Here is a 144179-nt window from a genome sequence, read left to right as displayed (position 1 = left end):
ACTCGAAGCTCGATTTCTTTCTCCCATTTCCCCCACATTAAGAATCGACAGCGTTTGGCATGGAAACAGATTTCTGGTACATTACCGGATGTGCTTTGGGGATTTTCGTGGCTGCAGTGTTTATCTCAGTTTGCCATTTCCTGTAATTAGGGGGCACATGCACATCGGGTTCTTTGAGAGACAACTATTCACTGTGTGGATCGGGCAGATGTTGCTTCTCTGCCTTTCTGGGGCAGCCTTCTCGGATATTTCACTCCCTGTTAGCAGCTCTGCCAAAGTGTGACATGTAGAAGAAGCAAAACAGAGACTCAAGCTTAGGTGGTCTTTCCTTCATGCTTGTTCATGATCAGGTAGGTGAATAGGTCAGGTTTCAGAGCTCAAATTTATTTTACAATTGCCCATGTGCCGGAGCCAGCCGGCAGGCGAACGAGGACCTGATTGAGGGGGTGAGGATTAGAAAAGAAAGACTCATAGAAAAGGATGGGATCGGGAGGGCTACAGCCAAGGCAGAGCTGAGCTGAGCTGAGCCGGGCTGCGCGCCGAGTTTATTGATTACAAGCTTTTTATAGTGCACCCAGACCACCATACCCAAAACAGTGACCTTTTACCCAGTTCCTGCTCTGCACAAACATTCTTGTTTGTCTAGACACTCTGTCTCCAAGTCAAGGTCTTTGTGCAGGGTTTCTACTCCCTAAAGCAAAGGATACTATGTAATCTTAACTAAGCTACAGGAGGCAGAGGTGCTAGCTCTGCCGACCCACCCTGCGGGTCAACGTGCCAGAGATTTCTCTCTAAGGCGACGCTAGGGTCGGCGAGCCCCTGGAGAGACTCCAGGGCAGCACCCTACCAGGCAGAGGTGCTAGCTCTGCCGACCCACCCTGCGGGTCAACGTGCCAGAGATTTCTCTCTAAGGCGACGCTAGGGTCGGCGAGCCCCTGGAGAGACTCCAGGGCAGCACCCTGCCAGGGAGACTATTCAGGAGGGGCAGCCAGCCGGCTCCCCACATCTCCCCCTTTCTTTTCTAAACTAAAGACTTAGGCTCTAAAGCTTTTGGGCGGGTATGCAGGTGGAGAGTATGTAGTCCTATTTTTAGGACTTTAATATCTCTCATGAGTGTTTTCAGTATGCAGGGTGTTATTAAAAAACCAAGGACAACGAGAGTAGCCAATCCAGCCACTCCGAGAATTCCATGTTTCCAATCTGTTGCTGAGAGGAAATGTCCCCTCATTCCATTAACCCAAGATTGCGCCATTTCTGCAAGTGAGGTGTCTATCTTAGGCGCTTCCCTCTACAGTTCATCCAATGTGGTTGCTTTGTACGATTGGTGAGATCAGGTTCACAGATAGGCACCCCCTCTGGGGGATTCGTGGCGCTTCCCACAGCGATCTTACTGGGATACCATAAGTCCACATACCATAAGTCCACATACCAATGTGTCCAATCTGAAGCCGACAAAGTCCAAGGCTGTTGACGGCCATCAAGAGAAAAGACTCCGCTGAGTACCGGCAGTAAGGACTCAGACTTAGTAATGCCAATTTTAAAGCAGCCCGCTACCCCATCATTTTTTGAAAAGCAGATGGGCTGATTCTTGGCGTGTCCATGATAAGTAAAGTTCGAAGCCTTCACTGGCTGAATATGAATACTAGAGTGTCCTCCCACTGCCCAGGTGTCATTGGTGTAAATCACCACCTCCTCATGCTGCCAGGTTACAGGTTGCAGCAATGGAGGACTGGGCAGGTAGGCCCAGTGAACCGCCGCAGAGGCTCCAGGGGCGGCCGCGACCAGGGCTATCATAGCCAGAAACAACCGTTCAGGAGTGACCTCCATTCTCTGGTTCTGCACCATCCTCCTCGCCTGGTCGGTCAGTCGCGCGAGGGTCTCCGTCACTGAGTTCTGGGGCGCTGGATTCCGTCGAGATGGAGCTCGGCCGCGCAGGGGCGTTCTGGAACGCATGCCGTACCAGCCTCTCCGGGAGCCACCGCGGCGCTTCAGCATCCTGTGGAAAAACACACACATGCCCTCGGCCCCAGATTAATACCGGATCTGGCCCATGCCAAGCCCCATCAAGCGGATCCTTCCATCTCACCAAGGCTTGGTGCTTAGATGAACTCGGCTGCCAAAGCCTTTGGGCTGCAGAGTGGCCTTCAGCATCCAAAATTAAAAAATTAAGAATAAAAAGAGCATGATTTAACTGATTCTGGGGGGTTAGGGGGTACAGCTCCCCCTTTTTTATTCTAATTAATTGATTTTTGAGGGTGCTGTGCGCACGCTCGACTATGCCTTGGCCCTGTGGGTTGTAAGGGATTCCAGTCTTGCTCTGAATTCCTAGTTGGGCGCAAAAATTCTGAAAACGCTGGCTAGTGTAACCAGGGCCATTATCAGTTTTTATTATTTTAGGTTGTCCTATAATGGCCATGCAGCGTAAGCAGTGAGCAATAACTTGAGTACTGGACTCACCCGGCAAGGCCGAGGCTATTATAAAGCCTGAATACGTGTCCACTGTAACATGAACAAATTTTTGCCTACCAAAGCTAGGGATATGGGTGACATCCATTTGCCACAGATGGTTGGGCAGCAGCCCTCGGGGGTTGACTCCATAATGAGGAACAGTAGTAAGAGCAGGACATGTGGGGCAGTCTTTTACTATTTGACGAGCCGCCTCTCTGGTGATTTTGAACTGGAGTCGGAGAGTATGCGCATTTTGGTGGTGCAGGGCATGGGATGCCTGGGCGGCGGGCACTCCGACGAGGTAAAGTCCGGTGGCTTCGTCTGCCCGTCTATTGCCATCAGCTAAAGGCCCAGGTAAATTAGTGTGGGCGCGGATGTGCCCAAAATAACAAGAGTGACTGCGATTTAAAATGGCTGTTTGTATGGCCAGAAATAATTGCTGCACAGTGGAGTTAGTGGTGCCAATAAAGGGCACAGTTTCAATACATGAGAGCCCTCGGACTACATAGTGACTGTCAGATATGATGTTTATAGGCTTGTGTGCAAAGTCAATAAGCACTCGACATACAGCAGCTAATTCAACCTCTTGGACTGAAGAATAGGGGGTGGCCCATCTGACAATTTGTTGCTCATGCACATAGGCGGCGGTGCCCGATGAAGAGCCATCAGTAAATACCGTGTCAGCATCAGGCAAAGGCTGGTCCGTCACTATCTTAGGAAAGATAACAGAATGCCTGAGAAAAAACTGTAAAAGTTTATCTGGAGGATAATGATTGTCTATCTGTCCTGGGAATTCAGCTAGAGCAATGCCCCAAGGTGTGCATTTCTGGAATAACCAGTTTATCTGGGCCTGAGAATAAGGCACTAAGATGGCCGCAGGCTCTCGTCCGAAATATCGGCAAGATTCTTCTCGAGCCTGTTGGATAAGAATTGCCACATGCTCGTAATAAGGGGTTAACACTCGAGCAGGTGAAGATGGGAGATGCACCCAGCGGAGTGGGCGGTCCTGCCATAGGACGGCCGTGGGGGAATGGGTGGTGGCCAGGATGCAGGCATACCAAGGCTTGCTATAATCACAAAAAGTCGCCTGCTGTGATTTTATGGCTGTCTCGACCCTTTGTAGGGCCGCCCGTCCTGCCTGTGTAAGTTGTCTTGGGGAAGACGGGCTTGAGTCACCCTTGAGAATGTCAAACAGGGGTTTTAACTCTCCAGTAGTTAAGCCTAAATAAGGTCTGATCCAATTAATGTCTCCAAGCAGCTTTTGAAAGTCATTTAGAGTATGAAGGTCGTCCACTCTGATGGACACCTTCTGACAAGAAAATAGGTCAGGCTGAAGATGAAACCCCAAGTAAGCAAATGGAGGATGACGCTGCACCTTCTCTGGGGCAATAATCAACCCCTGCTTACTCAAGTCCTGTTCAAGGTCTGCAAAAGCCTTAAGTAAAATTCTTTCTTGACTAGCTGCAATTAATATATCATCCATATAGTGACACAAATAGATAGTGGGATAGATCCGCCGGACTCGGGACAGAGTTGCGGCTACAAATTTTTGACACAAGGTGGGGCTATTTGCCATCCCCTGCGGCAGCACTCTCCACTGGTATCGTTGCATGGGTTCTTTGAAATTTGCTGATGGGACACTAAAAGCAAATCTCTTGCAATCCTGTGGATGAAGGGGAATAGTATAAAAACAGTCTTTCAGGTCAATAATTATTTTGAAAGTGCCTCGGGGGATGGCCGCAGGAGTGGGCAGTCCTGGCTGAAGAGCGCCCATAAGTTCCATAGTCTCATTAACTTTTCTTAAATCCTGGAGCAATCTCCACTTTCCAGATTTCTTTTTAATAACAAATATGGGGGAATTCCAGGGGGAGTTAGAAGGCTTTATGTGGCCCTGCCGGAGCTGGTCCTGCACCAGGTCCTTAGCGGCAGCTATTTTTTCCTCAGACAGGGGCCATTGATCTACCCACACAGGCTGATCTGATTTCCAAGTTATCTTATCAGCGTGGGTAACAGGAATATCAAAGGCCCCACCTAAAAATACCCTAGGCCTGTGCGACTAGGGCGTGGCTGGGGCTGCAAAGGTTTCGTAATTCCATCTCCAGCCTTTTCTGTGCTAGGGCAAACAGGGCACGCTCTCGGGGGTCTAGTATTTTAACCCCTGCCTGTCCAGCGTGCGGCAAGGCAGTCCTCGCTGCAGCAACACCAAAACCCGTCCCAGGGTAACTAGAGGGGTCATCTGTACCTCCTCTCATCCCGCCAGAGCCTGGACCCTGTAAGAGATCTCTCATCTGTTGTAACATTCCCTGCATCTTGCTCTGTACCTCCTCCGCGGTGGCTGCGGAGGGGGTAGGGCCAGACCTTTTTGTGCACTCTTCAGAAAGAAAAGCAAACTCCCCATATCTCTCTCTCTCATACTCTGCAGCGGCTTCTTCAAGATCTCCCTCTTCCTTTGGGGTTAGTCTATCAGGCCGGCTATTGCCAACAAGAGGCCCCGGCTCCAGCGGGGGAGCGGTGGCCACATCCTCAGAGTGTGGATCTTTCACAGAGTCAGCACGGACCTCTAGGGGAGGATTCATGCGGGTGCCTTCATGGCGTGGGTCAAGGCTGTCCCTAACCAAATTCCAAAGAGAAAAAGTTTCTACTGGCATCTTTTGGGGTCCATGGGCCTGAAAATATCCCTGCAAGCGTTCTCCTACCTTATTCCAAGTTTCTAAATTCACCGTGCCCTCCTCAGGGAACCAGGGGCACACTTCCTCCACAAACTGCAAAAATGTACGCAGTTGTGAGGTACTAACCTTGGCGCCCCTAGAACGGAGCATTGTTTTTAAGACTTGTGCGAACAGCATTCTACTATTCTCCTGTCCCATAATTTCCTTACTCCCGATGTACTAACCGCCCTCTCCGCTACCGTGGTTGCACTTACCCAGTAGCAATGCGCGCTCCCCGAGCGGTGTCCTCTACCGTTGTCCCAGGTTTTCAGGTCCCTGTTCGGGCGCCACTTGCCGGGGCCAGCCGGCAGGCGAACGAGGACCTGATTGAGGGGGTGAGGATTAGAAAAGAAAGACTCATAGAAAAGGATGGGATCGGGAGGGCTACAGCCAAGGCAGAGCTGAGCTGAGCTGAGCCGGGCTGCGCGCCGAGTTTATTGATTACAAGCTTATTATAGTGCACCCAGACCACCATACCCAAAACAGTGACCTTTTACCCAGTTCCTGCTCTGCACAAACATTCTTGTTTGTCTAGACACTCTGTCTCCAAGTCAAGGTCTTTGTGCAGGGTTTCTACTCCCTAAAGCAAAGGATACTATGTAATCTTAACTAAGCTACAGGAGGCAGAGGTGCTAGCTCTGCCGACCCACCCTGCGGGTCAACGTGCCAGAGATTTCTCTCTAAGGCGACGCTAGGGTCGGCGAGCCCCTGGAGAGACTCCAGGGCAGCACCCTACCAGGCAGAGGTGCTAGCTCTGCCGACCCACCCTGCGGGTCAACGTGCCAGAGATTTCTCTCTAAGGCGACGCTAGGGTCGGCGAGCCCCTGGAGAGACTCCAGGGCAGCACCCTGCCAGGGAGACTATTCAGGAGGGGCAGCCAGCCGGCTCCCCACACCCATGGATGTATTTCACACCATCCCAGGCCTAAATATATGGAAATTTTTAAAAGGTTAGCTCTCTTTATAAATGTCTTTTTTAACTATGACTTTTTTCTCCCTCTCAGAAAGTGGCAGATGATTTTAACTTCCACATTTACTTCCTCTGAATGACTGCTCTGATGGGAAAGGTCACAACAGCAAGGCCCCGTGTGTAAGTAGGGGAATTATGCAAGCAGAGCCTGAAGAGTAAGTGCTCAATGGAGACTGTAGCCAAAATATGTCCGTAAATGAAGTCACAAAGCCAGTAAAAGTTTCTGTATTTATAAGGTCAATTGCTAGTTCCAATAGAGCACCCACAGGATGCTAAGTGCTGAGAAATAAACCTCAATGGCAGGTGTCATAAGGAACAAACAGCATGACAGAAACAAGGTCTAGTAGTGTTCCTACTTAGTGCAAACCAGTCAAAGTCACAGGAGAGTGGATCCTGCAGTGTTATGAAATATATAGATCCTGGAGGCAGAAATTATTAATATTTAGAAAAATAAAGCTCATTTGTGAAGCACGTTGGCCTTCCCATCAGCCTTTCTTCTGGGATGTTATTTTATATTGCTAAGGCTTTAGGGGAGTTCTATGGCATAGAAATTTAATATATGAGTTTCAGGGTTAGCTAATCAAGGGTTCAAATCCAATTTCTGCCACTTACTAGCTGTGTTATTTTTTACTGTTTTAACTTTTGTAAGCCTAGCACAAATAAGTTTTAATTCATATTGGTTTCAATTATTATTATTATAACAACCATAAAAAAATAATATTTATGAACCACTTAGTGTTATCTTAAGCACTGAGATAGTCAATAGACCTAGCTCCTGAACTCTGCAGTCTAACATAATGAGAAGAGTACGTTTCAATGACATGGAGACCTTGACTTGAGTCTGAACCCCACCAATTGCCCCTTTATGTCTTGGAGCAAGTTAACCTTGCCATTTATAATTTTTAAAAATTGACTTTTAGAGAGAGAGGAAGGGAGAGAGAGAGAGAGAAACATCAAAATGAGAGAGAAACATCAATTGGTTGCTTTCCCTATGCCCTCCTCCCCCCTCCCCCCTACCTCCCCACTGGGGGGATCAAGCCTGCAACCTAGGTATGTGCCCTGACCGGGAATCAAACCAGCGACCTTCCAGTGTATGGGACAATGCTCCAACCAACTGAAACACAACAGCCAGGGCTACCTTGCCATTTTAAGCCTCAATTTTCCACTTTAAAAATGGAAGCGATAACACCTACTTCACAGTTTTATAAGAACTAAATGATGATAAGGTTACATATGCTACATGATCAGTAAAATGTCTGCTGAGATATGGGCTCACAAAATCATGATGGTCCTTTCCACCCTCTGCAGTCCTCCAGCCTACAAGGTCCACGTGGAGAACGGCAAGGCACCTTCTGACCCAAACATAGGCATCTAGTAAGTACACAAGGTAAAGTGAGGTTGAATGCAGGTGATGGTCAGTTAGAGGAATCAAAGTACAACACTGAGTGATGAGACCAGCAGGGAAGCTGACATTGTAGACATGGAAGGGTCAAGAAATATTTGCTGTTAGTGGGTGAGATTATTATGAAACATGTGTTATAGGAAAGCATAGCAGAAGGCTACTTTCTGTAGGTTTCCAAAGGGTTTATGAAGAACTGAGAATTAATCATCTTGAGACTGTATCTGAGATAGACAGGCTTGTTTACAAGTCAGGGCTATTTTATAACATCTAGTACTAAAAACCTGTGCAGAGGCCCAATGGATGGAAAAAAAATTATTTTGTTGCCATTGTTCTAAAAATAAGCATCAGAAAATTAATAAGTTGAGTCTATTGGCTTTTTTCATGATAGTGTGTATCTTGTTTATTTAATTATTATGAAGACTGTTGTCTTCATTATAGTTAGTGCTTCAAAACGGCATTGATGGAGACTGAAATCAATGACCAAGAAATGCTGTATTTGTATTAAATTTTTTCTTCTCAAGATTAATTTTCAAACCAACATCTCCTTTTTGATGGGCTGACAGTCTCTAACAAGAGCTGTTAAATAAGCAAATCATTAGACTGAGAACAGACATTCTACCCCAGGCCCAACAGCCCAATTTAACTGATTCCCTGATGGATCTTACTCATGACATATGACATCCAGCTTTCCAAAAGGCAAAATGCCTGCATTGTTTCGTCAATCATTATAAAGAGTGGCAGCTTACAAATGTGTTAAACCAAGAGACCAGAAGGAAAGTTGTAACATGTCATTGGCGCTTGTTTCCTGAGGTCTGTTCTCTTTCCTTTGTCAATAATGAGCAGTTTCTGTTGGATTACGTAAATACAGCTTGTGGCTCTAATCACTATCCACCCTGTATGAACATGCTTTTGGAATGAGGCAAAGACTGCAATACTTGTTAGTCAAACCTCCAATTTTTCTTCTACTGAAATAACAGCTTTTATTTGTAGCATCCATGTTGATTCCACTCCAACCTCTTTTCTCAGGATGGAGGAGAATTGGGTCCCTGGGGTCCCTATACTGCTTTTCCAGCTAGGAATTATTTTCTAATAATGTAGGCAGGGGGAGCTTTCTTCTTAAGGACCACGCATTACGTCTCAACACTTGGCCTTCCTGGGGCCTTAAATGAGTGATGAGTGCTCTTGCTGAGTCAACTTTGGGAAGGGAATCAGGTCCTTTGTATTCAATATATGTGTTTGGCGTATGAGAGGAAAGATCATATCTTCCAAGGGCATTGGAAATATTATTTTGCAAACCTGAGTTACAAGGTATGATGGGGTGAGATAAGGAGCCTTGGTTTACCTCTTAGAGAAATTGTCTAAAGGAGACATAGATTTGGAGAGTAAGAGGCAGTTGCTCCCTCTTGGCTGCTTTGCAAGTCTGAAGAAAAAAAAAATGCCTTGGCAAAGTACATTTTTAATGACTCCCTTTCCATGGAGGAAATACTCAAGAATGGTCATATACTCAGGATGGGAAAGTTAAAATATTAGAGTCTGTCCTGTTGAAGTGTATATTGTAGAAAAACATATCCCTGTCCTAGTAAAGACGACAGCTAACTTTTAGGGTGTATGTAAATATCCCAGCAGGTATGAAACTTTGGTGACAGGACTGCATGAGTAGAGATTTTGTGCTTATTCCAGAAATAATGCAAAAAGTGAAAATAGCTATCATTCATCAAATAGGTACAATATGTAAGTCTTGGGCTAAGCAAATCACACATGTAACTCATTTATTCCTTCCAGTTACACCACGGAGAAGATGTAGTGCCATTTTTCAGATGAGAAACAATGATTTAAGTAACTTACAGAAGGTCCCATAGTTCAACAAGAGGTAGAGACAAGAACTGAATCTAAGTCTATCTGACACCAAATTGGGGACCAGTGAGAAAGCCGAACAATAACTGGGATCCAAGAAAATATGTCACATCATGTAAGTAGTTTTTAACCCTTTGCTCATGTCCTCCCACTAACACTTCCTCCATCAAAATAAGTCACATGGCCACATCCAAAGACAGGGGCACCTTTATAGTGGAAGGAATTGCAAAGTCACTGGCAAAGGCCTGGCTGTGGGGATGGTGAAAAACTGGAGCCATTAATGAAATCTACCATGAATATAAACATATTTTAAACAACAGAGGCAAATTACCCAATTTTTGTCTAAAACTGGATGTAAAATTGATGTCCCAGAAGTTGAGCCACATTTATTTGGTCAATCTCTTTATCTACAATATGTGGCTAATAATGATATTGTTCAGCCCAGAGCCTGGCACATAGTAACCATTTGACAAATGTTAACTTCTATCAATATCGTTATTTCTGGAATTATTTTGGAATATATACCCTCGTAATACCTTCCTTGGCTTTTCAGAAGTGGACTGTCACTAACATACATCCTAGCAACTGGCCATGGATTTTTTTTTTCCAATCCTCTCCCTAAGATATTTTTTTTTCATTGCTTTCCAGAGAGTGAAAGGGGGAGAGAGAAAGGGAGAGAGAGAGAGAGGAACATTGATGTGAGGGAGACTCATTGATTGGTTGCCTCCTGCACAAGCCTCGACCAGGGCTGGGGATCAAGCCTGCAACCGAGGCACACACCCTTGGTCAGAACTGAACCCAGAACCCTTCAGTCCGCTGGCCAAAGCTCTAACCTCTGAGCCAAAGTGACCAAGGCTAGCCCTGGCTTTTGAAACAATTCTGATTAGCTCTCCAGAATAGGCCATATTTATGCCTCCTAACACATCACCACATATGTCAGTTTGAGAAACTCCTCAAAGCAAGATTATAGGAAATTTTATACCAAATTCGTGGAGAAAGTGGTGAATGTCATGCCTTCCCCAATCCTCTCCTCTACACCTGCCTTTTCTGAAACCTGAACATTCAGAGGCCCAGGCAACTGAATTTCCCCTAAGTTCAACCAGCACTTTTCTCTGTCCCTCCTTGATGAATGGAGGCCCCTCCCAAATAAAGTCTCCCCTACCCACATTATACTTACTAACTGAAAGAAAAAGTAATTTGGACATAAATTAATTATGACTAGATCTATATTTTCTTCACTTCCTGTTGCAGTTTTGTTGCACAGGATTGTAACACATTTATTATGTTCAGCACCTAGGCCCTCAGTGGTTATTATTCTGTGAATCGATGCTTCATAATATAATTCAAACTAATCCCATAATTGAGTCTAATTAAGAACAGCTTCAGACAATTATTATAGAATTATTGGAAGCAGCGATTGAAGAGATTTGTTCATGAATTCCATGTCCCCCCACTGAGACAAGGGCTCCCCGCAGCTTTTCTTGCTGGTGATCTGTCTGGTCTCATTTTGAAGTCCTCTAAGAATGAGCCTGTCTGATATTTGTTTTCACTAAGACACCACTTAGAAGTATAATAGGTTTCACTAGATATTTTAGCATAATATTTATCTTCAGTGGCACTTTTCCTCTCATCATTCTTCTAAGATTTGAGAAGTTATAAAACAACCTAGACTACAACACATTCCCAAGAGAGGAAATGAAAACCTTAGAGGAAAAATGCATAGTGACTTAAAATAAGAACATGTATTGATTTATCTAAGGAAAAGCTCAGCCAGATCAAAGTGCTCACATGGGACTTTATTTCTCCTTTTGTTGGCTCTGCTTTTCCCTGATCAGGTTTTGTTTCTGGCAGGTTGTCCCTAAGGGGTGGCAAAGGTGGACTTTGACAGGTCCAGCCTTTTACAAGAGACCCATTCTTTCCCAAGATCTCTACCAATCCTCCAGAAGGACGCTGACTGGCCCTGGGTTATGCGCCTACCCTTGACCAAGCCTATCCCAGCTTAGATGGGATATTACGACCGGCTGGCCAAGGTCACCTATCTACCACTGTGGTAGGAATGGTAAGACCCTTCCATCCACAGAACTATAAGGAGAGTTAGTTCCCATAAGAAATGGATTTAGGGGCATCAGAATAAAGTATATAGCTATTTTCCACTTAATCTTGTTCTATTTTGAGTGAATTGCAACCTCTTCTTACAGTTTTGCCTCAGGAGGTAAAACTGTAAGGGGGCCCCACTTGCTATGCTGGTATCTGGAGAACACAATAGAAAGGGGATTTTTGCTGAACTCTATAAACACATATTTGGGAGCCTCATGAACAAACAGGCTGCCTGTGGAGGGAACACTCTGACATCCTTGAAACTGGAATAATAATGATGTGGGAGGGAGTATGTTGGGGTAGAGGGAAGAAAGTAGGGTGTAGCAAAGCAGAACCGAAAGAATTGCGTATACCCTTCTAATTCTACCTACACTCAGACGATTTTCTTAGCACAAGAGGATGATTTCTTAAAACCAGCTAAAATATAGGATACACAGCAACCCCAAATTGTAATTCTGTCATGAAATCTCCTTCCTCCTGAGAACTAAATTCTAATCAACAGTTGAATCTGAGTTTTGTTGCCAGGTCTGACTTTGTGAGTAGAGGAAATTGCAGGGTAGGTTTGTGTAACTCCTGGCAGCCCGACATTTTCCACCAGGGGTTCAGTTAAAGAAAAGCTGCATCTTCATGTCGCGACAGCCCTCTACCTAGATATTCTTTCTTGGCAAGAGTAAGAATTCTTAGGCTCTACCACTGCCTTCCTTTCTTTCCCATCAGAAGAGCCACTCAGTTTACCACTAACATTAAAAAAGTTATACCGAAACTTGTAGACACAGACATGAGTATGGTGGTTGCCACAGGGAAGTGGGTGGGTAAAGGGTAGAGGGGGCCAAATATACGGTGACAGAAGATGATTTGACTTTGGGTGGTGGGCACACAATGCAATATACAGATCATGTATTGTAGAAATGTACACTTGAAACCTACATGATCCTATTAACCAATGTCACCCCAATAAATGTAATTTTTTAAAAGGTTGCTTCCTTGTCCTACCTCTTCAGATGTTGGCACCATAGTATAAGAAATTATCTGGAAGCAAGTGAACTTATTTTTGATCTGTGACCTTAGAAAAATAGTTTTATCACAAGTGTTTTTAATATACACTGAAAGATCTGATATGAAGCTAAAAACAAGTTTCAATGAATAAAAACAATAGGCAGGTCCTTCTGTGAGTTTATCTTGTGCACCATTTTTAAAATATGAGACAAATAGCCTGGCCAGCGTGGCTCAGCAGTTGAGCATTGACTTGGATCCAGGAGATCAAGGTTCGATTCCAGGTCAAGGCACTAGCCCGGGTTGTGGGCTTGATCCCCAGTCGGGGCGTGCAGGAGGCAACAGATCAATGACTGTTTCATCATTGATGTTCCTATCTCTCTCTCCCTCTCCCTTCCTCTCTCTGAAATCAATAAAAACATATTTTTAAAAAATAAAATAATTAAAATAAAATGTGAGATGAATAAGGATACTGAAAAGGGTAGCAACTAGGAGAAAACTTCCAAACAATACCAGAATAGTGCAGTTTTAAAATAATGGCCAAACCTGAGACATCGGTTAGAAAAGTCACATAGGAGAGTTCGAAAATCAGAGGTTGGCTTTGGGGAATGAGACTTCTCCCAGGAGGACCAGCTACCTGGCTCCTGAGCTAGCATCCACTCATGGTTACTCAAAGTTTAAAGAGGATTAGTATTATTTTTAAAATAATACAGGTTACGTCTATTAAAATGGATACAATTGTGTCACCGGATTTTTCCCCCTTCTCTTTCTAAACATAACTGAGCCCATTGTCCAAGTGCCTGACCCTCAGTGGAAGCCCTGCTTGAAGATAGGACATCAGGACATCAACAAGGCTACGCTGCTAAGGACTTTCTGAGCCCCTAGATTTTTGTGTGTAATCAAAACCTGCCGCTGTATCTAGAACATTAAACAGTTGAAAATGCAGTTGAATAAAGGACTTCTCTCTTCCATATCTAACATCTCTGTCTAGTTAGATCTTCACTCCTTCTATATCTTTTGTTTTAAATACTTTATTTTTAATACAAATGGTACATAAAACCCACATAACCTTTATTTATTTTAGAATTCTCATCCAAGGATATGTTTTTTGCTTATAGAGAGAAGAAAGGAGGCAGAGAGAGAAACATCGATGAGAAAGAGAAACAGCGCTTGGCTGCCTCCTGCACAGGCCCTTGCCGGGGACGAACCTGCCACCTAGGTATGTGTTCAGACAGGGAATTGAACTCGCCACTTTTTGGGGCACCGGATGATGCTCCAACCAGCTGAGCTGCACCAGCCGGGGCAAAAGATCTTTAAAGCTAACAGAGGCATTTTGTCTTTGCCAGCTCTGCATTCTTTGTTTCGGCCTATACATCATACGTGAGGCAAAGCAGTGTCTTGAATAGTAAAATACAGACGCCATGCATAAGTCTGAGGTTCAAGCAGAGCCTCTTTGGCCGGTCACCCGGGGTGGCCAGAAAGACCTGAGGCCGAGCTGTGTCGCACACAGGGCCCTCTCAGCGCCCCAGTAGCAGAAGTCTCCCACCTCAATGTAGAGGCTTAAGTCTGCTAAAAGGAGGGTGGCCTCAGACATAGGACAGAACCACCCCTCTTCTCAGATTGTTCAAGTGTTCAGTGATCGTTTGGGAAAAACAACTTTGGAGCTGGTTAATCTTTCTGGTCCCCTCCCTGCCTGGGACCGCAGGTGACCCCCTCCCTGAGGCTCAGGGCCCTCTCCAGGGGAGGCCACCTAGTTGCACTGCCCTCGGCCGGCCAGCTTTTCCCTTTGAGCCCAAACAAGCCTGAGATCAGCGAGGTTACCTCATGTTGGCCTTGCTTAGTAACTAGCTCTGCCCTTTTCAAAGTAACACATTTCCCAAGCCCGAAGTGGCGTAAATAAACGCGATTTCTGAAAGCTCAATTTGGGGAGTAGCGAAAAAAGGAAATAAAACGCAATGTGCAATTCTTCATGAAAATGCAGGGGCAGGGACAGAGAAAATAGTGGTGACGGAAATCCCCACTCCTCGTTTTTGTCGTTTGATCTCCTTAGGCCCGAATCTTTTACCAGAGCTGCTTTGACAGCAAAGCAACTGATGAATTCAGATTTTATTTCTATTCTCCTTCTTCCAGCAGAGACAGTGACGAAGCCAAGTTTGTCCAAAGACAGGTGGAAAAGATTGAGGGAAGTAAAAGAAAAAAGAAACTTAAGGTCTCGGTTCCCAACTCCTGCGTAATGGGGCATTAGCTGCATGATGCTGGTGTAATTTCAGGCCAAGAGCCCAGGTGGGTGTGGCACACAGTTTAAGGACTTGCTCTTAATATTTTTCTTCTTGGTGTGGACATGCTGCCAAACAAGAAGGGCTCATCCTATGAGCTGGGACAGCATCCGGCAGAAGAGCTGGGTGGTTTCAAACAGGCTCATTCTAGTTCACAGGCCCCCGGGCCAGAGAGAAGGGCCCACGTCAGGCAGTTGCCTCCCACCCGTGATGCGATTCAGCTGCGGTTTCCACCTCGGGGCATCTGCCCTGTGGGGTTGGGATCCGGACCCAACTACATGCTGGCCAGCTGCAGGGTTTAAACAACCGTGGCCCAAACAACCGTGGCCCCTGACTCGGAGACACTGCATCACTCTCTGGTTTTAGATGGCAGTGCCTTAAATTTAGCAAAAACCCATTTAGAGGGAGGCTGGGTCCCAAGGCTCTGTCTCAGTGAATCGGGTTTCCTCCCTCCCCCTCTCAAGAAGCAGCATAGTCAAGTCGGTGAGAAGCCAGAGGGTGTCGCCGGGCCACTGAGGTCAGATATCAATGGAGTTGATGGGCTTCACTAAGGTCTCAGGGATGCCTGGAAACTTGATCAGGCTGCTCAGGCCTTTGAGGAGCAGCCTGGAAAGGGTGGGGGGTCTCTTTAGCAAATTCCTGAATGAGAGGAGCAGCACCACAGGCCAATAAAGTCCTGCTCTCCCTCGAACGAGGAACCAGAAGGAAGGAGGAAAGAAAGAGTCCGAAAAGGGGTAGAAACCCACAACTCTTATTGGCAAACATGCGTAGGTTTCCAGGAAAACTTGCAGCTTGGGGCCAGAGCAGAGGGCGGCCGTGGGATGGGGCGGGGGTTGTCCCCTGACCAGCACTTCGGCAGACTGACGGGAGAACAGCTGCAGAGCCACGCGTGTCATCTCTTCTTCATTCCCTACCTTTGTCACCTAAAACAACGTAATTTTTTTTCCAGAACAAAATGCATTTTACAATAATATCTTTTCTTCAAAGGCAGTTGTAAGGATGAAAGGAAATAATGTCTGTGAGGGGTTCGCCACCATCCCCAGGGCAGGGTGAGCGCTCAGGAGGTTGCTGGTGACGGTGGCGGTGTCATAGCTGCAGCTGCAGAAACGTGTCTCTCTTCTCGAGGCCGTTGTAACTTTCTTCCCAAGGGAGGAGGGAGGTCACAGCAGCAAAGCGGCTGTTACTCCAGGCCACCCGCTTCTCTGATAGAACAAATAATCACCGAATAACATGCTTGAGCTAGAAAAGGGAGAAAAGAATCTTGGGACGTCTAAGGGCAATTCCAAGAGAGAGAGGCAGGCGGGCCTCAGGAAGAACTGGAGCCAGAAAGCTGGGAATAGGCTGCTTTGTTTTGTTGAGTAGGATTCTCATGCCCTGTCTCCAGGGGCAGCTCAGAGCTGAGCCCTAGAGAGCAAGAGGGAGTGGCTGCCACAGCCTGGTCCCTGTCCCTCGCCTTTTCTTGTTTGTTTCATTGTCTCTGTCCCTGAGATCGTGGCTGTGGAGCCGTGAAACTGTGGCACCCAAGCAGCAGAAGGTGCTCTTGGGTTTGCATTGTATAATCGAGGCACCCAGAGAGAAACGAACTTTTGTGAGCTGCAGTTCCGACACCCTAGGAAAGGCAGCAGCTGTCCAGCGCCGGCAGACAGCCTCTCCTAGGCTATCGCCGGGCCTGGGATGGGCACAGCTCGGGCCCGGTGCTCAGGCCTGCAGGACCACCATGGCCGTGAGGGCAGGGGCCTGGCAGGTTAGCACAGTGGTTCCCACGGCAAGCATGTCAACAGGGACGGAGGGGACACTTTTCAGAAGAGGAGTTCTTGGCAGACAGAGTTTAGGAGGACTCAGCCCGGAGCCCTCTCCATTCTAGAAGGGAAATGTGATGGAAAAGATCCCTATTTCTAGAGCCTTGGGTTCCTTAGGACTGCCATGCTCTATCTAATCTGCTTTCTCCACAAAGTCGGAATGAAGTGTGTCATCAGGGTAAACGTAGAGTTTCTATAATCTTGAAAAGAGGAAAAGAGACTGGAGGAACTTTGAATGAGAAGAATTTTGTACCATTTTATTTTGAAATTAATTTTTTGGAGTGGGCTGGCCTGAAATTTCCATTTAGCATGTATTTTTACTTTTAATTCTAAAATTATAAACTCATAAGAGTTTATAATGCAAGAAAGACAGGATTGACTTGATCTCAATTTACTGATAAAATATGAAGGTCAGGCAATGGGTCTGAGCCGTGGCTGTGCCACATAGTTATGTATGACCCAGGGTAGGTTACTAAGCCTTGGTTTCTTTGTGTGTCTGATGAAGATAACACTGACACCATCCATTTAGTGTGAGAGTTAAATGAGAAAATACGTATAACATGCTTCGTACGGCATACACAACAGCATTTAGGAGACATTAGCTGTTATTGCTTATATGTCTTACACAATTTTCATTAAGCAGACTCACACTATAAAACCCTAAATTATAGCTATTAGTGCTTTCTCTTCTTTCATAGATTATAAACTTCATGAGGGCCAGGATCACTTGTTGTTTGTCTCTATATCACAGCCTCCCACAGTACTCCAGCAGCAGCAGCTCACTAAATATGGACCAAATGAAAATGAGTGAATGAGGACTGGGCTAGATGGCCTGTGTGTACCTCCTGCTGTTTCTTAGGGCTCTGCAAACAAGCTACATCCCGTGGTAACATAACTAGGACCTGCACTGTGAGCTGGCACCTTTCACAATGTTACATGGACCCGCTCCATTTATTTGTTCATTTGTTTGTTCATTCATTTAACAAATATTTATTGAATGTCTACTTCCAGATAAGCCCATTTATGCTCATGTAACAGTAGACAAACTCCTGCCTCCATGGAGTTTACATGAACTGTCGTATGCTCGTGCAGGGTTCTGATGCCCCCACGGGCAAACCCATTAGCTCCGGATTATAGCTTCTGTTTCATTCTGTTTGCCTTGCTCGTCGGTGACCTCCATGAGCACAAGAGCCATACATTTTATCCTGTGCCTAGCTCAGTGGCTTTTACCTAACAAAGCTCAATAAATGATGAACAAAGGAATGAATAAATAGGTGAATGATTTCTAAGATTTATTCTAAAGAACCCTGACAACCTTTGCATATATATAGTCCTTCCTGAATCTGCAGATCCTTTGAATAAGACAGGAAAAGCAGCAGGTTTTACAGGTTGGGTCCCTTAAGCCTCCAAGTCTTGCATGAATGACTTGAGTGATAGATATGCCCATGGTCGCTGAAGGAAACAAAACAAATCGAAGCAAAACCTAACAGTGAGAATAAAATTTGATTTTTAAGAAAATGCCCTTTCCTCTAATCTTTCAATGGTCTCTTTTCTTAGAAAATAGATACACACTCTCTCTCCCAACCTTGCCCCTTTGCCCTCTGAGTTCGAACTTATGTTATTAATCGTTTAAAACAATTGTTTCCATGGAGATAGCCTAGCAACCTCCCAGAACAGAACAGCAGCCCTCTGGAAACTTTTGTACATGTGGGTCACACACTGGGCTGCTTTAACAAATGCAAATGTTTAAAGGTGATTTTAAATGGATTTTAAAACCAAGCTTTGAGATGAGAATAAATTAGTTTAATCTTTTATACTATTAAAAAAATTCTGTCTAGAACAACCAATGGGTTACCTCTACCCCTCCAAGAAAATAATAGACAATAGAAATTGGGTTATTAAAAAATTATCTGGTAAGTTAAACATTGTTTTATTAGAATTTTCTTGTGAAATAGGGGCTTATTATGGAAACTTTGGAAAACACGTACAAAAAAAGAAAATTTAGGTGTTTGTTTTAGATGGCAGACTTGGTACTCAGTACAACCTATCTCTCTTATCCCCAAGTCCCTACGCATTGGAAGAAAGTAATATTTATAGCTGTCACCCTGTGTCTTTTCCTGGGGTCCAGAGTTAATAATGGATGTCATTACTGAATTTAACATTGAATAAGCCATATCATGGATAGACACTACATTCTAACTTGTTAATCCAAAGAAGTTAAGCATTTAGTTCATCAACAAGTTTCTTTTCCTTTGATTTCAGTAAAAACAAAATAAAATGTCTTATTTTTCTAAAGCCAGGAAAAATTACATAAAATTGCTTCCAAGTAATATTTTTATTGCTGTGATTTATTTATTTATTTATTAAACATTTGCATAGCCAGACACCATTCTAAGTGCTTTAGAAATATTGTCATTTAATTATCATAATAACCTTATTAGGTATGTACTATTATGTGCATTTTATAGGTGAGGAAACTGGGGGCATTGAGAGGTTGAGTAATAAGAGAGCCAGTAAGTGGGTACATTTATTAAACATAATATTACACATTGTTCCTGAAAACCTGCTTCAGGCACAATTCTTGCCCATTGCCTTCTTACTACCACTTTTTCTATTCCTCTACCCTGCTCCAAGCACAGGCAACTATTGTCTGCATCACTTATATACTGTGAAAGTATTACGTGCCTATAGTTCATCTTAAAATACTTTGACACCTGCAGACAAGTGCATTATCAGGTATATCGTTGGTGGTTTAAGCTTTAACCTGAGGGACAATCAGTTGACTAGACAGTGCAGGGATGGCCTACCAGAAAGGCCAGGTTCAGGGACAGCTAAGACAACTGAGCTGGATCTTTATCCAGGTCTCACTCAACATCTAAGGCTTGGTGATTGACATAACAAGTGATATACATGGCTTTATTATTGGCAAAAATAATGGCTTATCAATTAATTTGATAACTGTTAGAAATAGATTTTCATTAATAAAATTGCAGGTATTCAATATATATGTATTGGCTTAGGTATTTTAGAAATAATTCCTGCCCTTGCTTGACGAGAATGTAAGGTTCTAGCAGGCCTGGCAGCTGTACCCTTTGTGCTAGATTCAGCCAGGGCACAGAAGCATTTCTAATTGGCTCATGCCAACTGTCAAGTAACACACTCCTGCCTCTGGGATCTTGTCCTGAGCATTTCAGGGGACCCTTCATGTGAAGTAGCATACAGAGCAATGACAGAGCTGGGACCTCACCGAGCATAAAAGACATGCTTAATTAACCACACTGGACTTCGTTATTAGCGCATACTTGTTCAGTAAGTGTCTACCTGTATGGCAGAATGTGGTCAGAGACTTGTTTCCATTAGTAATAAGTTTTAACTTCATTGTCATAAAGTTGTGGGGGGTGCTAACCCTTACCTGCTTCAAACTTCTTTTGAGCCTACTGTCACTAATAAGAAGAACCTAAGAGTTGTGCATTGTGAAATGATCTAAAGTTGTTCACAATGGCACACAGAAGGTAATTATGGAAGAAAACTGGGAATAAATCTAGACAGTATTGTTCCTAAGTCCTCAGGGACTGCCTCGGGGACTCCTTTACATGTCTGTCTCCTTAAACTCATGCCACATGCCATGTCCCTAGAATCGACACCCTCCTCTATGTCTCTGCATGCTTGGCAGAGAGGGCTGTCACTTTACTACCAGAGCAATAGTCTCTCTTGGGTCTTGACCTCTCTCTTCTGGATCAGCCCAGGTTCTTTCCTTAACATAGTTTTCTACACAGGGATGGTTGTAATGATGGTAATTGTCCCTGTTCCTTCCTTTAAAATACAGAAGTAGCTCTAGGTTTTAAATGTCACATTTATTTTCTTCCTTTGCTCTCGGAGTTTACTGCCATGATGAGCCAGTCCAGGCAAATGCTTGAGGTTGGCAAATTTTATCTTTAATGCTGTAGGTGCCTGAAAGCACTCTCATCACAAGATGCTCAGTGGTGTTTCCTGTCTCCCTGTCCTCCACAGCTTTGGAAGAAGGGTGTGATAACCTTGTTTTTGTTGTTGTTGTTGTTGTTTTAATCCTCACTTGAGGATATTTTTCCCACTGCTTTTCAGAGAGTGGAAGGGGGAGAGAGAGAGAAACACTGATGTGAGAGAGACACATCGATTGGTTGCCTCCCACATGTGCCCCGACCAGGGCCAGGGATCAAGCCTGCAGCCCAGGTACATGCCCTTGGCAGGACCCTTCAGTCGGTGGGGTGATGCTCTAACCACTGAGCAACCCGGCTAGGGCAGTGATGTGGTGTTTTTGATTGGTAAGCTTTGGAGGGTACGCAGGTGGGAAAACATAAGCATAGTTTCCAGACCCTCACACCCAACAAATGTTTTTTGAGCAACCCCTGCCTCTTACTAGGTACATGCTAGCAGGAGGGCATACAAAGATCCAAACCCAAACCTGCCCTTGGGGGTGGACATCGGAGAGGGCTAGGTGCCATTTCTCTACAGCCGATCTCTCCCTCTCTGCAGCTGCCTTTGTCACAGAGCCAAAGCAGCAAAGATTCCCCCCATGTCCCCCCAAAAACAAGCATCCAGGTCTGGGCTAAAAGAAATCCCTAAAGAAATGTACATTATATAAATCCTGGAAAAAGAACACATTCGGTTCTGTGCATAAAAAGTTACCTTCTAAATTATATTTCTCCTAAGTCACTGCTAGGGAAAGTGCAGCATGTCTAACTAAGAAAGCTAAGAAAGAGGTGGGTTTTTTTAATTCTAATTTTGCCCCCTGAAATCACGTGACATCCCACCCGCTGCCCCAACAGGCAGGCAGAGGGCACAGTCTGCTGTGTTGATGAAGCCATTTCTCCCCAGTCAGCCAGCAGAGGCCCAGCTGGAAGGCTCAGCTCCCTAGCTGATTGCAATAAAGCGTTGAATGCGAAGTCTGCTGGGAATTGGCACCTCCTTGAACCTGACCCATGTTTTGATTACAGAAACCAAAAATAGATAAGCAACTGTGGAGCTCCAGGTAGGAGGCACTGCAGACAGAAGGCATGTGCTTTAGCCCTGAGTAGGAGGCAGTCTTAAGAGATGCGAATTTTAACTCCAGCCCCAACAGAGGCTGTGATTCCGTGTTTGTGGGAGTGAGGAAAGTGGGGGTGGGGGTGGGGGTCGGGGGGTTGGGGCTGGGGCTGGAGGTGGTGAAGTGTGTGTGGCAGTGGGGTTTAGGGAGCGGATGCTATCGGCTCTTTCTCTTCCTGGGAGCTTGAAGATTATCGAGGGAGAAAAATATTGTGAATTCTTCCTAAATACATATTTAAAATGTTTCTTGCTATTCAAATGTAAGGTATCATTTGTAACAGAATATGCAGGCATTTTTGAAATAAACACATTTTATACAAAGCTCCATGGCTACAAATGCTCTTTAAGTACCTCGGCTTCTTGAGTGTTCTTTCGCCCGATTCTTTTGTTTCTCACCCTGTATACGGTCCCTTGGGTTTCCTGGTCCTCTCTGGCCCATCACTCCCTGAGCCTAGAAGTTAAAATGCCCTGGTTCACTCCTTCGCTTCCCCTCTCTTCCCCTCTGCCTCTACCTGCTCTCCTCTGCATTCTGTAATAATGCAGCAGCGTGGAGAATTTGAAGTAGACAGGTTTGAACTCCAACTGTGTCTCTCCTAGTTGAGTTGTTTAGCCACATTATCTGATCTCTCTGAACTTCATCGGAAAAAGAAAAAAAGTATATATCTTGGTGGTTGCTGTGAGGCCTATAATGTATGGAAAGCCTTTGGGGCAATGTTTGGCCCAGAGTTGGTTAGATGCTACTATCAAAAAGCACCTAAGAGCTGTGCACTGTGAAATGATCTAAGGTCAGTCGGTTAGATATGGTTAGATCTTTTAAGATTGCTTCCTACTCAGGGCTAAAGCACATGCCTTCTGTCTGCAGTGCCTCCTACCTGGAGCTCCACAGTTGCTTATCTATTTTTGGTTTCTGTAATCAAAACATGGGTCAGGTTCAAGGAGGTGCCAATTCCCAGCAGACTTCGCATTCAACGCTTTATTGCAATCAGCTAGGGAGCTGAGCCTTCCAGCTGGGCCTCTGCTGACTGACTGAGGGAGAAATGGCTTCATCAACACAGCAGACTGTGCTCTCTGCCTGCTTGTTGGGGCAGTGGGTGGGATGTCACGTGATTTTAGGGAGCAAAATTATAATTAACAGAAAAGCTCTTACCCATTTCCCCCTCCCTCCATTTATTTGCACCCACCCTTCTGATCTCTGAAACAGATGCCTACAATTTTTGAGAGCTCTGAGATTTTCTAAATTTGATCCCTTGAGCCCAGATTAAGAATATCTCCTTCAAATCTCCCTTATACATATAAGGTGGGTGTATAATTGATTTCATTTAACTGCAATAACAAAAAAATCACTTCCTTCATGACCATGGGCAAGTTATCTGACCAATCTGTGCCCAAATTTCAACAGGCTTTTATGATAATTCGATGAGTAAATACAAGGAAAGTACTCAAAATATTTCTTGCATATAGTAAGCATTCAATATTTGTAAATTATTATTAGTAGTAGTAATCATAGTAGTATTTGTCGAGTGCCAAAGAACTTCAAATAAAGTAGATGTCCTATCTCTATCTAGCATTCTGTGCTGCCTTTAAAAATAAAATAAAATAAAATAAATACTTTTTCTTAAGATTCATAGTCTCTATCTAGTTTTTACTATTTCATTTTAAAGAGTAAAGCCCTGAGAGATGGCAAGCAAGTGAAATTACAGGGGAAAATTCAACAGGCTGAAAATCAGGACAACTGGGACTTAATGAACACTCTGCCACTAACTTGCTGTGTGACCCTGGGCAAGTAATCTTGCCTTTTGAGATGTTTCAAAGGCTTCCTCATTGTCTTATCAACTATATCTTGAAGATGCCTTCCAGCTCTAACACTTCTACATCAACGCCTACCCTACAGAGTGGGGGAGGCGTTCACAGAGCTAGAGAATGTCTTTCTTCGGAGCCTCACATTTGGCTGGCTTCCTCGAACCTGACAATGGAAAAGAAACTCAGAACGTTTTAATTTATGGCCCAAACAAAAAGTACTCTTAATTAAAATTTAGAAGCCAATTCCACAGACAATGTCTGGAAGTGAGCCCAGAAAAAAGAGAGATTATGACATAACCAAATTAACCTGTAAAAATTTAAAAAATGGTGAAAGAGAAATCAGTGTGTATCCATGTAAATCAATGGGGATAAAAGAGGGTACAGTAAACTGCCTTGAGCCCACAGTCTGAGCTCAGCTTTGACCCTCTAGGTGGTCAAGGTAACATACATAATCAATAACTCTTTTACTTTTCAATTTGCAGGCTTATCTCTGAAAAGGAACATATAACAAAGCAGAGAGTGCCTGTTTCTTAGATTCTTACTGATGGAGGATAGGAGGAAACATTTGGGGCAATAAATAAATTCATTATATCAATTGTTGTGGTGGTTTTATGAGTGTACACATCAAAATTTATCAAATTGTGCACTTTAAATCTTGGAGTTTATGGTATGTCAGCAATACCTCAATAAAGCTGTTTAAAAAAACATCTTTGACAACTAGTATAATTACCCAATTCTTCATGATCCTGTTCATACGTTTAGAGAGGATTAGCTCTGGCTGGGAACACAACTTGAACTTTGTTGGACCCTTGGCCAGATTCCATCTCAACATCACCCCAGCTTCATCTCAGGTAATAAATAACAAGAACAGTGCCTTCACCTTTGTACAAAGTGATTCATCTTTCCCAAGAGACTCTTCTGCCCTTGCCTCCCCCTGGCTCAGTGCAGCATATTGTGATTGGATGGCCCTCTGCTGGCCTAGAGAACAGTACCCAAAACAAAAGGACCAACAGTGGGAGCAGCCAGAACATCATGGATAGACCTGGAGACCAGCAGACATTCTAGAAAGAAAGGCTTCGAAGGAAGAGGATGATTTCCAAGGAAGCCATGGTGGGCTATCTAGGCCCACACAGCCTTTGTTGGCTGTAACTGACTATGAGAAAGCCTATAGTGCAGAGCTTAAGGACGCCACCGACAGAGCTCTGCAGAGAGCAGCAGCAAGATAAGCAAACCAGCCCAGCCGGGCGTGGCTCGGCGCTTGAGCGTCGACCTGGGATCTAGGCGATCAGGGTTCGATTCCCGGTCAGGGCACATGCCCGGGTTGCGGGCTCGATCAATGACTCTTTCATCATTGATGTTTCTGTCTCTCACTCTCCCTCCTCTTTTCTCTCTCTGAAATCAATAAAGATATATTTAAAAAAAAAAAAAAAGATAAGCAAACCAGATAATTTTATTCTATGGTTATGTAAATCCGAATGCAACTCAGGCAGGTCTTTGTTTAATGATTGTTTGAGAAGACTTGTAAATATGGGTTAAGCACATGCTTTTTGCCAGGCTGGGCATGGCTCAGCTGTTGAGCGTCGGCCTAGGATCCAGGCGATCAGGGTTCAATTCCTGGTCAGGGCACATGCCCGGGTTACGGGCTGCAGCCAATCAATGATTCTCATCATTGATGTTTCCATCTCTCTCTCTCTATCTCCTTTCCTCTCTCTGAAATCAATAAAGATATATTAAAAATAAAATTTTTTAAAAAGCATATGCTTTTTATTGTAATGTGAGGGGAACTAATGAAGTAATGCATGTGAATGTGCTTTGCAAAGTATAAAGTGTGGATAACACTAAACACTAAGTATCCTTTAGCACAGCTCAGAAGAACTAATGATTTTATACAAAATACCTATTGATGACGTGAGTGGCATACGTAGCAGAATATAGAAATCAAAAGAGGTCTGAGTGTCTTTATAGGGTTTATTTCTAGGATATTTAAAGAGAATCACATGAGCCAAAGAGCTTACAAAAGGTAATATATATTGTCTTTGTAAACTATAAAGCACGTGTGTGTATGTGTATCCACTGTATCTATCTATTTATTTGTATGCTTATATATGTTTACATATTGTTTGTGGTGGTGGTGGTGTAATCTGCCTTATTATTTTGACTTCTACGTAAGTCTGGCTTCATGGTACACCATCACTTCTATAGCAATGGAATATTAAAAATGGTTACATGTCATCCTGGTCAAGTCGGAAGCTATTCTTTTACAGAAGGAACTGCATGATTTGCCTTTGGACCACAGTGAAGAGTCCCTGTATTTATTAGAGCAGCTCCAACTCATTTTATGCTGCAATGCATTAAAGATAAATTTAAAGTATGCTTTTGGCTGGCTATGCTCTCTTTGGGGAACTCATCTCCTGTCACATCTAGTGAACGTAATGAGGACACCATCTCCTTGACTACAGTGGTTAGTTTAGGTATGGGCACACGATCCAGGCTAAGCCAATGAGAATCACACCTGAGAGTTTTTGATATAATTATTGATAATAAGGTGATCTCTTTTCACTCAGGTTGCTAAGGTTATTAGCCTGAAGCTACTGGTGGCTATCATGACAAGGAGAATTATTTCAGAGTGAAGCCAATATACAGAAAAGAAAGCCAGCCTAGAGAAGAATGCGTAGCATTTTCCATGTAAACTTTTGAGCCTCTGGATCCAATCATTCCTGAAGCCAGATGCATCACTGTATTTTACAGGTGCATAAGCTAATAATTCCTGTATTTATTAAATAAATTTGAGCTGGATTCTGCTACTTACAAACAAAAAAATGCTTACCAATATACAGAAATAATTTAAAATGAGGTCTTTTATGAGCTGTAGATTTTATCACTGCTTCCACCTCATCAACTTCTCTTCCTACCCAAATATCAAGAAAAAAATAGCTTTCAGAATAGTAATATTTACTTTCAGAAGTCTTAGTGGTCTTGGTCAGAAAAGTGGGGCTAGGAGAACCACTCTGGAAGAGATAAACCTCATAGAAATTCAGGAGCAATGCATCTTCCAACAACTTCTTTTGGACAGAACCTGAAATATGAGTCAGTGTATAGCAGCTTAGATGATTTTCAGTTCTGTTTATCCAGTTAAGCAAATGAAGTTATTCATTTATGTTGCTCACACCTGTCTTACCAGAGAAAGTTGTTTATATTTTCCTCTATTGTGTAAACACTCTAAAAACTTATACCTTACTCTGGTCACTGTTGCAGTCAACATAAGGAAGATTCCTGGGATGAGGCTGGGGATCAGGAACTCGGGTCTGTGTGTGTATTGCGGTGTGTGCAGCGAGGCTCAGGAGGAAAACTGAGCACTGCTTACATTTCCTTATTGTGCTACATGAACTCTCCATAAGGAATCATATCCTGATACAGTAAACATTTTCAGTCCTCTGGAATAAATGTAGAAAACACAGAGTCCAGTACATTGCTCATCTCAAAAAGTCTCCAAATAAGAAGAAATCCTTTTAATCTGTTTGGTAAGCTGGCTCTGTGTTAGCCAGCAGGGAGTGCCCATCTCTGTCACACTTGATCAAGAAGAGACAGTCAAGCTAATTTATGTTGCAGAAATGTCGCTGTATAGATTTACTGGAATCAATTCTTCAGAGATGAAATTAAAACAGTTTTTTTCTAAATCAATATGAATTCTCAGGCCTGGAACCTCCTTGAATTTAGAAAATGTAAACTAGTCGTTGAATACAAATTAGACTCCTTGACAGTAGGTATGCATACATATGCATACAAAATGCACATACGTACATGCACGTACATGTGCACACACACACACACACACAATTTTAAGACAAATTGACATCTGAAGTCTACTTACATTTACTTATGCACATTTACCTCTGAGTCTCTGTCAGTTCCTCCTATTGTTCTCAGTCAGTAAGGACTAAAAATGTAAGTACTTGCTTGCAGCCAATTCTTTATATTCCATTTTTTCTGCTTATCTCCATCAACTTTTTTTTGCTGCCACAATTCAATATTCAAATACAAAGCAATTTTTCTGTAATGTAATACGAGTGATCCAACTCCACTGTTTAAATGTCCAGAGTAATTTGCCAGCTTTTAAAATAATGGAGTACATAATCCCCTGGTGACTGACCAATAACTGGCATGAAGTCCATTTCCAAACATGATATATGCTGAGTACAGATCCAGCCCTGAATTTCTTCCACTAGAAATGCATTTTAAAAACACAGTGTAAGTAAAATGATGAGTAAGGGAAGAAGGAGATTGGCTTTGGGGTCGGTAGATGCCTGCAACAAGGAGAGATAGTGGATGGCATGAGTCTCAGAGCTGGTGGATTTCAGGAAGGAAGGAGAATAGGTCTGGGAGCAAAAGAGCAAGGAAGACACCTACCCCACCCCTACACCCACTGGCATGGGGGCTGTGGGGACCAGGACCAAACTTCAGTTAGAGCAAGAAGGTGGAGGAAACATCCAGAACAGGTTCTAAAGATTTGGAAATATTGCTGACAACTGACCTTGAGTTTCAGAAAACACAGTTCATTGGTTGTAGAAGCTACCAGGGAGGGATAATGTCAGAAAGGGGGATGTGAGGAGCTTGGTGGGGATGAAAGTGAGAGTTGAGGAGTGGGTCCTGGGTTTTTCCTGGTGATTGATATAAATGGAACAGGGGGAATAATCCTTAAGAGGAGTCCCAACTTCTGTGATGCATTAGTGAGGGTATTTAATAAATTAAACATTCTCTTCTTTAACAAACTTCTAAATACCCTGTTGATTTTCATTTAGAAAATGAATACTGAAGAAATATGATCTTTTAAAAACAAAAATGGATAGAAAAGTTATGGAAAAGATAAAAATCATTTAGACAAAGGTCCATGACATTTTTGTGTAAGAAAGAAAGAAAAATAAGAAATAAATGGGTATGTGTCTTAAGTATTTATTTATTTATTTACTCATTTATTTAATTGATTGATTTAAGAGAGTGGAAGGGAGAGGGAGAGAGAGATAGAAACATCAATGATGAGAGATAGTCACTGATAGGCTGCCTCCTGATGCCCCCTGCTGAGGATCAAGCCCACAACCCGAGCATGTGCCCTGACTGGGAATCGAACCGTGACCTCCTGGTTCATGGGTCAACACTCCACCACTGAGCCATGCCTGCCAAGTTTAAGTGTTTATTTTATTTTATTTTTTTTCAGAAAGAAACATTGCAAAATCAACCAAATACTAATAAAAATAGTTGCCTGCAAGAGACAAGTAGAAATAGATGGAAACAGTTAGTGATGGGAATAAGAATTCTCTAAATACATTCTCATATAATTTTAACTTTTCAAGTATATATATGTTAGATATATTAAAAAACATAAAATTTAGTCAAAAATGTTTTAAACACAAAGGGAAACATTGAATACAAACAAAACTAAGTGAATCTAGCATTATATCAAGTGACAATATAACCACAAAGAAAAACATTAATTCAAACAACTTTTCAACATTGTTCTCTGACTATACATCCTTAGGGGACACACTCTCAAGACAAAAAGAACAGTAAAGGTGTCTCAGACTATATTTAGTTGATTTGTTATTGGCCATGGTCTTGATATTTTGTGTTTATTGAAAGACAGAACAAATGATTCTAATGTACTCATGTTTGGGGAAACAGGGTTTTGACTGTAGGAGAAGGGAAGTAGAAACATGCCATGTGAACTGTGAATATTGATATTTACGTATAATACATTTCTTTAGCTCTGTCCACTCACAGGACTTAGAGGCAGTACTTGATTGCAATGAGCCTGCCTAGCTGTCAGATCTTGATTTCTAAATACTATTCTCCATTCCAGAACTCCTAGGAGAAATAAATGGCTGATTGTAGGTATGTAGCAGAAAAAATACAGCCTTTTGTTATTCCAAAAAGCAAGGAAGTACTCAAAGAATTATGGGGACATATCAATATGATGGGAGCAAGCTTAAAGGGGCTCCCACATGCCAAATTTGAGATAAGTGAAGCACCAAAAGGAATAATGCCTATAATGGATTATTACACAGAGTGAAAGAATTCATGAGCTCATAGTGACATTACAAAAAAAAGGCGGAAAGGGGTGAAAATGCTTTGCTTTACAAAGTAATACCAAGTCACATACAGAGAAGAAATGATATAATTAGAAAATCTACGTTTTGCGGTAACCAGTATAGTAATTGAGTCAAGCAAAGAGTATTAATGGATGCTAAAACTGCTTAGTGGCAGTTTGTTGGGGAATCCACTCGATCTCAAAGTATTTCATGCGATTATTTTTAATTACAAGAAGCAGGAAGCACCTTTACAATGGAAAGATATGAGGGCTATCAGATTGCCTGGTAAACAAGTGACCGATGGTGAAATAAATGGACATTGTATGCCTCCTGACATGACACAACGGGAAAAGCACGTACATTTGTGGTATTCTTACCAAAATAACAAAAATGTTTTCCTGAATCTTTTCACGAAAAAATAATTATACAATAAAATTGTAGACGTCGCCCCTGCTGGGCATGGCTCAGCGGTTGAGGGTCGACCTAGGCTCCAGGCGATCGGGGTTCGATTCTCCGTCAGGGCACATGCCCGAGTTGCGGGCTCACAGCCAATCAATGACTCTCTCAGCATTGATGTTTCTATCCCTCTCTCTCCCTCTCCCTTCCTCTCTTTGAAATCAATAAAGATGTATTTTTTTAAAAAACTTGTAGACATTAAGCAAGAACATTGATCTAGGTTCTTGAACATGCCAATGTCATGAAAGGCCTTAGTTTTGGCGGGGGGTGGGGTAACTGTGCTAGAACAAAGGGAAGTAAAGAAACTTGGCAATGAACTATCCTTGGCTGGATCCTAAATTTTTAAAATGGTAAAAAAGAAAGAAAAGGAAAACACAGTTATAGAGAAAATTCAGGGGAGAACTAAAGGTTTTTTTCATATAGATTGTATTTAGGACTGCACTAGTTTCTATGTTTAATTTCTTGGGTGTGATAATGGCTCTGTGATTATTTGGAAGAATGGCCCTGCTCTTGGGTGAAAAGGGTTGAAGCACTTAGCTATGAAGTCTAGAATGTCCAAATGGTTCAGCAAAAATAAAAATGGAAAGGGAGAGGGGGAAAAGGCAAATGTGGCAAAATATTAACAATAGAGGAATCTAGCAGAAGTCTATATGGGTGTTCATTGTACTATTTTTTAAATTGTCTGTAAATTCGACATTTTTTAGAAAACAAAACCTCAACTCTTGATAGGTTTTCTATTTCAGCTTAACTAAAAAACACTGGGCCAGCACCCTTCACAAATCTCTTAAGTAGATTTTAGATTTCTCTTTAATTGGCCAAAGTTGTTTTAATAAACCCATAAGATTGTCTCTGGCTAAATTACAGAGGAGTCGCATAAAAGGAAAGTGACATCTGGGACCCAAAGGGGAAAAATCATTCATTAAAATGTTAGTTTATTTCATGTCTTTCTTGTGCCCAGCAAGTTATGTCATTTAGTTATTTTTAACCCCAGTTAGAGAAGTTTAAATTTATTTTAGAAAGGCAAGTGAAAGAGGCCCCAGCAAGATTTGTCCTTATCAATTTATATCTCTATTCACGCTGCAATTTGTTCTGTTCAAATGTGTTTTAACATTTTTAACATGAGGATAAAAGTCCTTTTAAAATTTTGATGGTAAGTTGAAAGACTTATAGAGCTGTTTTTAATATAGATAGATTATAGATGATATAGATATACATAGGTATAGATATAGATAGATATAGATGATGATATAGATCTAGATAGATGATATATAGATATAGATGATGATATAGATAGATGATGATATAGAATAGATATAGATATATAGAGAGACATAGACATAGATACAGGTAGAGATATAGATATATATAGATATATTCTCATTTGGAACCTCTTGATTTTTATTATGGGAATAGATAAGAAAAGGAAGGGTGAAGTTAGAGTGATTTAAAAGTGGTTTCCAGAAAACCCTCTCTCATTTGGAAAGAGTGCGCACTGTGTATTTACATTTTTCCTTTTTTTTTTTTTCCACATTTCAGTTTTGCTACAAAGAAGGGAGTGGAAACAAGGAACATGAAATTTATATAAAAAAGTAATATTGTCTGGCTGGTGTGGCTCAGTGGTTGAGCATCTACCCATGAACCTGGAGGTCGAGGTTCAATTCCAGGTCAGGGCACATGCCGGGATGACAGGTTTAGTCCCCAGTAGGGGGCTGCAGGAGGCAGCCTTTCAATGACTCTCTCATCATTGATGTTTCTATATCTCCCTCTTCCTTCCTTTCTCTGAAATCAATAAAAACATTTTTTTTTTAAAGAATCTCTTCCTCAGCCAGAACTAAACATTTGACCTAATGGAAGTTTTTGTAAAGGCTTTTGATACCAAGGTGCTCCTGAATTCAGAAGGGGAGTTAGAGGTGGAGCTACAGTGAAGCTTACAATGCCCTTATTCTGAGTACTTGCTCTCTGTGGCGTGGACCACAGCATCAGCACCATGTAGGAGCTTGTGAGAAATGAAGGGTCTGAGGCCTCACTTCAAACTAGAGTATCGGAACCTGTATTTTAATAAAACCCCCAAGTGATTCATATGCCTATTACAGTTTGAGAGACTATTTGGGAGAAATGGCTCTCTGCATTAGCTACTAAATCATAGAATCTCCTAGGCGATCAAAATTACTGAATCTGATGTGGTGGGCTAAATTATGTTCCCCCAAATGATATGCTGAAGTCCTAACCTCCAGTAGCTGTAAATACGACCTAAATTGAAATACAGTCTTTGTTGATGTAATCCAGCTAAAATGAGGTCATAACGAATTAGGGGGAGCCCTAAATCCAACTGGTGTCCCTAAGAGAAAGAAGAGTATGATTTGGATACAGAGACAGAGGAGACACAGGGAAGAAGGCCATATGGCAACAGAGACAGAGATTGGAGTGATCCAACCACAAGTCAAGGAATGCCAAGGATTGCCCCATAACTACCAGGAGCCAGGGAGGAGCAGGGAAGGACCCTCCCCTAAAGCCCGAGAGAGAGCATGGCCCTGCCGACACTGATTTCAGCTACTGAAAGATAGTAATAAATTTCAGTTGTTTAAGTCAACAAGTCTGTGGTAATTTGTCATGGCAGCCCTAGGAAATTAATACACCTGTTTCTCACCTCCAGAAATTCTGATTTAATTATTTGAGGCTACATTCTGTACACTGGAGCTTTTAAAAGCTCCTGTGATTCTAATGTGCAGCAGATGTAGAGGTTCACTACTCTAAATGTTCAGAGCAGATAAGAAAGTGTTCTACGGAACTCTGGGAAATAGTCAAAGGAATTAAGAAGTACTAAAAAAAAAAAACAAACCCAAAAAACCCCCTATAACTTAGTGAAGACAAAAGCTAAATGTCCCCAGGTGTTTGGATTTCTCTAAATTATGCTCAAAATGGTATGTGTAGCCATTATATACAAAATTTATATATGATAGTACCCACTGTTTGCTTTACTTTGAAGACCAATAAAGTATTTTAATAGAATCATAATAAATCAATAAAATCAGATTGTTTCATTTGATTACAACTGGAAAGGAATTTTTCACTCTGTTACAAGGGTGGGCCCCAGCATTCATCTGCTAGCACGATAGTGTTTTATATGAAAGAAATAGTCTGTTACATTCTGACCTTGCAAAGACAAACCCCCAAAATGACAGAAAATGTCTGCCCACAGTTCTGGTCTTTTCCACATTTGTAAAATTCAAGCTTAATCTGAGACTTTAGCTGTAAACATTCTCAAGTACAATATTTATTGTTTACAAGAATTTTATGGGAACATTGAAGAGAAATCATTAAAATGTGTTATAAACAATACATTATTAACAGAAGAGGAAGAATTTTAAACAGCTAACCTAATTCACACTATACCCTAGCGAGTTATTAATTTGCGTGTATATTGAAAAGCATGTGAAAAATAAGAGATGCAATGTCCTTTACCAAATCTTCTAAATATTTGACAGAGAATTTGACAATTTTTATGTCATATTTAGGTGTGGTCCATGCAGATATAAGAATCAAGTATAAATCTACAGGGAAATATCTGGAAAGATAGCAGGATTATGAGTGGGTTTTAAAAAATTTATACCTAGTTTTACTTACCCATGTTTTCTAGTTTTTCTACCATTGACAACTAGAGCATTTGTAATAAAAAATAATAATGGTTATATTTAATTTTTAATAAAAGGGCTAGGATGACTTTTTTTTAATTACTTTTTTTAAAGATTTTTTATTGATATTTAGAGAGAGAGGAAGGGAAAGGAAAAGAGAGATAAACCAAGGGGCTGCTTCGTGCATGCCCCCTACTGGGGATAGAGCCTGAAGCTTGGGCATGTGCCTGACTGGGAATCGAACAAACGAGTACACAGGATGATGCCCAACCAACTGAGCTACACCGGCCAGGGCTAGAATGACTTTCAATGGAACAGAACAGGCTAAAGCACATCGTCACTGGTCCTGTTCATAGCTATTAAGCTACTCCTCTTATGAAAGGCATGTCTTGACCAATGCTTCCAAGAGAGTAAGCATGGGAGATGGAGATTTATTGATAATGTTGATCATGTTTAACACAAAGATTAAACCTGAGGTGAGCAGACCTTAACAAAAGGAACACATGAGAAAGTAAATATTCACAGTGAGTTTCTAAGTCATGCCACAAACCCTGAATATAGTAGGCTTGGAGTTAACCATAGGTGTTCAAGACTTAGCGAAAATGTACCAAATGGTGATTCATTCCCACGTGAAGATTACTGCCACAGTCTTACATGAGTTATAGCTATAAAGTACCTTCAAAACTTTCCTAGAAAAAAAAATTAATAATAAGTCAGTAAATTAATGCATCAGAATTCTGTCATTATGACTCAGTAGATAGAGAGCAGAGAGGAAAAACACAACGCAGTTTGTATATTAGTAGCTGAGAAAGGGAAAAGTTAAACTTAAATAGAGCAGTTGCTCATGTGAAGCAATGTAATAGAAACTTTGCATATGAAAGCCAATTCAATTATTACAACTTTCATATGAAGTACATAGTGAAAGCCAAGCTCAGGGTTTTTTGACTCACCCATGGTAATAACTATAAGTTCCAGAGCCATGACTTTACACTACACTGTCTGATTTCTAGTCCAGAAATGTCTTGACTTTCACGCTCAGACTGCAACGATGTGCATGAAGGGTCAAGGATGAGGATTTCCATAGGGCTTTATTAATGTTAGGCTCAATGGAAACCACTGAACTGAAAAAATGTTGAGGAAAAACAAGTTAAACAAAATGAGAGTGTAAGAAAGAGAAAGACTTTGATAATGAATAAACAGTTAAAAGAATGAAAAAGGAAATTAAGAAGAGAATTATGAGAGGTTTCAGTCAAGATGTTGGTGTAAGTAAATATGGTACTCGGAACCTCTCACAACCACGTAAAAATTACAACTAAATTACAGAACAACCAGCATTCAGAACTGCCTGAAATCCAGCTGAACAGAAGTCCTACAACTGAAGATATAAAGAAGAAAACACCTCAAAACTGGTAGGAGGGGCAGAGGGCATAGGCCAGAAACGGGCTGATCTCAAACCCACATGTGGTGGTTAAAAATCAGGAGAGATATCTCAGCTGTGGAGGTGCCCCTGAGAAGCGAGGGGGTCTCAGCTCCTCCCCAAGCCAAAGTCCAGGATTCCAGTGCCAGGAAGAGGAATTCCCATAACTTCCAGCTGCAAAAACCAGCAGGGATTGTGGTTAAGAGAGAGGGAGGGCTGCTGGAGTTCAAGGCAGTTCCTCTTAAAAGGCCCACACAGAGACTTACTCAGACTCACTTACTCTGAGTTCCAGCACTGGGGCAGCAGCTCAAAAGGCACCAGGGATATATGGAGAATTGAATTATCTGGCATCAGGGCAACAGTTGGAGGAACATCTTTCTTTCAGAGAGAAATGCTAGTAGAAGCCACTGATTGTTTTCTGAGGCCTCTTCACACAGAGTAGGCAGGCAGGTAGCATATCTGAATTTCTATCAACCTGGCTATCACTGTTTGCCCTCTTCTGGTGATTCCCTGACACCCCACCCAACTTTTGGACCCACCCAAGCCATTTTCAGTGGCTTTTCCATACAAATAGTGTCTCTTGGCTCATGCTTCAGACATTCTTAAAATCTCTCAAACAAGCAGCATCTGGCCTCTATATATCCCATACCTCTTGCTAAGTGGCCCCAGGCCAGGCACTAGCAGCAGCCAACCTCAATTTGTAGCTTAGGCTCTCCAGGGCACCTTTAAGCCCAGCAAAAGTAGCAACCATCTACAGATTGCTCTGTATCTCATACCAGGTGACCCCAGTCAGGGCAGTCAGTAGTTGACCTTGTACCTCCCAGGAAGCCCCAGAGCCAGTGCACCATTGGACAGCTTCAGGCCAAGCCAGATTACAACCAGACTGCTTCCATGAGCAACACACTCAAAGGTGGACTCATGGGCATTAAAGCCTCACTGAAGCAAGTCCTGCTTTGTGGGATGGGCCCCTGCACAGCAACTCCTCTGCTGGAGTCTCAACTAGTAGTCCCAGTCAATCAGCCTGGATATCAATCCCTCCCAGTGATGTGCCACCAGCAATAAAGGCTCAAGTACATCAGGACAGTGCACATAGCCCACACATAGGATGCACATGAAGTACCTAGCTCAAGTGATGGGGAGGCTGTGCAACTGAGCTCTACAGAACACCTAGTATGTAAGGCCACTCTACCAAGCCTGAGAGATGTAGCAGCTCTACTTAATACATAGAAACAAACATAGGGAAGCAGTCAAACTGAGGAGACAAAGAAACATGTTCCAAGTGAAAGAACAGGAGAAATCTCCATAAAAAGAACTAAATAAAAAGGAGGCAAGCAAACAACCAAATACAAAGTTGAAAACAATGGTTATAAGAATGCTTAAGGAACTTAGTAAGAACTTCAATAGAAACCATAAAAAAGAAGCAGTCAGAAATGAAGAATACTCTGACTGAAATGAAAAATAAATTTCAAGAAAACAACAGTAGAGTAGATGAAACAAAGAATCAGGTCAGCAATTTGGAACATAAAGAAGCAGAAAACACCCAATCAAATCAGCAAAAAGAAAAAAAATAGTCCAAAAAAAAAAAAAAAAAATGAGGATAGTATTAAGGAACCTCTGGGGCAACTTCAACCATACCAACATTCACATCATGGGGGTACCAGGAGAAGAAGAGAGAGAAGAAATTGAAAACCTATTTGAAAAAATAATTATGAAAAACTTTCCTAACCTGGTGAAGAAAATAGACACACAAGTCCAGGAAGCACAGAGACCCCCAAACAAGATGAACCCAAGGAGGCCCACACCAAGACACATAATTAAAATGCAAAAGGTTAAAGACAAAGAGAGAATCTTAAAAGCAAAAAGAGAAAAGCAGGTAGTTACCTACAAGGGAGCTCCCATAAGAGTGTCAGCTGATTTCTCAACAGAAACTTTGCAGACTAGAAGGGTGTGGAAAGAAATATTCAAAGTGATGAAAAGCAAGAACCTACAAACAAGATTACCCAGAAAAGCTAATATTTAGAATAGAAGGATAGAAAAGAGTTCCCCAGACAATAAAAAATTATAGGAGTTCATCACCATCAAACCAATTTTTCAAGAAATATTAAAGGGTCTTCTTCAAGAAGAAGAGACTGTGTAAGTCGTGAAACCATAAAAAATTTAGAGGAAAACGTAGACAGCAAAATATCAGACATCTCATGCAGCATAATTTTCATTGATAGAACACCTAGAGTAAGAGAAACAAAGGAAAAAATAAACAAATGTGACTACATTAAAATAAAAAGCTTCTGCACAACAAGAGAAATCTGTATCAAAGTGCAAAGGAAACCCACTGTATGGGAGAACATATCTGCCAATGATCCATCTGATAAAGGGTTAATATTCAAAATATATAAATTACTCATACAACTCAACAAAAAGAAGACAAACAACCAAATTAAAAAATGGGCAGGGGACCTGAATAGACAGTCATCCAAAGAGGATATACAAATGGCCAAGAGACATATATAGTTACTAGAATATTATTATTATATTCCCTGTGCTGTACTTTACATCCCTGTGACTATTCTGTAACTACCAACTTGTACTTCTTAATCCCTTTGCTTTTTTCACTCATCCCCCCAACCCCTCTCCCATCTGGTAACTGTCAAAATGTTCTCTATCTATGCATCTGTTTCTGTTCTACTTGTTTGTTTTTTAGATTCCACATATAAGTGAAATCATCTGGCATTTCTCTTCCTCTGTCTAACCTATTTCACTTAGCATAATACCCTTTAATTCTTCCCAAGTTGTAGCAGATGCAAGATTTCATTCTTTTTTTCTGGCTGGGTCATATTCCATTATACATAGGCACCACTTTTTCCTCACTCATTCATCTATTGATGGACACTTAGGTGTTCATATCTTAGCTATTGTAAATAATGTTGCAATATATATATGGCTGTATATGTCTTTTTTATTTAGTGTTTTGGATTTCTTCAAATAAATACCCAGAAGTGGACTTAATAGCTTGCTTTGTCTCATGTTATAGCCCTTGTTTTAAAGTGTATTTTGTCTGGTATAAGTATTGCTCTTCCAGCTTTTTGTTGTTTGTTTTCATTTTCATGAAATATCTTTTTCCATCTCTTTACTTTCAGTCTGTGTGTGTCTATCAATCTGAAGCGAGTCTCTGTTAAACAGAGTAATCATGTGGCCTAACAATTCTACCCCTAGGTATATTATGTCCTAAAAGAACTGAAAACACCCTTACACAAAAACTTGTACAAAAATATTCATAGCAGTGTTAGTCATAATAGCCAAAGAGGGAAAACAATTCAAATATCAATCAATCGATAAATGGATGAACAAAATGTTGTATATCTATATAATGTTATATATCTATGGAATAAAGAAATGAAGTACTGATACTTGCTATGACACGATGAATCTTGAAAACATTACACTAAATGAAAAATGCCAGAGACAAAGGTCACATATTCTGTGATTCCATTTTTATGAAATGTCCAGAATAGACCAATCCATACAGACAGAAAGTAGATTCATAGTTGCCAGAGGCTAGGCAGAGGGGCAATGAAGACTGATTGCTAATAGATATAGGGTTTTTTGTGGGGGTCAGGGGGGAGAAGTGATGAAAATGTTCTAAAATTAGACAATGGTGATGTTTGTACAGCTCTGTGAATATATTAACCCTTTTTTGTTCACTTCAAAAGAGTGAATTTTATGGTATGTGAACTATATGTCAACAAAGCTATCATTTCAAAGGACACAAGGAGAGCCCGGCCGGCATGGCTCAGCTGTTGAGCGTCGCCCTATGATCCAGGAGATAGAGGTTCAATTCCTGGTCGAGGCACATGCTCGGGTTTGGGGCTTGACCCCCAGCAGGGGGCGTGCAAGCGGCAGCCGATCAATGACTCTCTCACCACTGATGTTTCTATCTCTCTCTCTCCCTCTCCCTTCCTCTCTGAAATCAATAAAAATTTATTTTAAAAAAACAAAACAAAACACAAAGAGACCTAACAGTGATCAGGAAAAATAAAATAAAATAATAATAATGAGGTTAATCCTGAGTTTCTATCAAGTCCTCATATAATAGGAGGCTAGAACTTAAGTCCTTTTGATTCAATATTCAGAAGTAGATCCTTCCTCTGTTAAAATACATACATTCTCTCAATTTTTTTCAAATATGCAGTGAAATTTAGATTTAATATCTTTATCTTTCCAAATGTTTGAGGAAACAAAATGCCAGAGAGGGGTTTTGCCTCTCTGTCATCAGCTCTGGCCCATCCTACTTAATTAATACATGCTACCTATTTATCCCCTCCTCACCCAGCCTGGTAGCTAGGAAGCAATAGACTGAGATGATACCGTATGTAAAGTTTATAGGCAGGAAAGCATTTGGGAGAAATAGATCTTTTGAGGGCCATCTGTGGTTAATGTCTATAGTAAGCAATGCCTGTGGCTCTGATTTGTGGTAAAGAAATGCATGACAACCTGAAAAGGCCACTGTACAAAGCTCTAAATAGCTTAAAAAGCAGAGAAGAAATATGACGACTCAAGAATATTTGAAGAGATCTTATATTGTTTAACGCTAAGAGAAAAGAGCAGAAGAAGAAAAGACAAGACTTATCTTGTCTGGTATTAGCTGAAGTAAAGACAGAGCCTGTGAAAGCCTTTTGCTGCCATGGTAAATCACCACCATTCAGTATGTCAACTCAGATTTAGCTCAAAGGCACTGTTGTAACACACTAAATGTCAGTGGAAACATGCTAAGAACTCTAAGACTCTGTCTAAAACACCCAGACTAACCGTACATCATCTCCCTGGAGTTGCTGGAACCATCTGGGTGAAATCAATGGGTCAATGCTGAACCTCTCATTGGCTCTATATTTACTCACTAGGGCTGAAAGAATTGTCTTAGTAATTGAGAAATGCCTTCTCACTCGTATCCAGCTAAAAAAGTCAGCTTTTTCTTTCGGGTCTGAAAGCATTTCAATCATTTTATTTCAGCAATTTATACCCCATGCACTTTCCACTCTACACTATGGTTGGCCCCAGGAGTAGGTCTGAATTGGGAAAGAAGCCATTTTTACAGAGCCTCAAGTCAAGATTAGAGAGAAAAATAGCTTTAAAATCTAGAGGGGGAAAAAATCATCCTTATAAGATTTCCAGGCTGATACATTTTATACAAATAGAAAGACAATAAAAGGGGGCAAGAGCATACAATGGAATAAAGATAGTCTCTTCAATAAATGGTGCTGGGAAAATTGGACAGGTACATGCAAAAAAATGAAACTAGACCAACTTACACCATACACAAAAATAAACTCAAAATGGATAAAAGACTTAAATGGCAAAGGATCTGAATAGATACTTCTCCAAAGAGGACATACAAATGGCCAAGAAACATGAAAAAATGCTCAACGTCACTAATCATCAGAGTGATGCAGTGAGGTACCACTTCACACCTGTCAGAATGTCCACCATCAACAAGTCAACAAAAGACTCCTGCTGGCGAGGGTGTGGAGAAAGGGGAGCCCCGGTACACTGCTGGTGAGAATGCAGACTGGGGCAGCCACTATGGAAAACAGTGTGAAGATTCCTCAAACAATTAAAACTGGAACTGCCTTTTGACCCAGTGATCCCACTTCTAGGAATATATCCTATGAATCCTGAAACACTCATCACAAAGAACTTATGCACCCCTATGTTCATAGCAGCACAGTTCACAATAGCTAAGATCTGGAAGCAGCCCAAGCACCCAGCAGATGAGGGGATAAAAAGCTGTGGGACATTTACAACACGGAATACTACACAGCTGTAAAGTAGAAGGATCTCGTACCCTTTGGGACAGTATGGATGGACCTGGAGAATATTATGCTAAGTGAAATAAGCCAGGCAGAGAAAGACAAACATCACATGATCTCACTTATATGTGGAATCAAAAGAACTTAATAAACTGATGAACAGAATAGATTCAGTGACATGGAAGCATGGATTAGACTGAAGAATGTCAGAGGGATGGAGGGCGGGTGGGTGGAGGAGGAGAGAGTAACCAAAGAATTTATATGTGTATATGCACAACCCAAGGACACGGACAATGGTGGGGAGAGGGACTGGGGAGAAGGGTGGAAGAGGTGGAAGGGGTCAATGGGGAGAAAAAGGAAGATCTGTAATATTTTGAGCAATAAAAAAAATGCATTGGTTTCATGTTATCTCTTAAAAAAGGACAATAGATATACATAATGAATGCTTTACACACACACACACACACACACCAGACAAATCCAAAGCAAGGTGAAGTTTCAGTGTCCCCCTGCAGAAAGAGGTCATATGCAAGGATGAGCAGGAAGACACCAACATATGTTAACGTACTGATTTGCAGTGACAAACCTGGTCACATCTGGAAATGTCTAGTTGGTTCCTTCCACACATTTATTTAGACCCAGAAGGACTGCTTTTTACAAGCCTGTGTCCAACCTGCTAGTCCCGTGAAGAAACGTTCAGTGTGTCAAAATCGAGAGCCAACTTGTGCAATAGGCGTTCAAACATCCTTGCATCTAATCCCAGGAGCTCAAGTATTCTCGGGTGTATGACTGAGGAGGAGCTATTCATTTAAAAGTAAAATTCAAAATTAGAAAACCTGAAGCCCTCAAGAAAAGAGTATTGTCATTCTTATTCTTGGCACTGCTCTGCTCAGAAATGCATGAGTCATAAAGAAATCAGCTGTAACAGATGTAACACAATGCAGTCAAATTTACTTTTGTTCTCACATTTGTTTACAGACTCATAAAACCATCAAATTAATTCCATCCAGGAAGAGGGACTAGAACATAGGGCCCCCCAGCTGCTAATAAGTTCAGTTACTAACTCAGTCCTGGACCGAGGCTGATTATGTTCCTTAACCAGCAGCTATACTCTTCTAATCACTTAGAAATAGTAGGATAGTTAAGATCACGGGATTTGGGTGACAGAGACCTGAGATTCAGGCTAAATCTTAATTCTACCACTTAACTACATCACCTTAGGCAAGTCAACCTCTCAGAAGGTTGTTACGAGACTAAATAAGGTGACATGCTGTAAGCGTCCTACACAGTGCCCAGCACACAGTAGGTCTTGATTAATTGCATTGGTGTTATTCATAATAGAACAGTATAATAAGATTAAAGTAATCTGATGACTATATAAAATATGTTAGGAAGCGAGAAAGAGAAGCTTATTTTAAATGTTCTTGGAATAAAAATTATTTTATTCTCTACCCCCTCTTGAGGCCCATTAGCCATATTCAGCAGATGGGTGTATTGTTGGAGGATGAGAGGGAAAAAAAAAACTAGGATATTTTCAGCCAAAAAGGCCATGACTTACTCCAGAGGAAAAATGAAAATAAGAAAGTTGGGGTAGGAGAAAGCAAAAAGGAGCCTAAATGGTATGAGGCGAGAGGCAGTTTTGACAGGACATGGAATTTGTGGGTGGAAGAGTCTTAGAAGAAGCTGTGAGATATGAGAGGGCTGGACCAAAACAAATAAGGGAAAAACTTATTTTTCAGTCTTATAATCTTGTCTTAATATTTCTTTTTTATTTTTCAATTACAGTAGACATACAATATTATATTACTTTCAACTGTACAATGTATTGTTTGGACATATAAAAACTAACAAAGTATTCACCCTGATAAGTCTAATTCCCATCTGACACCATACAAGGTTATTACAATATTATTGACTATGGTCCCTATGCTGTACTTCAATCCCCATGACTATTCTATAACTACCTATTTGCGCTCCTTAAGCCCTTCACCTTTTTCACCAAGTCCCCCAATGCCCCTCCCCTCCGGCAACCATCAATCTGTTCTCCGTGGCTGTGAGTGTGTCTTAATTTTGTTGGTCATTTATTTTGTTCTTTAGATTCCACATACAAGTGAGATCACATAATATCTGTCTTTCTCTGTCTGACTTATTTCACTTAGCATAATACCTTCTAGGTCCATCCATGTTGTGGCAAATGGGAAGATTTCATTCTTTTTTATGATCAAGTAATATTCCATTGTATATATGTACCTCTTTATCCAATCACCTATCAATGAACACTTAAGATGCTTCTACATCTTGGCTATTATAAATAATGCTGCAGTGAACAGAGGGATGCATGTATTTTTTGAATTGGCCTTTTTATTTTCTTTGGATAAATACCCAGAAGTGAAATTGCTGGGTCAGGTGGTAGTCCTACTTTTAATTTTCTGAGGAACTCCATGCTGTTTCCCTAGTGGCTACACTAATTTACAACAAATAGGGAAAATAATTTTAAAGAAAATTCAATTTTGAGAAATTCTTGAGAAAAAAATTAGCCTTTTGACAGTGATGTTCTTTGAAAGATGTAAGTAAAAATTGGAATTACTTTTATTACTTTTAGTTGCAGCACTGTATTTCTTCTCCTGCGACTGTAACAAATATGGGGGACACAAGGCTGTAGAGTATATTGGGGTTACACACAAACAAATGGAACTTCTGGGGCCTTTGCAGTTGAGCTTGTAGCACAGATATTCAGTCCCTGTAGATTGTCCAACATCACAGTCACTGTCTGAAGGTTTGGAAAGTGCTGGCTGAGCAGGCCCGCTTTCTCCTACAAACTCTCCCTTCTATCTCCGCACTGCCCTTAGCCGGCTTGGGACTCTTTGGGTGGGGTATTGAGGTGAACATTGTAGTTGAGGCACATGCATCTTTAGGGGAAAAATATTTAGGAAATATCACAATTTTGATTATTTAAAATAAAATACGGTGGCTGATTTACATAAACAGCAGAAAATGAAATAATTCCACTAAGAACAAAGAGCAGCACTATCTAGATACTGGGAATAATAATTATTATATTAATTATAACAGTTACCATTTATTTACTTTAATAAAAATACTGAGGGTCAGAGAGGGTGTGTGACTTGCCAACTCTACTAAGTTGTGAAACTGATTTCCCAAAACTCATTCAGCCTTTGCTTCCAAAGTACTTAACCATCAGGCTACGTTACCAAAAAATATAATAATAATGATGATGCACTTTTTCTAAACTGTGTTTACAGTATAGTATATTCAATAGAGAGAATGTAAAAGAAGATACAAAGAGAAAAATGAAAATGTGCTCCTCAGACATGGCTACTGATACTATTTTGAAGTATTTTCTTTCAGCCCTGTTTTTTTTGGTTCTGCTTCTCTGTATCTTAACTCAATTTTATGTACTCTGTTTTGGTTCTCTCTATTTTCAACCAAGCAGAACAAATCCCAGTATTTAAATACCACTATTTAATACCTTGCTCTTTCTTCTAAATTACCAAATGGCAACACAGAGCCTTCAGTATACCTGTTCTGCCTTTTCTGTTAATCGGTCTGTCTCTTCCCTAATCTCCCCCAAACCGCAAACCTCTGAATTTCTCCCCCTTCTCAGTGGCCAAGATACCTATTCTCCTAACTAGAGGCTCTTCCCTGGGATACATTTAATGAATCCGTCTAGGTGTCCAGTAAATGACTCAACAACCAGACATTTTAATAAATCTAGACTTGTAGACAAACCAGAAAACAATATTTACAAGTAAATCCTAATGAATTTATTTACAATAACCCTGATAAACCACTAATCCTGATTAATAACATAGGCAATGAATATGAACATGAATTTTCAGGCACTGATTTAAGAACTGGCTAGAGCTGAATTTTGATCCTGGTCCTACCACCTTTTAGCTGTGAAAATGACTTAACTTTCCTAAACTTCAAATTTCATCATCTGAAAAATGAGAATAACTGAAAAATGGAGATAAATTTTCAGGGCTTCTATGGAATTAAATTATATATATAATGTATGTAAAATACTTAGAAATAATCAGAGTTTACCAGAAATTTGTTCCCTCATCTCTTTAAAAAATATGTTGTTAATGAAGTGTATCATCTGTTTTTAAAATATTAAAAATGTCTTAATGATATTGAGAATAAAAACATGTATGTCAAGTGATACTGAAGTATCATGGAGATGTAAAAATATATGACTATATTGTATTTTATTATTTTATTTTTTTGTTAATCTTCACCAAAGGTATTTTTTTCCATTGATTTTTTTAGAGAGATTAGAAAGAAAGGAGGGAGAAGGAAAGAGAGAGGAACATCGATGTGAGAGAGACACATCAATTGGTTGCCTCCTGCACCTGCCCTGGCCAGGGCCAGGGAACAAACCCGCAACCCAGGTACCTGCCCTTGACCGGAAACGAACCCGCAACCCTTCAGTCCGCAGGCCAACACTCTAACCACCAAGGCCTGCTGGCCAGGGCGATATATTTTTTTAAAATAATTTAATAGTTCTTATTAAAAGTAATCAGGCATATGTAAAACCACAGATGGAACTTGACACTTTCCAGATTCATAGTGGCTATCACTAACGGTTAATCTAATATTTCATTTAATTGCAAGATTATTTTTCATAGGAGCAAAAATACCATCAAATATAAGTTTGAACCACATGATCTTAATCACCATAAATTTATCCTAACTATTCTCAGAATGATGTGCTGTGCTTCTAGCTATATATCAGCTCATTTCCTGATTACAAAAAAACAAAAAACAGTAAAGGAAGTCAAACGATGGGATCACAGAAACTCTGCCCAGTGAGACAAAACAAGATGCAAGCCCTGCGGGCATAGAAAGTAGGAATGAAGTAGTAAGTAAGCACCAACAGCCAGATTCTCTTTAAAGCAGAGGCTGGGGAGGGTAATAAAGTGACACACTCTTCTTGTTCTGCACAGTGGCCTGGGACAGACAATCTATAAAAAACAGGGTGTCGCTGTGGCTGCCAGGAGCTGCGGGGGTGCCAGCGGATGAGTGAGCAGAGCACAGAGGGTCAGGGCACTGCCAACACGCTGAGTTACGCTCTAGTGGTGAGCACACGTCACTATGCATTTGTCCAAACCCACAGAAGGTGCAGCACCCAGAGTGAACTGCAGTGGAAGCCCTGGGCTCGGCTGAGGGCGACACGCCAGTGTCGATTCATCTATTGCAATAAGCATGTCCCTCTGTGGGGGACGTTAGTAATGGGGAGGCTGCGCAGGTGTGGGGGCAGGGGCTCTGTGGAAATCTCCCTACCTGCCTTTCAACTTTTCTGTGAACCTAAAACTGCTCTAAAAAATAAGTGTTTTTTTAAAGATGAGGTGTCAGATCCGGGAGCCCCGCTATTCAGCTGCTGCGTGTGTCTAAGGATTTGTCCTCTGATAGCTCACAGAAGGACAATAGTTACTTGAGGTGGTAAAACAGAAGAAATATAGAATCGGAAGAGACAAAAGGAAAGCAAAGCTCAGAAAAATGAAAATATAAAAAGAAAAATAGAAGTGCCTACCCTGTGAGCAACTCAGAGGTGGCCCCTGTGTCTCCCTTCAGCCAGCTTGAGCTGTGGTGCCGCTTTGACCTAAGAGTGGAATGAATGTGGGCAGCTCACTGCAAGACTAGGCCAGGGCCCCAGGGGTGACATGGGACACGGTCCTGCCATAAGCGGGCAGATGCAGAGATGTGAGCTCCCAGCGGGAATTTAAAGGCTCTTGGATCTAAGTTCCCCAGGAAGATTCAATGACCCCAGGGCAAAGCTGGAAGGGCCTGCTTCACTCATCTCGAGATGCTTTCTCTCTCTCCTGCCCTTGGCTGCTGTCCCCCAAAGTGTCCTTTGTCCTTCCAGTGTCTGCAAAGGGTATTTGCCGAGAAAGTGGCTCTGCAGTGTGATTTGGGCTGTGCCATTCATCCCGCCAGGGGCTGGGTGACAGGTCTGGTAATTAAGAATGGAAGAAATCTCAACAGCAGAGCAGGTTGGAGTAAAAGACTGATTACAGGCCTAAGCCGGTTGCTTGCGTTTCTTAAGAGAGCCTCCGCAATGCTCCGGAGCCCGGCCTGTAATAGAATGCGGGCAACAGAGACTGGAGATAAATAAATGACTCCTTCAGGACAAATACACACTTGGCACTGCGCAGGGTGAGGCCCAGGCTGGCAGGGTCTGGCATCCATGGGAATGGATAGCCTGCAACCCAAGCTTAGCATTGAGCCGAGATAACAGTTTGTAGGCTCGAGAAAGGAATTTTACTATGTGACTAGAACCTGCAATGAGACTCAAGCTGCTTTTCTCCAAAGATACGGTAGTTCAGCACCCATGTCAAAGCACAGACCAAAAATGAGGAAAATCAGGAAGCAGAAATCTGCAGAAAGTGACCTCCCAATGTTCTTGAAAACATCAAAGACCTCAAAGGAAAACACTTGCAAGGATGAGGGAAACTGTTTTTACCGCTTGGGAAAAAGAACTTATATACTCAACCTGAATATCAAAGTTCCAGGGAAGAAAAGGCCACATTTTACTTTGTTTTCTTCCTGTTCTCTTCCTGTCTGAACCTGATTCTGAATTCAGAGGACGAAAAATTTACTACTTTTTAAACAGAATCTTTTTTCTCTGTCAAGTTGTAAATTGCTTTGAATAGCTTTTCATGATTTCTGATTTCACCAACATAAAGCTGGCAATTATTTATGGCTTATCGCACCTGAGACAAGATTTCTGGAGATACAAGCTAATCTAGATGTAAAGTAATTTCTCCTGAAATAAAAGTTTCCTTCCTAATCATGGGAAGATTTATCTGGGCTCTTCCTGTGTCTTGCAAAGTGGAAGTCCTCAGTGAGGCTTTCTCTGTTCAAATTTTAAGGCATCTAGAGCTAGAAAAGAGATGCAATTCATAGTAAGGAGATCCTCAATATAAAGAAATTAATTGACTGATAGATCACAGGCAGATTGTATGAAATGATGATCCACTGAGACAAATAGACATGCCCCCCAGCTAGGAGCTGGGCTTGACCTTGTCCCCAGACAGGAAGCTCGAAGGCTGGGAGCCTCTGGCACACTTGGGCTTTGTTTAAAAACAGTGAGTAGTGCAAATTAAGACAGAAATATGCTACTAAATACGGCATTTTATTTCTGGCTGGCAAAGTGGCTGAATCTTATAAAGTTAGTTGTCACAGTAAGCCAGGGCTGGGTGACGGTAAATGAATGTCATGCAGGGCACTGTGGTCCTTCTTACCATTCAAAGGCAGCTTACCCACAACTGTTAAATGTCAGAAGAGTAAATAGAAATATGAGGACTTGTTAATAGAAAGCTGAAGTCTATGCATGCTGTTAAACAAATGCAGGATGGTGGCAGTTCATCTATAATAAGTGCCTGGCCATTAAAGTGCTTAAAGCTTAACAGAAAATGTCCCAAAATTCAGATTCCCTAAATATAGCCAATGTTACACTTATCCTTGCCCATAGATTTCTTTCTTGGGGCCAGAGAGGATGAAAGGAGATTTAATTCACTGCCCAAGATATTGTTCTTAGATTTGTCCCTGTCCATCTAAAAAACTTTGGGCAAATCATTATTTGTTATCCCAACTCCATGAGGTCTTCAGCATTGTCAAATAATGCAAATAATTTTAAATAGGAGGAGATAGATTGGTCACTTAATGGTAGCTAACACTTACTGAAAGCATGCTATATGCCAGGTGGCATGCTAAGGGCTTCATATCTCTTATATTGTTTAATTATTAGCCACTTAAATAACCCCATACAGCTAGGATTATTATCTTTATTCTCAAAATGAAAAACAGAAACCAGACAAGTTAGGTACTTGTTAAATCACACAGTAAGTGGCAGCACTAGGGCTGGAATCCAGGCTGGCCCTTGGAGAGCCATGTCCAGAATCGCTATGCACACTACAGCAACGAGTTGATCCAGTTCAGCTGATATGGATCGAAACAACTGCTCACATCACCTGATAAACCCTTCTAAGGAAACTTCTTATTTTATACAAAAATATACATACACCAAAAATGATAAATTAATAACTTAGATGCTAAAAAATCCCCAGTTGACAAATAATCCTCAAACTTGGAGTTCTTAATTTGAGGTCCAACGATGATATTTAGGAATTTTATGAACTCCAGACACTATATGCAAAATTATGGGTCCATGGCTTTCTTTGTGTTCCCAGAGAGGTCTAGAATTCCACAGTGGAAAAGAGCCTCTGGCCAGGTCACCTGGGAAATTCACAAAAGGGGGGAGGAGAAGGGTAAGAATTGTGTGATATAGAGGGTTCTAGAAGCTGCGCTGGTTGACCTCCATGAAACAACAGCTGACCACCACTTCCCTCCAAAGGATATAGACACGTTACAATAGCTCACGCTCACAGAGTGCCTTCCAGCTTCCAAGCACTAAGCATTTCATTTGCTATCGTGAGTAACCCAGGCAGCCAGCTTCCAGAACCTTTACCTGTTACCCACTTTGCAATACTGCCTCAAGCCGATAAGGCGTTGACTGTGGGTGACGTGGAAGGGGAAGGGAACTGACTTAGCTGCTGATGATTAGCACAGAGTTACCAGCATCCTCTGCATCCTTCAGCCTGATCATGGCTTTTCCCTCCCCAGAGAGAGGAGATGTGTGTTCCTGGCGTATGTTCGTGGGTTTTTTGGTCAAGTTCCAGTTAGGGGGCTACCTGGGCTTATGGGGGGCCTGGAACTGGCAAGGGGAGCATGGTAACACGGGGGGTGGGGGTGATAAATGAAAGTTTTCTGAGGAAGAAGTGGGAATGGATAGATGGAAATGGATCAGTTGGAAGATTTAACCCCAATGAAAACCAAGAATAAAAAAACTCTGTTCCTAAGAATCACTGTAGATTTAGATGAGAAAAAGGAAGAAGATCCTGGTAAATAAGCCTGATTGAAGATTTGAGGAGGAAGCGACCCCAGATGACACTGAGAATGGAGTGAAGGGTTTCGGGGGAGAGGGGGCAGGGAGGGGGGAGTCCAGAGCAGACTTGCACTTGCATATTAACTACCAGATTTGCTCCCACCTAGATGCAGTTCTAGCCACTTCTAAAGTGAAAGTATTGCAGGGGACTCACCGTCCAGTGGAAGCACCTGATATCAAAGCTGTTGCCCCTGATTCCTACAGCCAGCTGGAGGCTGTCGCTGTGCCATGTAAACATCGTGACCTGTCTGAGGTCACACAGCCAGTAGGTGGTAGTGAGGCCGGGATTTGAGCTGAGATCTGTCTCCAAAATCCACATTCTGCAGAGGACACAGCAGTTCAAACGAAGCCTGGCTGCTAGTAAATGTCAGGAGAGTAAATAAAAGTATTCAGTGCTGTTCTCACCAAAATAGAATCATTGACCAGTATTGATTCACCATTCAGAGCCTGAGCAATACCTCTTCAAGCCCCGGGAGCTTAATAGGAATATGTTAGGGCTAAGTCTCAGTACATACGTATCTCATCCTGATTGCTTTTTGACTATTTTCTTCAAGTTTCATTAAACTGCTTCCTTCTCCCTCTTATTTCTGTCATTGGTTTTATCACCAAACACAAAATCTCTTTATATAGGGACTTTGGGGTACTATGGGTTTTTAATTATGCTGTTACCAAGCGGAAAATCCTAACATAGCTATTAAGGAAATGGCATCTTTTTCATTTCTGCTACAAATTTTAAGGTAAATATAGTACAGGAAAAATCCAGCCCCTTCCCTCGATAAGTCGGCTCCTCGGGTTCTATAAACAGTCTCCCCAGGCGCAGGTGTCCAGAAAGCCTCAGAATAGTTCTTCTGGCCAGTTTTAAAGGTTTATTAACGTTATTTTATTTTATTGTTTATATTGGAAATACAACTTTATTCTGATTCTGAACAAAAAGGGATGGGAATGGCAGTAACAAACAAGGTTTCACCACCGACTGTTATTGTGCGGCAACTGCAGCAGTCTTATATTTGAAACTCAATAAGGAAGCGCCTGGATTCCAAGTCAGCTAAATATGCAGGTCCAAAAACGAAGGTATTAGCTGCCACAGTCACTCCAAAGCCCGGCCGTCCCCTTCAGCGTCCCAAAGGTCCCGCAGAGGCTCCGCAGCGACACACTAAGGGGCGAACACGCTGCCAGCCCAGGGCGGCCGCCTGTAGACCTCGGGCTGGGCGCTGGGCCGCGGCTCCCCTCTCACGTGGCCGAGCAGCCTGCGGGGCCCACGGCAGCCTCTGGGCACAGACCCTGAGGCAGGGTCTCCAGGTGGTCTCCCAGCAGCCAGAGGAAGGGCTTGTCCAAGCTGCAGCCACTCTGGGCGGAATGGCACGGTCCTGAGTCTTCTCTGGCGAAGGCCGCGGGCCTGGCCTGCCTTTCTTCCTTAGCTGCCATCCGCTCTGTGGCCACGCAGCGCCGCGGGGATGTCTGCACACTCGCACCTGATCCCAATGCCAGCTGGGCGCAGCCTTGTGAGGAACTGGGGATGTTGAATCGAACATTATGCTGGCACCCTGGGCCTGGATGCAACAGCCATCTGTCCGTCCGCCAGCCCCCCCCTGGCCCTCTCTCTACCCCGCATTGCCCGTAATAGGCCCTGTGTTGGTGCGGAACACAAGGGACGGACCTCAGCACCCAGGGTGGCTGCTTCTCAGTCAGATGGCGTTTCACCAATGTAGCTTTCCCAGTCCCACTGTCACCAGCCAATGCAAGTTTGAACTGAACTTGGGGTTCTCCTTGAGAGGCCATGGTGAGGTTACCTCCAGAAGCATCCTCGGGCCAGTCTGATTGAGAGCTCTGACCTTTCTTTTAGATCAGGAACGCTAGAGATTTACTTAAAAGATGGCACAGAACTTCTATTCGGTCATTATATTTCTTTTATTTCAAAAGTATAATATCAACACAACATTTATTAGCCTATCAAGAATACTAGACGACAGAGCAACAGGTCTAAATAACGTATAGCCCCACCTTTCTGCTGTGCCCAGCGTTAGCAAGTTAGTGTCGTGCCTTCTGTCTTTTTCCTCTGACATTTGTTTTTTTTTGGTTATAGTAACACTAGATATTTAATTTATATTTTGCTTTTATCTGTTAATATTATACTCTAAGTATTTTTTCCCATTATATAACCTTCAAAGCATTATTTAAGGACTATAAAATACTATTTTGAGTAAATGCGTCATAATTATTGAATCTCCCACTTGATGCATTAGGTTATTTCTATTTTTATACTATAAGTAGTTATGAATGTATTCATCTATATAGATTATTTTTTCATATTTTGGTTTTATTTCTATACCTCTTGATATTTATTGGGAGATATTGGGTGCTACAAAAACTTGGGGTGAAAGAAAACTCATGGGAACTAGGATAAATGTCTGAAACTATGACATAATACAGAGAAGAAATACACTTGATAATAAGAATACAGGAAGTTCACTGCTGTGTGGTACATAAAGGTTGAATTATACTGAAATGAACTGTCTTCTGCAATATGTTAAAGTTATAAATACTGCAAAAGGATTAAAGTCTTACATAAGAACCCTAGCAGATGCATAATACTAAATTGCTTTCCTGAAGTGTTCTACCAATTTACAATACCTCCAGAAATGAATGATATGACACTGTTTCAGCACCTTCAGAAGACTTATATAGTATCAGTTTCTAAACCTTTGATAATTTAATGAGAAATACTTGGTCCTCACTTACATTGATTTACCGGCCAATGGAACATTTAACTATACATTGGGTCTGGAATACATGCTTATTGGTTTCTGTCATTGAGCTTCTCTAGGCACGTTCCCCTTACGATCTACTTCTGCCCAGACTCCCCCAAATTAAGGAAGAACTCACATTTCTACCTCTCAAGGGTTTCACTGTTACCCATGGTGTTGTTTACATTTTATTTACATTGTCACCTCCTCACAGCCTGGATTTCTCTCTAGTGTTTCATGTTCTGCAAACTGCTGCGTAACATTTGTGAGGCTCTATAAATAATAAATAACAGAATTCCTGTAGTCATCTGCCAGCAGTCTTTGATCAAGGGCAGCTTTCAAGTGACTTCACATGAGTAGACATAATTAAGAGAAAGAAAGAACCTTCTCCATGGTTTGGCTGTTTATCTGCAGTGATCAAACAGGTTGCTGTCGGGGAGGCACCAGAAACACACCCCACATAGTTCCCAGAGAAACTGTTTCCCGGCACATGCTCAGGGCAGAGCCCTGTACATCCAAGACAGTTGCTGTTGGATCTCACCCAGGTGCCTCACAGGGTGGGAAGATTCAACACCCCTCCGTCTTTCCTCTTGATCAAGAGACTCTGTAAGTGCACATCCCCCTCACCTCACCTCCTTAGGCAGAGAGAGCTGGAATACTGTTTGGGTTTCGATGTCAACATTTCCACTAGAGGGTTTGAGCAAGGAAGCTGCAGCTTTCCCAAGGGGAAATCATTCAGTTCACCTACTTTTCAAACAAGGTCAAAAACCTAAAGCTTTAATCCATTGTTTTCACCCATTTAAGGAGAAAAACATTTTCAATTCAATGTCCTGGTCAGTTGTTAAAGAAATCAGGAAAGAAGAGGGTATAGTAGAGAAAGAGAGAGCAATTAGCGAGAAAAAGAAAGGGAGACCGAGAAGTGGGGGGACAGTATAGACATTACAGAGAAAAGAAGAATTTTGTGATGAGGGGAAAAGGAGAGAGGGAAGCTGGGAAGGAGATGGACACAGAATAGGACCCAGGTGAGCGGAGTGGAACCCCCAGGCTCCGTTGCCATGCCCATCTAGCTAGAGTGCTAGCAGTTTCACCTACTTTTGTAAATGTCGGCGTTTTTAAACAAAAATGTTTTTTGAAAATTTTTTTATATTATGGTACTGCAAAAACACTTTAACTGTATGCAAAAGTAGAAAGAATAATATAATGAAATTTGTGAAGCCTTAATCCATCCCCAACAATTCCCAATATATGGCCCAATCTGGGTTCATCTCTATACTTACTCACTATCCCACTCCTGCATCATATCCATGCAAGCTCTAGACATCACACCATTTCAATTATTTCAGTATAAATATCTAAAGCACAATACCGTTATCACATCTAAAGTATAACACTGATTTCTAATAATCAGTGTTCAAATTTCTAATCATGTTATAAATGTCAATGCTTAATCTTTTTGAGGTTGTTGTTTCTTGAATATATATCTAAATAAGATCCACAGAGACTGATGATCTGTCTTTTAACCTGTAGATTCTCCTTCTAGCTCTTTATTTCCTTGCAATCTATTGTGAAGAATCACTCACTTTGTCTTGTAAAATTTCCTACATTTGGATTTTGCTGATTGTATTCCCTTCATGTTAACATGCTTCTCTCTCCTTTGTGTTCCTTAAATTGTTGGTTGGATACAGACATGTGATCAAATTCAGATCTAATTTTTTAAGGCTATTTTATAGGTTATGTTTTGTTCTTTCACTAGGAAACAATGTTTGATAGTCTCTATTTTGAGGTTCTTAGTAACCATTAGTGGCTAGATCCACTAATTCAGTGGATGTTGCAAATGGTACTATTAAAATTTCATGATCTCTTCCTTTTATGAGCTGAAAACTTCTATAAAGATAAATTATTTCGTCAACTTTTCATTCATGTGGTGGATTCATTCTCATGGAAATAGCAGGATACATTTTTGGTGGTCTTTTATTATTGTTATTATTGTTTGTTTTGTACTTGATTTGCCAGGTTTCAGAATGATTTGATTCATTAATATCTCCTAACAGTGATCAATGAGAATTTTTTAAATATCTTTGTGAACATGTGGATTTAACCATAATTGATATTTTTTTAAATAATTTGTAGGTCTTACCTTATTGATGCTCAAATTCTATCTTTAGCCAGTAGGAGCCTATTTAAGTTTTCTCCTCAATCCTTTTGACATTACTTTATAGCCTGGGTTAGTTTTCTTGCTTTCTGATCATGACAAGATGTTGCAAGCTTATCTTGTACTTTTATTCCCCAAATCTGGAATCAGTCAGTTCTCCAAGAAGCCTTGGTTTCTTGTAATGCAAAATGGTATTTTAATACAAAAATCTGGAAGTTAGGCATTTTTTCTAGGCCTTTTCAGTAAACAGAGCTATAAAACAAAAATTATATATATGCAAATTACAATAAATCATGAGTTCATCCTCATACTTCTGACTAAAATGAGGATCACAGAGATTTTACTTAATTTCTTGTACCTTACATTTACATCTCTTTCTTCCACACAAAGAATTCCAATTATTAAGACACTGGGAATAAGAAAAGTCGATTACCACTCAAGTACTCATTGGTTTTATTCTACAATACACAAATACCAATCTCAAAATAATAATAATTCCAACACTACTGTCAAAAATACAATTGCTGTAAACATTTTGGTTACCTTTTTCTGTCATTTTTGTTTTTTAGGTCATATCCCACTAGGAAAGACATGCAAAAAACTGGGCTTTAAGGTCACTTAGAATAGTTTTCTGTATAGTTATACCAGAAACTATGTGCATATTTACTTTAAATTTTTAGAGATTTATTTTTTTAATTAATTTTGTTCCATAATTATGCATAACATACTAATGATTCCAAAGTCAAGTCTATAATAGGAAGTATTAAAATAAGTTTGGCTTTTACTCCTGTCTCTTTCATTCTATTTCCTTTTCCTCTGTAAGTAACCTCCTTTTTATAATTTATCCCTTCTTTTTTTTTCAATAAAACACATTTATATTCCCTCTTTTACCAGATTAAGCATCCTATGCAAGTATTTCCTGTCTTTTTCCCACACAACCATATGTTCTGGAAAATGTTGCACAGTAATAGATGGGTTTTTCTAATGCTTTTGCAGCTGCAAAGAACCCCTTAAGGTGGATGGCCACAGCTTATTTGTCTGGTCCGTCCTTATAGACATTTCTGCCGTTTCCAGTCTTTTGCTATTACAGATCATTCTGCAATGACTAGCCTCAGTCATACATCTTTTCATATACGTCCAGTGTACCTTCAGAATGAAATTTCAGAAGTTTGGTTGCTGAGATAAAGGGCAAGTACATTAGTTATTTTGTTTGGTATTGACAAATGCTCCTTCAAAGGGTTTGCATCAGAATCTTTCCTTCCCACTTCAATATATGAGAGTGTCTATTTTGTCACATCCATGCCAAAAGGTTATGCTGTCTAATTTTTAAATGCTAACTGCTCTAATAGGTGATAAATAGTATCTTATGGTGGGTGAGGCTGGTCATCTTTCATCTGGTTAAGAGGAATTTAGAAATACTTCTTTGAACTCTGTTCATTTCTCTAGCTTATTTTTTTCTATAGAGTTGCCAGTCTTTCTTTTCTGTTTTTAAAAACTCTTTTTTAATATTAATTTTTCTCTATATTTAGAACTCATTTGTATATTAAGGAGTTTAATCCTCTGTTTATGTTATACAATTATAACTACTTCCCCCGATTTGTTATGTGTCTGTTTCCTGTGTTTACAGTGATTTTAGTGTGTTCTTTGCCATGCTAAATTTTTAATGTAATTACATTTATCTCTTTCTTCTCTGATTACTACTGGATTTTGAATTATAGTAGAAAGATTTTTCCTATCCTGGATAATAAAGGAATTCATTTATGTTTACTTGTAGTATTTGTACAAATTCTTTTTTTTTTATGTTAAATTTCAGGTCCTTTTGGAATTTTTCCTTTTTAATAATATGAGATGAATCCAAATTTATCTTTCCTCATACATTTACATATATCTACTTATCTCAACACTTTCATTAGATGCTCTATTTTTTTTTTCTTTTTTCTTAAATATATGGTTGGTATTTAGGAGATTGCATTTGTTCCAATGGTTCCTTTTTTTTTTTTTTAGTATAACAGGTTTTATTAATTTTAAAATATATTATACATTTGAAAAAAAAATACATTTTCCTTGCAAAATGTCAACACTAAATAAGAATAAAACAATAAAAAATAAAATAAAAAAGAACCTACGATGGAGCTAAATCAGGTAAAGTCAATGGTTACTTTTATACTAGTATTTTTACTCACCATGATTATTTCCTAGTGATTCACTGCCAAAAATACATAGAAACTGAGTTGCAACCCCTTTTCTGTCATTTTCCCCCTCAAATCTGATTTGAAGCAATATCTTTTTACTTTTAATTAACAACTATAAAACCATCAGCAATCTTATTCTGCTTCTCATATGCTCGTCCCATCCTCCTTCCCTGTTTCATTTCCCCCCATTTTATTTTTTATAATGTTCTTTACCTACATTGTCCACTTAGTGGCTCTGCCAACTTTTATGGGCAAATTTAGAGAAATTCAAAAAAGCTGCTGTTCCTACTGCCATTTTCCCAGAAATCTTACTGTTTCTTACTTTTTGACTAATTTAATTTTTGGCTTCTTTAAACGGTAGTTCCCAAAGGGGTCGGTTTTGGAAATTTTTGGAGATGTTTTGCTTATCACAGTTATTAAGAATCCTAAAGGCATTCAGTGAATTGGGGCCAGGGGTACTAAACAGCCTGCAAGGCCTAGAACCATCCCATACAAAAGGGAGTTGCCCCATTTTCCACTTTTGTCCTATTTCCATGACTTTTGAATGTCTTACTGGCTATTCATATAAGTAAAAAAATGCTGATAATTTTCTAAACTTAGATTTAACTCTGTATTATGTATAAATCCAAAGTATTTTTTGCACAGTTTTATTTCAATTTATGTTGAATTCCCAAGAATGCAGCTATCATGTAACTAACAAGACCATATTTTGTTTTTCATCATTTGAGAAAATTGTGTCACTGATGACAATGCCACTCATAGTATTTGAGTAACCAATGCAAAAAACTGATATCCAAGTACATTTGCAGCTGTTGCATTCACAGTAATTCTTCTTGCAAATGCATCTGACTACCTCATGGTGTAGTCATCGCTCACATTTACATATTGAAATATATTATCTTATAATATATTTAATTATATTTACTTTCATTTGTCCTTTTATTTCTTTTTAACTAGGGCATATTATTGATTTTTAAAAAACACCAGTGAAGTTCCATTTCAGGATAATAAATACCACAAAATATGTGTTTCAATCTATGTCAGGCAGCAAATCTGACAGTGTTGTGAACGAAGGCTCTGGATGGTCCTGAAAGCCAAAGAATAGGGAAGGAGGTTGTATATTTGGACCACAGTAACAACATCCACAGAGGTGATGACCCAGAGGTAAGAAGTGCACAAAACCCTGAGGGAAGTTTCCTGTCCCTCGTCTTGACAGATGTAAAGCCTTCTAAAGAGTGGTGCTCAAGCCCTGGCTGGTGTGGCTCAGTTGGAGAGCATCATCTTATGCACCAAAAGGTCACTGGTTTGATTCCTGATCCGGGCACATACCCAGGTTGTGGGTTCAATCCCTGGTTGGAGCTCATTTGGGAGGCAATCAATGTTTCTCTCTCACATCCATGTTTCTCTCTCTCTCTCTCTCTCTCTCTTTGTCTCTTTCTCTTTGCTTCATCAATTTTAAAAACATATAAAAAAAGTAGTGTTCATAAGGAAGCTTGCTCTCACCACCCTCTGTGGAGGAGTGAGGAAAAATAAAATAATTACATACAAACTGTTAAGGAGCCATTGTAAATCAGTTAACCATAGATTACTCACCAACTGGATAATCAGATTACATGTTGGTAAACTGATGTGATGTAAGTCATATTTTGATTTATGGAATGCCATAAGCCAGACTTCATTTGCCCAATGAAGCTAATGGTTTTTTATCAAGCACCCGGTTGTACATGGCACTGTGTTACATACTATGTAAGAAAAATTAAATAAATAAAATTACTTTTCCCCAGCTCCCACACCTCTGCAGCATTTGAATGTGACAGTGTTTTAACTAATATTCTGACTGCTTCTTGTTCTGTGATTCTAGATCATGTGAGAGCCAGTCTTAGCAACACCGAGCTAACCTGATCTGAACTCCTCTTGTTGGCTTCCAGGCTGCTGTTACTCTGTGTCAGTCATTCCCCCTGGATCACAGGCAAAAAACTATTCTGCCAACCTACTGAGATAGTGGGAGCATTTGATTGATTAAGAAAAATGTTATGAGAGTCTAGTCATAAGAGGCTATGTAAGTAGAGTTTGATGTTGTTCGTAAATGAAGACACCAAGGACGAATTACCAGTTTGCATTTACTGTGATTCCAGTTGGTAGATCCCAAAGGAAAACCCATTTTCAATCAGACTTTGCCCTTGGTAGAAGCACAGTCCATTCACTTTATGATTTGCTTGTGGTTTTCTGACAGCTAAAATCTATATAGCACAAACTCCATGAAATACTTGTCTAATTTACTTTTAGAAAAATGTTTCCACTACTCTAGTGGTTAGCAATGGAACAGTCCTCTATTCTTGGGAATGATGTGTTTTTAGTTATAATATGTGGGATATTATATATTCAGTATGATTAGCTTCCTGGCGGAAAGAGCTTATATTTATTTTTGTATCCTCATGACTTAACATTATAGATGTTCACTAAATGCTTGTAGAATTAAAATAAATGTAGAATTAATTTGTAACTTGAAGGAAGTAGAGAAAATTTATAGAAAACATCCAGCCCAGCCAGCGTGGCACAGTGGTTGAGTGTCAACCCGTGAGCCATGAACCTGAAGGTCACTGTTCGATTCTGGATCAGGGGTTGCAGGCTCGATCCCCAGTGGGGAGGGTGCAGGAGGCAGCCAATCAGTGATTCTCTCTCATTATTGATGGTTCTCTCTCTCTCCTTTCCTCTTTCTGAAATCAATAAAAAAAAAAGAAAAGAAAGAAAAGAAAACGTCCAGCAATGTGGACAGAGATAATATACCTTGGGCCAGTTATCCATTTAATAAATACCTATCCAAGACTGACTTCATTCCCAGCCCTTCATTGTTTTCCTAGACCAGCATTCTCAAACTTATGGTTGCATTGAAAACTGCATCAGAAATCTCAGGGAATCATTCAATAAGTTTGGGAAGGGCCTCAGAGATCTGAATTTTTAATAACGATTATGCTGTTGAATTGTGGTCTCCAAAAAATTGTTAAAGTCCTAACCCCTGGGAACATGAGCTTACTTGGGAGTAGGGTCTTTGCAGATGTAATTAGATATAAATTAAGACAAGGTAATACTGGAGCAGGGTGGGCCTTTATTCCAATGTGAACTGATATTCTTATGAGAAGGGGAGGAGAGACACAGAGATAAACACATCAGGGAAGAGAACACCACAGAGGGACTGAAGGCCATGTGATGATGGAGGCAGAGGCTGGAGTGATGCAGCTTCAAGCCAGGGAATGCCGATGACTGCCAGCAACCACCAGAACTAGAAGAGAGAGCACGACCGGGCTGACACCTTGATATCAGACTTAGAGCTTCCAAACTGTGAGAAATTAAACTTTAATTGCTTCAAGCCACTCTGTTTGTGGTCCTTTGCTTATGGAAACCCTAAGAAATTAATATAATGACCTGCCCCCCTCAGAAATTCTGATGTGAATGGTCATAGACTAGAGTTTGATCTTACTTAAATTTTTCATTTCTGGAAATGTATAATTCTCCTTGTTTTATTAATTAAACAAAGAAATTTAACGTTCCCTGCCTTATTTTTTAACACATCAGACCATAACCCAGAACCAATTTTTTCAAAACTGGTTCAGGAAGGCTGGGTTGAGATTTGAACACTGGGCCTCCTGTCCCTTTAGCTTGTTTTTCTTTCTGCTACACCAACCTGTTTCACTTTCCTCAGCCTGACAAGAGACCTTCCTGAAAGCCTGCCAGATGGATTTGTCCTGTTTAGAAAAAATTTCAGCCTATTCATAGCTTCCTGGAGTCTCCTTGTGTTGAACTGCCACAGGATTAGGAAATTATTCTTTTCATAACTTTTAAAGCATATTATGTTCCCTTATGAATCTATTTTTCTGTTTCCACTGATGACTTTACTGGAATAGAAATAGCCAAAGATTATGCTCTCTCAAAGTATAATTGTGTAGTCTCAAAGATTGTGACTGCTCTAAAATTGCTCCATATTAACCACACAATTAAACCTTTTCTTCTGCAAAATTTCTACGAAATGAGGCATATGCAAAGGTTAATTGGTATCATGTTCGTAGGTGCCTTTCCCGTGCAAGTCTATCTAAGTTGGGCTGCAGAATTTTGGATGAGGCAGAAGTTAAGATGCATTGATATCAAGATGTGGGTTGAGGTATAATTAGGGAGCATCTTCAGTTCCACTTCCACACTCACCTGCCAGAGATCAGGGAAGGGTTACAGGCAGCAAGAAATTCGGGTTTCCTGAGTTCATACCTTATGAACTCAGATTCATAGAGGGGCCGGAACGGTGGGCTTCTGCTTTTCCTCAATCTTCTATGGAACACAAAAGTGCTTTACACCATTCTCTTTCCTCCTCCAGAAAAATAAAGAAGAAAAGTAAAACTGAGGTTAGGAGACTTTGTCTTCCATTCCAAACCATTCATTTATCCAGAAATCATTGTTGTAATTCAGGAACTGCCACGAGGATATTAAGATGAGAACATGAAGTCCCTCCTCTCACATTTCTAACGTCCAAGTGGGGGAAATAACCACAAACACAACTGAGAGAATTGATGTGCAGAGTAACAGAGGTGTGAGAAAAATGCAATTGGAGGCAGTTTCCAGAGGCATCTGTAATGCAGAGGATCAGGCCAAGTGTCATGCCAAGGACTACGCCAACTGTAGGGGCCGCTCAGGGCCAAGGAGGTTCACTCTAGACCCAGACAATCCGAAGGGTGACTGGAGCCGAAGGAGGAGGGGACATTTCCTTTATTATTTGGCTGTGGAGGGCCAAACGTAGAAGATGGGCAAACCCACACTCTCTCCCGGTGGCGGCCAGCTGGGCACTTGAGGGGCACCCTGCACCCCAGGACAACAACCAGCAAACCCGCACCTCTGAAAGTCCTGGGCCAGTCTTATAGGACCCAGGACAATGGTGGCTCTCAGCCAACATGGGTCAGACATCAGTCAGCTAACAGGGCATCTGCTATGACTCTGCTGTGCCATGTTTACATAACTGCGGCCTTCTGCCGTGAGAAGGTGGCCAGAGAGCCTCAGTGCGTTCCCTTTCCCTGGGCATCAAAGAAGGCCTCCCAGGGACGGTGGATGTGAGCGGAAACCTGAAAATCGGGAAGATTCTGAAGGGCCAGAGGTTACGGGTTGGAAACGCGCTGTCCAAGAGGATTTTCTATGATGCTGAAAGTGTTCTGTCTGCATTACCCAATACACGGGGCTGTTGAGTACTTAAAAACATGCATAGTACGACTGAGGACTGCGAGTTTAATTGTATTCATCTTAATTAGTTTACAGTTAAATTTCCACCAGTGGCTACCTTATCGGACAGCATAGCTTTAGATAAAAGAAACGGTAGGTGCAAAAGCAAAAGGAATCTGAAAGCATGGCTTATTGTCACAGAGTAGCAGGTGTTTAAGGGGACGAGGTACAGGGTTTTAACAAGAATCGTGGAAAGTGGAAGGTGATGGGACTGAAAACGTTGGCTGGAGCTGGATTACAAGTGACCTTAAATATCAACAACCTACCAAAGATGTTGGGCTTTATCTTTCAGGTTGTTGACGCCATCGAAACATTTTTGAATAAGAAAGTGATATGGTACAATCTTGTTTTAGATAATTACACTAGTTTCGGTTGGTTTTTATAAGTATAGCATTTGGAATCATATCGACTTTATGTATAGAGTAAGGGGGTTAGGGCCTCTGGGTTATGGGCGTTTCTGGAATTCCAAAAAGAATGCTGAAGTTTATGAGCAATATATTTGCTCCTTGATGCTTCTCCCAACATTCTTTTAAGCTCTTACACAATTATAACAGGTGGCAAAAACCTCATTCAAGCTTTTTTTGTAATATATAAACTAATTAAGGATGTGGTGGGAATAGATTTCAGAAGCTAAGGAACTGACCTACCACTGACTGGATTCATCACCCTTACAGAGCACCTGGCATCTAAGTACTCATGACATATTAATAGTGAATATGCTGTGTTTTATAGACTATTAAAAGAATACTTTAAATTAATAAGTCTCTTACTTGTCTTCTCTTGGATATATTTTCTAGTTCTGTGTTTAAAACAAGTTATGGGTATGAAATAAAGTAACAACATGTTTTGGAATAAATTTGTCGTATATAAAAGCTTTATAACAAAGCCCAAGGCAGAGACTCTGGGGCCAGATAGCTCCAGACTGCTCCACACTGACTCAGGGGGCAGCCTGCCTCTTCCCAGTGATGTGCCCAGTGGTAGGTTATAAAATCATTCTCTGCCCCAGCTTTCTGAGATGGATACCATTGTGCTCATAGGGTTGTTCCAAGAACATATGAGTTCACAAATGGAGAATTAGCTCAGTTTCTGATTCATGGTAAATGCTTAACACACATTACTTACTGTCTTTATAAATCTAAGCTTTCTTTGGTACCCTCTCTGATATGGCCTCCAGAGATCCTAAGAGAAACCCTGGGTTTGATGTTATAATATGCAAGGTCGTTTGGGCCATCCTCACTTTCCATTACAGGCAAAGTTCAGCATGAACATCTCAGGTTATATTTAAAGAAAGAGCTTCTTGATATTAATAATTTTTTATATGTTTAAATTACTTTCTAAGAAATAGTACAGTCACTGCTTCCTACAACAATTCTTAAATAAAATGAAATGACACTTCACAGCTCAGAATGTGCTGGAATCAGGTAGCATGTGATATTCTGGAATTTTCACTGGGAGCAAACTGGGTTTGTCTGTCTGGAGAAAGAGACAGGCTGCAAATAGCAAGAGGGGCCTGAATTATAATTGGGTTCCTGCTCTACGGATTGGATGTGATACATCACATAACAAGCAAGTGGAACAAGCTGAAAATATTTTTGCAGGTTCTTTAGAAAGTAAAATCAGGGAACTGATAACTGATTTGATGTATTTTGAAAGCATGGGGGATACAGGAATCAAAGTTGAAACTGAACTTTCTGCTTAGGCAGCTGTGTGGTGTCATTCACAGAAATTAATATATCTTGTTCACTCAACAAATAGTTGACGGGTGCTTACTAAAAATTCATGGCACTGCTCTACTGGAGACAAAACAGCAATAAGTATTTGAAAGGCCTCACTGTCATTAAGCTTGCATTCAAACTCGGGAAAACAGGTCAGCAACAGTTTGGAACATATTGAGTTAATGATATCTGTTAAATCTCAAAGTGGGAATGTCCAGATGCTATAGGGGTTAAAGTTAGGAGAGAGATCTGGATCGTAGACAGAGATTGGGAGTCATCTGCACATAAATGCTTGTTGAGGTGGTGGGAGAAAATGAGATTCCCCAGAGGCAAAATATAAGGATAAAACCCTGAGGAGGAAGAGATATCTCCTAAGGAAGTGTGGGAAGATGTACCCAGAGAAGTGGAGGCCAAGTCAGAAGAGCAGAGTACCATGGAGGTCCAATGAAGAACCGGTTTTTAAAGGAAAGGAATAGCCAGTAGCTTCAAGTGCTGCCAAGAAGTCAAGGACCAGGACACCTCCACTGAATGTAGCATTGGCAAAGCCTGGGCTCTCAGCTGGTGAGGAAGGAAGCCAGGTTGAATTGGGATGGACCCCAAAGAAGACGGGTCCTGGAGCAGAGAGTGAGGGGCCAGCCCTGGGTGTGGGAAAAGGAACACCTTCACTGTAAGAGATGGACGGAGGAAGGAGGCAGATTTTGTGTGCCGCAGAGAATGAAAGACGACAAACCTAGAGAGGTAAGAAGAGGACCTTCTACTCCGTGCTCCGTTTGGACTTCATCTTGTAGACGTGGATCCTCTGAAGGTTTCGAGCAGGGAGATGGGTGGGCAGGTTTGTCTTTTAGTTGTATTAATCTGACAGCGGTCAGTAACGCCTTCGAGGGGAACAAGGCTTGAAATAAGCTGACCAGTTTGGAGGACTCTAGTGATCTGGGAGTTGTCAGGATCCTGGGCCAAGGTGGTCAGAGTAAGAGATAGCAAAGAGGATTCAGGGTCAAAGTTAATGATTAATTGGGTGTGGTGAATGAAAGAGAAGAGAATCATGAATGACCCTCAGATGTCTTGCAGGTTCATGATGGAGTCATTAACTAATGACAAAGAATTCATGAAGAGAAGGTTTAGGGAGATGAGTCAAATACCAGAGATGCTGAGTGATGTGTGTATACGACAGCCAGTGGACACGGTCAGCAGACAGCTGGACAGGGGCACCTGAGGCTCAGGAGGGGAAACTGGGCGAGAAGATGGTTACTAATAGTCATACTTGCTAGTATTTATTTAGACTTGACTATATGCATGTGCTTCACCAATCTATTTTACTCCCCTATCAGCTCTGTGAGGCATAATTCCCACGTTAGAGATAGGGCAGCTTTTCCTCAGTCACCCTAGGTGGTGAGAGACAGAATCGTGAAGCAAGTCTTGCTGAGAAGTCATTAGTGCCTAGGTGCTACATGAAGTCATTGGCCAGAGAAGGTTAGCAAATAGAGAGGAGGGCAAGGGGAGAGGAAAAGCATTCCTGAGTGAGTAACAAATTTCAAGGAGTGAACAAAAGCCGAGACTAAGCCAGCACCAGAGAGATTGCCTGCCCGCTAGAATAGGGCAGACAATACCACGCTCTCTCTATTCTTGCCACACAAGCACCCTCACTCAACGTCCTGATGCACAGACATTCTGGACACATCCAAACTGTCCATGTCTTTAGTGGCAGCAAATTAAATTTTACACATTAATTATAATTTGGCCACACAACTTTGAAGGTGACAAGATACACCTTTGCCTCAGAGAACCAGTTGAGAACTACGGCTCTTCTCTGCCAGGTTTTCCACCTTAGAATGGGCACCTGGCACCACTTAGTCCTGGCACGCTGCCAGGCTTCAGCCTCTAGGTGCATATTTTTATTCTAAGATGCTCCATGGGACTTCGTGGGGCACCGCATCCCTCAAGCTCCCTAACGTTCTGTCACACCAGCAAAGAGACTCGTGGGCTATAATTACTCTCTTTTTGAGCAGCTACAGCCGCCAGGAACGACACAGCCATTCTTGCCAGCAATTTCCTTCGTCAGTGCATTAGTCTTCCTTGTAATTAGAAAGGTTACTGCTGTTATTTCTCATGCTCTGTAAGAATATTCACTTCCAGCCCTGAATTATAATCAGCTTTTGAAAAGAGCATTATAAGCAGTTTCCTGCTGCTGCTCCCTCGCTAGGGATCTGGAATGCACCAAGTGAATGCGTCTCAGCTCTGATGGCTTCCCTTTGGATAAAGTAGGAATTCATGCCAGGTGCCAGCTCACGAATTGCTGGGGATGTGTCAGAATTCCAGTTTGGTCCTACCTGGGCATGGTCATAGCAGGGCAGGTGATTGATAGTTTGACCCGAGAAACGGCTTAGCACCGTCTCATGAAACATGCTCGGGAGAACTGGCTCACAATGTTAAACCTTGTGACTTTGTGTTCTGTGGACCCCGAATGGCCTCATAAATCAGACGTGCTTGTTTCCAACAGCTCCCAGCAAAGTAGAAAAGAAAGAAAAAGACAATCTGAGCTTATCTGTGTGAGGCTGTCCTACGAGTGTCTTAGAATGGTAGCAGTGTCCTCCTGACACTTACCCACTCATAGGCACAAGCCACCAATGAATAACAAGAAGGCCGGGGCATTTTCTTTTCTTTGTTTCTGATCGAGATGGACTTTCTCTTTCAGTGTGATCTGTCTCCTCCACTCTGTTGTGAAGATTTCTTCTTCCTGAGTTCTCCCTGCAAGCTCAGCTGTGTGGCCGAGCGTGGTGGGTATTCCAGCCAGTGAGCAGCACCCTTGAAAGTGATCCAGGAAGTCACGTGGTGTCGTCACCCGGCCATGAGGCTGGGCCACAGCGGGGTGACTCTGCAGTGGTTGGCATGTGTGTGCAATGGCAGGCAGTCAAATGGGGTTTGACTGATTGGCAAGTGGAAAATCCTTTAGGACAAAGTGCAGTTTATGGCAAGATTAGTATCTGATTGTAGTCTTACTTTATTGGTCCATCAAACTCAGTGCCACTAATGCACACATCTAGCTCAGGAAAACCTCGAAGAGCCTCTCTCCTCTCCTTATTGATGTCGATTTAAACCTATTAAAGTAAGAAAGATTGAAAAATGGAACGTGACTGAGCCTTCTACCCTAGACACCCCTTACCCATTCTTGTCTAGACATGCAAATGACCACACGTATGGATCCCTTAGGGACCCATTTTTGAACTTCTAAATCTTAGTTTATCTACCACCCTTTTCCAAATATTCAAAATCTTAAGAAGATTACATTTTCTTTCCTTGTGTCAATGTACATAGTATTTTCAAGAGAAATTATATAGCATATTGTTAATGGAGACATGTATATTTAGAAAACATATATGTAAATATATGTATATGTGTATGTTATATATATTTATATATATTACACACACGCACTTACAAAAAAACATTACAGCTTACTGGTTCTGTTCATTTTACCACTGTAATTTTAGAATGGTAATGCCATCTCAAATTAGCTTATTGGAAAGTGTTTGTGCTATGTCTATATATGAAAATAGTCAACTCAGAAAGAAAAAATATATTTTGGCTAGTCATTTTTACTGCATAGAACAAAAGATATTTGATTACTTTTTTACATTCTAATTGAAAGTGCAATATCTTAAAGTAACTTAAAATAAAAATTAGATATGTTGTGGTTCGGGGCTCAATAAACGTATCTAAGAAGAATACCAGTCCCCGTGGGCCCACACAAAGGGACTAGTGATATGCCATGTAATAGTTCCCCAGTCTGTTAACATATTCCTCTGAGAAATTTATCTCCCAGAAAGACTGTGAAAACAGACAAAGGAAGGTATTTTTTTTAGAATGATTAAGGCAGATATATTTCCCTATGTGGAGGGGGAAAATCAAGTTAAAAAATATTTTTTAAATGATTTATTATATCTATTTGTTCTTTCCTTTATTAATAATTATTTATTGAGCTTATACCATATGCTAGGCACTATGGAATGCAGAAATGGACAAGACAGTGCCTTTGACTTCAAAGAGTCACTAGCAAATTGTGTGCACAACTAGCTGGGAACTAAATGGAAATATATAGTAGGTTGTCAGCCCTCAAGGAACTCAAACTATAATTAAGCAACAGGACAAGTCCTTGAAAGACTCAGTGTCGGAGGGCACTGGTGTGAGCCATAGGAACTATAGAAGCTCAGAGAAAGTCCAGATCGATAGGGAATGGGACAGTGAGGAAGACCTGACTGGGAGATGCTTCTTGATCTGGACTTTGAAAAGTGAGCATCATTTGGACAGGGAAGAGAGAGAAGTTCATCTGAGGCAAGGAGAAAGCAACAGTAAAGACACCAAGCTGGGAATGAACATTGTTTGGAAAACAAGAAAGAGATTAGTGTGTCTGGAATATTGGGTACAGTGTCAGATGAGGTTGGATGAGCAAGATGGTGCCAGAAAAGATGTGCTTGGGCATTTGAACTTGGTCATAGGCAATGGGGAACTACTCAGTTTTAATTCAAACGGAGGCTTTGTAAATGCTCCATCATTTTTCCTGCTTTGTGAACACTACATTGTTTTTTTATTTCTAAGCAAAGGTTTCAGACTAAAGTAGAAAAAGCATTAAAAATTAAATCAACCATATTTACTTTGCTATGAAAAATGTGAGGAAGAAAATGTCTGGCAACAATGGGTAAAGAGACGTGGATTTTAATGAAATTCCCTCTCTTGTGTTCATTCCTTCCTGTCTTATTACATAAGTGGGCACAATTCAACCAGAGAATAATTATAAGCTGCTGTAGAAGTACTGTAGAGTGTCATTTGATTAAATTCCCACCTGCTACAACTCCCCACTCTTCTAACAATGACTTCTGGGATCCTCCATACTGGTGTTTCTCAGTACAAAAAGAAACAGAAATGAAATATCAGAGTTTGAACAAAAAAGATTTGAACTTTTTTTAATTGTTAAACTTATTAGACCTCCAAGCAAGTCCAAGAAAGTTAATTTGAGCATTTTATTATCAAGACTGACAATGTAGTTTTTTTTGGAATGAGGTATCTTGGGGTTGGGGGAAGGCAGTTTCCTCATGGCTAGAACAAATATTCACTGTTATGTTTTGTGATTTAATTCTGATATTTTGCACAAACTATTTGGCTTAATTAATAGAAGGTTTATTACGCCCATCCTATATAATTATGCCATATTTCTTTGTTTATTGGTTGATAGTAATGATGTTATCATTAATAATTATAGTAACAATAATTATACTACTACTAGTAGTAGTATTGTACTATTAGTATTATTATTACTATTAATACTAATTACTAGTGTTACTAATAATACTATTAGTATTAATAATAATAATAGTATTGCCCAGCCAGTGTTGCCCAATGGTTGAGTGTCGTCCCATGCACCAAGAGGTCACCAGTGTGATTCCTGGTCAGGGCATATGCCCAGATTTCAGGCTCAATCCCAAGTAGGGGGGGGGGCAGGAGGCAGCCAATTGACATTTCTCTCTCATTGATGTTTCTCTCTCTCTCCCTCTCCTTCTCTCTCTCTCTAAAATCTATAAAAACATATTTTAAAATAATATTATTAATAATAATACCACTATTACCATTATTTTTATTGAAAGTGTGCCACATTCCATCTGCTGCCAGCCCTTGACACGCGTTCTCTCATTTACCCCTCACAACCCTCCTGAGTCATCCCCTTTGGTTTGGCAAACAGAGAGACTACAGTTTAGAGACAGGCCAGTCACCACTTTGCACCCTGGGCCGGGCTGCCAGTCTGACCGCATGAGCAACCTCCCAAGGGAATCCTAATAGCGGGAAACCTGACTATAGTTTTGTGACCTTTAAATTTTTCCCCCCAAAACATTAAGAACTTTATTATAAGTATATAATAATTAAGAATTCTGTTATAAATATGTAGGGAAATGAAAATAGTAAAATTAATATTTATTTAGCACACTGTAACTTAAGAGAATTAAAGTGTTTTATGATTTTGAAAAAAAAAAAGCCACAAGAACAGTGTGAAGGGTCTTGCCTACTTCTTGGGGCTCAGTGTCCTTCGGAGGCTCTTTTCTGCTCCTTGCCAGCCTCGCCCCCCTTGCCAGCCTCGCCCCCCTTGCCAGCCTCCCCCCCCCCACCAGCCTCCCACCTCTTGCTCTGTCTGACTGAGCATCCGACAGGTTACCCTTCGCGCCTTCGTTGTGAAATCTCTCTGAGCTCTCTCGCTGTGAAGTCTGTGGCTGACATCCCTCCCCTCTAGGGCCGCATCCCTCCGCCCCAGCCACCTTCCTTCCCGCCCGAGTTCGCGCTCCCCGAGGCCCCTCCAGCGGCCGCGCGCGCTCCAGGGGGGCGGCTGCTCCCCAAACCCGCCGACGCGCACCCAGCTGCCCGGCCCTCGGCGCTCTGGCTGCCTCGCCGCGCTTCCACCTTTGGGGCCCTCTGCTGTCGCTCACTTTGGTGAAAGCCACGCTAGTTTATCCCGGGCGCGGGGAGGCAACGCGAGGACGCGCGTGGCTGGCTGCGCGTAAACTGGGTGCGATGCGCCCTGGCGACCAAGCGGGCGCGCAGTCGGGGTGCTCACGGAGGTAACTTTCGTTGGAACAGCGGGCACCGGCGCGAGTATTACTATGTTGTGGGAACTTCAAGTCTTGCCATCCGAGCTGTGCCAGGAGAGGACCTCCTGCACTGGCTTGTCTTGGTGCCCCCGGAGATGCCAAGGCTAAGAATGAACTCGGGTCCGCGCCGCCCCGAGGGCCTCGCACGCTTTGACCGGCGCCCCGCGCTGACCTCGCCACGTGCGTCTCCCCGGAGACGAGGCAAAGTTTCTTTCTCTGGAGGAGGCGGGGGGCGCAGGAGGGAGGGAGGCGGGGTGGGGGTGGGGGTGGGGGTGGGGGTGGGGTGGGGGTGGGGTGGGGGTGGGGGTGGGGGTGGGGTGGGGGTGGGGTGGGGGTGGGGCGGGGGGTGAGAAACCCTGAAGGAAATGGGAGAAGAGTGGGAGGGGAGGAAAGGGGGACAGAAGAGGAGGGGAAAAGTGAGGGGGGGAAAGGAGAGAAAGAGAGAGGGAGAGAGAGGGGGGATAGAGAGAAGAGAGAGGGGAGGGGAGGAGAGAGAGGAGAGGGAGAGAGAGAGGGAGAGAGGAGAGAGGAGAGAGAGGGAGAGAGAGAGCCAGGGGGCACAGGAGAAAAAGGGAACCAACAGCAGGGCTGATGCCAGTGGCGAAAACAAGGAAGGGAACAGAAAGGAGGCAAGAGCAGAGTTCAGTGGCCCAGCCGGGGACTCAGGGCCAGGGGAGAATCCCAGCACGTCGCTGGTTATAAAAGGTCCCCTGCCTCTGTCCTTGCTCCGCTCTGAGCTCCTCGGTGATTAAAATAGTGCCACTTCTGCCTTTTGTTTCTTGTGCCTAGAAACCTGCCTGACTCAACAATGCTTATCGCTGAAGGAGCTTCCAAATTATAACACTGCCAACAAGGCATTTGAGATTAATCTTGTGCTGTTTAATAATTGATAGAAGAATAAAAGTACATAATATAAAATAACCTCACCCTCTTATCAAAGTAACTTTTACATGATTAAAAAGGCAAATATAAAAGTCTATATATAGTTTAGAGAAATGAAAACTGTAAACAAGAAATAATCAATAGATTCAATCGCATAAATATTTAAAGCCCTGGTACGATAAAAAGTAATAACTAAAATACAGAAGAAAACAACAGGCTAAGAAAAGATTTGCAGCAAAGAGGAAGGCTCGTCTAAATTGACAAGAAAAGCATCTAGACCCAAAGAGTAAATAACCAAACGAAAAAACAATTCACACAAGAGGAAACACAACTGCTAAACAAACATTTAGAAAAACAGTCTCTGAAACAACCAAAAATACTAATAGAAAGTGGTGTTTTTCACATGCTACATTAACTAATATTTTAAGTGAAAATCCATAATCTTGGTCAAAATATTTTAAAATTAATATCTGATATGCCAATAAAGGCAATTTAAATTTGTTCAACCATCTTCAAAAGTTATTTGGAAATGGATTTTATGAGATTAAAAGAAAATTCTTAAAGTTAGACCCAGTAAAATCACTTGTTTGTAGAAGTAATGAGTAATCATAAGAATGAAGTATATGAAAAACACATAGACATGAATATTTCCATTGCAGTGTTATTTACAAGATGAACGTGTGACAACCATAGAACTGCATGAAAAATTATGCAACTATTATAAAGTTAATATTAAAGCAGAAAAAATGTTTGATAAAAGAATAAAATAAAATACAATATTTTGTAAATGCCATTCTAAATATGTATTCTGAACATATATGACATTCTAAATCCAGAAGACAATAGAAAAATGAGAGCAGTTGATTGGAAGGCAGTCAACAGAATTCAGATTTTTTTCCTTTTTGTTTTTTAAATATATCTTTATTGATTTCAGAGAGAGGAAGGGAGAGGGAGAGAGAGATATAGAAACATCAATGATGAAAGAGTTATCATTGGACACCCCAAATTGGGGATTGAATCCACAACCCGGGCCTGTGCCCTGACAGGGAATCTAACCACAATCTCCTGAATATTAGGTTGATGCTCAACTGCCGAGCCATACCAGGCCAGGCTAGATTTTTTTCCTTTTAAAATTCCCATAACATTTATAATTATTTTGTATAATGCATTACAAAATGGTATATTTTAGCATCATACATCTTGGTGAGATCGATCTTTTCAGAAGCTGATAGTATCCTTTTTATTGAGTATAGAAGGAACCAAGGAAATGAAGCAATCAAGCAAAAAATGTTTCTCAAGGTAAAAGTGTAACCAAAGAGTCCAGTCCATAATAAAACTTCTGTTTTCCTATACCTTATCCTAATAATCTGTAATAGAGAAAGGCAAGGACCTAAATTATACCCGAGGAAAAAAAAAAGGAAGCTGTTTTGAAACTCCCCAATAGGATACAATATTAAAAATACCACCCAAAACATTCTTTTTAACGATCATATTTAAGCCATTTGAAGCCTCAACTCCATGTCTTTCATCAGTGAGTTAGTGATTTCAAACAGATATTTTTCATTTTGCTTCCAATTAAACTGTTAGTAACAACCAATCAAACTAGTTCCTCTGGATAATCATATAAGTAGCAATAAAAATGGTTATATGGCTTGAAGATGCAAGGCCCAGATCACCTCCTTGCTGGCTTCGTAATTAATGGAAATGAAATGCATGGAAATACCACATAAAAATATTCTGAGACACGTTATGCTCACAACCAATTGTTTTATTATCCCCAAGGCCTTAGAGTTTCGTGTCATTAATACCAATATATTTTCATCAGTTGGATCAATAAGGATTTGTTATAATGAATGTTTCATGCTCGGTCTTGAGGATAATAGAAAAACCAACAGCCTAAAGAAACGACTGCGGTTTCCTTCTGCTCTTATCTAAGTCATTATGGCAGCTGCGGGGCTGTTATCCAGGCAGCTCTTCCCTCCCTTCACAGCTCAGTGGCATTTACTGTTCCCCACAACTTTGCAGGCAGGCTCTCCCATGACAGGCGCTGCAGGATGCTAGACAAAGCCAAGCTCCTCTGGGGCTTGGAAGGCTGAGCCCTGTCAGGCAGTCCCTGGAAAGGCGCTCTTGGGACACAGACAAAGGAGGCCATGGAGGCAGCTCTTCTGTCCTGGGGGGTGGAGAGACAATGTCTCCTCTCTACAGCAGGAGATGGAGCTCTTCTCTCCTCTGCCTGGGGAATGGCTCAGAGGCAAGTCTGGCCAAGCACCAGAAAGCCTGGCTTGGGGTTGCCCAGCTGGAGAAGCAGAAAACTGCTGTACCATGCAGTGAGCACCATGATAAGGATTGTAAAGGGTGTTTCATGAGCCCATAGAAATAGTACCGTGCCCTGTTCTACCGAAGGTTTGCCAAAGAAAGTGAAAAATAAATTGAGATATTAAGAGTGAGAAGAGTTAGCCAGGAAGGAGGGAAGGTGCAGGTAAAGGTGCAACTGGGATGGGCTAGGGGAACAGGAGGGGTTTTCAGCAAAGGCACTGAAGGAATCTGCAGTGACATAGGATGAAAACCGGAGGAGTGGGTCTTAGAAACCAAGGGAAAAAAGTGTTTCTGAAAGGAGGAAATTTACCCATTGTATAAAGGTCTCTAAGATGGGAGTTGAGAATTCACGGTTGGATTTAGCAACATGCAGGTCTTTGGTGATCTTTGCAATTGTGGTGAGGCAGGAGGGGGTGGTAAAAGCTTGTCTAGAGTAGAAAAGTGAGATGAAGGTAAGTGGATACAGGGAATAGAGACAGTTTGATGAGAATTTTTGCAAGAAGAGAAGAAAAGTGAAGTGATAGCTAGAGGGGAATGTTCGGTTGAGAAACTTTTTCTAAGGTAGAAAATATCACAAAATATTTCATTGTTGACAAGAAAGAACAAGTAGTCAAGGGAACCTGATGGTTCAAGAGGTGGGGGGAGCTGAAGAAGCAAAACTCTTGAGAGGACGAGAGGGTCGAGAACTGGGACCCAGGCAGATGTGACCCTAGAGGAGAGAAAGGCTTATCTCCCCCAGTGACTGGAGAAAAGGGGGCACCTGCAGGCACAGGCATGTGGAGGTGGGTGGAGCTGTGCTTTGAGAGAACAGAAAGTAGTTTAGTTGGGCTGGAGCCTAGAGAACAGTCGTCCAGTGGTTAAACAAAGCTTCGGTTAATCAATTCTAAAGGAGTTGTGTAGCACTGAGCCTATAGGATCATGACTTGGATTTGAAAGAACTGCTTAGAGGAATTTCCCAGTGTGCTTCATGTGAGAGTAGCAGACGTGGAAGAACTGCACGGCCTCCCGACATGCCTGCTCTAAATCAGAACAATAATGCATAAGGCATGCGTGTGTCAGGCAGTGCTCTAAGCATCTTGTGTCAGGCAATACTCTAAGCATCTTGCATAGCCCATTGATCTTCTCAACAAATCTAGGAGGTAAATACTGTTATTATTCTCATTTTGCAAATGAGAAACTGAGTCACATAGAGGTTAAGTAACTTGCTTAAGGACACACAGAGCAACTGGCAGAGCTGGGATTTCAACCTGGGGATTCTGAACCCATATTCTCAATAATTTGCTATACAGCCTTTCTGATCAACAACCATTTCCAGGTGTAAGCTCTGTTAAACTTCATTTTTAAAGCCATGCCCATTAGTAGTCATTCTTTTACTGCACGATCTGTACAGGTTAGTGCTGAAAGTGTGACTGGGAGATGGGCAAGTGTGGGGTGACCTGGGAGAGTAAACCTGGAATGTGGCAGTCTGGTCTCCCCAGGCCTGGAAAAGAAGTGCTGATCGAACCAGCCTGTGGCCCAGCAACCTGAGAGTCCATGCTCTTACCTACTCTGCCTCACAGAGTCCCCTGGTGTCTCCTTGAACCACTGCACTGTCTGCATAACCCAGGATAGGGGCTCACCCTCCAAGCTCCCCCACAGCCAACTGTCAGAGCATCTGACCAGCCATCGGATGTAGTAGGCAAACATGAGTACAACGTAAACAGCTGGTACTCACTCAGTGTTCTATGTGCTCCTTTATGCTTCCATACTGTTAAGGGGAAGCCACAAGCTAAGTTCTGGACCATGATCTGTGAGTAGAAGTGACAGGGGCCTATGTCAATCCCAGCCCAAGGCAATTAGGAGTCATCCTGACTTCCCCATCACCTCCTTTTCCTACCTCAGCAACCACAAAGGTCCCTTGTTCCAGATGATGTAGCTATGAGATGGAGGGGGTCACCCAACCCACAACAGATTGTATGTGAATCAGTTGTCACTAATTACCTTGATTAATAAAGTGGGCAAGTGGCTGTCAGTCACCAGCGCTGTTCCTGGGGGGTCAGATTCTGCCCCTACAGAGCAGGCAGTGAGGAGGACAGGGCCTGGGCCCCAGAAGACGCTCAGGCAGCCAGCCAGGGAGGCAGGAAGGAGGAAGGTTTGGTTAAAGGCTGTTTTGTTGAAAGAAACAGAAATTATCTCAAGGCAATTTAAGTAAAAGGGGAAGTTATTTTAAAGGCAGTATTTCTCAGGACCATCTAAAGACAGAATGAAGTGTGTCTGGGCTAGGCAGGGGCAAACAAATTCAAAAATCAGAGAAGCCACCATGTTCTCAAGAACCATGTGGCTCTCCCCTCTCTTCTTTTCTCTGGTTCTCTTTCTGCTCTCGGCCTGGTTTCATTTGCTTCACATGACTCCCTTGGGGATACCAGTCCTGACGTCACCTCGTCTTTCTTGAGTGTCTGCCGTGAAGCAAGTGGCCCAGTGTCTGTGCTGTACTCCCACATTCCCCTGGGAGAGAATCACATTGGTTTATCCAACCTGCCTGTGGTTCCCCCTGAGCTTGGGTGGCCAGATCTGCACCTGGTTCAATTAGCCGTGGCCAGAAGCAGGGGTCTTGTGACCTCAGAAGTGGCTGTGGGTGGGCAAACTTCAAAACAGGGCCTGGACAAAGACCTTGAAAGGGGTTCATCACAGAAGAGAATTTCTATGGGGCTCTAAGACAGTATTGCTAAAATATTTGAGAGGTTAAGAGAGATGTTATGGGTTATAAAACGGAAAAGACCGGGTACAAGTAGAAAGAGAGGATGTGAGGCCAGAAGGAGAAATGAACACAGAAGTGAGCCTCAAGATAAAGTCAGAGCTGGATTCCAGAGGTGGGTCCTCTGCAGATGATGCCCATCTATCATGACACTAAAGCATCATTGAAATATATTGGAAATATGGGACCAGTTATTCAGGTTTCCACACATGGCACCCCACATAACCAGGGATTTGTACACTGGCTCCATTGCTGCTGATCTAAGCAGTGTCGTAGGACAAAGTTAAAAATTCATATTCCTCTCCAGGGCATACATGTCTTTGTTGAGCATTTTTGCAAGTTTCATGGAACAGCTACACCCCAAACCAGCCCACTGACGGTTGCCTGAGATCAACCCTCAGACTCAGCAACATCTGAAAACTGCACCATGCATGACATAGAACTTGTTTAGCAAAAACAGATGGTTTATTTTTATACACATTTCAAATCCTTAAGTGTGTCTCCCCAGGAAGGCACATCTGCTTCAGGAAATCACAAATGAGAGCTGAAAGGAGAACAGGACTCTAGAAAAGTGTTTTTATAGAATTGTTTTTCAGGACATTGACTGTTGCATTGATGTGATTCTCAGGGGAAATGATTCAGTGCATGAATTTGTTTCAGGATAAAATATATGTTAATAGAAAATCCGTTTGCCCTCACCTTCGTTAAATGTTTGGAGAATATCTCTTTGAAAGGGTGGAAGATTACCAGCCTGTCTGGGCATGGATCTTGGTCCAGCTCTGGCTGGGGCTGCACACAAACAGGATCTATGTGTCTGTCGTTACGCAGAAAGTGATGGGAAACCAAGCTCGCCGGGAAAGGGTAAGGAGAGAATGCTAAATGGTAACTGCTAGGCTGCCCCACGTAAAATGCCAACCCCCAGCTTGCCCAGAAGACCTCTGCGGAGGAAGAGGGGACATGGTTACTGAGAGATGCTCTGCACAGTTCATTTAATCTTATAGTCATAATTTAGGCTTAGAGACCATTTTTATGGGTGAGAAAAAACACCAATTGAAGGGACTATGACACACTTTCTCTCTCTTTATCTTCCTATCTTCCCATGGTAAATACAGACCCCAAAGCTTCTCTGTCCTGTATGAATAAATTAACTTCTACAGACATTTAACACAGGTGTCTTATCAATATAGTAAATTTAAGTTTTCCACTTTTTTCTCTTTCTTTCTAGAATCGTTTATACCCCTTACCTAGCGTTATCCCGATACTGTAAATACCAGCTTCAATTCAACTTCCTGATTATTTGTTTAATTAAATTGAACTATCTATGGAGAATCGACTATGTACAAGACTGTGCTCTGTATTAGGAGACACAGCGTTGAGCAAGAGTTTCGCATCCACTGGAGAATATCACCTCTCAGGCATGCGTGGGGGGGACCATGACTTAAAACTAGATGGATGCTTACAGTGCAAGAGATCCACCTGCAGGCTCTGGACTGAAGTCCGGTGTAACAACAAGAAAATGGTACCTGAAGGAAGGCACTGGACAACTGATGCTGGCCAGGTCAGCCTGGGCTCAGGAAAGGCCATGTAATAACAAGCACCCAGCAAGACAGAGGGAAAGACGCACAAAGGAATTCCAGAGCAGGTGAAGGTCATACACTGGGAAAGTCAGGAGCAGGAGCTGGGAATTGGGGGCCTGGCCCTCAGTGCAAAGGCCTATAGTAACCACAGGCAGGGATGCTCTGGGCTGTAGTCATCCATATACTAGCCAGAGGGCAGAGTGTGTCCAAAGAAGCCCAGGAAGCCTGGGACAGAACCTTGGAGAATGTGTCCTGTGGGACAGGTATGAGCAAAGAAGTCGTAATGAAGAGACCATGAAGAAGGCCTCAGGATATGCACTGCCACAGAAACCACTGGAGCAGAGTCTTAAGGAGGAGCTCTTAGTCACCAGAGAGGCCTGGGAGATCAGACAGAGCAAGAACCAGTGGGTGCCCATTAGGAAGTTGTCAGAGACCCAGAAAACTCGGGTGAGGGTTGGTTGCAACTGTCGTCCAAGCAGTTCTCTAATCCTCTGCTTGACAGTCCTGGCAGGTTAGCACGAAGGGCATCCTCATAGCAAATGCCACACTTATAAGACAAATCACGTTTTCTCTTGACAGTCAGCTCACGGGACTCCCAAATGGTATGAATGTAAGTCCTTTTTAATTTCGACAGAAACTGGAGACTGTTTCTAAACGGAATGGGAATTATTTTCTAACCTTGCTATTGAGAGAGCTCAAAGTCACTCACTGAATTTAATTCATTTCTTTGGTCAATTATTTTATGACAAGGAGATGTCTAAGTTTCCACTTGGATTGACTACAGGAGTAAGGGTTACAAAGCAGCTACAGAGTCGGTGGGGGCAATTAGAGACAGGATGGCGGGCCGACCCACATGGAGTGCGAGTGGCACAGCCAGGGGGTTAGTCAGTCTCGGCTTATACACCCTATGGACGTGGCTCAAGGACAGCCTGTGGGTAAAAAGAGTGGGGGACAGAGAGCACAGCAAAGTCCCAGGACACACCCACATGATGGAGAGTGAACACACCCCTCCATGGAATTTGGTGTGGGATTCTGTATTTTTTAAAAGGAGCCAGTCCTTTTAAAATCCCACCTCTTGCCATACCTGTATTTTTTTTTAAAGTTAGAGTTAGAAGTTCTGAGTTTAAAACCTACCCCCATTACTTTCTAGTTATGTGACTTTAGGCAAGTATATTAATCTCTTCTGCAAGCCTCAGTTCCGTCATCGACAAACAGGGATAAATAAATCCTATCCTGCAGGTAGGGCTTATGGCTCCTGCATGTAAAATATCTGGCACAAGCAGATGCTCAGTAAATGCAAGTAGTACCGTTATTATTAACACAATGATCTTCATCCCTCCAGCCTTTGTAAGAACAACATTTCAATAAAGGAAAGCATTGCAGGCTGGTAGAAATGGGAGATTTATTGCTCGTCTGTTTGGTGTATTTCCTGCACAGAGCAGTGAAGGGAGTGGAGAAAGAAGCTGTGCTGGGCTCAGTGCACCAGTTACAGAAAACGCCGAGGGAAGATCATAGCCCAGGGCCCCACCGTGTCGGGTTCCCAAAGTGCGCGACCTGAGGGTCAGTCTTTGGATCAGTCCTTCCTGGGGACCGAGGGGAAACAGAAGAGGAAAGAACAAAAGCCTTAAACTACTAAACCATTAGAGGAAACCGGAGGGAAAGGCGAGTCCCACATAAACTAAAGAAAGGTGAAATTAAAGATGCAGCTGGAATACGAAATTCAGCCGACAGAAAGGAGAGTGAAGCCTCCAGATGCCTCTTGGGGTTGAACGTGTCCAGGCACGAAGACATGAATTATGTCGCACGCGTTCTGATTTCCTAGGTAAAGTGTGAGCTCCAGGGCCATAACTTGCTGAAAAAGGCAGAGAAAATTGTGGTTTTTGAAAGCCAATCATGCACCCAGTCTGTTGACATCTGCTCCAAGATTTTATATACCACCATCTGAGAACCATGAGTGTTTTTCACTATAAGTGCCTGAGCGGCTGTGCTGAATCCTGGCTTCGGGGGCCAGAGAGTCAGCTTAAATTACCCGGGGCTCACAGTAGAGCCAAGGTGGAGAACAGCAGCCAGCTGAATTTAAAAAGTCTAATTTGGAATTTACAATCCCTTTAGGCTTAAGGGATGTTGGCGAAAATAGTCCTGAGCAAAACTGGCGGATGCCTTTGCCAGGGGAGGGTGAATCTGTGAAGGAAAACAGGTTAAGAGAAATTGAAACTGAGAAGGATACAGGTGACAGTCAAGTGATTTGGGTGCAGGTGAGAAAGCTATTTGGGTTGGATTAAACCAAGGAAAGCGTGGGAATTACTGGGGGAAGCTGAACACAGCCCAAGGAATAGCCTCTCCACTGACACGATACCTCAGGTGCTATGCACCTCGCCACTGGACAGGAGCCCGGTGTCTCAGTATACCTTTTCTTTTTTTTAAATTTTTGTTGTTGTTGTTAATCCTTACTGGAGGATATTTTTTCCATTGGTTTTTTTAGAGACAGTGGAAGGGAGGGAGAGAGGTGGGTAAAGAGATAGAGAGACAGAGAGAGAGAGAGAGAAACATGGATGTGAGAGAGATATTTCAATTCGTTGCCTCCTGCACATGCCTCAACTGGGGGCAGAAGATTGAGTTGCAACCCAGGTACGTGCCCTTGAATGAGAATCGAACCCACGACCCTTTGGTGCTCTGGCTGATGCTTTAACCACTGAGCAACATTGGCCAGGTCATGTGTCTGCATATTTCAATTTTGACCGGCCAAGTTCAGGTCAGGTGTTGATTCGGCTAGGGAGCGGGATTAGGGAGCAGGGACTGAGAAGCATGGGCTACCAGGAGGGGCCTTCCCTGAGGGTAAGCAGTTCTGAGAACAGAAGTCAAATCTCCACCCAAAGTTTGTCCACCAGGTATAAGAATGGAGAAGGAGATGGGCCAGAGAAAGAGGAATTGTCCATTGACAAAGCGTCTCCGAAACTGATGATACTTATGGCACGAAGTTTTTATCTAAAATGGCACTTAAGAGACAGGTAAGGTAGTAGGGACCCAAATGTCATCAACACATAAATGCATCAACAAGATGTAATATATACAAAGAATGGAATATCATTCAGCGTTAAAAAGGAAGGACATTCTGACACATGTTATAGCATGAATGAACCTTACAAACATGCTAAGTGAAAGAAGCAAGACACAAAAGGACAACTGCTACCTGATTCCACTTCTATGAGGTCCCTAGAGCCTCAAATTCGTAGAGAGAGCGAGCACAGTGGGACTTCCCAGGGGCTAAGGGAGAGGGTGAAGATGAGGAGCTAGTGTTGAACATGTATAGAATTTCAGTTTGGGAAGGTACAAAAGCTCTGGAAATGGATGGCGGTGATGGTGGCCCAGCCATGTGAATGTATGTAACGCCGCTGAACTATACATCTACAGCTGTTTAAAATGGTAAATTTTATGTTACGTGTATTTCACCACAGTGAAAAAGGAGATAAGAAAACCAATATGTATGTTATGTGGAAGGGAGTTGTCCAGTACAAGGAAAACAAGTGCACATTTGTATTATTTCTGTATTTGAAATATTTCCTAAGAACCTATTCTGTGAAGAGCGGGCAATGCTCTTCCTGGGTCTACAGACACCTGATCTTGCAGGCAGTGTTTCAGGCCTGGCACCAGCATTTGGGGTGTGCATATGCCATTCATTTCCTTGTTTTTGTGCTTTCTCTGGTCCCCTAAAGAGTCCAGAAGACACCTCACAAGAGACAGCACCAGCACTTGAGTGTTTGTGGCACAGAAAGCCCCAAAGCCACATCACTAAGTAAAACCCGTTCCCCTTTTCCTCTTCTCCCCACCGCAGTCCTGAAGCATTCAGAAGCCACAGAGCAGAGGACGGGGGCAGGACAGCTTTCTAAAGAGTGGTGAGGCCTGACCCACAGGGGCAAGGCTTCGGATCGCCTGAGAATCGAGGTTTTGATGTCAGGCTGGACTGGACTGGTTGAGATAAGACTGTTTAAATGCCAGGAGAGACAAGAACGGCTATCCAGTTCGCCCAAACCATCACTGAGGTGTGGGAAAGGGAGCGTCAGCAGACTCAGGGTGCAAGGCAATGTTGACAAAAAACAAAGTTGCTTCCTACCCAATAGCTGACTTTAGTTCACATTCAGTCTTTACAACAATCCTAAAGAGATGCCTTTTGCGTATGAGGAAGCCAAGGTGCAAAGAAACACATTAATTTACCTGGGTCCTGTAGCAAGTCAAAGGGCCAGTGTCTAAAATCTGTACCTTTCCCATTATGCTGTGCTACCTAGGTCAAGACACTCGTGTATAAAAATACTCCTGCTAAGCCAGTAGACGAGTCTGCAATGGGCAAGAAAGCCACGAAACCTCCTTTGGTCTGGGAAGGAGGCCTGGCAGTGACTCTTGGCAACATAGTACTTGCTGCAAAGGCGATCAGCCTGGCCTCCATAATGGGGTTTTCTGGAATGCAGGGGCTGAGGGGCTATCAGTGTTAACAAGGCTCCAGTTGCACTACAGGTGTTCACGAGGTTTATCCTTGAGCTCCATCCACACTTGGTGGGTGAGCTGAATAATGGCTGGTGCTTGGCACGCTGGCATGGCTAGAGTGATGGATGGCCTGAACAACTGGAGGTCTGCTCCGTCCATTCATTAACTGGACGACATATTTCTCAGGCTCGACTCCGAACTTGAACTTCTGTATTTGAAATAGATGACGGGCTCCCCTTGTCCTCCACGCCGCCACACTTACAGCCCTCACCTCCCAGATCTTCACCTTTCCCTCTTTTTGTGTCGATGATAGCTCCATCCCTCTGGGAACTACCACGGAGGAAGAAGAGGAAGAGGGGGCACATGAGGCCCTTTTGACAGTTTTTTTTCAACTGCCTTCAACTGCCTTCTCTGCCTGTGCACTGAGGTAGAATCCCATCCACCAATTCTCTTGTTAAATTTAGATTGCTTAAAGCTTAAGATTCCAAACAGCCTGTAGGTGTTCCTTCTCTCCATGCATTATCACCTATCCTTAGTAACTCAGTTCAGTTCTATTTCCTTCCCCTAAATGGCTAATAAAAGATCCAAGAAGCAAGAAAGTTTTTTTAAAAGACAAGCTCCTCCACCTCCGTCAGCTATACTTAGCTTCAGTACTTTGCCAAAGGTCAGCATCAGGAACGCGCATGTCTTCCAGTCCCGCTACAATTGAGGCCAGTAGTTCTTGATCGGGCCTGCACACTAGAATTACCCGAGGAAAGGCTAAACATACTGGATGCCACCCCAAACGCACCGAAACAAAGCCTCTGGATAAGTTACATGTGCATTAGTATAGTGTAAGCCCAGTGCTTCCGATATGCTGCAAACCACTTTTCAAGGACGTGCCTGCTCAAAGTGCACGTAGAGACCAGTGCTGGTCAGTGAACGCCTTACACATTTGAGCGGAGATAAGATGACACCAGCACCAAGCATGCCATTGCACACTTTGCTTCAGCTGACTTTTTCTTTGCAGCAAGACTGCCTCAGTGAAAGAAGCAGTCCACCGATCTATCCTCTGGTGGCAGCTCCTCACCTTGTCACCATCTGTAACAAAGAATTTAGAGACAGGTTTCTTTGAGCACAGCTACCTTAGGCCTTTTCAGCAAATCCAAAAATCTTTGGAATTTTTTCTTTTCCTCTCTTTGAGCATTTAATCTAAACATTTACTGTTATAGTTCTAAGTATATGTGCCAAGTAGATTGTCAATGTCCACTGAACCGTCTAGCATCACTTTACGAGGTCTGAATTTCTGCCATTTAATGCATATTGTTGTCAGATCATTACCCGGTGCAGAGTCCCAACACGCCTGGGTCACTGGGGGCCCTGGGGTGGGGAAAGGCTTAGAGTGTTTAAGACCCCAGGGATTCCAGTTCAGTGGCTTAGGTGGGTCTGTCATCTCCTCCCCTCTGCCAGTCTCTCTCATTCTCTCACTTTTCTTGTCTATCATAGACAGGTTAGGAGTAGATAGGAAAGTCACTGACTAATATAGAAAAATAGGGGGAATCTTAAGACAGGCCCCTCCACTATACCCTCGAACTTGAGCCATTGCTCTAAAAGATGTTCTTTCTTCCAGGTCTTGAAAGCTTTGTAGTGATGAAAGGGTTGTGTTTCAGGTGTTCCAGGTAAGGCTGAAAATATCCCTGGAGCATGTTCAAACTAATGAACCACCAATTTAAGTTAAAAACACACACCCCCACAGTAAAGTACTGTAAGAATTAGAGTCAAGATAGAATTTTGTAGGGAAAGGAAAGAGCGCAAATACACATTTAGGAGGCCCCTGGAAGGCAGCTTGAGGAAAGGAGCTCGGCATTTGGAACAAAGCCTCATTTTATGTCCTGGATCTCTTTATCTTTATATTCATTAGACAGGGTTTCTCCATCCATACCTTATTTTCCACACATGCAAAAAGATCACAGCATTTGCTACCAGATCTTAGGTTTCAATGTGATAATATAGGTAAAAGCACTTAGCACAGCGTTTGACTTTGGGGTCCCGTGGAAATGGTGAGTAGGAAGTAGCATGCATCTGTATAAAGGTCACAGAAGTCACACAGGATGAGATATTAACCAATTGCTGCTATTGAATGCCCTGGGTATCGATGAGATTGATTAGAATGATAAGAGGCCTATGACGGAGCCCGGGGTAAACGCAGTGCAATAAATAAATGTTTACATGATGTGGGAAGGGTGAGACTGATCCTGCCCGCTTACTCAGATGCCCACTTTCCTCTTCTTAGCTGCACGTCCTTTCTGTGTCCTCTCAGCTCACCCACAGCATGCTTCCTAATTTGAACCATTTAATGGAAATGTTTTCACAGATTATTTTAAATTGCTACGCGAACAACAAATTACAAAGATTGACTATACATATATAGAGGTTATTGTTGTAATCAAACAAAGCCTGCAACAGAGTTAATCAGCTGCAAATTTTAATGCAATGCAAAATTTTTATTATGCTGCCTACAAATTAGTCTCAAACAGTAAGTAGCTCACAAAAATGACTGTAATCAGTATTACCATTACAGACAAACCAAATGCAATTTTTAGTTTTGCTATTTTCATTTTATTATTTTTCTAGTATTTGTCATCTTTGTTACTGTTGATCTCTTTTCCTGTGCATTGTTCTGGCTCACCTGTATACACACACACCTGAAATATTATTCACCAATGGTTAGAATTACCTTGGTCCTGGCACTCTCTTATTATAGTATAATAGGTTAAGCTAGGATGAGGTAAGATAACAACATGAAATCATAGTGGTGTACAACAACAGAGTCCATTCATAGATAGATGATAGATATAGATAGATGATAGATAGATGATACATAGATGACAGATAGATGATGATGATAGATAGTTGATAGATGATAGATGGATAGATAATAGATATAGATAGATGATAGATGATGATGATAGATAGATAGATGATAGATATAGATAGATGATAGATAGATGATGATGATAGTTGATAGATGATAGATGGATAGATAATAGATATAGATAGATGATAGATGATGATGATAGATGATAGATGATAGATAGATAGATAGATAGATAGATAGATAGATAGATAGATAGATAGATGATAGATATAGATAGATGATAGATAGATGATGATGATAGATAGTTGATAGATGATAGATGGATAGATAATAGATATAGATAGATGATAGATGATGATGATAGATATAGATAGATAGATAGATAGATAGATAGATAGATAGATAGATAGATAGATGATAGATAGATAGATCTACTTGATGGCTCAACTCCTTGTTGCCTGCTCTGGGACCCAGGCCAATGAAGTAGTGTCTATTCTGGATTAGTACCGGTCACTGTGACAGGTGGGACACAGAGAGAAAATGGGTTGCCACATGCTAGCTCCTAGAGTTTTTTCTCAGAAGTGACACTGACCACTTCCACTCATTTCATCACCCAATGAAAGTTGTACAGCTAGGCAGAGGCGCAGGAGAGATAATGCTTTCCCAAGGAGAACAGGAAATATTTTGAAAAACAATGCATTCTATTATCACCTCCTTCTGTAACTACTCATTTGAGCCCCAGCTCTGAGAGCATTTTGCTCTTTCACTTACTGCCATCTTACCAGTCCTCTCCAGAGTCCTCATACCAGAAGGGTTCAAAAGCAACTACACCTTGACCCCTAACTCTGCTGGATGTCCTGGCCACCAGGTGGTTTCTAACGGCAGAAATTCTGAGCCATGTAGATATGGGTTGGCCATCCAGCAGTCACCATGATGTGGAGGTGGAGGCAGTGGCAGTGATGGCAGTGGTGAATCAGAGGGAAGACTACAGAGCAGTGAAGACATAGGTAAGGAGAAGAAATACACTGAGAGAGAGGCCATGGTTAACGCTTGGGGTCAGTGTTAAGTGACAACAGATAGACCAAAATATGTATTATTAGAGCATTTCTAGATACAAGATAAATTTAGGAACACACACTGTATTTCCCATATTTCATACATTCTAGCAAGGGCTGGGGGCAGTATTCAAGCCCACGTGAGTCTATGCTGTCTAACCATGAGTTCCCCATCACTATCTCCTTCCCTCCGCCTCCTCACCCGTTACTGTGTGTGTTGGATTCCATACCCCACCTGGAAGACTCATTTTATTTGCACTGTGCCCCTTTTCCCTAGGCCTGCCTTCCCCAGAAGGAAGATCCTTTTCTTCAGGCCATGGCCTTCGGAGAATGCTGTGATGGTCTATAGCTGACCATCCCCCGGCATAAAGCCTCCTTCCCAAAGCAGGTGCGTTGGGTATGGGGAAGGCCATGGTCCACCCCTCTCCTCATGCCAGTGAGTGAATTTCTGTCCAAGGATGATAGTGACATCGACCAGTGCTGGCTGTTCTTGGGAGAAGGCTCAGAAAGCAATGAGGTCTTGGGATCCAAGAGTGGGAAAGAAACTTCATGAAGGTAAAAAGAGTCAGAAAGGGAGGCCAAGTAAATAATTATCTTGCTAACATAACCAATTTCCTGACTGAGGCTGGTAATTTCCTCTCCCCCCCCCCCCCGGTGTGTATGTGAGTGCGTGCGTGCGTGCGTGCGTGCGTGTGTGTGTGTGTGTGTGTGTGTAGGGAAGGAGGGTGCTCTATGGCTGTGGGGGGACAGTGTAGCATGTAATAGATGACAGTACAAAGCAAGAGCTTTGAGGCTCACAGAGAGGGGTTAGCAGAACCTTGAACACTAGATGGGGCATAGAGCATCAGATATTCTGTTCTTAGGCCAGTTTCTCATGGGGTTGCCTGGTCCGGTTTTTGACTGACCTTAATTCTAAAATCCCTTGGCAGTTCTGTTCGTGCCAGTGCAGCTTACTTTAGAGTTCTTGCCTGACCCTGTTAGGATTTTCTCCAGGGCTCTCTGCTTCCTATAGGTCCCGGTGTGTTTGGTGTATACATGATAATTATAATGGAGACCGGCTTTTGACAGCCCAATTTGTGGCTTCTGTATGATGCTGACAATTCTCAGATTTGTCTAGTATTTCTGTCTGAAGCTGTTAGACCCCAACCAATTAATTGTCTTTTTCAGGAACATAGTTAGATGATCTGAATTTTCATGTAATTGGATTCCTGGGAGAATAAAATGTGATAGATCCATTTTAGACATTTGTCTTCTAGAGATTCGTTTATAAAAAACACTGTAGTTTAAAAAGTACAATTCAGCCACCTTCAAATTAGAAAAACTTGCTATTGCTGTGTGAAAATACTCCCATCTGTTAGAGCAATTTCTATCCATATCAAGTCCTGTTTCTCGTTGGTTCAGTAATATTGTCCAATTAAGAACTACGTGCAAGAAGTGCCCAGAGATGCTGACTCTGATTTTCAACAGAAGCAAAGGTCAGTGTTCATTTCATCTAATTCCCCTTCTCTGGATCTGAAACCTAATGTTGCTGTATAGTTGAGCAATCGAGTTTTACAAATGAGGTTCCCTGGCCATAAAAATCTAAAATGATCAATGGTGGATTTCAAATTAATTTTTGAAGTGCTTTGGTTGCTCTAAGTTACGAGAACATTGCATCAAGTCATCTTTTTTGAGACAGACATTATCCTTCTAATTTCCCACTGATTTTCATGCACTGATCTGTAGGTCAGCTGATCCGTTGATTTATTTCAGAAAACCACTAGGTAGAGCACAGGCATTTTGCAATTAAATATCTGTCGATTACATTTCATATTGCTATTCAAATGGTCAAGCCCATATCTCTTTCTGAATTTGACTGGTTGCAGGTCTATTTTTAGCGGAGCTTGTAAAGTTCCAGAATAGCCAGAGGGGTAGAATGAAGAGGAAGGCACCTTCAAATGCGTACGAGTGTCATCTTGAAAAAAATTTGCTCAAACAATCTGGTTACAAGGATCTATATTGTCAAAAAGTTAAGAACAAAATGGCAGGAATCTGGTTAGAGTGTAGATAACGATTTCTTGTTTAAATGAATCTGAATTCAGAGAAGTCCTAAGGAACATCTAAATATTAGCCATGGATAATGTAGGAGTGAGAGCAGCCAAGCCACTGAGCTGCACTGACAGTGTCCTCAGGAGGCTCATCCAGTCTCATCATTCCCCACCTGCAGAAGCTGAGGCCACCAAGGTCAAGGTGGGCGGCTAGCTCATTTCAAATCCAGCTTGAAGCTTTGTCTGAGGAAGAATTTAAAAATCAGTGCCAGCATCACAAAGGACTTGATTCAAATCCCACCTTAGCGCTTATTGGTCAGATAATATTTGGTTCACTACTTGGCCACCTTAAGCATGCTCTCTCATATTGGGGTTACATAAAAAACTACGTAGAACACTTGGCACACAGGAGGAGCATAATAAATGTTACTTCTCTTCATTTTTCCCTCTCTCCTAAGTGTCACTGGAAAAATAAAAAGAACATCCCTATTTTCTTTGAGTTCAAAATCTTATATTTCTGTTTTGACTTTGTCTCCCCGCCCCAGTTCATATAATAAAGCTTAAAGAGGCTATAGTAAGCATAAGGAGTAGTAATAAGAAAATCTAAATGAGATTAATTAATTGTGGCTCAAACAATTATTTCCCCAGGAATTGTTCTATTACATTTCAAACCCACCAGAAGAGGAAGCAAATAATATGTTTGCCCAAAAAGCATATTACAATATCTTCTCACAGTACATTTGGTTGAACAATTGACCCATTTGGGCTTCAGGGAACAAGATGGCCATTTCCACTCTGAGGAGTCCACTTTATCCCCAGACCTTGACAAGCCTGGAAACTTTACTTTATTTCTGAGCCTCCCCCATTATACCCACAGCTCAGCATTTTGTAGGAAGTGGGGAGAGCTCCAGGCTAGAGCTGATGCTTCTGGGCTCAGGTAGTTTTGTCTCATCATGCATGACCCCTCCCTTTCACCTTTCTAATGCCCCTGGCACCCCTGTGAAACAAGGGTGAAAGCCTTAAGGAAAAGCAACCGTGGTAGCAGCCTTTGGCTCAGGAACGGGTCTATATTTTCCCTTCCCCTTATTCCAACCCTGTTAGTCTGTATCAACACGGCACTCATGGGCTTCGCTCCAGCTCTGGCTTCATACACCAGCTCCCCCTTTGCCATTTGTGAAACGTGACAGCCAGCTTTGGGACTGCCTTACCAGCTCAGACCTTGACCTTATCAAGACCCAGCTTCTGGAATCTCCTTGTTTGTTTCAGCACTAAAATCTTGCGCTCTTTCCCACTCTGATTGCCTTATCTCTAATCTGGATAATCATTTAGCTAGCTCCTCTGAGCTCATGTCTATGAAAAAAGTAAACTAATCCCAGCACCCCAAGACAAGTACATGTCCATGACATGACTTTACACTTGTATTCTCTCTGCCCCAAATATTCATGTAGATTACACCTTTTTGAATTCATACAGATTTACATACTTCACATAATTATATAGATTATGTCGTTTTGAGTTTCTACTCAAAGGTCACCTCCTCAGAGAGGCCTCCCTTGGCAGTCTTTTAAAAATAGCACAACCTTTTTCTACAGTCTATTCTTTTACTCTGTTTCATTTTGTTCATAGTATTTATCCTGATCTGGAAATATATGACATATTATATGTTTCCATTGTTTCTTGTTTATCTTAAGGACTAGAAAATAAGTCCATGATAGTGGCAACCTTGTGCATGTGGTTCATCATCAGATCTCTGACACCTGGGAAAACCTGTTATATAATAAACATCAAATAACTCTTTGTTTAATAAATGAACAACCCTCAAGCCCATAGAGCTGACCCATGACTACTCAGTTGGAGAAGTCAGATGGTGAGTCAACTGATCTGATTTGATGATGCCCAGAGTGGTTGCACAACTTGAAGACAGATAATCAACCTCAAGCACAAATAAAGCACAGTAGACTCTTCTAAATTATTTTTATAAATAAATACAGGAAATATCATACTCTTCTGTTTCCCAATTCACCCTTCCTCAGTAGAGAAATTCTGGTGACAAAATTAATTACATCAGCTCTTTTTCTAGCACTTTTCTATTACCTGGCATAAATCATCATTTGCTGTAAGCAAGTAAAAATCTGGCTACTTTCCAGGAGACAGTAAATGTAATTCTGGCTCATCTGTTTGAATGAGGAATAATAAACGTATATTGTATGTATGAAACATCAAGATTTATAGTTTCTTTGGAGTGAATATTGATTTCCACTTCCCTTGAATAAAATTCCTTTTCTTTGTCAGTATATTTTGAGACTTTCCTTCCTAGTCACTGATATCTGCTTGCATTAGGAGTTGAAATTAAGAACTATGAATCTGTCTTCCCATGGCTTCTGGACATTGTAAGAGAAGGCATTCTATCAGGGTGGATGCTCCTGCCTTGGGGAAAAGCCATGGCCCAGCAGGAGCACTTGGGAAGGCTCTCAGAGGCCCATATACCGATGCAGAAATCCTTCCTCTTTGTGGGAATGTATGTCTTTCTGTAAATTGCCTTTATTTGCTCAAAAGCCATGTAATTCAGTTAACCCTTGCAGTTGGAAAAGAGCAGCCAATGACATATATAATAAAAATTGTAAATATCATGACTAAATTTAGACACAACTTGGGTAACTTTTCCAACATGGTAAAACAACCAGCAAATCTATAAATTGGGGCTCTGGATGCATATCTTTTGTGGGGGGGGGGGGGAATCTATAATTGACTTAAGTACATAAAAATTAGAAGTGTCAACATGCACAGGAAGGCTAAATCAAATCTCTGTTTTGGTTCTCTAGTCTCATCTACTCACCATAATTGCTTCTATCTAGATAAGAACTTCTGAGTGGAAGCAACCAATTGGTTATAGCCATCAAAACTACAATGTGAAATTAATTGGACATTACTCCATGAAAAATTGGGGGGAGAGGATATTATTCAGTGAAGCATGACATTTTTAATGATTATTCCACACATTACCACAGAACTGTGACATCCAGGATTCTGGAAAATACATATGCCAAGGGAAAATAACAGAACCTTTCAGAAGAGAACTAGCATTTATTTTCTGGCAAACACTCAGAATAGGCCAGGATAGGCTGCAAAGACTTAAAAGTGAGCTCCCCAGATTTTTTTCCCCCACAATCCTTTCAACCATTGGTGGAGAAATATCCTTCAAAGGAATCATTTCCTCTGGAGAAGAGACTTTATAGAGTTTTATAAGGCGATCAGTTTAGGAAATCATTCTGGGAAGGCTGATGTTCATAAACAAATTATTTTGAAGCAGTAACTTAAGTTGTATATCAACAGGAATTAAATATTCAAGTACAGAGTTTGCTGTTTGACGTGTACAAAGGCAGGAAGACTCTTAATTCTATTGGTTGTGAGAGTGAATTTAAAATGTGTAAAAGCTGCTTCCTCTTTCTGTGGCCCATGTGGAGACTTGTCCTTAAGGAACAGAGTGTCACTTAACACTTAACACAATGTTGTATGGAGCCTGTATGTAGAGACTCCATACAACAGGATGCCTGCCCAGAAGGACCCTTTTAAACAGTTTTGCACTCCAGGCAAGGCCCTCACTGGGAGGACCCGTCTCTCTTTGGAAGCAGGAAACACAGGACCTGGAGAGCCCTCTGCTGTCCATACCTGAGTTCCCCACTATCCACCCGCTGGGCTGCCAACGTTGAGGTACCTTAGGTTGTGTTTGTGCTAAAATCCTCCGCAATCTCCTTGAAGGACTGGGAGTGGGGTGAAGGGAGTGTTCCCTGCTGCGAATCTGGAGCTCGCGCCCCCTGCAGATCTCCTTGCCGCTGTTGTACCCACACCTCACCCTGGCTTCTGGAGAGCCCGAGAAGGTTGGCTCCCCTCAAAGAGAGGGAAATGATGTGGGGATATAAGAGCCTGGCCTCTCACCTCCAGATGGGACACATCTGAATGTGAATTAGACTCCAGAACCCTCAGGGACCAGGCCGGAGACCAAGTCTTTGCTGGGCTCCCATCCTTCCTGACTCTGTTTGCCTCCCTCCCTCAGGTGCTTGCCAAAGAGCACTTTGTCCCAGGGCCTGCCCTGGAGAGCCTGCCCTGCCCAGCACCAGGACAGACGAGAGCAGAATGACAGGGTTCCACTGAGAGGATGAAAGTGTCCCTTTAGAAGAAGCCCTAAAGCAACCCAGGAGAGGAGGAACCCATCAAGTTGACTGCACAGTTTCCAGGGTCAAATGCAGCCTCTGAGACGCGACCTCACTGGAACCCAACTGAGCAACCGCACCCAGGTCTCCAACGCCACACTCCGCCTCTAATTATTACTAAAGGAGTGAGCACAATAGTCTGGTGAAAAAGACTGGCAATCAGAATTTTAGATGAGCCCCTGCTCTCTTGCCACATCTAAGAAGCAAAAAATGACATAGAGATCAAATATTCAAATCAGTTAAAAAGGTCTGTTTCTATCCTGTAGCCTCAGAGTGAGCATCCTTCCCTGAGTCCTAAAGCCAGCAGGAGATGAAAGCACACACAGTAATGCCATACTTTTATCTCTCAGAAGAGAGAATCAGCATATACTCTAAAATCAGATTGGAGAGGGGAGGGATCAACCTGAATTTCCTGACTAACTACAGTATATTTGTGCAGGTGTCAATAGGCTGTGGACAGAGGCAGAGTGATGCAGGGGCAGAGCACAGGTTTGTTTGGGGTCCCCTGTGAAATGCCTCAACAGCACTCTGCATTTCCCCGTCCCAGCTCTACACACCCCTAGAAACATCTAATTAACTATCTGAAATAATTTTCTCTATTTTCTGTTCCTAAGCATAAGCTCCGTGACAGCAAGAAATACGTGTTCTGTTCCTTAAAGTCCATTTATGCCCCCTCCACCCAAATAGCATGGCTCCTTATCGGTGCAGCATTGTGGCTAAGAGCTCCCACCACTGGAGTCACAAGCCCATGCTCTGCTGCCAGCCAGCTGTGTGACCTTGAATGAGTTGCTCAGCCTCTCTGAACCTCAGTTTCTAATCAGTAAAATGAATATTATAATACTGCCTATTTATAGTAAAAATTAAATAAATGGGTGCTATTATAATATTACTGCATCAAGACTGAACTAGATATATCTAGCTCAAATTCCTGCTTACAACCATAGTCACATGTACATGAGGATATTCTTCCCCACACCCCTCTATCACTACTTCTTTCCCCTTCAATAATGTTTTTACTGCATTAGACCAGAACCTTCCCACTTAATTTGGATGATTAATTTTTCTTTCCAAATAATAGCACTTATTTCTCCAGCACACTTACCTCCAAGTAACAAGATTTGTGGAGGTCGCCCGAGTGGGCAGCTCTCAGTGCAATATATGAGAGCACACTAGCAGACCCAGTGGCCCCGAGGTTGCCCTGCCTGTGATTTACAAGGTGCAGTGTGGAAGGCTGGGACTGCAGCTCCGAGCCCAGACACTCCCCGAAGGAAGGCTGCTAAATGGCAGCGGAGCCTGGGACAGAGCCCGGGCCTCAGTCCCTCACCTCGCAGCCCAGATCCCACCTCGGTGCAGCATTCCCTCCACCTGGCCCCTCCGCCTGATCACGCACATGCTTTCATCTCCTAACTGAGCCACCGCAGCTCTGCCCAGGGGCAAAAGAGGCAACTACCTGAGGCCTGAGCCTGGGGTGGGGTGGGCAGATTCCAAAGCTGCCCGCTCACCCACAGCACAGGAGCCTCAGAGTGAGCACCTTCCTCTTGTTTCTGCTCCCCAAGCCCCGTTGCAGTATTTTTGGTTGTGTGCCTGCTGCACTGCAGGCTCCATTGTCCTTTTCATTATCAGTGAAGATTTCCTGAGAAGATTCATTAAATATTGAACTAGAGGTCTGCTATCAATTTGGTGCCACAGAATACAAACTAAGCAGAGAATTTCTAGGCTGATTGGATTATTAGTGGTCTGAAAACATGTAATTGAGTATATTTACCTCGCATACATGGGGGAATCATAGAGCTATGAGTCCTACATTACTCAGGATATGCTTTCTGAGGCAGAACTTCTTTATCACGGCTCTGATTGAGAATGTGCTGTAGTATCACTGCAAAGATTACTGGGGGGTGAATGTATTAACTATTTAATTGAACAGAGCATAGATCTATTTCTTAGCGGATGATGCTTTTCAACAAAGTTTTTGAAAATGTCAAGGCATTTGAAAGTTAAGCCTCTGAAATGCTAAGTAGTATATAATATGTCAACCATGAGATAAGTTGTATCTTCCTTTAGTAGCTCCTACTTGGAAAACTCTTCCATGATTCAGCTTCTATTTTATTCTCACGACTTGAAGGACTTCATAGAAACATTAAGGAAGCCAGAACAATATTGGCCACAGGCATGGAGGAGTTTATGAAAAATTCAGAACTGAGGTATTATCCTCATTTTACACGTGGAGAAAATGTAAGTCATGGTCTTCATGGTCTTAAATTGAGCAGTTAAATCCCAACCATTTTTACAGTGCTAATTTGTGTGATTTTTTTTTTCCACCAGCTCCCAATCTTAACCATTCCTAAAGAAGTCCCAAGGGGTTTCTGCCAAACACTAGTTTGGAATATACACCCTTGTTCCCGCTTCAGCCAAATAAACCAGATAAAAAGCACTACTTGGTTAAATAAGCTTTGGGAATGCCATGTTTTACATGCTATGATTGGATATCCATAATTCATGTCATAAATTAAAGACTGTGAGGTTCTTTCATGAAGTGGCCTGTTTAATTTTGGATTGCCCAACTTTATTTGACAAGGAACCTCTTATTGTGTTCTACTTACAATATACTACAAAATCAAATTTAGAGAAAGCTCCTTTAGGACATACGCTCATCATTGACTTTAATTTGAAACAATCATCTATCAGCATTCATGGGAAACACTTGCAGCATCCCTGAACGAGAAAGCACTTAATCTTTCTTTGACAAATGGATTAAAAAATGAAGGTCTTTTTTTGTTAACTTAATCTTTTGCGATGAAGGTAAAGTGTCCAAATCTGCACTGTCTACACAGACTGCAGGAACCATCTGCCGGCCTTGGAGGTAGTTCCCATCCTCACACTTCCTTTCCCAAGTGCTATGCGGTCCAGGGTCTGACTTCTTGGAGCATGTCTGTAGTTACCATGGCTACTCCCGAGCAGGTACTGCATGAATGCCCCTGGTGCCACTCTGGGGCTCCACAGCCAGCCCCGTAGATGGCAAGAACGTCAGATGGCTCTCCTCTTCCTCTGGTATAATCGGATCCATTTCTCATCCGTCACACCCAAGGCAGAAGCAGACAACCGGCCATCTGTTCCACCTCTCCAAGTTCTTCTCTCTCAGCACGAGGCACCATCTCTGCTGTTTATCGTTACCCTGGTAAGGTGCACCCATGGTAGTGACCAACTGTACGGCCTTGGAGCTGCCCCCTTAGCTGCCCGAACGACACTCAGCATCTACTCCTTCGTTAGTTAGAGGGGTTGTTCTTACCCAGATCTGAGAATGAAGAGCTAATGCAAATACTTTGTATTTCCTGGAGGCACTTTCCCTGGGCTCATTGAATGCATTTTATGGCCCATGTGTCTTCTGCAAATGGCTGGATCTGTTTTGCTCAAGTGATCTTAAATAATTAAGATCATTCTAATTTAAATGAAGTGTTGGAACACATTGTCAGCGGACCTCAAGCACTGTAAATGTCTTGTTACCTCTAACACCATATAATAGGGTGTGTGCTACTCTGTTGATTTCCACGGAAATGCCCGTGCTGGGGCTTTTCCTTCCACATTACTTCTACCTCTCTGTGTGTCAAGAAACTGCAACCTCCCCACACATACCCCTGCTATCCAGGTGTCATAAAAATATACCAGGCTGACGATAAAGGAACTGGTGCTTGCATGGTGCTCAGAAAAGCCTTGAAGGGCCATCTGCTGACTCATCCATGGGCAAGGTGATGGGCAGCAGCTATTGAGAGGAGACACCTCCCAGGGCAGTGAGACAAAGAGCAAGTGTGTCTACACCACCCAGATTCTGTGAACCCTTCTCTGCATGGTAACAGGTGGTCTGCAGACCTGGCAGAGCTACCTTCCTCCCCCTCAGCCTCCTCCCTCTGAGGATGTACCTGGTCCTAAGCAGCAGAAGCAATCCTCTCTGCACAGCTGAAGCCAATTGATTCTGACTTGAAAATACTCATCTTAAATATAGATGAGCTAAAATCCAATGAGCACTTACTATTTGTCAGGCACTATGTTAATGCCTTACATATATCTAAGCTTATCTTAACAATAACTTCTTCAAGAAGTTGCTATTGTAGGGGTTCAGAAACAGCCACCCCAAGATGTACCTGAGTGATATTCAGATTATTTTGAGCTAAAAGCAGCTGACACCCTCTGGACTTAAGGTAAACTTTTGTCCCCACTCTCCCTAAACTATCTAGAGGAATTTGAATTAGGGGCCATGACCATAATAAGAGTATCAGAGAAAACTTTTTTTGACTTATCTATAGGGCAGGGAAAACTACTAATTACTGAATAGTGCCCTCCCTTCAATGACCTTCTGAAGGCCCACGGTGCCTTACCTCATCCTTGGCTCAGAAGGTCATATATACCTCAATTTCCCTTTCTGTCTCCAAACCTCTCATGTATGTGGGGTCTCTGCCTGTCTCACGTGTGCAGGAAATTAAATGTGATTTTCTCTTGTCAATCTGTCTCTTGTTAAATATTTTTGACCATCCAGAAGAACCAGAGAAGGGAAAAGGGAATTTTTTTCCCTTCCCCACACTATTATCCCATTTTATGTTTGAGAAAATTCAGGCCTAGAGACTTGCATTTATCTCAAATCATTCAGCCTTTAATTGATAAAACTGAAATGCAAATCTGTGCTTTTGTGAGCCTACAGGCCATATATATATAATCTCTTGACTATGCTGAATGACCCTATACTGCCTGGCCCCAGAATCTACAGATTTCCAGGTATCCCGTCATCGAATTGCTATACCCATGGATTGTGTGATCCATCTGCAGAATTGTTCCTGACTTATTATTGCTCTCACTTCTGTGGCCTCCCTATGCTTGAGGACAAGTCCTCAGCCCTGCCTGTCTGTCCCAACCTTCCCTTATCAACCAGATCACATCTAGTCAAACGCAAACTTAGGAAACTCCCATTTACCAAAAAGATATGCTTGAACTGGAAAAACCATGATGCATAAGAAGCTATTCACAGAAGAATGCCCATTAGAATGACTAGTAATGCTTACTTTTGTGAAACACTTTACAGTTGCCAAAGCAATTTAACATATTGCCTCATTTAATATGAATGACTGGTTCAAGGTTCAAACTATAAAATGACTGCAGGAGAAGCAGTCCATGCACAAGCAGGCACTTCTCTAATCAAGAAGAAACTGTTCACACCAAAAATAAAGGATTTTTTTGGATCTATAAACTGTAATTAAAAAAATTTTTAAATGTAAATAAAAATAAAATTTTAAAATAGTTAAAGTAGTGAGCTTTTTCTTCTTTTAATTTAGTTTATTTTTATTCACTGATTGATTATATGGAGACTTACAGATATTCAAATATGCAGTTGGCAAATTCATTAAACCTGATGTTGTTTCCATTTCTCTTCCCCAAAAGTAACCAATTGTTTAAGAAAATAGCAACCTTAATTACTGCCAATTGTTAATTCCAAATACATTTGCACTTTCATAAATGGAATGTTTGCATTTCACAAGTCTTCTGTTTTATAACCTGGAGCAAGTCTCCATTAACATTTTTTAACAGAATAATTAGATAAGGCAGTGGTTTAGCAAAATAACCAAATAATTACCTTAGATAAAAGTATTCTTAGGCCCAATTTGGAGATATGCTATTATTCTTTCCTGTAGTGAACATTAACCTCCAAATAACCTTCTACTACATCATTAGTAAATTCTGTATACTGATTGTTTACCTATGTCTACATTAATGTACACCTAAATGTCCTCTGTCAAATCCCAGACCATCCTGGGCTGGCCCTCTATGAGTTTTATCAGTTGTATCCTTTTTGTTTTCCTGATGGCTAGTTTCAAAAGATTCACCTATGGAATTATCTTGAATGCCTCTTCTTACTACTTGGAAGCTTTGCTGGGGGTTCCTAAAAACACCCTCAAGTCCAATGAATCCATAGGAGGAGTCACAGAACTCAGGAAAGCAGTTTATAATCATGTTTATGTTGTTCAGAACCACTAAGATTTGGGGAGCTGTTTCTTGTCACAACATAACATAAATGTACCCTATTCTCATAGATATATCTCTTCAGGCCCCATCCCAACCTCCATTGTTATAATGAGCAAAGAGCCACCAGAAGTCAGCCCTGCTATTCATTCTCACCCCAACCCTCCAAAGTAGGATTTGGTAAAAAATTTATATTTGGTTTTTATCCCTGCTAAAGAGTCTTAACTCCTCCATTCTGAAGAGCTACGGTCTTCAGGGGCTGCCTTGCACATCCATCTACTAGACTCCCATTCTCATATCCTTTTTAGATATCTTGGCCTCTCTATTTCTTATGCCAAAACCCAGATTCCTAGGATGGGAGCCCCTCAACTTCTACCCTATCTAGGTGGCCCCCATTGCTGCCAGCCTTATTCTATGAGTTTCCTCGGGCTGCCTCACAAATCACCACAGACTTGAGTGGCTTAAATACAAAAATGTATTGTCTCAGTTTTGGAAGCCCAGGTCCAAGGTTAAGGTGTCAGTAGGGTTGACTCCTTCTAAACTCTGTGAGGAAAAATCTGCTCCCCTAGCTTGATGATTTGCTGACAATCTTTGGCATTCCTTGGCTTATAGAAGCATCACCCTAATTTGTCCCTAATTTGTTCACATAGTGTTCTCCCAGTGTGTTTCTCTCTGTGTCCAAATTTCCCTTTTTAATAAGGACATCAGTTATATTGGATTGGGGGCTTACCTTACTCCAGTATGACATCATCTTAACTAATTATATCTGCAGTGACCTTATTTTCAGATAGTCACATTCTGATGTACTGGAGCTTAGGACTTCAATGTATGAATTTGGAGAAGGAAGGATACAATGCAACCCATAGTGCTCATTCTTTCCTAGATCTACTGGGAACATATTTTCTTAAATGTCCTAGCTCTGTATATATCATTACAACCCTCCACTTCCAAAGTCACCTTCAGCCTACTTCCAGATTTATATTCCTCTTTGGATCTTGCATCTTGCTGAAACTAGATTATTTTATAATTTATAATAAAGTATAACATACTCTACGATATAATTGATTTGTTTATTCAACAAACATTTATTTTAGTGCCTACTTTTATCTACTAGGAATTGAAAGCATTCCCTATTCCCCAGGAGCTCACAATTTAAGTAGGGAGCAAACCTATATACAATAAACAGATTCTTTCCCATAGTTATTTCATGTAACCCTCAGACAACCTTGTCAGAATGTTATTATCATCGCTATTTTACAGAAGGAAGGGCGTTCATTAAAAGACTGGCATGTCATTGTGATCAACCTGGCTGGTGTTTCTCAGTGGTTAGGATGTCAGCCTGAACACTGAAGGATTGCAGGTTTGATCCCTGGCCCATAAGGGTGCACGCCAGAGGCAATCTATTGATGTGTCTGTCTCATCTTGATCTCTCTCTCTCTCTTTCTCTTTCCACCTTCCTCTCTCCTTTCCATTTTCTCTAAAAAAAAAAATCAATGAGAAAAATATCCTCAGATGTGGATTAACAACAACAACGAAAAGCACAAAAGAAAGGGTTGAAAAGTAAGAGAAGACATTAGAAATGTGATACCCAAGCTGGACCTTATACCTGAAGGAGAAAAAGAAGGAAAAACTTAGTACCAAAAATATCGTGTCAGAAATGCAACCCCCAGTTATACCACTGTCTTTATTGGAAAAAAAAAATTCACTTTAAGGTGCTTGGTGACATTGTGGCGATTTTCAGAAACACAGCATGGTCTGTCTGTACTTGCAATGACTTCTTCAGCCAGCGCCAGTGAAATGAAAATTCCTCAGAAGAATTCTTACTTTTAAGATAGAAGTAAATCAATTGATGAACAACCTTTATTCTGTATGGTGTTAAGGACTGAATTATGTGCCCCTCCCCCAAATGTTATATGTTGAAGTCCTAACCCCCAGTATCTGGAGACAGGGTCTTTAAAGAGGTAATCAGTTAAGATGAGGTCATTAGGGTAGGCCCTAATCTAGTATGACTGGTGATCTTATAGGAAGAGGAAATTTGGATACGGCTACACACAGAGGGACATGATGTGAAGATTTAGGGAGAAGATGGTCATCCATAAGTGAAGGAGAGAGGCCTGGAACAGATCCTCCTCTCATGGCTCTCAGAAGAAACCAATCCTGGCGACACCCTCATCTCTGACTTCCAGCCTCCAGAGCTGCGAGGAAATAAAATGTCTGTTGTTTAAACCACCCAGTCTGTGATACTTTGTCATGGCATCCCTAGAAAATGAATATAGACGTGGCTAATATTTTTAATTAAAAAAATAAGAAGAGATCAGGATTTAAAGTCAATGCAAAAAAATTCCCCCTCTTTTCTCATTAAGAAAAGTGTCCTATGTTAATGAAGTAACTGTTAGAAGGCCCCTAAGTAACCAAAAAATGAGTAATTGTTGCCAGAGAAACCAACTTTATGATTAGAGGATTAGAATTTTACCTCACTCCACACCTCTGGGGAGTGGAGAGAGGCTAGAGATTGAGTTCAGTCACCAACAGCCAATGATTTCATCAATCAAGACTATGTAATGAGACCTCCATAAAAACCCCAAATAGCTGGATTCAGAGAGCGTCCAGTTTGGTGAACCAGAATCCATCCGCATGCCTTCATGCAAAGCTCCCCACACCCCAGGGACAGAAGCACCTGTGTTCTGGATCATCCCATGCATCTTTTCATCTAGCTGTTGATTCATATCCTTTAATATCCTTTGTAATAAACTGGTAACCTAGTGAGTAAACCAGTTTCCTGAGTTCTGTGAGTGTCTCTAGCCAATTAATCAAACCCAAGGATTGGGTCATGGGAAACTCTGATTGATAACCAGTCAGTTAGAAGACACAGGTAGCCCGGCTGGGCATGGCTCAGAGGTTGAGCATCGACCTAGAATCCGGGAGATCACGGATCGATTCCAGGTCAGGGCACATGCCTGGGTTGCAGGCTCGATCCCCAGGCTGGGTGTGCAGGAGGCAGCCAATCAACAACTCTCAACATTGATGTTTCTATCTCTCTCTCTCCCTCTCCTTCTCCCTTCCTCTATCTGAAATCAATAAAGATACATTTAATACGAAAAAAAGAAGACACAAGTAACAGCCTAGGTTTGAGATTGGCATCTGAAGCAAAAGGCAACCTTGTGGGACTGAGCCTTTAACCTGTGGGATCTGATACTATCTCCAGGTACATAGTGTTAGAATTGAGTTTAATGGTAGAACATCCAACTGGTATAGGAGAATTGCTTGGCATAGAGAAAAACCCCATACGTAGGAATTGATGTCAGAATCTATTTAAATATTGTTGATATATTTGACACACACTCTTAAATACAGGAGAACGATTCCTAAAGAGGCAAATTTGTTGCTTCTTTTCTAGGAAAAAAAGTTAATTTATGCTACAACACAATAGCAATAGGAAGACAGGTTGAGTGGGAGAACAAAAGAAGAAATGGGTAAGAAAATACAAAGAAGAAAGAAAGTTGAGGAGCCATCAGGGAAGGAAGAAGTCATCTAGGGGCTAAAGGAATGCAAAAGGCTAGGAACACGAAGATGGCAACCATCCTTGTGATAACTGTCCTTAGCCTCTCCACGACATGAACATTTCATAATTTCCCATCTTGTGAAATTTTAATAAAGCTAATACAGAGGTGGTCATTAATCTTAATTTAGGTGATAAGCTAAAATGCTAGCATCATAAAATCACAAAAATACAAATGAGTTTGGTTATCAAAAAACCATGGTTAAAGATATACAATAGGCAGATTGGATTTGAATCCTAACTCCCCTTCTTCCTAACTGTGTCACGTTGACCAGACTGGTTAACCTCCTTGTGCCTCAGTTTCCTCATATGCATAATAGAATAACAATATTACCTTATTCAGAGGGTTGTTAAAATCAGAGGAGTTAAGCTATAAAGTTCTGAGAACAGTTTCTGGAATATAATGACTACTATATTAATATTTATTAGATTCATCATCACCAACATGAATGCAAAGAAATTAGTAACCACTAGACAATTTTCATGTGTCAGTTTTGGGAGGAATGTGACCCTGAGTCTTTTTTATAAATTTATCTTTATTGTTGAAAATATTACAGATGTCCCCTTTTTCCCCCATTGATCCCTTCTACCCAGCATCTGCTCCTGCCCCCCCCCAGCCTTCTGCATAGTGTTGTCTGTGTCCATAGGTTATGCATATATGCATATAAATTCTTTGATTATTCTGTGTCTTTTTAATGTCCAAAGGACTTGAGGGCAGCAGATTGCATGGGCAGAGGCAGCTATTTATAATTTCAATGATGAAATTGAAAGATTAGAACAATTGAGATCAATAGAATAAAGTTACAAATGATTGAATGGCCTGGCCATATGTACCTGCACATGCTCTGAAATACCTCCTTCAAAAAGGGGCTGCTTTTCCTCCTTTCTAAATCTTCTTCAGTATTCTCAAATGAGAATCAGCCATCATGAGCCTGGATTTCAAAAAGAAATGAGTTCTCGTTTTTTACCTTACAACTCATTTTTCATTTGAAATGCTGTTTTCCCTGTCTTGGAATTACATTACAAATGTCACAGAGATTTTGCTCATTTTAAGCAACAAGCCTAAGTATTTAGCCTTTGTTCATGGAGCGGACTGATTGCTACTCAGATCATGTGCTCAACAGGAAACAGGCATAGATGTGATGATAGCCTCTGCTGAGTCATATTTATAGCCAAGCTTGGGCATCCACGTGCTGTGGGCCTGCTGACTCGCAAGGAGCAACAAATGCTAGGTGGGGAGAGATCCTGGAAGAAATGGAGGTAGAGCTGCCAGGCCTTATTTCTGTACCGTAAAGCGCTGGATGCCTTTGTCTGGGAATCTCTACTGGACAAGCCCCATCCACCACATCTGAGTAAAGGTGGACTGGAGAGCAGGAAAGGTCAGCCTTGGGAGAAATACCTCTTCATCGCTCTCCAAGGTTATAATAAGAACTAAAAATGGAATGTTTCACTATGTGCCAGGTAAAAATATTCACTCTTTAGCATGCATTATCTCTCTTGTGCTTCACAATAATCCCATGACATAAGTATTATCCCCATCATCATTTTAAAAAATAAGTTGGAGAATTTGAGTGAATTTTCCAATGTTATATAAATAGTAAGGAACAGGATGCAGAATTGAAACCAGGTCTGTCTGACTCCAAAGCCTACACTCTTAACCACAGGACAACCCTGCGTTTACTGCACTGTGTCACCCACCACGTCTCTCTTGGGCTGCCCTTCCTCTGCACTGCAGTGAGTTTTCATGTTACTCCTCCCGATGGCCCCTGATGGCCTCCCAATCTCCTGAGCCTGGCTTCCTAATCATTCCAATTTGACTCTCTATAGTCACCTAATGGACTCTTGATTCCAAGCAAACCACATTTGTTCCTCTCAATCATAATACACATTCCCCTGCCTCTCTGCCTTTGTCCTCACAGCCGTCTCAGCCTGGACTCTGCTCTATCATCTCCTCTTATTGAACCACCACCACCACAATGGCCACCATTTATTGAGACCTTACTCTGTAAACTGTTGTGGCTAGCCTTCCACACTGTGTGGTAGATATAATATTATTTCAGTTTAATAAATGGGTAAATTCAGGCTCAGCAGTGTCAGGTCTGAGCCCACAGCTAGAAAATGGACTGGGAAGATTTGAACTCAATTCCATACGAGAATCTGAGTTCCCATCCACCATGCTGCATAGTTGAACGATGCCATGCCCAGCTTCACACACCTGCAAACCACTTTGCTCGGCCTTCCTGGTCCCCTAGCAAGAATCAGCCATCAGCTCCTGCTTCCCACCAGGGCCCACACTCTGTGCCTCTGTTACAAAAATTCCTCCTCTCTGTTTCACTTTAGCTGTGTCTCTCACCCACAAGATGAGTTCTGCTTGAGACCATGCCAGTCATCTGTGTCCTTCATGAAACTAGAGCCATATCTGAAGCTCAGCAGTACTTCTTCGTGATGTGTGCTGAATTCATTCAATGCTGTTTATTGAACTCCTGCAGAAATGATCTCACCCCTGCCCGCAAGCTCCCGGGTGCAGTTGTTCTTACTCTTTCTTGGTTCATATTCCCCTTGGAGAAGCTGATGAAAGCCATGCCTCTTTACCACAGCAAAATGCAACAACCAATGAAATTTTACATTCTCTTTAAGTGGTTCATGGGTTGTGGGTTCAGAGTCTAATTGATTTGAATTCCATTATTAGTGAATTGAATTGTTCTTGTTATTTCCTTTTTTCAAGTTATAGAAATCCAAGTCAAGCTAGCTTAGGCAAAAGGAGATTTTTTTTTTTGTAGCCTAGGGAGTCCAAGAATTGGTTACATTATAAATAAATAGACGTCTGCCCCGCAGGGGTGGCTCAGTGGTTGAGCATCAACCTATGAACCAGGAGGTCACAGTTCGATTCCCAGTTGAGACACATGCCCAGGTTGCGGGCTTGATCCCCAGTGGGGGGGCGTGCAGGAGGCAGCCGACCAATAACTCTCTCATCATTGAAGTTACTGTCTCTCTCTCTCCCTTCCTCTCTCTCAAATCAATAAAAGCATATTTAAAAAATAATAAATAAATAAATAAATTAATTAATTAATAGACTTGTGAACTGGGCTTCTGGAATAAATGGAACCAGAGGCTTCAATATTACCAGATTATGCTTCTCCCTGCAGCTCAGCTCTAGTCTCTCAAACTCATTTCCCCAAAAGTTGGAGAGTCAGCCTGCTGACAGGTCCTGTGCCTCACATCCCACCACCAGAGAGGAGTTGCCCCCGCTCCCTTCTAGTCATAACTAAAAAATAAAAAGTTCCAAGGAAGTATTTTGATTGGCCAGCTTAAGTAACATGTCAATTCCCAGAAACTGGTCATTGGAGAGAAAAAATCTCCACAAAAAAAGTGTTCTTCCCGGAAGTGAAGAGAGTGACCTAAGCTTTTCTAACCTCCAACCCCTGGGCATGTGTTTCTCACCTGTGGCCCCCTCTCATCCTCTCAGCCTCTCCCCAGCAGCTCGCTAAGCCCCCAAATTTCTGTGTGCTCTCACCTTCAGTCCAGCACCATCAAAACGTGCCTGTTCTATACCACGTCCACAAACTTTCAGGACCTAGTTCTTTGCCTTTTAAGGGAATAGCTAACTAATCCAGGGGATTGATCTGAGCCAGACTAGTAAGGAGGAAAAAGAAAATAAAACAAAATACAACAACAACAATCATCGCTGTTTTATCAGTGGCATTTATAATGCTCACCCCAACCAACAGCAGTTCTAATGCAGGGGATTTTGCCCGACTTTATGCATCACAGACAAACAGCCCTGACTTGGAGAGCCAGGAGACTCCCTTGAGATCGCCTTGTCTAATCCCTCATTTTTTAGATAAGGAAATTGAGAATTAGAGAGTCACTTATTTAGGTCACACAGAAAACTGGTATCAGGCTGTAAGCCAGAGCTTATGCCTCCTAATTCCCAGTCCAGTTATCTTCTGGCTTCACCACCATGCACCAAGGAAAAGATTTGCCCTGTCACTGGCCCATTGGGCTCAGCAATCACTGCACCTGGACTCTTCTTTCACTGGGACAAGTCTTGATTTCAATATGTCCATAAAAATATGTAGAATTAGTTGGCTTTATGAAGGCATGTGCTAGAGGTGTTGGGAGTGTGAGCTTGAGAGCCAGGCTGCTTATGTTTGTTCCTTACCCTTATCACTTACATGCTTGGGCAGCTGAGTTAACATTCCTGTGCCTCAGTGCCATCATCTGTAAAATGGGTCTTCTTTCAGGCCCACTTAGTGTGTGTTGTTCTTTTGGTTTATGTTACTCTGTGTATTAGCAGGCCCATAGCAAATGGATGACCAATAGTGGTACCTACTGCATTAGGTTTCGGAAGAATAAATTGAATCTTGAAAGTCACTGAGAACAGTGTCTGGTGCATTGTAAGCATTCCGTTAATGTAACAGCTATAATTAAGTGAAGTTGTCAGAAAAAAGGGAGTCTTTTAAGGGCAAAGGCAATAAAAATACAAATTTCCAGAAGTTAAGTAATTCAAACCCTTAATTACCTAGAATTTTCTTTCTGCCACATCTTCTTATGAGAACCACACACATAGCACACACACACACACACTCAGACACAGTTACCAGGAATTTAGTTTTAAAATAATAAAAAAAACAGTCCAATATAAATAAGCTTAAAATACTGTTAGATTTAGCCCAATCTACAAAACAGGCTCTGTGGATCAGCTGTTCTTTGCCATCAAAACTGATATTCAGAATAATGATTTGTGTCTCTTTAAAACCTGAACCCTCAAAGACAAAATAATTATAATAATTGCTACCATTTGAGGGCTGCTTACTAAACAACAGACATTGTGGTAAGTGCTTAACATACATTATACACTGTGTGGACACACACATACACACACAGACTCATTCATTTTATCTTATTAACAACTTGGAGGTGGGGGATTATGCCAATTTTACAGTTCAAAGTACATTTTACAGATAAAGAAGTTGAACCTCAGAGAAGAAAAGTGACTTTCCAAGTGTACAATTAGTAAGTGTGGCTAGGGTTTGAACACAGAGCATTTCTCCACATGGAGAAATGTGGAGAGAGATGACTCCACAGCCATCACTCTTAACAAATCTGTTTATTTACTTTTTAAAATTTGTCTTTATTGTTGAAAGTATTGCAGATGTCCCCCTTTTTCCCCACTGACTCCCTCTACCTGTCATCCACGGCCTCTACCCCAGGCCCTCACCACACTATTGCCTGTGTCCATGGATTATGCATATACCCATATAAATTCTTAAGAGATTAACAAATCTACTTAGAGTCTTCATACTCCAGTTATAAAACAAAGAGAATATGATGATTTATTTTTGATTTTCAAATGAAAGGAAAATACCAAAACACAAAGGTTTCTGCCTGACTCTTAATTATGGAGAAAGTGAAAACAATTAGAGAGCTTTCTCATTGGTCTGAGAATCCACTTCCAGAGGGTCTGTTTTTCATTCTCCTTCATTCTGTCAGCGACAAGGAAAGCCAAGAATTGATCGTGACATTGGATTTTAATCCCATAAGCAAAAGGCTAGTGTTTTGTTCATTTCTGTTTCCTCAACAGAACCAAGAACAATGACTTACTGGTTGAAAAAGGGATGTTTATTGAACAAACAAGTGTGTGAATAAATGTGCATAGCAGCCTCTCCAACATAGAGCTGTGTTTGAAAGAAAAAAAATCTTCTATCCAGAAAGACAGGTGATTTAATGAAAGAAACACTAACTCCAGCACTTACTAGCTGTGTGATCTGTAGCAAGTTGCTTAAACTCTCTGATCTTTGGTTTTCTCATATGGAAATCGGGGGATTGCTTATCATTTCATTCACAATGTAGGATGAACTAAATGTGCTAAAAAATTCTAAAATACCTGTTACATAGTGGCCACTCAAACATATATTTTGTTTTCCCTCCTCCCTTATTTTTTAAATTTCCACATAAGCCTACTGTTTCCTCACACTTATACCATTGATAAATATAATTTTTTATTCCCAATATCCTTTGCAATTTATAAAGACCATCACGCTATCTTTTTTTGAACATCACAATAACACTGAAAGGTAAGAGAAGAGAATAAATTCATTTTATCTCAAGTTACAGAGGACAAACCTATTCCGTTCTTGCTTATACGGTGAGTAGACCATAGTGCCAAGACTCAAATCCAGATCCACTGGCATGAATTCTGAGCTTTCCTCAGTTCTCCAAATTGCTTTTGGAGATAGTGAGAGAACCAAATCTTAAATCTTTCAGATTAACTAGTATATATGTTCTAAACATAGAATTATAAGCTATTACAACAATCATAAAGCCGTATGTATCCCTCAAGTATAACCTACAATACCCTTCTTTGCAGAAGTAACTTCAATTGGCTCGAATAACCAGATATAGTAATTTTTTACCAGGTGTCACTCTAATGTTAATGCTTAATAATAGCAACTTATAATTAGATGTAAGTAAAATTCAGAGCTCATAAACTCTAGGTAAAACCTCCAGCTTTCATTTTGTGGAGTAAATTAGTCAAATATCTACAATTAACTAGGACTGTTTTTAATAAAACTCTGGTTTTTACACATTGGTCTACAGAACTTCACTTTTCTTTCCTACCTTTGAAAGCATAAGAACAGATGAGGAGAAATGGCTGTGGGATGAAGTTTATTCTAAATTAAAAGGTGGTTCCGTTTTTGTGCGTCTTAAGGGCCAAGCGTCCGGCAGGTTCCTGACTGGCTCACCGCTCCAGGCGCTTCCAGGGCGCCGCTGTGCAGCCACATGGACTTCTCTGTTCAGAAAGGAAAACAAGTCAATTCTGCACCACTTCAGGGAACTAACATTTTTGATAACAGCATCTTGCCATTATTTGGCATCTATTAAACATCAGAGGTGCTCCAGGGTGCCTATTGCTCAGTGGGACTCCCAGAGGACTCCGAGTCATGCTGATCCCAGCTCACAGACAGCTCAGGTCTAGGTGACCGAGAGAGACAGACGCTGGAGTCAGTGAAGAGGCCTTGCAGTCGGGTCGCGGTGATGGCCACAGCTTCTTGGCTCAGGGGTCCCTTGCTGACCCTTCACACTCACGGGGTACTTCCCTTTTAAGTTTATTAATAAGAGAAAGTCTCCTTTTAGGATGAGAAAACTGAGGCGCAGAGTGACTGGGGGTCTGGCTGCTTCAGGTGGCTGGTGAGGACCTGCTGGCTGAGGGGCCCCGGGCAGAGGAAACGTTGCCCCCCCCCCAGGCACTTCCATTGCTCCTGCCTTTATTTTGCCCCTTCTGTCCTCCCACCCCCACCCCTGCCTCCCCGAATAATTCACCTGGAGAAAAGCCCTGTGACGCATTCATTCCAAAGCTGATTTTCTGCTCCCCTTGGAAAACACAGGGTGTCCTCGTTTCCCCCCTGCTCTCTTCAAGTGTTACGTGACAATGCTCAGGCATACGCAAGTAGAAAGAAAAATCGATAGGTGACTTGTCATTAATTTGTGCCACTGGTTCCTGGTGTGAGAAGGTGACATCAATTTTGTGTATGAGAAAAGTTATTTTTCAAGTAAACCGAGTCAGACTTCCCTCACACGTGTCTCTCTGTGGGCCGTGGGATCCTGAAGCTGTGACGCCGAGGCACTGAGAGCAGTGTGTTGCCCAGAGCGCGACCTTAGCTCAGTGACTAAAACAGACGGCCGAGTCATAGGCCAAGGCTGCTGGGCCGGAGAATGGGAGCCCACGGAGAAAGTTCACGAAGTCACATTTCCAGCCACGTGGCACCGGGTCTCATTCTTTAGGGGATGAATCTACAAAGTGTGTGTTACAGTCAACCACCAGCTGAGATTTATAATATCAGCCTGATTTAGTCTGGAATCCAGCTCATGGAAATAATCAGGTTGATGGAAAAGACCATATTGTGTGCACAGCACAGGCTGTGTGTACGGTGCAGGGTGCTTAAATTGTAAGTGATAGGACTAGAGGCTTCTTCTACTCTCACGCATCTCCCCACATAAGCCAGGTGCCATGGTGCCTCAAATTTCATGATTTGAGACCAATTTCTATAGTTTAAGCATCGTCCCCACAAGCAGCATTCTCTTTTCAAATGCAAGAGCTCCTGGAGGTAGAAAGCATGAAGTCAGTAAAATAATCGTGTGAATGAATATGGGAAATGGTTTTGTTTGTTGGTAGAGGAACTCAAGCACCCCTGTGGAGCACAGGGCCCCCTGAAGATGAAAGGACCAGAGAGAAGTGAGGGAGGAAAACACAGAAGTGGAGCAATTTTTCACACGGGCAGTTTAGACATCACAGGACACCCACCCATTTTTTTAAAATTCTTCACAGAATCCAAAAGATGAGGCTAGCAATAGATAGTGTAGATACTCGTGTACAAATAGCAAGATACTCATTTGCTAAAAGTATTAAAAAATATGGTTGCTTACAATCTACTACACCAATGTCGAAGTGCTCTTTCCTAAGGTAGTTTGTTGCAGAAGAAATACATACTTTTTTCATACGGATGGAGGTGATTTGATGACATTTGTTTTCTCTGTAAGCATATGGTGGCATTGTTGTAACACTCATGCTTTGCCTTCTGTGAAACAGTTCCAATCTCACTTGTATAACTCCATTTAAAAGCACTGGGGAAGGTATCTCATACTGTCTCGGAGGCCTCTCTGGAGTCACCCATGTCCATTTGTTCTTGTTCTTTGGGCTTTTGTTGACAGTGCTTCAGTGCCTGCAGTTTGGTAGCTAAGCTAAGCTTGTCACTCGCCCCCGTCACTCAGAGCTCCCCATCTCACACGCCGCTGCTGTTCTTGCCAACTTCAGGCTCTGCGCTGGTTCCGAGGCAGCCTGTCTCAGGCTGAGTCATCCTCAAGGTGTCTGTGTCAGCCTCTGAGTGATCGGTTTATCAGATGGGAGAGACCAAATTGTTCGGCTGCCTTTTTAGTTTTGAATGCTGAGCATCTGGTGTTTGATTGTGTATTGCCACGTTAAGAACACAATAATCCTCAAACATTTTGATCACAAGTAAATCTGTGTGTGAGGAAAATGTCTTCCTGCTGGTAAATGTCTCCTTAGCTTTGATAAAAGGTAGGGAAGACGTTGCACAGCACCTCACACTGCTAAGGAAAGCAGAAGCTCGCAGACTCTTTGGAGTCTGGACAAGCCTGCAATAGAATCTAACTCAATCCCCAGGCTAATTTACTTCTTTCAATTTGCAAGTGGAAGAGCCGATGCCCCATGCCCGGAGGGGAAGTGAGTGTCCTCCCATCACCTCCTTAGTTAATGGTGGGGGGACATCAGGACCATAGTCAAAATTCTGACTCCAACTGATGACTGGACAACCAGGGTGGTCTTACTTCTGGCTGCTCCAGTGGACAAAAGAACTTTCCAAACGCCTACAGGGTGTTGCGAAAGTGAGAAACAGGGCATGGCAAAGGGAGATCAAGACTGGCTCTGTCTGAGGGCCCATCACTTAGTCTGACTCCAACATTTGCTTGGACTAGTGAGTTGGCATTTCAGTATCATGTGCTGCTCTTAGCTTTTCTTTTAAATCATCCTGGCTGGTCTGAACTAAGAAGAAAGAAAAGGAGATGTGAATTTGAGAGCTATTGAAGCAGGAGAAGCAATACGGATTAAAATTTTAAAGTGGAGAGGCTTAAGAAGGATGGTTTAGTCACTGAGTTGTTGACCCATTTTTCCCTAGAGATCCAGCGCTAATTAAGTAGGGACAGCTTCTGCGAGCCCAGCTTAAGGGGTGAAGCTGAAGGCTTCCCTGTTTAAGAATCTCTTTCTCACAAGCCAACCATGGAAACTCCTAACTTCTGAGCACTTGAGACCCTCTTCCTAAAAGCACAGGTCCCAGGCTCGGCGTGGTTGGACTAGATAATCCATTAATCCTCAAGTACCTAACTTTCATCATTTAAACATCTGAAAGGATTGGAAAAAAGTAAGATACAGTGATGTTGGGTGTTTGAAGAGAAGCGGAAAAAGAAATAAAATTACACAGTAGTCAAATAATATGCAACAGTCACCATGCTAAGGCTTTATATTCGCCGTCTTATTGATTCCCCACTGTGAAGTGGGTATTAGCTTTATTTTCTAACTGAGGAAAACTAGATTCATAGAGGTCAATTAAGTTGCACAAAGTCACAGAGCTAACAAACATGAGAGTTACAGAGATAGTTAACTTCATCAAAAATTGTGCTCCCCCAATGTAAAAAAAATTAAAAAATAAAATATAGCTGCTATGGAAAACAGTATGACAGCTCTTCAAAAAGCTTATATAAGTAGAGTTATCACATGATCCATTATTTCCATTTCTGGGTATATGCCCAAAAGAATTGAAAAAAGTGCTCTAAGAGATTTGTATACTGTTGTTTTACAGTGTCATTAATCTCAATAGCCAAAAGGCGAGAGCAGCCCAAGTGTCCCTTGACAGATGAATGGATGAACAAAATGTGGTATATACATACAGTGGAATATTACCCAGTCTCAAAGAGGAATGAAATTCTGACACATGCTACATGATGAGCCTTGAAAACATTAGATTAAGTAAAATAATCCAGACATAAGGACAGATACTATATAATTCCACTTGTATGAGGCACCTAGAGTATTCAAATTCATAGACACAGAAGGTAAGAGGTGGTTTCCAGGGTCGGGAGGGAGGGAGGGAGGGAGGGAGGGAGGGAGGGAGGGAGGGAGGGAGGGGACATTATTGTTTAATGGTCACAGAGTTTCAGGTTAGAAAGATAAAAGTTCTGAAGCTGGATGGTGGTGATGGTTAAGCCACAACCTGAATGCACTTAATGCCACTGAACTGTACACTTAATACCAGTTAAATTGGTAACTTTTATGTTGTGTATATTTTACCACAATAAAACAATTGTGTTACCCCTTCAAAATTATAGAGTATTACTAGAAATAGTGCCTAGCCAGTAATTACATATCCCAGATTCCCTTGCATCCTGGTGGGCCATATCAATAGCTCTCAACCATGGAAAGTGTTTGGAAGTAACATGTATCGCCTCTGGACCAAGATAGTTAAGCAGCAGATGTGCCTTTTCCAGCCTCTCTTTCACCATGTGCTGGATATAGCCAGGGAATGCTGAGACCATAAGGCAGGGAGATGCCATAAGATAGGAGGGGCCTGGGTCCCTCAATCACCATATGGCAAAGAACTGCAGAGGACTTATGAAAGTGAGAAATACAATTTCATTTCAAATTACTGTAATTTTGGAGGTCATTGTTACAGTGGCTAGCATTTTCTTAAATAATACATGTAGGAATTTAGTCCCTGTCATGTCTAACCTGGGAAAATGGAAGGTATACCTAAAATTGAGCACCACTCACAAAGAAAAGACTAAAACCAGTGCCATGAGAGGCCTAGAATCAGAGTGAGAGCACTGGAGATCAATAGGCGAAAAGCAGGACACAGAGGCAGGACTTTTAACTGAAGTAACGGGCAGTCGAATCCATTTGTTATAGGATGGACCTTGTACAATAAAGATGGGGCCAAAATGAAAAAGAAGGGACTTATGACCTTGGGAAAATGCTAGGAATCAACTTCTCAATTACAACAAGAAAAAAGGTCATGGTGACCCCACCAGGAAGCCAGTCTCCAAAAATGAATTGCGTAATCATGAAAACAGTCTCTCAAGGTCTTTTTCGACTATACTTTTATGACTGTGATTCTCAGTTACACAGAGTTTTAGCTTGTTTGTGAGGTGCTTGCTGACTCAGACAAACTGCCTCCAGGTAAGCCACAAGAAATTTTGAAACGCAAAAGAATTGGTGAACACTCAATCTCACAATTATAAGGAGTCAAAGTACATGCCGCAGTTCTCACAGAATAGCATAGTTGACCCTGAAGCTGGCACCAAGGCCACCATATTTATTGGCCCCAAAGCTTCTGCCAATAGGTGACATAGTTATTTATTTTTAAGCCACATATAGTATCTTTCTCTAAAAGAGCTGTGTTTTTAACTTAAAGTAACAAATAGAGCCTTTGAGTAAAACAGAATCAAAGAAAGGAGTGCATGGATTGAAAAATAGAAAATAAAGCATGACTGAGTGCTGTGGTGCCCACAAGAAGGTTCTAGGGCCTTCTTTCCCTGTCCCTGTCTCCAGGGGTCCTTGGGGAGAAAGTAAAACAAAAGGTGCATCTCCATTAAAGGCAGTGGACCAGCAGGAGCTTCCAAAGATGGAAGTAATGAGAGAGATGCTTCTTCCAGGATTCCCTGCCCCAGAACGTGACGCAGGGAGCAGTAGGTCAGACGCTAAGAAGCCCAGAGCGTCAGAGCAAGTTTTCCCTCTTCAGGCTCATAGTCTATAAGCAGAGACCCTATGCAAAACAAGGCTTTGGTCCCATATCAGATGCAGGGCTGCACCTGAAACCAGCTCCAGCCGACACCTCTGTGTAGTGACGCCCTATCAGTGAAAGAACCCAGACAGGTGGCAGTGTCCGGGTGGGTCACAGCCGAGCTCAGGTATGTCAGCATGTGCTGTTGGAGACACGTGTTCCATTGACGGTGGATATTCTAACCAAATCATTCAGCATATGTAAAAGTCTCTAACATATGTGATGCAGAAATAGGAGGCGACATGTTCCATATGGGTTCAGAGTCCTCATGGGCATTTCTTTCCCACTGGCCCATCACGAGGCCTCGCATTCTCACCGTTTAACACTCGCTCTGCCTTAAAGAAGTGCGTTTCTAGGGTGCCCTTATCAGAACGTGCGTGGAAAGGATGCCGTGGGAAACTCCCCTTTGTTACAAAATGCCTCTCCTAGTCAACGGCGGCCTAATGGACTCAGTGACGTCCAGAATTTAGATTTTTAGTACTGTGGCGTTTCCTAGTTGGATGGCTGGAGACTGAAAACAATATGCTGGCATCCTCTCTCCCTCCCTCTCCCTCTCTCCCTCCCTCTCCCTCTCTCTCCCTCCCTCTCCCTCTCTCCCTCCCTCTCCCTCTCTCTCCCTCCCTCTCCCTCTCTCCCTCCCTCTCCCTCTCTCTCTCTCTCTCTCTCTCTCTCTCTCTCTCTCTCTCTCTCTCTCTCTCTCTCTCTCTCTCTCGTCTCCGAGGCAGCTTTAGCACTTATCACTCCCCTTTCATAGCTGAGGAAGTGAGGCTTTCAGAAGTTATGGGAGTCGTCCAACTTTTACAGATAATAAGTGATAAAACAGATTCCAAAGACATGCTCTTAACAGCTACAGATATATGTGCATACGTATATGTATATGTATATGTATATGTATATGTATATGTATATGTATATGTATATGTATATGTATATGTATATGTATATGTATATGTATATGTATATGTATATGTATGTATAGATATGAGGACAAGAGGCAGAGTAAGTATTGGGGGAGGTACAAGGCCCCCTAACTAGGACTAAAGAGATTGAGGTACATTATACACTGGATGTTGGTGTGCCCCACAAATTCATGTTGAAAGCTAATCCCCAGTGTGATGGTGTCTGAAGGTGGAGCCTTTGGTAGGTGATGAGGTCATGAGGATTAAGCCACCATAAACCGGATTAGTGCCCTTGTGGAAGAGGCCCTAGGGAGCTCCCTCAGCCCCTTCCATGGAAGACACAGTGAGAAGACATCAGTCTACGAACCAGCAAACAGAACCGCACCAGACACTGAGTCACTGGCACCTTGATTGTAGGGTCTCCAGGCTTCAAAACTGAAAAATAACTGTGGCCTTTTATAAGTTTATTGTAGTCTGTTATAGCAGCCCAAGCTGACTAAGGCAAGGGAGATAAAAATGGAAATGATGAGGGATTTGTTGAGTACTTTGCCAATAAAATAAAATTAAAAAGCCTAACAATAGCATTGAAATTCTGCTTTAAAATAACCAAAAACAGGATGAGACAATCAAATTCACAGGCTGTGGTTGTTGCAGATTTTAGAAAATACTTTCGTTCTGAACTTTCTTTGCAATTTTATCTTCCATCATGAAACACTGCCAGCCCACCAACCAGACCTTCTTTCTTACCCGCATTGCCCACTGTGCCTGCAATGGCCTTTTTTCTCTCTCCCTGTCCAGTGTCTATGTTTCCTTTCAAAGCTCAACTCCAGTCTTAGCTCCTCTGTAAAACTCAAGCATATTTTCCTCTCCTCAGCTCATATTGCCTTATGCCTAGTGAAATATATTTTTACATTTATTTATATACCATATTGTCTTATATTATTTGTTGATTGCTTTTGACTCTAAACTGAATTTTAATGGTCTTGGATTCACTTAATTTTTTTTTCCAAAATGAAAAGTTATATTGTACAATTGTAGTACAATTTTTAAATAAGATAAAGTATGAAGAAAGAAGTAACTTCATACAAAGCCCCATCAAGCAGAGAAGTGACCATACTAAAGTTTTGCTTAATAAGCTTGTAGGCAGGTTACTTTTACACTGTAAACCAAAATTAATTTTAGACTGTAATAAAGAATAAAAAACATTTATTTGAGCAAAAGGAGCAGCAGGTAGGGAGACACAGAATCCCGTAGTAACTTAAATTGTGTTCCACTGGAACAAAAAAGAAGCCACCTGTTACAGCAAAAGTTCCCACCCAAGTTCCAATGAGGCCTGTTTTATGTTACTGAGGTGCAGTTCTGGTTGGAGGGGGCAGGTCTCAGTCCCTTCGTAGAAAGATAAAACCAGGCTCCTTGCAGGGTTGCCTCAGGCTGTGTGAACTGTGGGGCTTCGTGTGGGAAGCTGAGAGTTCAGGCTGAGGTTTTCCCCGTACACAGAGTATCTGAGGAGCCCCTGTCAGCAAATGGCCTCTAAGCTCTTATTATTTATAAAATCTGGGGCCTCGGTTGACCATGGGGACTCATCTCAGCAGGTAAATTTGTTTTTGGGGTTCACATCAATGAATCTTTCTTCTCAAGGTCCACAACACACACACACACGTACATGCTCTCACATGCCTACATAAAATTTTAAATGAATTAGTTCACATATTAAAAGCTGTTTTTACCTTCTTTTAACTTAATAATTTTATGGATATAGTTTCGTATTGATAAATATAAAATAGCATTTATAATAACTGCAAAATTTACAGTTGTAGGAATATGCAATGATTCAGCCAGTCTTCCACTGATGGACATTTAAGTTGCTTCTAACTCTTGTTATTACAAACAAGGCTGAGACAAGCAACTTTGTACAAATGTTTTTTCATACTTTTCTAATAATCTTATTAGAATAAATTCCTAGAATTGTAATTGCTTGAGAGGATTTTTTTTATCATTTCTATAAGTATTGACACTTGATAAAGAACTAAGTACAAAGGAAACACAAGCCGAGATCCTAGGTGTAATTCAGCTGGACAGATACAGGAAATCTCCAACACGTTAACACTGAATTCCAAATAAAAATGTAAATAAGTTTCTCTGAAAAGAGCATAGCCTAAAGCCAAACACTCTGTGTCTTCCCAGGAAAACAAATGTCCTTTGGTTTTCCCTCAGGAGGGATGAAGAAAGAGTGAGTTAACAATTGCTGGTAAGAAAAAATGTTTGCACAGAGCTCCTGTTGACTAAAACTGCTGTCAGAAACCAAGAGAAAGATTTCTCTGCATTCCGATTCAGAGCCCAAATGCATTTTCCTCTAGTAGCACCAGAGACAAGCTCAAATACCAGTTAACAAAACCTATTTAACCTAAAATGTACCTGACTGTGTTCATAATACAATGTCAATGATAAAGATGCAAAGTTATTGCAGTGCCTCTATGGAAAATGTACCCTGCATAGCAATCACTTAAATAAAAATTAACATAGTAAATACAACTCAATCATCAGCCAGGACCTGCTGGTACAACTATCTCCATCTTTTACTTTGGCCAAATGTCTGCCACTGATGCTTTGTGCCGAAGAACCTCTGCAGGCTGAGCCTCAGTACCCTCATCATAAAATAAGAGTGGCCAAAAATAAACAAATAAACCTCCCAGTAATAAAGTTCTATGATCCATGAATCCTTGAAAAGTAGGTTTCCTGGAGAGAATTGCTCATTGAAGATATTTACTCCTATTTGGGACCTAATTAGACTGAGTGAAAATAGATTTTATATGACTTGGGAGGAGCCCTGTGCAACACTAGTTGCTCAATACACTTTTATACTAATCATAATTTTTAGAATGTAAGAAGGAAAAATCATTTATCTATGAAATAAAAGATAAAAGATTCGATATTTACCCTTCATGGGCTTAAAGCCCTTTCAGAAGAAGGCAGGGATATACAGAGGAAAGAAAAATGATATATCTGGACAGTCTCTAGCCTCATGCTATTTCACAGTCTCAGAGGGTAGCAGGGGATGTAATGAAGGCCTAAAGAGGCACATAAAATAGATAGTGACATGTCTAAATGTGTTCCAAAGGGTATTTTGAAGAAGGCAATTCCCAAATTCAATACTTAAAGTATGTAGGAACTGAGACCGCACAAGCAAAGAAATAAGAGGCAGAGTGAAACAGGTGAGGGTGTGAAGAGGCTGGAAGAGGAATCTAAAAAGAGCAAAGCTTTGGAATCAGGAAGCCCTGGTTCCAAGTGTAAAGTATATTGTTTACCGTTTGAGTAATGACGGGTACTTTGCAGGATTATTATGATGATTGCAGACAATTTATGGAAAATAGCGAAAACTCGATAAATGATAGCTGGTATAATGATGCTTATTTCAGTTAGTGAGACCCTGAGGACATGTGCAAAGCATAAAGTCATGAGGAAGTATTAGCATGGATTGGAGAGGTGGAATTAGAAGTCAGATTTTCAGAATTTCAGGTAAGAAATAAGGCCTCACCTTAAGTAAAGGCAATTAAGAGTAATGACATAAGAGAGAATGTAAAAAGGTAAAGTCTCTCGGACTTGCTAAGGGTGACATCTGCTTGTGCTGGTGCTTTTCATAGAGGTGGGAAATAAGCCAAAAGAAACAGGTAGCCTGGGAGGTACAGGGCAGAGGACAGGCGCAAGCGACAGAAATGAAGAGTTTGCATTTATACCTGTTGAATTTGAGGGATCTCTGGGACATCCAAGCGGAGATGTTCAGGAACGAGCCTCTGAACTGGGGATTTAGTTTTGAGAGTCGTCAACTCACAATTAGCGATGGAAGCCTCCGGTGTGGGTGAGATCGTCTTGGGAGAGCATTTACTGGGCAGGGAGAAGAGAGTCAAGGACAGGGCACTGAGTCACAATAGTCAGTGGTGGGCAGAGAAAGAGAAGCTTCCCAAGGAGAAAGGACAGCGCATGTTTGCGGACTTAGCACACTCCCAGAAGCTGATGCCCAGCATCTCTCTCTTCTCTCTTCTGGATCCTGTCCTATCTTAGACTCTCGGTCCTCTTGAACTGCTCTGTCACACCCTTTCCAAGGACAATATCTCATTGATAACCATACCTCCTCACTCCCTTCTGCCTTGCCACCCTCTCCTTTTCCCCACCCTCTGGTTTTTAGCTTATCTGGTAAGTTAAATCACAAACAAACCCCACAGGAACACTAACCAATGGCAATACAGGCACTCTCGGTAAACAGGCTGGTAGCAATCTGTGCCTGCAGACTGTCCTCCCCAGGACACAGGAAATCACATCGTTTAGTTCTTCCAGTCCTCGATAAAGGCATATGGAAAATCAGAGATGAAAAAGATAGAAAGCAGCAAACGGAATGTAAAATACGGCTACAACCCCACTCCACCCCCCTGTTCTAGCAGAAGGAAGGAACCTAAGGGAAAACTGAGGAGGTGGGAAGACGCTTCCCGGCAGAAGATGACTCTTCAGACATAGGGAGCCTGGTGTTCCATTGCTCCCACCTGGTATATAATGCCATGCTGTTTTTCATGCAAAGCAATAAGATTTAAAAAATATTATCACCAGCAGGGCCTACTGAACCATCTGGGTGCATGGGACACTCAAGATTCTCAGGTGGAACTACATTGATATGAAAAAAAAAACCCTAAATGTTCATAAATATGAAGATTGGAAAAGTAGAGTCCAGAGTGTACCAGGTGTTCTGGCTTCTGAATCAGACAGTATGTTCAGTGTCTTTTTCTGAAAGTATGGGAACAGACCCCACCTCTAGAAGTTCCAGGATTTGGCTTGCTGTCCCACTCAGTGGGGGCTCATAATCTTTCTTGCTGCTCACTTGTGTTCTTCAAGACTGACTAGTACAAGAGAGGGGGTTCACTTTACAACCAGCACTGTGCACATGCGACTGTTTCACCTATGGGCCTCTTCTATCTATAGCAGCTTCTCGCCTGTTGGTCCTCCTTGTACATGTGATTTCTAACCACTGCCTGGGTGAGATAAGAATTGTGTAGGCTCTTCTACCTCCTACTGCTTCCTTACTCTCCTAAGCTGCAGAGTGTATATTAGGAAGCTGGCTAAGCGCCGGCACATAGCATGCACTTGATAGATGGTAACTGTCATTCTGTATTCCTGTGGAATGTATTCCACCCATAGGATTCTCTTTCTCCCTAAACTCTTATCTCAGAAACTTTGGGTACATGTAGGGCATATAGATTCCAGTAACCTACATGGATTATTGAGATGTTTCGGCACTACCAGGTCTGATGTTTGAACTTGACCAAAGTTTGCTGATGGTTACTACTTCTCCTAATCATCATAGGGATCTTGGCTTCCACCCATGGAGGCTGCTGCTAGAGATGCCACTAAAACGGTTGGGTATCAGCTCTAAGAAAGGAGCAAGACTACAGAGACATTGGCATATATCTCACCCAGGTTCCACTGGTTCTGGAGAGGAGCAAGGTAAACGGCACATGCAGATGGCGGAGCACATATTTGAAAACATGGGACTCAGAAGAGGTCATCAACTATTTATTACCTTCCTAGAAGTTCTCTTCTCTTCCTCCTTCACTCCCTTCCTTTTCCTTCCTTCCTCCCTCTCTCCCTCCCTTCCTCCTTCCTTCCAACAGTAAATGCTGCATGCCTAACAACTACCAGCCTCTCACTATTGTAGGTATTAGGTATAAGAGAGGGAACAACACCAACGAGACCCCGCTCTCGAGGAACTTACATTCTGGGTAAGGGAGAGTGAGACAGCAAACAAATGTTCCATTAAATAAGTGGATTTCAGATAGGAATAGGAGCTATGAAAACAATAAAGCAGATAACATGGTAGAGAGTGATTAGAGGAAACGGGGTGGGAGGGAGAGCTTCTCTGAAGATTTGACATTTGCACTGAAGATTTGAGGGAATGAGCTTTCCACTCAACGGAACAGCAAGTCCAAAGGCCTCAGGTGGAAATCTATTTGGCGAGTTCAAGGAACAGAAAGGAAGCCTGTATGGCTGGTGTGTATTGAAAGGAAGTGCAGTAGGAGACAAGGTCAGTGTGGTGGGATGAAGCCATGTCGCTGGTAGACCTTAACAAGAATTTTGAATTTTGTTCTACTGGGAAGCCACTGAAGGGTCTTAAGGAGAGAACACTGTCATCTGATTTACATTTTTAAAGATAATTCTAGCAGGTGGATGGAGAATGGAGTGAAGCAAACCAATCTCATCACATTATAATCATTCTTATTGGATGGATTTAAAAACAATTCAGGGGAACCTCCAAAGAATCACTTGGCTATTGCCAAGTCTTATCGTCAACTTGAAAGAACAAATTTTGGTCCCACACTAGAGGTTTAAGAGAACATGAATCATGTCTTAAAGACAATTCCAAGATTCGAATGTGCACATCCTGGCACATGATTTTTTTAAGTTCTGTTTTAGCCTCACCTACATTTTAACTCCCACAATACTGTCTTAACTCTATACCTCCTTATGCCACTCACGCTTGACCATATATTAGAATTTCCCAGGAAGCCTTTAAAGATCTATGCCCAGGCCAAACTGCACTGTTATTCATTAAATCAGACTCTCAGGGTGAGACCCAGGCTTTGGTGTTTTTTAAAACTTCCCCAGGTGATCCCCCTGGGCAACAAAAATGCAGCTACTGACTCACAAAAATGGGCATGGCAGGAGCATCTGACGGTGATGACAAGTGGCATGCGACCACAAGAAATGTGCACTCCCAGTGCTGTGTGCCTGGAGGGTCTGAAAAAACCCGCAGTGATGAGCTTTCAGCTTGTGAGGGGCACATTCTGAAGCCTGGAGGAATGCACATAGCTCACACAGGAGGCCACTCTGCAGTCAGGGCATGTTGCTCTGCAGTGCTGTGCCCAGATTTGCAAATGAAACCAGAGGACAGATTGCCTCTTTAAAAGGAACTTTTGGGACCTTGACAAACTCTATTTAAAAATAATAAATGAAACAAAGGATAATGTCATCCAAATAGGATGCCTGTGCAAGTAGCATCATAAAGATAGATGCCACCCCTGCTCTGAAGTGCCTGACATCCTACAGAGCTCAAAATGTAAAAGCTAACACATCTTGTCAAGCTCTAAAATAAGAGAGGCAGCTCTCCCACTTTCCTATTTAGTTTTCCTACACTTGTTATGCTTAGCTGCTGGATTAAAACAAAAAAGAAAAAGAAAGACAGTTAAAAAATAAAAAGCCCTAACTGGACGATTGGCATAAGCTAATCAAGCAAGTTTTCACTGTTTTCTGTAGTGGTGGCTAGTTTGGGTTTACTTTTTGATGATATAGGGAAATGGACAGAAGGAAGACAATGTTGTAGAATTAAAAACCCTTTGTTATAGTCTTTTCCACATAGTTTAACACTGAATTACATTCTGCTTTATATGGCTTGCTATTATTTCAGATGTGTTCATCTTGCCAAATCTGGTAAGTTTCTTGAGAACATATTTCTTCCATGAATTAAACAGCACCTGTTCACAGGTACTGGTTGCCTAGTGATGACGGATTCTATATTGAAGAGACAAGGTAATGCTTGTGTCTATTTTCACATTACTTATTTCCTCCCTTACTCCAGTCCCCAATCCTCCGTGTGTGTGTGTGTGTGTGTGTGTGTGTGTGTGTGTGTGTGTGTGTTTGTTTCTCCAAAGGAAGCACAAGGCTCTATGCAGGCACCCTAGTAACTATGGAACTTGTCTAGATTGTCAGGGGTCTTAGTAAATAAGGGCACTATTCTTGAGAGTGTGCTTACAAGCGAGATGCTAAGCTGGCTTAGAGATAGGTGTTAAGATCCAGACATCTACAAAGGGGATTGGATCTTATATCAAGGGAAGCTTTGTAGGCCAGTACCCTAACTCATAACGGATCATGAAGTTGCTGGGAAAATAAGTTGCAGAAGTAGAGAATGAATTTCTGCCCTTCCCTCCCCAGTCTTTGAGTGTTGATTTCGATCCCTCAACAGAAGTATTTATAACCTGAAAAAGAGCAAGGCAATATTCAGAGGGCAAAAAACTGTTGTAATACTTAGCATCCTAAGGATAGGGAGCCAGAGCAGTAAGTATCATTGGCTACACTGAAGAAGAGATTCTTTAAAGCTCTCAAGAGACAGTGTTCTTATTGGCCCATGAATGGTGTTCTTAGAATTACCCAATGAGGAAGCCCTCCCCAGGACCTTCTGAGAGGGATGGGACCCTGAATTACCTCCTTCCTGATTATACACAGAAGTATGCAAGACAAAATCAAAATCTACCACTGACCGTGATACTAATTGGACCCAAGAACCTGGAATTCTGCTGAGTCTGGGAGCTTAGGAGTCTATGAGCCTCCGTTTTCCACAGTCCCTCTAGTCTAAGAAACAAGAATCATAGTCACTAAAAGTTAAATGAGATAACTTAAAGAATGTGAGGATTAAATTATAGTATTCCCCAGAAATTTCTCTAGAGATTCTCTAGTCAGGATGATTAACAAACTCACCCGAGGGACTTATTAACAACAATACAGTTTCAGGATCCACTCTATAACCATCAGAATCTTCAAATGAGGGGTCTTGGAACCCTTATTTATAAAAGGTTTTCCAGATGATCCTGATGATATATGACTGGTTTGGAAACCACTGTTTTATATTGACCAAAAAATGCAGCAAACACTTGCCCTTGACATTTTAAAAACTAATAAAGTCATTAATATTTTCTTAGCCATTAATCAGGAGGTGTTGGTATCATTGTCTGGAGAAACAGAGCTTAATAAGTAAAAGTCTCTGATTTTGCTGCAGAGCAAGAGCTCCTTGGAGAGGAAGGAATAGAGCTGATGTGTTGCTTTCTTCCCTGTCGAATTTGTTACCATGAATCTTACACTGAGAGCATGTCTGAGATCTCGATTAATATCATAAAAGTAACTTCCCTTGTCTCAGACTGGTGACAAAATAAATGAATCCTTTTGCTACTTCTAAACGATTTTGCTTTAAATCATCTCTATATAAGACAAAAATTCACTGTAATCTTCCAAACATTCTGCACACTTTAGTGGGGATCTCAATCTTTATAAATCTACTGGAAAGAGGAGTCAGAGTTGGGGCTAAAAGCAAGGAAAGGAGACCAGTGGGGAGCTTTCTACCAGCAGTGCCACAGAAATCAGAAATAATTTATTAAAAAGGTGGTGGGTTATGAAGGAGTGGGAACATTGGGACGACAATACATGGCTTAGTAGTAAGAGGCCAAGAGAAAACAATAACAATACCGACAAGGTGTGTAGAGTACGGTGTGCTTTGATAAAGTGAAAGTGGGACTGGGGGTCTGGCTTGAGGTCAGGTTGTACCCTGTCGCTCCCTCCTTAGGCAGCACCTTATCCATGGTTCCATGATGGCACTACAAGAGTTATGTTTCATGTCTGTTCCTCTCCTAGGTGGTCAACTTGCTGACCTCAGGGACTACTCGGCTTTGGCGTCCTAGCCTTTAACAGCAATCCTGGCACACAGGCAGCTCTCAGTAAATGTTGAATGAATGGGCAGCTGCAGCCTTGAGGGTATCATCCATGGAATGGTCTTGCACATGTTCTATGACTTAATAAACTGTTGAAAATGCCAAAAAAAAACTGTCCCTAAAGTAAGTCTGAGTGTTGAGAAGTCTCTAGAATAAAGTATTTTGGAATTATCCATAAGAATTTAGTAAGCCACATGTGGTTCTTGTTCTTGTTGCTTTGTTTTTTCAGTAAAGTTATATATTTTTTAAAATATATTTTTATTGATTTCAGAGAGAGGAAAGGAAAGGGAAAGAGATAGATAGAAACATCAATAATGAGAGAGTCATTGATTGGCTGCCTAGCCCACAACCCGAGCATGTGCTCTGACTGGGGATCAAACCCCAATCGCCTGGATCCTAGGTCAATGCTCAACCACTGAGCCATGCCCGGCTGGGCTAAAGTTGTATTTTTTATTAAGCATTTAAGACACTGTGCATAGCTTCTGCCTTGCAGCCATAGTTCCTGGCCGTAGGCTTTGCTGATGATCTCAGTGCACTGCATTTACAAGATGTAGAGTAAAAGGATGCACCCCATGGGTGGCTGTGGCTGGTTTTGTTAATAATTGTTTTCCTCTTTTCATTATAGCCTGACATTTTAGAAGCTGAATGCTGTTCATTACTCTATTAGCCTCTTGCACTTGACTGAACTGAGGTTTAGAACAAAGAGAAAGGAAAAAGGAAAACACATATAAGACTGAAATGGCACAACTAGAATGGTAACTTTAACTCATTCACCTACTGACACCTGGAAATTAAGGTACAATCAGGGAGATTGAAACAATGGTGCAGAGAGCCAGGGACAGAGTAGGCCTGCCCCTCATATGTTGTATATTCCACAACTGGTATGTTTCCTTTTGCCACAGGTACTGTCAGTTGTCACGGTATCAGTCAGCTATTGCTGCGTAATAAACAACCACTAAATTTCAGTGACATACATTAAGGTGTTGGTTTCACTCACACGTGGCTGAGAGAGGCTGGGGTGACTGGGTGGCTCTAAGTTGCCATTGGCCCTGGCCTGCCTACATATCTCCCCTTCCCCACACCAAAGGCTACCCAGGGAAAGCTTTGTTCCTGGCAATGGCAGTGGATGAAGAGGGTCCACACAGTTAGGTAAGAGTATGTCAAAGGAAATGAATTTTGAAATTATGAGATTGGCATCTCATTGACCAAAGCACATCACATGGCCAATCCCAAACTCAAAGTTGCGGTGAGTGTATCTTTTCTGGAGAAGTGGCAGAGGAAGAAGAAAATATTTTTAAATGACGATTAAATATTCACAGGCAGGGCCCTAGTCTGATGCATTTCAAGAGCAATGAAGATAATTATACTAAGGAGGTCAAGGTTAAGTGATTCTTGCGCCATTAAACCTTTACTCTCACACATTGCTGATAGGACAGTGAATTAGTACAATCTTTCTGCAATATACATTAGCAATTTTTTACCTGTTGACTTCTAAGAATTGTCCTGAGATGCATACAAAAATTTTTACATAAAGTCATCAATCTCACTTTTATTTTAGTGAAATACTAGAAACAACTACAGGGGATTGGATGAATAATTTATGGCACATCCAGATGATGGAATATCTATGCCATATTACAGTGATGCTATAGCAGAATATTTAATGACATGAGACAGTATTGCCAACATACTAAATGAAAAAGGCATGTTACAAAACAGTAGTTATTTATCCTAATTTTGTTTTTAAATCATGTAGGTATAGGTATTTATATCAAGATTCTGTAGAGATATAAAATAAGATATAATAATAGTTATTGTGGGTGGAGACAATTTTTCTCTAAAATTCATTCTAACCTTTCCTCCTTATACTAGAGGAAAAATAGATTATCCGGGACTACATCTGCCTGTGCCCCTGAGAGGCCGTATTACATAGTTCTTGAGAACAGAATGTGAGTAGAAGTGACATGTCCATACATCCTTGCACCAAGGTCTTTCCTCTCCTCCTGCTAGCAGGAGTGGTGATGGCTAGAATGAACTTGTAAGGCACACTCACCTTCACAGACCTACCAGTGTACTTGAAATGGTCTCCTCTGAATTCTTATATGAGGGGAAAGTTAATTTTTATAATCTCTCACTCAGTTTTAGGACGATTTGTGCGATTATAGCAACTCGCACAAACTTGAATTAATACAGCGGGCTTACTCGCTATTTTTATTAACTTCTATATGCTTTTCTGCATTTTCCAAAATTTCTATTTTGAATAAATAGTAATGTGTAATTAACACAAGAAATAACCAATATTGTCTTTAAACCTAGACAGCTTACTCCAAGACTTCCTGAAAATAATGAATCACAATGTTTCGAGCAGGCACTACATGTTTCCCCTTTCATTCTTAATAAATGCATGGGGCAGGAAAGCAGCCCTGATTTCTAGACCCTTCCATTTCTGATATCTTTCCCATATTTCAAGGTCCTTTGTTAACCAAGAAAGCTTGGAAATCTCAATTTTTCTCAACTGTAAAACTTGCAAGATGATCGTGAGGATTAATTGAGTGTATGAGGGACTACACAGCCCAACAGTGTGCAGCACATCTTTACAGATATTCCACCAGCTGTAAATTGCCTTTACTTCACTTACAAAAATTTGACCACTTGGACCAAACACTTGCTATTGAGAAATGTGTGAAATGTACAATTTTGTCTTCTTAAGCTTGTGCTTTGACCTCTCGTCCAAAATTGTACACTCCTCTGGAGAGGCGAATTATAGCATTACATGACTGAATATGTCACCGGGCTCCTCTGCCTTGTTCATTTTCCCATTAGGCAGCTGGCCAGTCGAGTTAGGGAGGAAACGTGCTGACAGGCCTTCAAGGTCAGCACAGCATTCCTCCACCCCCTCGAGATTATATTTTGCAAAATACTGTACAGCTGAGGCAGAGAACTGTGTTGCTCTTGGCAGAAATTAGAGCCTGCTTTGTGTAAACACAATTAAAAAGTAAGGTGGAGGGGAGATGCAAACAGAAAAAAGGCACAGTATACAAAAGCACCGTATGGGAATTTCATCGCACGTTTTCCTAAAGGCCTAGAAATAACAACATGCATAGTCATGAAGCTCAAATTAAACCCACCAACTCCTACAGCCACTCATAACCTTTCTTTTATGTTCTACCTCTTCCCTCTCATTTAATTAGAATATTAAATCTACTTTAAATCTTATATTTGACGTCCATAGGCAACCCCCCCCCCCCCCCACACACACACACGCACAAAATACTTTTAGGTAGTAAATCTTTAATGAAACATTTAAAGACTTCTGCTCCTGTCCATTTTTCTCCTTCCCTTTCGGGGTCTCTAATCCCTCTCTTTGTCTCTCCCTCTCTCTCTGTCTTTGTCTCTGTCTCTCTCTCTTCCCCCCTCCCTTTCTCCCTCCCTACTCAAATCTAGCCTTTCCATCACCTGTCTTGGCCTCCCTCCCTCCCAGCTGCTCAGATTCTTTGGCCTTGTCTTTATATTTTCCTGTTTTGTATATCCCCTATTTCTGACCTTGTCGAGGTAAATGCGATGAGGTTGTCACTGAAGAAACAAAATAAAGATCTAAGGAATGGGTGGATTTTAATGTACATATACTTGCTGATATGTGGCTGTGACGATGACTATAATTCTGCGTGGGATGCTTTTCTCTCAGGGACCACTTGAGTTCTTGGGTCAGAGAGAAGACCCTGAAACCAGCATAACGAATGTCTGAGACCATACTCTCTGTCTCATGGTTGTGACCTCGAGGTGATTTACTGCACTGCTTGCAAAGCTGCACTTCTCTGGAGCAAATGGAGTAATCAGAGATGAAACCGGGGACCAGGAGCCCGGTTAGGATTTCACCAAGGGTCAAGGCGAGGAACTATAAAGGGCAGTCACACAAAGACAATTATTACTTCAAGGAAGGACAGCAAAGGGAAACCAGAGGTCAGTTACCAGAGGGAGGAGCTGGCATGGGGAGAAGGGGTGCATGTGAATTTTGAAGACCTTGGCACCTCAGTGGGGTCTGCCTGGGGCTCTGAGGGGAGTCCGCATGAAGCTGTGAGAGGATTAGGGGTGCCGTAGGAGTTCTGTTGCTTGCACAGAAGTGGTAGCAAAGAAATGTGTGAAAACAGGCTGCTCCAAAAAGAGAGCAAAATGCTGCAAAATGGATGGTTATGATCATTAATAATATAGCTGCCTTTTCTGTGAGCCTACCTCAGGCTATGCACTTTCCTCAATGTATTTTATACATTACCTCATTTAAATATGGCAAGGTGGCCTGCCCATCAGAGAAAAGCAATGAGGATTAGACATTAAAATTCTAGATAATACTGGGAGAAACAGGACAAAGGGATCTCAGCCAGGAATCACAGAAAAGCACTTTAAGCAGCTGAAAGAAACCCATTAGATAAAAAGATTGTTTCTTTTGGGCCAATTCTTTCTTGAGTAAATGCATATGCAAGTTACAACTATTGCACGCTAACTGTGGCAGCAATGAGCTGAGCAGTACTTGTGCGTTATCTCTCTAAATCATCCCAGCAAGTCTGGGATGGAGACAGCTTACAAGGAAACATGGGTTTTGACAATTTCAGGAGCTTCCCCAAGATTATATAGCTGGAAAGTGGCTGAGCTAAAATTTAAACCCAGAGCAATTTTCCCCCTGGGCTCTGTTCTTTATTGCTATGATATGCCCTCTCTGGTCTCGCCTTTTCTCTTCCTATTTGAAGTCTCACGGTTGGAGATCTTTCTTCTTCACCCTCCTCGAGAAATCTGGCCATGTTCCCATTACTGTAACTGAAACCACGAAACAAATATTCACTTATTTTCATCAGGACAGAACATCCTAAACTCTCCTAAGGCACAATTTGACACCACCTTACACTCAGAATAAGCATAGAGCACTCTTCTACCAAACTCTTTCACACTTCAGATCAGATCAAACTCTCTTGGTGCCAAAGCTAAATACTAAATCATATAGCTCCGTCTTGTGTCATAACGTCAGCTTGCATTTCCTTAGCACCTGTCATCCCCATGGATACCAAAGCAAATTACAACCATAGACCAATATGCATCTATATATAGGTGTCTCTTCAGCCCCTGGGGACACAGTTTCTGAGTCTTGGAGAATTGTCTGACAGTTCTAAAGAAAAATGAAGAAAACAGTATATATTCACTTAAATCAGAATATCCCTCATGCTGCATATTCACTTAAAGCAGGATAAATGTGAAGCTAGAAAATATTATAACTATATATAAATTTTTTTAATGCTATGGGGGTTAAATGTATCTTTTGCCATTACATTCTTGAGTCTAAAATAAAAACAACTTTCTTTGAAAAGTAGCACTATGCTTACAGCTTCTCTAATTCTATTTTTTGTATTGAAAATTCAAACGTTGATTTGCTTAATGAGATTCGTGTTTCTCTGCTGCCCTGAATGCCACATGTTCTTTTTGAATAATGACAATGTTTTTCATCACCGACTAAAGAGAAAAAGTCTTGCCATCCATGATGCTCATTAGTTTTTAAATTATAAATAATTCAACACATATTAAACACCAAGTATTTTAGACACTCTTCTTGGTGATGGAATGCAAGAAGTAGGGGACATATGAACAATAAATAAGTCAAAATATCTGCTATAAAGAAACTCAAACTATAACAAGACGAACATATATAAACCACCTTTACACATATTAGACATGACATGTGCAAAGTTCTGTGGAGCACTGAAGAGGAAGCGATGAGTTCTCCCTGGGGTAATAGGGAATGGCCAACCGAGGCGATGATACAATATGCTCTCGCAATAATAGTGTTGGGAGAAAGTTCCCCATGAGTCTTTCACGTTTCTGCACATCTTGTGAATAAGAAACTGCCCTTTTGTTTCAGACCATCTTTTCAAGGATGTCTGTACAGCAAAGCACCTTTAGAAGATAGAGCTAATGTCTCTCTCCTGAGATAAAAGCAGATTTTCTTATTTCCCAGTATAATACATATAATCTTTCCCTTGGAAGCAAAGAATGCTTGCAGCCCAATGTAAAAAAAAGCATAGTCCCTAAGCTTGGGGTTCTTTAGCTGCAATGTAACAGCTGAGTAATATTCACCTGGGCCTCCACATAAAACGCATAGGACTTGATGGAGGGGTAAAGAAGAGGTGATACAAACAGGACACTCATAGTCTTTGCTGTGCTGTGAGTGTTAAAGTTCTTTGTCTCTGAACTAAGAGACTCATGTCTTCTGACAGCATTCATGAAATACTAACAGGCTAACTTGTTAGTTGGTAAGGTGAGTCTCAGACCCTTCACAATCCTTTACAGATAGCCTTTACTACAAACTAGATGCTAATCTAAGCCCTTTATACTTATTAATTCACTCTCACAATAGTGCTATAATATAGGTACAATAGTCCCCCCTTGTTCAGGGTTTCAGTTACCCATGGTCAACGACAGTCCAAAATATTAAATAAAAAAATTCAGAAATAAACAATTCCTAAGTTTTAAATTGCACACCATTCTCAAGACATCCTGTTCCATCCCACCTGGGACGTGAATCCTCCCCTTGTCCAGCATATCCAAGCTACATAGGCTACTTGCCCAGTAGTTAATAGCCATCTGGGTTATCAGGTTCACTGTTGCAGTGTCACAGCGCTGTGCTCAGGCAGCCCTTATTTTACTCAGTAACGGCCCCAAAGTGTAAGAGTGGTTTAAACTTTATCAAGAGTATGCAGGTATAGGAAAAAACATAGTGTGCATTGGGTTCAGTACTATCCACAGTTTCAGGCATCTACTGAGCTATCTTGGAACATTCCCCCACAGATAAGAGGAGGGGGGAACTACTCTACTATTACCATTATCCCTGTATTACTAGTGAAGAGATTACATAAGAAACTGGGAGATTACGTAAGCAGCAGAGGTATAAATCTGTGCAATCTGGATCGAGAGTCTGCAAACTGCACTACTCAACTTCGCTACCTCCATGGCTGAGAGTTCAATGTCCTGCATTGCTGATGGGCTGGAAGTTGTCATGATTTTCAGTTTGGCTCCTTCATAAAAAGATTGTGTTCACATTGTAAGGAATCGTGAAAAGGCCTCTGGGGAGAGTAGGAAATAGTGTCCAAATGCTCACAAGGCCATGGAAATGGGATGGCATTGTCCACCGAGAGTTCAGGTGGAGGGAGGAGCCAATGAAGGAAACTGACAAGATGTGGCCTCTTAGTAGGAGGGAAGCAGGAGAGTGTGGTGTTGGAAGAGCCAAGGCAGGAAAATGTCTCAAGATGAGGGGGTTTACGGAAAGCACTCTTTGCATTTGGCAACATACAGTTTGCTATAATGTTCATGAAGGTAGTTTTGCTGGAATGATGAAGACAGAAACTAGTCTGGAAAAGAAAAAAGGAAATTAGTTGTATTAGCAACTTTTTATAGAAGTTTTGTTTGAAGGGATGTTAACTAGAGGGCTATGGGAACATAGTAAGATTTCATTTTATTTTTCTAATTTAGATGGGAAACACCAGAACAGATGCCAATGACACCATGGAGATAAAAGGTGATTATGTTAGAAGACATGAGAACCAAAGTAGAAAAATTCCTGAAAAAGTAACAGAAGATATAATTTTTTTTTTTTTGGGGGGGGGGGGTTGCTAAAGAGAAGAGACTAATACACAAAGCTATCCAGCAAGTTAATGGAAAAGGGATTAAAATCAGGCCTGTAATTTTCCTCCTCAGCTGTAACTTTTTTCAGTACCATTTGATGTTGCTCTCAGTGTTCACCGAAGAGGAAAAGAGAAGGAAGCGGTAATGGTTTTCTGACAATGAGATTGCTCAAATTAGATTCCACTACTAAATCACAGTTTTTCAAAGAACACTCTTTGAGAATATAAATCTAAGTAAGATACAATATAGACCAGGGGCCATTATAATTTAATGTTGGTATTTTTATTCCTGCATTTGCATGTTTTAGTGATTGAGGTGAGCCGAGCCAAGTGTAGCTTTACAACAATACTCAGGCTTCTCTTGTCTGACACGATTTCCCAACACATCAATCCCCCAGGAAGCTGGATACTTCAGTTATCTTACATTATTTTCTCAAGTCATCCCCTCCCATTTATGGGACCTTTATGAGGTTGGTGCCTCCATCTTCTACTTAAAATTAGGAGACCACCACCAAAAAAAAGAGAATGTGGAATACAGTACCCATCTCATCCAGGATCATTGATAAAGCGTTAGGCATATTAATTGCAAAAATACGTGTCAAGTATATATTCATTCAACAAACTTAGAATGAGTGAATTCTGGGCCACAGACTAAGTACGGCTGCCTTCACTTTAGGCTGTATAGTTGTGTTCTAATAAAAGTGCAAAAAAATGCCCCAAAACAAAGGATCTTACATAAGGGAAAGTGAGTTCTATTCATTTATTCTGACAAGTGTGATGGAGTTTTAATTGCAAAAATACTTAACAGTCCACAGATAAACTTACTGTTGTACATCATGTAAAATTAATAAAATAATTATAATGTAAGCCCTCACTGAGACAGCTGGCAGTTTAATTCTTACCATTTTTGTAAAGAGAGACAACAGCAAGTAGAGGTGTGTGTGTGTGTGTGTGTACGCGTGTGCACAAATGTAATGCCAATAAATTCTCTTCTAACATCTCAAAACAGAAATTGCTGTTCCTCTTCATACTTACCTATGTATAATCATTTAAGATTTTCAATTTTTACTGTATGTATATATGGTTTTGCAGGTAGTAAGTAGACTATATATAAATATATTTTGTCTCCTCAAGAAGGGAGTAATATCTTGATGGCAAGGGCTCTGGCTTTATTCTGGATGTACGCTCCCTCTCCCAACTGCCTCCTGGGGAATGTTCTATACTCACCACCCACTCAGATGCAGCCAGTGCCACTGCTGGAGCTGAAGCCGGGTCTGGGATGAGATAGAGGTAGAGGTGTGAAGCTAGTGTTGACATGTAGACAGGCCAGCAGTGCACAACAAAGGGTTAACATGGAGGGCATTTCACATGGACTAATGGGAGAGGACCACGTGCATTTAAGTTTGGGAACCTAAAGACATAAAGATTAAGACTCTCCGGAATTAAAGAGATAAGGGATAACATTTACACGTTGTCCAAAAAGAAAAAATATTAAACATGGCTTCTCCTTGTTTTGTTTTGTTTTTACTATAGGCTCCAGAAGATTTGTGGAAGGTATTATAAACTCTGAAATATGTTTTTAGACTAGTTATTGAATTAAATGGTGCTCTTTAAAGCCTTTGGCAATTGCTTAGTATGACTTTTCCCAGAGACATAAGAAATTGGGTTGATTAATTCACAAGAACAGACATAATCCTACCAAGTTAAAATTCTTTTAAAAAGAAGGGGAGAAATTACCTCCTTTCTCATATCAACACCAAACTTTGTCCAGAGCTCAACCAAAGTTCAGTAAATAAGTGATCCTAGAACCTGGGCCCGGGTCTACCTGAGATTGTGAACACTGACTGTACGAATCTGTGGCTCAGAGGGTGACGGCTGCGATTCTCTACTGTCTGTGTTTCTAGAGCAGCATCTGCTCAGCCATTGGAACCACAGTAATTGCATTGAGCTAGTCATCATTCAGAACAAAACCCTACATTTTTTTAATGATCAAATACTGAAAGCAAGGGAAAAATTGAACATGACGGGCACCTTACCCTGCTATTTTAGTACAATCGGCTTCAATTATGGCATTTAGCAGCATCACCTCCACTTCGTGGAAGAGAGCCATGCCTGCTCTCCACTGATGAGTTTTACATACCACTTTGTCCAGTAATCATTTTATTAATTTGCTTACTCCAAGGAGGGACAATTAACAGACACAAGTCACCTGAGTTTTAAGTGAACCTTACCACGTTACCTCAGAGGTAACATCTCTGGAAAGTGAGCAGGAATTAAACCCCAGGTTTTAACAAATGTTGGCCTCTCACCTAACTCAGTGGTTGTCCAGGTTTAAAGTTTGGAGGAGAAATAAAACTGTCATAATTAAATATGCCTTCCTGTCCACACGTTATTTTCAAGGCCTCTGAGAGAGCTCTCCAAAATTCTGATGCAATACTCAAATTTTATTCTCTCAACAGAAAAGAAAAAGGGATTTTGTGCTAGTGACTTTGCTGTTAAATTCAAGTCCATTTTTCAAAAGTCACTAAAATGTCAACAAATTAATGTCTGCTCACAAATTTTTTTTACTTATTCTAATTGAGTTGACATCCCATAACACATGCAAAACTACACTGGCATTCTGCAGGGAGGTTATTCATAAAATTGAAAAATGGGAAGTGTCGAGGCATTGATCATAATGCATCCCAGGAGGAACGATTTGCACGCAAGACATTACTTCCTCTCACACAGAATAAGTGGATAACGTGTAGGCTGCCATCTGCTCACAATTATATCATAAATAATTAAATATTCAGGGAATCTTGGCTTAAGTAAAAATGCAAGAATATTTTGTGCTTTGCCAGAGAGGGCAAATACATTTCATCTTATATACAAACACTAGTCAACGGACGGTGCGGATTCGAGGGCTGTGTTGAGAAAGATTCTGAGGTCACTTTGAAGTCCAGTGGGAAAGGATGCCTTGATGGAACAGTGACATCCGCAAGGAACACAGAAGGGTTGTGTGTCAGGAATTTACTATTCCTGGGACAGAACCTTATGGGAGATTACAATGACAGGTGTTAAGTGATCGGGGGTAGTTTCCATGCCAGCAAAGCAAAACCAAGAGACACAATTGACAGTTTTTCTAATAGACAATCGAGTGAAGGTTGATTATCAATATCTATACTGACTGTTAGGCTAGGTCCAAACTTACCTGGGAATATACAAACTTCCAATTTGCTGTTTAAGCAAGTAATAGAAAAGTAATAAGCCAACACGTTTGTAACCTTTTTGTCCTTGGGATTTATGTGATATTTGCTAAGTCCGTCAGTTGTGTTTGGTCAAAAAATTAAATATATCTTGTCTTCAAAAACTTGCTGTAGGTGCTACAAAGTGGGCTTATGAGTGCCATGTGCAAAATGCAATGATGTAAAAGAGGAATAGATAGATAAGCCCCAAATGGAGAAACCACTACAAGTGTGTGTGTGTGTGTCTGTCCTAAGCAACACATAGAAGAAACCATCTGAAATTTATAAAATCAATATGATTTCTTAAGTTTCCTATTTCTTGAGAAAAATCTAGAGTATGAAATAAATCTTAGTGGACAGCCTCAAAATTGGTAATACTATTTTTAATAAATATAAATGTATTTCTTTTTTAAAAGGTGACATATAGGTTTCCAAAGATGTGTGGAAACCTATATGACTCAGAGGAATTTATCTAAATTTTTTAGTTTCTACCATTCTTCCAGGGAGTATTATACCATGTACTGTGTGTGACTTGCTGGAAGATTCCAGGATGAGGCATTTGGCTACTCTTGTTTTGGAAGATGGGCTTCATTCTTTGCTCAACTATATACCTAATTGATTCTCAAGTACAGCTTCTCCTATATGGATGAAGGTAGCTATAAACTCATTACACTGCCAGATACTCCATCAAAAACAGACACTGTCATTTTCTTAATAAATTGCAGTTCCTGTCCTTTTAGTTTCTGTTCTTTCTATACAATATCTTACATCAAGAACATGCCAGTATTGCTGTACTTTTTTTCACCTTGCTGAGAAAATGACTAAAGATAAGTAGGATTTGGGGACATTAACAATCTATCATCAGCACTTGATTCTATGAACTCTGCAAGAATCAACGTGTGAATTCAGAATCTCCTAATTTATCATATTTCAATTTCAATTCCTATGAATCAGAACCATGGTTTAGTCTGTGGGAGTTTTTTTGTTTGTTTTTTAGTTTTATCGAAATTTAAAATACTCTGGCCAGTGATACAGATGGTTAGGAAGATAAAGCCAGTTGCCTATTGCTGAAGTTGTCATATAATGCCGTTTATCAACAGAATATGGTGAAGCCAGATTGTGTTCAGCTCATTGAGAATGGTTCCATTAACCAACTATGTATGTGTATCTTTTTAAAGTCTTTCTCCAAATAAGATAAAATTTATTAGTATTTTACTTACTAAATTATAACCCCAGGCTCTTTACAGAGAGGAGTTTACCTTCAGATGGATCCTCCTACCCATTTTGTAGGAATATTGCTAACTTGACTTTCAAAGGATATTACTTCCTGCATCCTCAAATATCTAAATAGATTTGGGCATTTCTTGAATTAACTAGATGCCTACTGTTTTGCCTTGGCAAGCAAGAAGAAAAATATCCTTCTCTTTATGGACGATATGTTTTATCTTCTCAAAGCTACTCCTAATAAGATGAAAATAGACAACACAAGAAATTTTATTTCAGGCAACCAAATAGAGTTCCAGAGCACCATCCTTGCCAGAGACTTTAACCTTGAATTCACTGCCCTCCAGCTGCTGTCAAAGGCTCGACTGACAGACACGATACCCTACAAGCAAGTGGACCTTGTATTCCACTGCCCTGAGCACAGTACTCTTGCCCATAGACAAAGTTACATTGCTATAACCTGGAAGGGAAAGCCCACTGCCTCAGCTTTAAATTAAGTTGAAGTAAAAATGACATGCATTTCTCTCCCAGGGTCCAGACACCAAGGTTGGTGGGAAAATGCAGAGGAGAAGAGAAATTTGAGTCTATCTCTAATTCACACAATGTTTTTCCTATCTGGTGCCATGTTAATTTCAGAGGTATAGGGAAGATCACAGAAATATCTGGCCCAGTGCCCTGCTTTCAATATCCATTTGAAAATTAGCCTCCTAAGGCCCCAAGGGGCTGTGATTTTCCCATTGTGCTCTGCTAAAGAGATGGCAGAGGGAGAATTAGAACTAGAGGAACAGAGTCCCCGTGCATGTTTTAAGTATCCCCTCAAGAGCATGGCAGGTAAGCCAGAGATTCACAACTACCTCAGTAATTATTAAAGGAGCACTCATTGAGCACCTATTTTGGGCCAAGCTCCATGTGAAGCACCCCAGTGGATCAGGTGATGTATAAAACACTGTCTATTCCTCCATGCAACTCACTGAATATTTAACAAGAGACTGATGCAAGAAATAATCAGAAAACAAAATTCTTATCTTGTTAACGTGCTCTCCTGAGTGCATCCCACCCATCACCCACGGGTTCCCTGAAGTTACTTGGTGCCCTGTACATACCTGGAGGTAGAGTGGGAAAGCACTGGTGCCTCAGACAAACACCTCTTCTTCCTCCTTCCCCAGAGTCCTCCAAATGTGGTTTCATTTATGTTCTTCTGTGGACTGAGTGCCAATTAGGTGTGTTCTATCCATTAAAATCTATTTAATTCTCACAAGAAAGCTGTGAAATAGGCAACACTGTATTGTCCCTATTTGGAAGTGGGAATAATCTTTATCGGGGAAAGTTTAATTGAAGTGGTCACAAAGCTGGTAAGTAGCAAAACCAATCCAACTTATTTCTGACCCCAAAATCCACTTCACTTCTACCCTGCATACTGGCTTTCAAAGTATAATTTCATTTGACCCTCACAGCCACTCTGCAACAGAGAGGGACAGGTCCAATCATCTCTACTCTACTGTGAAGAAACATCCTTCATTCTTGGTCCTGCCTCAACCAAATTCAGTTTTCTTTCTATATCTGATTGACACAATAATAGCATTTATGCAGCCTCTGATGTTGTGCAAAGAGCTTTCATGTGTTTAGCTCATTCATGTTCAACCCCAAAGTCGAAATGCTTTGTCATTCTACCAGCACCAGAGGGGCCATCGGCTATAGCCTCCTTGTGTCTTGAATCTGAAAATAGCATGTCCGTAGATAATTTCTGAGTATTAATTAGGATTTGACGTTCTTTGTTCAGTTAAAACAAGGATCCCCATGGCCATTGTGTGTGTATGCATGCGCATGTGTGTGTACATCTTATCCAAGACGTACCCAGATGCTTTGGCTACAGGACTGTGGTCTAATAAAAAATTAACACTATTTTTGTGATCTTAGACAAATTCACTTACCTTTTCTTAGCCTCAGCTACTCCATCATAAATAGAGATTGAAAAATAACTCATGAGATTATTATGAGAATTTAGTAAGCTAATTTACATAAAGATATCTCAAAAGGTATCTTGCAAATAATAGGCACCCATTAAACATTTGTTCACTTTTTTTTTTTTAAATATATCTTTATTGATTTCATAAATAGGAAAGGAGAGAGAGAGAGAGAGAGATAGAAATATCAATGATGAGAGAGTCATTGATCGGCTGCAACCCGCAACCCGGGCATGTGCCCTGACCGGGAATTGAACCCCGATCACCTGGATCCTAGGTCAAAGCTCAACTGCTGAGCCACGCCCGGCTGGGCCATTTGTTCACTTTCTCTACAAACAGTAAGCACCTATATCTAAGAGGGCCAGACTCAGGGGTAGAAAGATGAGTCAGACTCACAAACTTAGCCGGATGAATGGCCAGTGATTTAATTTGGCTTTTCATTACCAGGAGCTGCATGCTGGAGGAGGCCTTGCTTAAGACTCAGGTCCACAGGTTGTTTTCAACTTTGATTATACTCTTTATTATGGAGAATATACCACTGCACATTTACAGTGTTTTAGAAAATTTTATTTCTAATTTATTCTGTTTCAATTCCTCTTCAACTTACCTTTTTATCTAATTTTTATGTTATGACCTATTTTTATGTTTTTTTAATTTTTGACTGATTTTAACCTTTTTATTCCATTCTTTTAAATCTAATTAAACCTTTCCTTTAAATATTTTCCTTATTTGTACAATCTCTCCCCTTGAATCTGGGCTGGAGCTTATGATTGTCCCAAACAATGGAGCATGGCAGACATAACACAATTTGACACTCAAGACTAGGTTAAAATAAAAAGATACAGCTTCCATCTGACACACCTTTTATCTCTCTCTTGGGAATTCCCATTGGAAACGAGCCATTACGCAGGGTAAACAACTCATCCTGGTTTGCCGGGGTCTTCCTCAGTATTAGCACTGAATGTCCCATGTCCTGGGAAACACCTCAGTCCCAGGCAAACCATGATGGTCAGCCGCCCTACACCACCATGTCGTAAGGAAGCCCAGGTCACATGCAGGGGCCATGGGAGGGTGTTCCAACTAACTGCCGGAGCTAACAAGGCCTCACCCAGCAGCCAACATCAACCACCAGACATGAGCGAATGAGATTTAGACAATTCCAGTGCCAACCTTTGAGCCATCCATCTTAGGCGCTAGACATCATGGAATAAAAACAAGCCATTCCCACTAAATCATGTCTGAATTCTTGACTTACAGAAATCATCAGAAATAATAAATATTGTTATTTTAAGCCAGTAAGTTCTGGAATAATTTGTTATGCAGCAATTGCTAACTAACGCATATACTGAGGTATAAAATGGGAATGTAACTGTATTTCAAGAATAACTGGAATAGAAAACCAATACTACCAAGACTATTTTCATATTATTTCTGTCTTCCTTTTCATGCGGGCTTCATTTGTATTTATTACTGATAATCAGTTCTCCAATGTAATGTAAAACACTCTCAAATCTTCTATCTATGGCTTCAACCAGGAGGCTTAAATCTTTGGTCCTGGGGAACAGCTCTGCTTAGCCTGACTTGGGTCAAGACAACACTTCAGGACCTATAGACTATAGATTTTTGGATCTCACTACAAATGTAAGATTCCAGACCTCTGGCGATTAGACCCAGGAATCTGCATTGTAAGACATATGTTTATATTTTCACACAATTTGATATTACAAAAAAATTACCTACTTAACAATTCTTGTGTCTGCAGCAATAATTCAGAATCATTTTCTTTCTTCCAAATTTTGCCTCAAAGTTCTCTTATAAAATCAATTTGTGCAAAATCTGAGCAATGACACTTAACAGCTCTGCCTTACAAACAATACTTTTCTACACATGCTGGGTAACAGTAAAAAAATAAAAAAATTAAAAGGAGAATTTTCTTTATTTTATTGCCTTTTCTTTCTTGAAGGAGTGCAGGAAACCTAGTTTTTAAAACATAGCACATTGTATTTTAGTCCTTACTTGCACAATTGAATTAAAGTGATGCAGGGTTTTTCTAAGGATATCACAGCTGTAGCAATAAATCAATAACATAAACCCTATCTTTGAAGATCTGCTGTTTCTACTTTATTGTTATATTTCTAACAGGGGCTGTAGAGTCCTAGAAGTTACAAATCCCTGCCTCTATTCTTTCCCCCAAATCTGCTGCCACCCCATCATCACCACCACCACCATCAAATCTGTACACAGAAATCACAGGGATCTTGTGAAACTTGTTCAGACTATGTCACTGCTGTCTAAGACTCACCAAAAGCCTCCTTTCACATTTAAAATCATATTCAAGTTATATTTTATACACCCCAAGGCCTGGTCCCCTTCCTACTTCTCTGATTCCATCTCCTACTCCTTTTATTTTCTTGTCCTCTTTACTACTTCTCAAACATTCCAGCACACTTCTGCCTCAGGACATTTGCACTTCTTCTCTCCTCTATCTAAAACATCCCCTAGGCCCTGGCTGGGAAGCTCAGTTGGTTAGAGTGTCATTACTGTCATCATGATACACCAAGTTTTCAGATTCAATTATAGGTCATGGCACATACAAGAATCAACCAATATATACATAAATAAGTGGAACAACACATCAATGTTTCTCTCTCTCCCTCTCTTTCCCTTCCTCTCAGTTACTCTCTCTCTCTTTCAATTTTTAAAAATAAAAACATTCCCTAGATATTTCCCTGACTTACTTTCTCACTTTATTCAAGTCTCTGCTAGAATGATGGCCCACCAAAGGGTCCTTCTCTATTTAAAATAATACTCACACCCCACCTAAGTCTTTTGTTACTTTCCTTCCTGTTACTAGACCCACTAAATATTTCTTGAATGAATGAATGATAAACAAATAAATGTATGAATTGATAAATTAATAGACATTTAGCTTTTTTCTGAAAACTTTTAGAATTTTATAATTTCCTAAAGCATTTAATGTGCTCTCTGAAAGGCAAAGCAGCCTCCTGCAAGGGCAGAGGTTGATGCCATCAAGTTCCATTTCCATTCATGAACATGTGAGACTTTATGCATTTCTACAGATCAAAATTTTAAACTGGTTTTCACTAATGAAGTGTAGTAGACATTCAAGGAAGGAATTGTATGGAGTACTTGGGCTTTGAAAGAGTTGGAATTATTTCAAGCCTGCAACAGACTGTAAGGCAAGGACACTAACACTCAAAATTGTAAGGTGAAGGGCTTCCAGTCAAGATGGTGGAGTATGTGAATGCTGTACTTGTATCCTATGACCACATCAAAATTACAGCTAAACTACAGAATAACCATCCCATTTAGAACCACCTGAAATCTAGCTAAAAAGAAGTCTTATAACTAAGGATAATAGTAGAAGCCTCATTGAGACTGGTAGGAAGAGTAGAGATGTGGAACCAGCTGATCCCACAAGCATGTATGGAGGTTAAAAATCAGGAAGAATATCCCAGCTGTGGAGGTCCTCTTGAGAAGTGAAAGATCCCAGTCCCACAATAGGCCTCCTGGCCCAGGGTTCCAGTGACTGAGAAGTTCTCATAACTTCTGTCTGCGAAAACCAGCGGTAATTGTGGCTGAGTGAGAGGAAAAGCTGCTGAAGTCCCACGCATTCCTCTTAAACAGTCCACACGGTCTTATTCAGACTCACTTGCTCTGAGCTCCAAGGCTGGGGCAGCAGATGGAAAGGTGCCAGTAACATATGGGAAGGAACTGAATTGTTTCGCTTTGGGGCAAGGGCTGGAGGAGCTGTTTTCTACCAGACAGAGTACTGGCAAAAGTCATTGTTCCTTTGTTGAGACCTTCCCGTTGTGGCCCAGATGGATGCCATGTGTAAGTCTCCATCAACCTGGCTAACTCTGTTCTCCCCACCCTGATGATTCTGAGACACTGCCCCACCCAACTTTTGGGCCCACTCAAACCAATTTCAGTGGCTTTCCCATACAAAAGCCTGTTGTGGCTCATGGTGGGAACTTCCCCCAAAGTTACCAAAGGTTCACAAACCCCAAACGAGCAGCATCCTACCTCAGCATACCCTGCACCTGTTGCTAAGCCATCCCAAGCCTGGTGCTAGTGACAGCCAGCCTCATTTTGCAGTGTAGCTTCTACCAGACACCTCCATGCCCAACACAAATGATCACTTTGTAATTCATACCAAATGGCCCCAGGCAAGGCACAGGCAGAGGCTGACCTTGGCCTGCACCAGACACCCTCCCAAGACAGCCCAAAACCAATACACTCACTGGCCAATTTCAGACCCTGTCAGAACACCACCCAATCACCTCCACAAACGACATACCCAAAGGGAAGACTTGGCAAGCACCAGTGCCCCAACTAAAGCAAATCCTGTTCTGTGGGGCCAGATGTTGCACAACAACTCCTCCACTGGAGTTATGGCCAGTTGTCACAATCAGCCTGAGGGCCAATCCCTCCCATCGACATGTCAACAGCAATCAAGGTTCAACATCAACAGGAGGGCAACACACAATCCACACAAGGGACACACCTGGAACACCTGGCTCAGGGGATCAGGAAGACTGTGTCACTGTGCCCCACAGGATATGTACTATATAAGGTCACTCTGCCAGGACCAGGAGATGTAGCACCTCCAATTAACACATAGAAACAAACACAGGGAGGCTGCCAAAATGAGGAGACAAAGAAACATGTCCTAAATGAAATAACCGGACAAAACTCCAGAAAAAGAGCTAAAACAAAATGGAGACAAGCAATCTCCAGATACAGAGTTCAAAACACTGGCTAAAAGGATGTTCAATGATCTCAGTGAGAACTTCAACAAAGACATAGAAAACCTAAAAATAGAGATAGAAAACCAAAAAAGAGCCAGTCAGAAATGAAGAACACAATAACTAAAATGAAGAACACATTACAGGGAATCAAAAGCAGAGTAAATGAAGCAGTGTATCGAATCAGCGATTTGGAAGGTAAGGTCACATAAAACACCCAATTAGAGCAGCAAAAAGAAAAAAAAAATCCAAAAACATGAGGGTAGATTAAGGGGCCTCTGGGACAATGTACGAAGTGTACCAATGTTCACATCATGGGACTGCTAGAAGGAGAATAAAGAAAGCAAGGAATGGAGAACCTATTTTTTAAAATAATAACAGAAAACTTCCCTAACCTGGTGAAGAAAAT

The sequence above is a fragment of the Miniopterus schreibersii genome, assembly GCF_964146895.1.
Source record: "Miniopterus schreibersii genome assembly, chromosome: 12".
Classification (NCBI taxonomy): Eukaryota; Metazoa; Chordata; class Mammalia; order Chiroptera; family Miniopteridae; genus Miniopterus; species Miniopterus schreibersii.
The sequence above is the reverse complement of the archived record's forward strand: the minus strand, read 5'-3'. Positions refer to the sequence as shown.